Raw genomic sequence first — 122,725 nt, forward strand, 5'->3', positions numbered from 1 at the left:
AATTATAGGGGCCCCCGCTGCCCAGGGGCCCCATAAAATCTACAGTTATACTATATAGGCCCCTGTTGTATGAATAATTCTAATATTTATATTAGTTGTATGCCTGATATTTAAATGAAAACCACAAAAACATGCAATTTGGTAAAATATTTTTTTTAAAATATTCTCTTACCTCCCTATTAATGGTTTAGTCCGATCTAAAGTAGGCTATTTATTAATTATTCAGTCAGTGACAAACATCAGATGAACCCAATACAATTGTAAGTCCCACCCCAGCTCGTGAACAGAACCAATCAGAGTTGAGGCGGCAGTGCCTGAAGTTAACGATGAACTTGGTGGAAGAGCAGGAGATTGACTGTCAAAATGTCGGGGAAAAGAAAACATAAATCAGGGCGCCAGAAACGCCTTGAAAAGAATGAGAGGGAGGTCAGGAGAGTTGTTGTATCTCAGTCGATCAAGACGTTCTTAAAGACAGGTTGTATTGTTATTTCGCTGGGAATAAGAAAACTACCGTCTACAGCCTGCCGGGTCCTGTCACTCATCATTATCGGTGCGCTCCACAATCGACCGAATGATTAGCTACATGGTCAAAATTTCTGTCTTTTTACACTATTGTAAATAGAGTTCAAAAATTGACACGAGTCACGACGCATTGCATTATGCACCTAACCTGCCGGCTGATGATTTATTTTATTTATTTGTTTATTTATCAGGGACAATGCAAAAGAGACACATTGTAACAGGTTACAATAACTTGAACAGATGTTGTATTTGATGTATTTATTACATCAATAAAACATGAGTACACACTGCACTTGAATGAATACATTTTAGCTTTATTTAATAATATTATCTTTATTAAAAAATAAGACAATAAATGACTTTATTTTTTAAATTTAGGGTTAGGGCTTGTCAATTTATAAATGTTTACTTTCTGATTTATAAATTATAACAGACTGATGGGGGAAAAAACATTATTTTGCTGTTACTTTTAAAAAAAAATTGGTTTTATTATTATTTAACAATTTCTTTTTATTAGTTGTAATTTTTATATAAATTTAACTTTTAAAATAAAGGTTTTACAACAACATCACCTTCTTCTGTTATGTGGGCCTCCATGCTCATCTATTGTACAGTATACGATATTGGTGGAGGGTGGTGGGGGCCCACATCAATATTTTTTCAGGGGGCCCTGAATCCTCTAGCTACGTAACGGCCCTGCATAATGTAAAATTAATTGTTTTTTACACATGTAAATGTGATTCATAAACACCAGAAAATATTCCTCATCCTAACTTCCTGTCAACCATTTGCACATTGCAAATGTCTTTTCCATTGTCTCAGATGAGTCAAACTTGCCCAAAATGTTGTTTGAGACGACTAAATAATCATAATCTCTGTTTATTCAAATGACTGAGCTGCCACAGCAGAAATGCAGGTTTGACTGCAAATTTCACCTTTTGTAACTTTTGCATCACCGACTACGTTTACAAGCTGTTAAAATTCGGGTTATGGTCGGGTTAAGGTCACTATTTGGGTTTCTGAAACATTCGGAATAACCCGTTTACATGCGTGAGCAGAGAGAGTTACTCCTGTACATGGAATTTGTAATCAATTGGCAATATCCCGATGTAAACGGCGACGCACGGTTAGCGTCTGGACGTACGGACAACCTTAAGACGCAATATGCGTCATTTCCGATTCTTCTTCCTGTATCCAAAGACAACAACAACAGCAGCAGCACGCGGATAATGAATAGTTCGGGGCAGATAGCGATCGCCTTTGTTTGCGCTTTCCTCCTCGCTCCAAAAGTGTGGTGCTGTGCTGCGTCTCGCCATGTTTACCTCTACTTCTTGTTTACTTCCGGTATACTGCAATACTACAAGATTCCTTGCGAATAGAACATGCGCAGAACACAAATTAATGTTCCTTTTGATGGGGATATGCCGATACGCGTTTACATGATATTCGGGTTAGAAAAGGGGTACCCCAGGTATAATATCCGGGTTTTTAAAAACCGGGATATGAGCATATCCGGGTTTTTGCCGGTGTTTACGTGGCCGTGCGCGACCGGGTTATTGCTAATATTCCGGTTTTGAACGGGTTATTGGCTGCATGTAAATGTAGTCAGTGTTGTCAATGACTACGTTTACATGCAGCCAATAACCCGTTATTAAAGGTTTTTTTTTCAAAAACCAATATTAAAGGTTTTTATGAAATATTATTTCCATTTTTTTCAGCACATGTAGTCAGAGTTACAGAATAATAATAATAATGCAACAAATAAGGAGATTATGTTTTATTTATTTTAATCAGGTTTGTTAAAAGTGTGCTTGAAAGTTAATTTGCGCAACCATGTATTTGCTATAACGTTGAAAATATTTGAAAACCAGTTGTTGGAAAGTTTTTTTTCATCGAAGCAGAGACCAGGAGACGTTGGGATCACATTCAAACAAAGTTATTCTTTACTGAGAGCGGCTGCGGTTCATCCAACATAATCTAACTCAAACATTATACATTGTAAGTTATATACCTTCCAAGGGGGAGGGACTTTTGGAGGTGGAGACAAATCAAGACAAAGCATAGGGATGATTTGACTCTATCAAGTGAAAACCAGTTTGGCAGGTTATCTGGCTTGCTCAAGAGAGACAGACCCAATCAGCATAACACTATCATTCAAATGATCCAATCAGCCTTACAGTATCACCCACACCTTCACATGATCACAGAGACAAAAGCACAGCTGTACATTGAGCTTACTGGTCAGGAAATGCATAAGGACAAAGGGTGAGGGTGAGAGTCTCAGGAATTGACTCATTTAGAGAACAGGACTGGCAGGAATCTCTTGATATAATCATCATAACCACTGCTAAACTTTCTCAGTCTATATTGGAATCTAAATTAAAACATTTAATACATTTGTAATACAACACAGTTAAAATCAAGTAATGATGCAATCCTTTAAATCTTAAAGGATGTAATCTTAGATGTAAAATTATCATCATGTCACATCATATTTTATTTAATGTGACATGTATTGTATGTCATTGGTGATTCATTGTGTCACTGGTGTTACTGTCTTTTTTTTTTTTCTAAGACCAAAGATAATTATTCTTCAACTTCATTAAGATGAGACTAAATTGTTACATCTGGCATACAATCTAAATGAATAGCTTTGAATAAAGTTTATATATAAATGGGAGACACTGGTGTTACCCATAAGGAAGGTGACACCAGTGACAATTTTCATGAAAAATTTATTTTACAAAATGGCTGCTGCAAGGTATCAAACCACATGTTGTCAATCATGGTATACTAACTAAATTAAGTAGTTTAATCCATTTGTATTCTAGATTTTTACAATTCCCTAACAATTAAGTAGGTCATACCAATGAGTTCAACTAAAAGCTTCATATGAAATCATGAGATAAATGAGAAAATGTCTGATAACTGAAAAGAGACAGTGGATCTACCATGGGCTTTTCTTCATAGATATTCAGGAAATTGGAAGAAGAAAGTCAAGTGATGTCATAAGTGTGATTTTTATTTTAAAATAAGAGATTTTTGTTTAACGGTAACACCAGTGACACAACTCCAGGGGACCACTACTTTCATTAGAAATTTTATAATATTTATTCAGCATTTAGTTTTTTTATGTCATTTACATAATATTTTTGATAGTTATGTATACATTATTGTATTTTAAATGGCGGAAAACCCTGTTATTGACATAAAAATAAAGCATTTTCCCTCTGTACATGACTGTGGGGACGAGCACTTCTGTGGTGCTTGAAATTCTATATAATTAATTAAAAACCAAATATTGCCACATTGATGGCTCAAGAAGGTGTAAGTGTTCAAATAACATATTGTTTTATTTTAAAAATAAAGAAATTGTAACCCTAAAGTGTCTTTTATGTGTAATATTTCTGTAAAGGCTAGGGACAGAAAAATGGACATTAGTAGATCGCCCTGGAGTGGTCACTTTCCATTATTAAATGTAAATGCATGGGTAAGATGTCACCTAATAGATGTAAATGCATAGATGTCGCCTAATTTATTGTTTTCTATACCAGTTTACGACTGTTTCCTCTTTATTTTTTGTGCAGCTGTGGTGCTTTTGAGTGACAATTCCTCATTTGTCCTTAAACCCTCATTGTGTTGCCTTTCAATTAAAAGATTTTGTTATGGGTGCGTGTGCTTGTTGTTCATTTGTCTTAAAAGTATCATAAGATTTGTTTGTCAGCGGTGCATTTAGCTGTTCATTAGCAAATCAGTCATACAATAAGACATCAAAAGATGTTTAAAATTATTTATTTTAAAAAAGAAGGGAAAAAAAGAAATAAAGCCCAATTTCAGTTATTTGAGGTGGGAAGAATAATTGATAAAACAAATTAAATAATACATCGCAATATGGTTTCTTGTAATACATTTTCAATACCCTGGTACTAATGCAGATTGCAGCTTGCTTTACTGCATACCAAAACAAGTATTTCGGTTCGTGAACAGCTAAGAGTCAGTTTTATCAACTCTAGTATGTTCTGTTTGTTAAACTCGTGAGAGAGAGCGATTCAAAAGCATATAGAACTGTCTGTTCTCTAATCGCTCTCGCGGTACTTTGTGGCCGCTGCTTTAAAGGTCCCGTATTATGCCCCTTTTCACAAGATGTAAAATAAGTCTCTGATGTCCCCAGAGTGTGTATGTGAAGTTTCAGCTCAAAATACCCAACAGATCATTTTTTACAGCATGTTTAAATTGTCATTTTTTGGGGCTCAGAAAAACGCGCTGTTTTAGTGTGTGCCCTTTAAATGCAAATAAGCTGCTGCTGGACGACCCAGGGGGCGGAGCTTCATGAGCTCGCGCTCAGTCTCTCAGGACAATCTCATCTCACAGAATGATGATAATATCAGAAACTCTCAGTAACGGTGTTCATTTCGAGTCGGACAATAATGCCTACAGAGTCAGAGTGCTATAGAGATGGAACAGGTATAGTTTAGTAGTTTAATTACGGTTATTATAAAGTATTTGTCATCTGCTTGTATGTATCCATTATTTGTTAATTTAGCCTACAAGTCTGCTGTTTCAGACCAGGTCCGAATGATGATCAAACATATACTGATGAGTTTAATAAAGTTTATTGTACATCACACAAAAGATGAAGCGCCAGTTTTACTTGAGAAAATCACCGTAAGAGCTGAGTAAACACAGTAAGTTATAAGAAGTGCGCAAGTACATAAACGAATTTCGGTAGAGTTGAGGGAGCATTCCTGTGGGCGGAGGTTAGTCAAAAAACTGTTCTACTGACGTCATTAAAGAAGGAAGTAGAGGGATGTAGTCCAAACGGGCCGTTCGATGTAGGCGACTTCTGTTAAATAAAATATCTCGCTTGGCATTGAACTTTGAGCTTTATAATTTTACAGATATTATTTATACTCTAACAACAACATTACGCACTAACTAAAGTTTGAAACATGGGATCACGAAGAACGGGACCTTTAAACAGTGAGCAACTTGAAGTGGACGTAACTTGAATGGACGTAACTTGAAGGGGCGTAACTTGAATGGACATAACTTGAAGGGGCGTAACTTGAAGTCTTGCAGGATGCAGACAGACTCTATTGCATACTACTGGGGTCCTAAACCCGGACTCATCACACCAAAGTGACCGGATTATTCACCACACCGGCTGTTTTGAGGCCGGAGGAAAACCGGGAGATAGGTCGCTATCTCAGACTGAGTACAGAAGCAAACTGAAATTGAACGGAAGTACGAAGTCTGACGTAGTCAGGCTAAATCTCTATTGCATTAGCTCAAATTTCAATGAACTCAAAATTAGGTAACTTTTTTAAGTAAAACCAACAATTTATTTTATTTTTTTACAGTGAAGGCTAAATAAAATCATTTAGCCTACTCATCTTCATGTTGACACTTTTCTGGAGAAGAACACAAAAGATTTGGTAAAATGCTCAAGCTGCTTTTATCCCATACACTCTTAAAAAGAAATGCTCTTTATTGGCATCCATGATTCCATAAAAAGTTATTCAGGAGGCTGATTCACAAAACATTTTATCTTACCACAAAGAGTTCTCCTAAATAGCAGTAAAAGTTATTGGGTAAGAGTTTCTTCTTAAAACCTATTCACAAAGCTGCTGAGAGTGAGACCAACTTTTACTAAGCAACAGAGAAGTGGGGTTCACCTCTGCTATGTATGATGTCAACACATTTACTAACTATGACTACAGTGATTGGCTGATGGGAGAGGGGTCTCTGTCAGTGATTTAATCAGTAATATTGTAGAATGAGGTATCATGTTGCCATTTTCAAATAAAGATTTTCAAATAAAAATGTTGCCATATTCAATTTGTTTTTTAAAATGTAGGCCAAGTGTCACTAATTAAACAAGTATGTTTAGCTAATTGTCTTGCATAATTCAAGCGACAAAATTCAGGCATTCAATGCATTTTACCTGTACATATGAACCTTTATGTTATGTCATTGCAGATTAAAATCTATGAAAATCAAAATATTTCTTGCATTTATAAAGAAAAGTCTCAGCCCCCAAGGCTCTATCGCTAATTGCCTCAAAAGTGTACAGTATCTTTGAGCGGATTGCAGAGGCGGATTGCGGCAACAGCCTTTTTAGGATTTAGGAGTCCTCTTGACTAACCCCAACTTTTCACAGATTTAGGAACTGGTTTTTGTGCTAAAATGCTTTGTGAAATACTCTAAGGGCAAAAATTGAAGAGTCCTAAAATTAGGACTGACACGCCTTTTATTTGTAATAGTTTCTCCTAAATCGGCAAGTTAGAAGCTACTTTTAGCCTTAAGATGTTTTGTGAATACGGCCCCAGGGCCCGTACTGTATGTATGTATAAAACTTCTAAGAAATGTTCTTAAGAATAGTCTTAAGCTTTGACTTAAGTGTCAAAAAATTCTTAGTAAAAAGTAGGACTTCTCTAAGAGTAGGAGACTTTTATAAAGAAGCTAAAAGCAACTTTCAGTAAAGTCAAAGACTGATTTTTAAGTGCTGACTGAAGTGGCACTTAAATGTTGCAAACTAAGGACTACAATGATGTCAACCAAAAATGGTCGCCCTCAACCACTGAATCAGCCAATAGTGAGCCTGCAAGGGTGAAGTCACAGCAGCATGACACCAATCATTTAATGTAATTATAATAAAAATAATTTAATTAAGAGACTATAACTTTAATATTTAAAAAAGAAAAGAAAATTGCTCTGCATTGTGCAAAATTATCACAAATTAGTATTGATGTTGTAGAATCCTTTTCCATTGATACGTCTCCTCATTTACAGTTGATGGATGAGATCCATCAATTGCTCCAACAACTCCAGGGAAGCCCAAAATCCTCATAAAAGTGGCTTGATTTTGCCACAAGATTTGAAGATCAGTTGGAAAGTCAATGAACTGCCATACAGTAGTGGCCAAAAGTGATGTCCGGCAAAGGACAATTCAAATATTCACCCTTTATTCAAATAGTATTAAAAATGTGTTAAAGATTTTGTAAGCATATTGTGTAGTTGTGCTTGGAGTCAGTTGTTTATTTGTAATAACACAATGAAACATGCCAAATTGTACAGACATCATTTTTAGCCAGGCTGTCATACAAAGAAATTATAAACGCATGAAAAAACAAGAGAGGACAGTGAAATATTAATAATTGAAATTAAATTGATATTAAATGTTGCAGTCAATGTATGATTTTTTTTAAAAGTTTTTCTAAAACCTCTAGCTGTAGTTTGCCTTATTTGTCACTTAATATTCAACAATATAATTGATCTGCCTGTACTGACACCATTGTCTGAGAACTGAACTGAGCTGGATGATGGCATCACTGTTTTCTCCAGAGCGGCTGTATAGATAAATTAACTAAATAGATAACTAATGATTTTTACAATGGAAATGAATCAACACTGAACTTACTTAAGCCGGACAATGACACTATTTTCTTCTTGATCTGCTGTACAACCAAAACCAACTTTGTTGCATTTTTTTCCTGTAATCAATAAGCTTCTTTGAAACAATCTGTGTTGTAAAAAGCGCTATATAAATAAAGTTGACTTGAAATAATTTTGTCAGATAAATACCTTCACTAAGTTTAGTGTTTTGTTCTTCCCTCATATTTTAAAATAAATATAAATATAAAAATATTTTCCTCATAATTGGTTGGTTTCCTCATAAATGGTTTAAACAAACTTGAAGGGTCATTTAAAAAATAAAAAATAACTCCGCACACCACTTTTGGCCACTACTGTATGTTTGGTGTGGTCAGTGCCACAATAGTGCTATTTAAGACCCTGCTTACTGTGGACTGATGAGCCCAAGTCATCATTCAACATTCAATTTGTTCCTTTAAGCTACTCAACCAATACTCCAAGAAAATGTGAAGATATGAAGCTCTGCTTAATAGTAATAATAATAATAATAATAATAATAATAATAATAACAAGGTCACGGGATGAGTATGGTTTTATGACCCTTGGGGTTGCTGAAGGGGTTTCACTTCTGTTGCGGTGTGAGAGCAGAAAGAGTCAGGAAGGCACTTGGCGTACTCCACCAGCACGTAAGACTCACGGATGTCTGTAAGGCCAAGCCAGAATACAATCCAGTGACCATTTACAAAACTGCCATCACAGTGCTTGAAATACCTGAGGATTTGAAAGCAGAATGAGAGATGAATGATCGATGGGCAAAAAATGGGAATCACAACAATGCAATGCGGAGGACGGGACACACCAGGGATTGATGCGGTTAGTGGCGCGGGATCTCCAGAAGAGCTTGCCCAAGTCCTGACGAATACACTCCCACAAGATCTGGCCAGTTCCTTGACCTTGTTTACTGCTGCTGACCACAAATTTGTCCAGGTACGGAGTGCCGCTGTTCACAGGCTCTGTGGTGATTATAGCAGCCGCACTGTACCTGCAATTAAATGCATACAGGCACAGATTCAGTAAGCTTATATTCTAGAAGCATAAAACTATGAGCATGATTTACCACAAGGGTGAAACGTCATTTAAAAATACCACAACTGTGTCATGTAAAGAAGTGAGAGGGGTAAGGTGTGTCAGTGAGCGAGCTGTGTTAAACCCTTAACTCTTTCCCTGCCATTGACGGAATTTTCAGGAAATCCGTGTTTTTACTGTTATACGGTAGGGGGGCGCTATTAGACATCTTCTGAAAGAGTACAGAATCTCCAGATCAAAACACAGCCGAAGAAGAAGCAGAAACAAGCAAAAGAAGCATTGCTTATGCACATATAAAATAACGCGATCATCAAAAATTACACAGCATATAAATCATTTATATTTAGATTATTACCTCCCTAAATCCCCAGTATGGGTAGGTTTAGGATTAGGCAGTCAGGTAGCGGCTTCAACAAAGAGGGTAATAATTTGGCAGGGAGTCAAAATTCACACAACACCGGACGTAGTCTTTGACAAAAATACTATTACTAATGCTATTACAACTACGAATACTACTACCACCTGTTAAACCTGGTCCTGGTTTAATTATGAAAAATGAAGTTTTCTATTGACTTTTTTCTTATTTCCCAATGATTCAACTTTCCCTTTACATGGAGAAAATAGTGACACTGGATAATTTTCTTTCATATTTCTTTGGCCATACAGTATGTTGTAAAACATTTTCATTGAGGCTTGATGTTTTGTTCTTACCCTTCAGACAGGTAAATAGAATGCAGTCTGCCCTTTAGAGATGCTATGTAATCCTCTTTTAGGTTCCTTTCGAAAGACTTGTTTATCAGTGCCAAGAGACGGCCAGTGTCAATGTCATCTAGGCTGTTGTATCTGTGACCGGAAATAAATCTTTGTCAGGTTTGACGTCATTCATATCAGATTACACACAGTGAACACAATATCTTAAATATGTATCTCTAATAAATGCCTATGGTCTAATTTTACAGTACTGCACTGAGATATCCAGCCTGACACCTGTGGTAAAAACTGCTTGTTTATTCTTGATTATTTAATGACAGCCTAAAACTCTGACCAAGCTGATTGTGAAATAGGGAAACTGTGATTGTACACAGACATTTTAACAGCATTGTAAAATGTTCCATATGGTGGATAAGTAGAAAATTTGGACTTAAAAGTGAAAGGCTAAAAGAAATAAACTGCAAAAGTCACATACCTGTGGATGGGATCTCCATTTTTAAACAGGGTGCCTGAGCCTGAAGGACGGATAAAACAATACAGACATGTTTCCTTAATGGGTACTATACGTTATCCGGACCACACGTGACCACAACCGCTCTTGGTTGGTCGTAACCCCAGTGACGGGTAGGTTTAGGGGCGGGGTTGGGGTAGGTCATCACATGTGGTCCGGATAACCGTATAGTCCCCCTTAATGTTACATTGTGGGTTTAAGAAATACAAACGGTAGAAACTTTGCTCTTTTTTTACTGGTCCAAGATATTCTGTTATCATTAATCAATCTCTTAGTCTTACTCTTAACCAATATTAGTAAACCTTGTAAAATCCACCGCATTCAGCAGCAAGGGGCCGTAGTAGTACTCCATCCAATGCTATGACAAAGTCACAAACTTTGCTCAGGCATTCAGAACAACTAAAAGTAATATGTCCTTTGACTTTAATGAGGGAAAAAGAGTACATAAGTTTCATTTGTCTCGGTAAGTGTGTGTTCTCTCTCTTGTCTCACCTTTATGGCTGAAGAGCTCAGTGAGAAGCGTGCCAGCTGAGGTGAGTACGGCCGAGCTGTCAGCTGGCAGCAGGTTGAGCAGCTGTGCAATGGTACTGATGCGCCTTTTCTCCACTTCACTCAGCCATTGCGCACAACTCAGGCCTGGCAAATCTCCCGGCAGCGACACTAAACCCAACACCTGAAAAATAAAACAGACCATGATTTTAATTAGGAACACTTTAGCCCATGATTTAAAATGTGTATTCATTATGTGCGCATTTATATTTGAGAAAAAGAATAATTAAATAGAATCAAACTGATTCTATTTAACTGCTGCATACCACCCAGAAATGTAGAAATTGTAATACTGCCACCTTGTGTTCACTTTACGCTATTGAAGCAACAATCATTTCTTGAACACATTTCTGCCGTTAAACCACTCTTTATTGAAATTGATAGCAAGACATTTAGTTTTATGATAGTTTTATAAACTATATTGGCTGCATAGAAAACCTGTTTACATGAGTATTAAAAATGAGTATAAAATGAGTATAAAAAAAATTCTCTTACATAAAAAGATTCAACAACTGAAACATAAACTGAACAAATTTTACTGACATTTGATGAACAGAAATGGAATAATGAGTCCGTGAACAAAGGGAGGTTCAATATCAAACGTTTTTCAAAGCAAAAACGGGGGCAGTGTAATGAGGGAAAAATGCAAAGTCTCAAGACGTGTTATTTCTTGAATCAGTTAAACTGATTTTAACAGTGTTTTTAGAACATCTAAGACAGTGCTACAGGGAGACTTGGTGGAAGAATGAAGTAACATCTCACAGCATTAATCTGCTGCAGTCCATGAAGATGAGATGCACTATAGGCCTTAAAGCAGCTGTTGGACACCAGATTCTGACTGCTACTTTTGATATTGACCCCTCCCTTTGTTCACGCACTCATTATTCCATTTCTGTTCGTCAAGTGTCAGTAAAATTTGTTCAGTTTATGTTTGTTCTGTGTGAACGAACCCCAAAGCATGTTCATGTAGGTGATCAGGGACCCTGGGCCTCTTTCTCCTGGTGTTTTTCAGAGTCAGAGAGGTATCTTAACTGTCCTGAGTTAATGGAACTGTGATACCTCCTGTCTTTAGGACTGTCCCATAGGTGCATGTGTAAAAAATGTTTATGGTTCATTGAATAAGCATGACAAACATTGCTTAAAAACTTTCAAATAAAGATCTGTAAAGCTTATTTGGAGTGTACAAAGTTATCTTTAAAATACAGTATCCTGAAAAAGGGACATTTAAGGTTTAGCTGTGCAGGTAAACCTTACTCCCCTGGCCTCAATACACAAACACACATACACAAATGCCTCCATTAATAAAATTAAGTAATATAATGATTTTTTGTTAGTCAGATTCACATATTACTCCTACTGTACCTTGTGGTTTTGGTTACGGAGGCCCCCTGAGTTGTTCAGGAATATGACTTTCTGAGGCTGCAGTGACTGCGAGACGGCTGCCGTCACCTGGATCGAGCTGAGAACAGAAGAACGACCACCTGCATCGCGGCCCACTGGACAGACCAGCGGAATGGCTCTACAGTCCAGAGTCCACTGCAGAAGAGCTGAGTCCACAACAACTGAGGGACCACTGCTGATAGAGGACACAGAGACAAAGTGTTTGTGTGTGTGTGTGAGAGAGAGAGGAGACTCTGATGTGTACTAGAAGGAGTCCATTATGACACCACGGCCCATTTACAAAAAGGATGATAACAATATAGGCCTAGTTTTGAAAATCATTCTAAATGTGAAAGAATAGCATGAATAGAGTCCACACCACAACTATAACAATAACGGCAATGTTGTTGGAATCACTTTTAGAAATGTTTTTTTTTTTTTCAGCTGATGAACAATAAAAACATTGACATCCATTCAGAATCCACCCGACTATAAAGCAACCAGTGCAAGCATTTACAGAGGCAGTGACAAAACTGCAGTGCGTGTTTATAATAAGTAAAGGTTAATGCCCGACGGGGTGTCCATTGTCAGGTATTAAAGGAGAAGTTCACTTTCAAAAAAACTTTTGCTGATAATTTACTCACCCCCATGTCATCCAAGATGTCCATGTCTTTCTTTCTTCAGTCGCAAAGAAATTAAGGTTTTTGATGAAAACATTCCAGGATTTCCCCCCATGTAATGGATTCTATTGGGACCCAAACGGTAGAAGGTCCAAATGACAGTTTAAGTGCAGCTTCAAAGGGCTTTAAACGATACCAGACGATGAATAAGGGTCTTATCTAGCGAAACGATCGGTCATTTCCAAAATAAATAAAAAAGTTTAAGTTTTATAAGCACAAACGCTCGCCTTGCTCTGTTCTGTGATGCGCGTTCGTGACGTCACGTAATACGCAATTACGTTGAAAAGGTCACGCTTGACGTGTTTACAAATGTGCAGAAGGAGGACCATATACACATTTTCAAATGTATTTGTGTCAGTTTATCGTTTAAAATGCCCATTTCGTGTGCGTATCCTGGGTGTTTTAATATTAAAAAGCCAAAAAGAACATTTTCTTCAGGACAGAAATTTTTCAAGCGTGACCTTTTCAACGTAATTGCGTATTACGTGACGTCACGAACGCGCATCACAGAACAGAGCAAGGCGAACATTTGTGCTTATAAAACTTAAACTTTTTTATTTATTTTGGAAATGACCGATCGTTTCGCTAGATAAGACCCTTATTCATCATCTGGTATCGTTTAAAGCCCTTTGAAGCTGCACTTAAACTGTCATTTGGACCTTCTACCGTTTGGGTCCCAATAGAATCCATTACATGGGGGGAAATCCTGGAATGTTTTCATCAAAAACCTTAATTTCTTTGCGACTGAAGAAAGAAAGACATGGACATCTTGGATGACATGGGGGTGAGTAAATTATCAGCAAAAGTTTTTTTGAAAGTGAACTTCTCCTTTAATGGATGACGGCGAGGCGTGAACCGTCCAACTGCCTCCGCCGAAGTCCATTAATACCTGACAATGGACACCTCGAAGGGCATTAACCCGCTTATACCATGGTCACTTGCCAAATAACACATTTTTAAAACATTAGTTTATATTTTAATTAGTTTTACAATCGAAATCTAAAGTTTTTACAAACAATAACTTGGTTTCGGAGATATTTATAGTCCGCTCAGCTCGTAGAACCCTTCAGCTTTGTTTTGATACAATAAATTGTAAACGGATACTTTGACTGCCTGTTGCTATGGTTACTCACAGCTGATGTAGCCAGCGCATTTATTTATTAATTTCGAACGGTAAACAGTCAGTTTCACCAGAACTCCTTTACTAGGTGTCCTCTATCACTTTTTAATGGACACCCTGCAGCCAATCAGAATCGAGTATTCACCCAGACCATGGTATAAACAATGTTATTGTGCGTTGGTGTAGACGTTAATTAAGTTATCATTTATAGTTATCGCTCTTGGTGTGAACGGGCCTTAAAGTGGTTTCTAAACCTGCTCTCATCCTGTGGGTCCTGCAGTTGTAAAAGGGCCTCTGAACTAAAGAAGGGCATCACATTGGCTGAGTTGTGCTGAAGTGCTTCTGTTAAAGCCTGGCAATGTTTCACCATCACCGTCCTGGCGAGGGTGGAATTAGTCCCAGTTTTGTTGCTGTCCTCTTCTTCCATCTCAGGAGGCAATCCCATCACCACCACGAGCTTCATATCCATTCGCTGCAGGAAGGAGAGTCCAAAGGCCAGGCTCTGAACCATCTCACGGCTATCAAACACTGACGTGTCAACCTGAGGACGACAACACAGAAATCAGCATCAGATGTCTTATTTGAAATGTCATGACCTCAAGGAACAACTGCGTGTATCAGCTGCCATTAAGGTTTTTACAAAATAGCTACAATCACAACAAACATAACTGTCATTTAGACAAGTCGGAAAGAGTCTGCTTCTATGAAGAGCTCAGATATCTGCAGCGTATAGCAGCCTACCTAAGGTTAATTTAGTTTGACCAGTGATCCTGAAACAGAAAAAGGCTTCAATTGTCTGCAGAGTCAACAAACCAACAGAAAGGATATGTACACTCGTGCACAATTTGAGCAGCAGCATAGATGACAAGCTGGCAGAGTCTTCACATAAAATGTTCAAGTTTGGCTTCTGAGACTATTTAACAATATATTTACATGATTTTCCTTTAACACAATTGATTAATAATAATACAGGCCTATGTAGCTCTAAATATTTAATATTTAATATATATACTTATTTATACAATTATAATAAAATTACCTGCATTGAGATTTTAGTATTAGGCTATATACATAGCTACAGTATAGAGTTATGGCCATCTGAATTAACTTAAATATTTAAGCACAGATAACTTAAATAATATGCAATTAAAGTAGACACAAAGTTTCCAATTTATATATTGTTGCATTTACTTATGATTATGAACAAGCAATAAAATATTAAAACAAGTTATTGCCTCACATAAACAGATTTATTAAGGTTTTTAACCCTTTACATTTCATAGCTTAACTTTATAGGCTTTCATCAATGAACAAATTACAATTATAGCTGTTTGAAGAGTTAATTAGACTATAGAAGTAGTAGTATAGCCTAACCTGTATTTTATAAGCTATTAAGAGTATTAGGTTGAATAGGATTAATTTATATGAAAAATTAATTGATAGCCTACATTTAAATATATACAATCCAAGATGTATCAAATATATAAGCTAATATATTTTCAATATAAAACAAACATTATTATAATATAATATGAATTGTACAAAAAGAACATTAAAAACACATGTAATATAGTAGGCTAATTCATCAAAAAATGCCTTCATGTATATTCTAACTCTATGGTCGCAGGACACGCACCTGCAGTACCGCAAACACTAGCGATAAACCGGCCCGCTGAAAGTGTGTTAACCAGTACCGAGCCTCACGTGGATCACCTCCGATTTGATTGAGAAAAGCCTTGACATCTCTGTAGATCAGCGTGCGGTTGGACCAGAGGTTGAGCTCGCTCGGGGAGGCGTAGTTGGGGAGCTCCTGTAGGGTCCACGCCGGGGTTTTGCTGCCGTGTCCCGCAGCACTGGCTGACCTCAGGCGCAGGTTCACGGGGACTAGTCTCCGCCGATGATGACCGCTCCTCTGCTGACTCAGGGCTGACGGTTTCGTCCAAAACTGGTCAGCCATGATGACCATGGCCCTGCAACCGGACGAACCGCTGTTGACTTTGGCCATGAGTTGTGCAGAGGAATCTAATGGCCCCCGAAAGCTACCTTCAGCTGACCACATCAGGATTATGAGGGGTGAATATGGTCCAGGCGAGGACACGTGGCTGAATCAGCTGTCAGGAGCTCCCGTGGTGTGCAATAGAAAATAAATTATTTTGCAAACTATTTTGCATTTACAGTAAGGAAAATTGCGGGGTAAAGTTAGCTTAAATGTCAGGAAATTAAAATAAAGCATATATATAGGTTATTATAATGACAGCAAGCTATCAGACAAACCAATAAAATGTAATAATGATAATAAGTCTGATATATGTAAATCTTGTTTTTGATCTTAGATCATGGAAGTTTCCTAGAGTCCTGTTGAAGTCCTGAAAACCCTGATTTATATTAAACCCCTATTAAATGCAGGCACTAGTATGTACAAAATGCAAAATATAAACATTTACACACAATCTAAATATCTTTCTCCAACGTTATTCTCATATCTGTTTTACAGAGGACAACTTATAGAAAATAAAATAGCATGGAACCTAAAAATTGAGTGGTATAATGAATATAATTTTTATTTAATTATGTTTTTGGTTATAGTCTTATTTTCATTTTCCGGGTCCGGGTGTCCTCTACATAGGACATATAAAATGTAAAAAATAAATTCCACCATTTGTTTCTTAAACTCCAAACAATGTAATGATGTAAAAAATTAAAATCTTTTCTTTTTTTTTCTATGGGTCTCAGGAGGATATATCAGACAGAAAGGAGCATGAAGAGTCTTATATTGGCCATATGAATTCAACTTGAAAAGCTGGTATTTCCCTCAAGAAAGGAATAGGCAGTCTCGTTAGTCTGTCAGCAATAATCTGATGATGCTGCTGTCAGTGAGCTCCATATGGCGCCAAACACTCACTGACCTGGATTTCTTCACTTTCTCTGTCCACAAAAATCTGTTTAAACCCAGTCTGTGCCACAGCAATGCAACAGAGGATAGAATTGATATTTTGTACTTGTTTTAAAACAGATCGATATACAACCCCATTTCCAGAATAGTTGGGGACATTTTGTAAAATGCAATCTGTGATTTGTTAATTCTCTTGAACCTTTTTTTAACTGACAAATGTTAATTTTGATGGCTGCACACTCTAAAAACACACTCTAAAAAAGTTGGGACATAAGCATGTTTACCACTGTGTCACATCACCTTTCCTTTTAATTACACTTTTTAATCATTTGGGAATTTAGGATACTAATTGCTGCAGTTTTGCAAGTGAATTTTTACCCAATCTCGCCTGATAAAAGACATCTGCTCAACAGTCGTCGTTGTCTGATTCTCCTTTTCATGATGGGTCATACATTTATAATAAGAGACAGATCTGGAGGCAGGCCGTCAGGCACATCCCTTCTATGGTGCAGAGTGTCTAGAAACCACAGAATGAGGCCTGGCATTGTCTTGCTTCCCAGGAAAGATGTCATCTTGATTCCATTAAATGTTTCTGTACAATCCCAATATATGCCTCCATGTCAGTGGTACCTTCATGCATATGCAAGTTACCCATGCCATTTTCACTGATGCACCCCAATACCAGGACAGATGTTTGCTTTTGCACCTGTCATTGATGAAAGTCTGGATGGTCCCTTTCGTCTTTGGGACTGAGAACGCGATGTCTCATCAGAGATCTCATCAGGTCTTGAGTGATTAAAATTGTTTGTGCATTTGTCTTTGTAGTAGCCTGAAGCCAACTGCAGAGAAAGATTGACTAATTTTTAAAGGGCAGACCCAGCTGTGTGCTGTTCCCTCTACTCTCTGGGCTGTCACTATGAGGCAGCTCTGTTCAGCTTCAATGTTTCCTTTATCTGCATGAGTAAAATGTATTTTTTTTATGAAAAGCAGAGGTCTTGTTTATACACAGACTTGAATCTGTAGATCTGTAACGTAGGATTAGTTCACCCAAAAATTCTGTCATCGCTTACACACCCTCATGTTGTTCCAAACCTGTATTACTTTCTTTGGTGGAACACAAAAGGAGAAATGAATGGGGGCCAGAGCTATCACGTTAAAAAAAAGTATGCTAAAGTACCATGAAAGTAGTCCATTTCTCTTGTACTAGGCTGTCTTCCATGTCCTTTGAAGCTGCGATAGCTGAAACATGGACTCATCTGACCACAGCACACATTTCCACTGTCTTCTAGACCATCTGAGATGAGCTTTAGCCCAGAGAACTCGGCATCCCTGCATAGAACAGATGTATAGCTTTCTCCTTGCGTAACAGAGATTCAAGTGGCATTTCTTGATGCAGCGTCAGAATGTGTTAAGTGAAAATGGTTTCCCAAAGTACTCTTGAGCAGATGTGGCTGTATTTAACAGAGCAGCATGATGGTTTCTCATGCAATGTCATCTGAAGGCTCGATGCTCACACACATTCATCAGAGGTCTCCTGCCTTGCCCTACTTGTACTGAGATTTCTCTGGATTCCCTGAATCTTTTCACAATATTATATGGTAGATGGTGAATCTACCATATATCTACCATCTTGCATTGAGAAATTTGATATTTGATTTGTTTGACAATTCTCTCATAGACATTTTCACCACAGGGGGACTGTTTTGGGCATACAAGGACACATGATGGTTGCGTCCGAAAACGTACAAATGCTGCCTTTGGAGGATGCACTGCAAGGTTGGAAAGCGTCAAAGCACATCCGAATCCAATGTTAGCTTCACTTCTTGTCTCCTGATATACCTTCATCTGATCGATTTTTGAAGGCAGCATAGATGTATTGGGGATATTTTGGGGATATTTAATTTTATTCTATCAATCAATAAATTCCACTAGAAACAAACCTTGTTGTATTATTTTATTTTAATTTAATACTGTGAAGCTGCTTTGATACAATCTGTATTGTGAAAAGCGCTATACAAATATACTTGATTTGATTTGATGTATCTTTCGCTGCCTTTGATATCCCACAATCCTGTGCTTTCCATTCTGAGACAGTTAAGCTAAAAAATAAAGATGGCTCTGAAGGTTGTGGTTGGTGATCAGTTTAGTGTGTAAATTTACGTTTTTGACCAATGTTTTCCACTTTTGATGTCATTTCTAGCAAGAAATTACAACTGTAGTAATTAAATATCTGCTTGGTGATCACCTCTGTTTAGTTGTAGATCTTTTAACCGTTACGCTGACAGTTTCGACAGGTACCTGTACCTTTGTACACAAACGCTGCCATCGCTGCCAAGTCATTGCCTGATAACATTTGTTGTACAAATACATCACAAATAAATCTAATTTGTAGACACTTCAGGAACATCCTGTCCTAATGGCACTCATTTCTGTTTTCTAAAACAGTAGGCTTATACATGTCAACTATATAACCAGTGAATGTTAATTTGTTTAATGAATTGGAGTATAATTACTGAAGGTTGTCCTGCCAGAGTCAAATAAAAAATAATTTCTACATACAATCAGGCTACTGAACAATCACTAACTACACTAAATCATTGTATTACCTTTTTCAAATCGTAAGCCTCATCATACGCATTTCAAACCCCACTGTGTAAACTACAAATGACAAGTAAACTAATTTGACATAATTATATACATTTACAAATAATGTAATTATTTGACAAATAATGACAAATAATTATTTTACTTATTTTAATTATTTGACAAATAATGTAATTAGTATTTATTGAAGAAATACGCATATGCATAGCTCATGCTGCACTGACAAATAATTCAGAAAAGAAACTCTTTGATCCGCACGGAAAGATTACCTCCAAGTCCGGACGCTGTAATTGAGGCAATAAAGGCTACTTAACGGGTTTGTACCGGGGGAAATGACAGTGATTCTCTGAACTCACCTAACAAGTACAGCTAATTAATTATGAATGCATTGCAACATCCAGTTTTCTTTATTGTTTCAATAGGCCTATAAAAATAGCGCTCGTGATGAGTGAGTTCTGGTGTAGGCTACAAGTTACAGAGAGTGTTCCCAACATAACCGGTCTTTTTTATATTTCTTTCAGAAATAAATGTGTTGCATCAAGGAAGAGCACAGCCTCATTCTTATAAAGTGTAACTAAAATAAAACATTACGTTGTAGCACTGAAATCCCAATTGTGATATCAGAATTGTGATTTATGAAAGCAATTGTTGTGTCCATACTCGATTAACAACCTCAACCACGGTGTCCTCAGTGACTCAGATACTGGAAGTCTATGGAGAGGAGACTCTTATGTTCGTTGGTACATCCAACAACAGAACGTAATGTTTTTTGGCAAATACATAATTGCATATCCCCAGCTGCTACAGCGAGTGAACAGTAATGGCGGACTGCTGCGGCTCACTCAGGGCGGGATCTGCGCTGATAGTCACCAGTCATGGGCGGAGCTTCCCTACTCTTACGTAAGAGTAGGGGGAAATCTCAAACCAGGCGTTTGGAGAGATTGTTAAATATTTATGGGGATTATAAAAAAGTATTGGTTGGCTTTTTGTATACACACTGTAGACAAACATCTGTGTTCAAACACATTATAAAAATTAATTTAGCAAAATAGGTCCCCTTTGAGCTAAGTGAAAGGGCGGGGTTCACTTCTGCTATGTATGATGTCAGCACACTTACTAACTATGACCACAGTGATTGGCTACTGGGGGAGGGGTCTCTGTCAGTGATTTAATCAAAGTAATATTGGTGAATGAGGTATCATGTTGCCATATTCAGATAAAAATTTAAAAATGAAAAATGTTCAAGCGACAAATTATGTTTTATAAACAAAGTTCAGGAGGAGCACATGGTCTATCTAATCAGCTCGAGAGGGTCGAGGCATATATATATATATATATATATATATATATATACACACACACAGCTGACTCACCTAGTTACCTCTAGTTAACACCTGCATCCCTCACTCTCAGCTGGTTCCTATTCCCAGCTGGGGATAAGGAGGAGTATACTCTGGGTTTGGGCTAAATTCCGAGCTCTGAGCCCTCGATCCCCTCAGACAGCATGCGAAATACGCTTATTTTACTCTTTTACTCTATTTGATCATTTGTAGGTGTGAACTCATGAAAATAACTGTTTTCCATCGAATATTGTTTTCTTATTTATTTATTTATTTATTTATTTATTTATATTAGACAAATTTTTGCCTTTTTATTATGATAGGACAGACAAGAAGCGAAGTGAGAGAGAGAGAGAGAACTTGAACTCAGGTCACTGAGCTGCCCACAAGGCTATCGGCACCAACGATATAGGACATTGCTTTCATTTTGACTGCGATATTTTATTCTCCATTACTCAATGCATTTTACCTGTACATATACACTGTAAAAAAAATTACATCCCCAAGTCAAAAATTTCAAGTGACTGATAACATCTAAATTTTTCAATTAGTCTGACGTATTATTTTTTCATTGAGCCAATGTTAACAGACTATTGCAACAAGAATTTCACTTGGGCCAATTGAAAAATTTAGATGTTATCGGTCACTTGAAATTTTTGATTTGGGAGGGTTAGAAATTTTTTACAGTGTATGAACCTTTATGCTATGTCATCACTGGTTAAAGTCTATGAAAATCTAAATATTTCTTGCATTTAAGAGGAGACTCTGATGTGTACTAGAAGGAGTCCATTATGACACCACGGCCCATTTACACAAAGGACGATAACAATATAGGCCTAGTTTTATCATTCTAAATCTGGAAGAATAGCATGAATAGAGTCCACACCACAACTATAACAATAACGGCAATGTTGTTGGAATCACTTTTACAAATGTTTTTTTTTTTCAGCTGATGAACAATAAAAACATTGACATCCATTCAGAATCCACCCGACTATAAAGCAACCAGTGCAAGCATTTACAGAGGCAGTGACAAAACTGCAGTGCGTGTTTATAATAAACAATGCTATTGTGCGTTGGTGTGGACGTTAATTAAGTTATCATTTATAGTTATTATCGCTCTTGGTGTGAACGGGCCTTAAAGGAGTAGTTCACTTTAAAATGAAAATTACCCCATGATTTACTCACCCTCAAGCCATCCTAGGTGTATATGACTTTCTTCTTTCAGATGAATACAACTGGAGTTAAATTAATAAACACTCTGATGCTTCCGAGCTTTATAATGTCAGTGAATTGCGACCATCAGTTTTGAAGCTCAAAAAAGCATCCATCCGTCATAAACGAACTCCACGAGGCTCCGGGGGTTAATAAAGGCCTTCTGTAAGGTCAAAGGAGTTTGTGTAAGAAAAATATTTAAAACTTTATAAAGTAAAATAACTTACAAACAAACATTCGGATTCGACTTAAGTGTAAAGCGCACTATTTGTGCTTGATTTTGTACTTGTTTTAAAACAGATCGATATAATAACCTAAAGGGTTTCCCCATGTGCAATGATACTAAATCTGTATCATGAAATTATGATTTGAAAGTTCAATAAGGGTGCATGAGGTACCATGCGCATTAATTGATGTGTAATCCTTTGACAGCAATTGCAGAGAATTAAGCTGTTAGGCTTTACAGCCAACCAGAAGGAAATTAATTTAACAGTCTGTTTTGGGCATACAAGGACACGTGATGGCTTTTGGCAGAATGTGTCCTTGAGTCCTTTTGACATGATGGCAGAAATTACTACTGTAATTAAATATTTTCTTGGTGATCACCTCTGTTTAGCTATAGATCTTTTAACCGTTACGCTGACACAGAAGCCTGTCTAAAATCAGTTTCATGAGGTACCTGTACCTTCGTACACAAATGCTGCCTCTAAAGTCATTGCCTGATAAGGCAGCGAGGCAAGTCGCTGCCTATAGATGCAGACGATGAGTTTTGTCAGAAGGGACTAGTAAATACAATTTAAATGTATTAATATATTTTGTTTTTATTGTACTAAGAAACATAATTAACATATCCTATTGAAACAGAATAAAACATCAAGATTACCACTAAGGGAAAAACTTTTGAAAAAAAAACCTTGTCGTTTTATGTAAATGTAATGAGTTGAAGGTAGCTTTTGACAAGTTTGTAAGAGGCAAAGAGGATGTCTGAAAGAAACTACTATACTGTAATATAATTCATAACACATACACAACTAATTGGTTAGCTAGCACAGATTGTAATCTGAAAACATCCCATATTAGAAAGATTTACATCAGATTCAAGTTACCAATACTTTTATTCAAGATTTACATTATAAAAGTCTCAATTTCAATCACCACATCAACTCAGAACAAATGGTATCAGTCCAGTTTCTCGCTTTAATCAGTGTATTTGCTCTTTGTTGGGAAAAAAGGCCAAAGCAAGACCATCGTATCTGTATTTTCAATCTGTATTGTCCTCCTGTATAAGTCACCTCACTGCTCTTGCGGTTCCCCCTCATTCTGTTCCCAGTATTTTCTCTTGCGTTTTCTCTCCGCCATGACCAAGGCACCAAAGACGGTCACAATCACAGTAGCAGTGATGACTAACACAGTAACGGTCTCAGCCACACACAACTGGCTGTCCACCCAAGCCAAAGAGGCTCCGGCAAGCTGCCAGGGCTCCCGACATGTTACGTTGTGATAGTCGTCCACAAGGAGGTGCCGCACACTAAGCAGCTTGCTGAAGACACGGTGCAGGTCGCAGTCACAGTTCCACGGGTTCCCAGCCAACTGCAGGTGCGTAGCAGCCGTGTGCAAGCTCAGCAATGTCTTGAAGTTCAGGTGTTCCAGATGATTCGCCTCCAAGCCCAACAGAGAAAGACTGTGTAATGGTGCTAGTGCATTTACCTCGATCCGAGAGATGTTGTTGTTCCCCAGGAGCAGAACTTCCAGTCCGGGCAGCATGGTGAGGGATCCGTCTCGCAGAACACCCAGGTGGTTCCCTTGGAGGTAAAGGTGGCGCAGGCGGGACAGGCCACGGAACGCGCCAGGTTCAACAGATTGGATACGATTGTGGCTGAGGTCCAGCTTCTCAAGGTTCTCCAGATGTTCTAGGCCTGGAGGTTTCAACAACACCAGTGCATTGTGGTCCAGCCGCAATTCACGCAGGGAAGACAGGCTCTCAGAGAAATTAGGAGGTATCTTAGTGAGGTTGTTACGACTCATGTCCAGCTTCTCCAGAAAGGACAGAGAGAAAAAAGCCTGTGGGGAAACAGACATTTGGTTAAATGTATACGGTAGAGGTTGAACGACTGCAGATTTTTTTTAAAGTTGACATTTATGTGATTAAAATCGAATCGACTAGTCGCTGATGACATCATTGATGCACAAATAAGCCTGAACCTCGAGCTGAGACTCGAACGCGGGTTGTTTTGTGCACAGCAATGGCATAGGCTATGACACAGCGCTGCCCACAAGGCTATTGCTCCCATATAACAGCTTATTTTTATTAGTTCTTTTGTCATTGTGTCATTATATTTCTCACAGATTTCTGCTCATTCTGAATCAGATAAAGATAAAGTAGCAATTTAGTAGTAATTTTGGGCTGTGTTTTAGTTTCAATTTTGATTTTGGCTTCCAATGATTATGAAAACATGATTCCGCTTTCCACTCCTTCCTTTAAAGCGGTGTTCTGTCACCCATACATAACATACAAATCAGCCGAATCATCTAATGCCACGTGTAAAAGTGTATTGAGCTGCGAAAGAGGCGGCTTTCTGGCCGTGCAATCCAAAATGGGGAGAAACACGGACAAGTACAGGCTACTCTGGGCTTCGCGCATGCGCTTAAACGGACAAATACATGCAAAAATGTCAAAATGTCCGTCTTGGGTCCTTTAACAAACACATTCAGTTGTCTTCAGTGACATAACAGCTGGGAAAGTAATCGAATGCTTGTTAGTATATTAGGCCTGACGCATTTGGTCTTAAAGTGACAGCAGCCTAATAAACCTTCTGCTCTCTCTGTCATTTAATGTTAATCAAACAACAAAATAAAATGAGAGAATAATTCACTGCTTTTCTCTGAATAACATTAGTAACTTTAATAAGAATCAATTTATATTTAATTCACATGAGCCAGGCATTACTGACACTGCCGCAATCAAGCCGGAATCGGGGCGTTAACACACGCTGATGCCGAGTCTGAGCCGCAGGCGCCACGGGGCAGCCGAGCTCGGGCCGATTAAGGGAGAGTGGGGCACAAAGTAACGCTTTTTTACTTTCTAAGTTCGTTTAAATCTACTTAGGGTTCAGAGTATTTCTTTTTTCCCACATTAATTACACACGTCTAGTACAATGATGTGGTTTTGTTTTATTAATACAGTAACCTATACACTTTTTTCTTGATATAGGCTACCCCAAAAGAATGGAATTAAGTGAAATGTGACAACATGCCCCGTACATTGTAACATGTAAGAGGCACATTGTAACATAACCATATGACAGATTAAAATGCAATCTGATCCACTCAAACAAAAATACAAACTAAAATATTTTCTCAGTTAACTTTTTCATATAAAAAAATGCCATTTTTTAATAATTGAAAATAAACAAATTTTTGAGTTTGACTACGAACACAGGAAAACAGCTATACAACATAGTTCAAAACATATTCATAATTAGTCATTTCTGAACATTGACTCTCAGTTTTTATTTTATTTTATTTCAGTTTAAGAATTTTGGTGCAATTTTTTCTCTATATAGAGTTGAAATGGCAACTAGTAGGCTAAATACACTAAGTTTCGTCATGCTAGCATATGTGGAAGAAGTATTTAAAACAAGTGTTGTACTAAAATGATGGCCAGTCATTAATATGTTTACATTCATTAATATATTCATACAAAGAACTGTATGAATATATTAATGAATGTAAACATATTAATGACTGGCCATCATTATTACACATATATAAAAAACTGTATGAATATATTAATGAACAAACATATTAATGACTGGCCATCATTTTAGTAGTGTGTTACAGTACAGCTAGCCCCGCGTTACGTTGTGCCCCGCTGTCCCCATGTGCCCGACTGTCTGTGAAACCAGGTAATTTTTTTCTTATTGTAAAGAACACAATTTAATAATTTGTAGAACCGTTTTTCCACTAAATAATGGTTCATTTTGAAGAACCTTTAATATCCATGGAACTTTTCACTTCCACAAGATTTTTTAAAATGTTCTTCACACAACGAAAAAATGGTTAGGTCCCCCTTTAGGAACCTTTATTTTTAAGAGTGTAAAGAACCTTTGGTGTAATGTATGGAAAGGTTCCCTGAATGGTAATGTTCTTCATGGAATATCAATGGCAATAAAAAACTTTTCTTTTTGAGTAGGCTATGTATATAAATGGTCCTACCTGCGTATGAAGAACCTGGATGCTGCTGTCCGAGAGCACTAGAATACGTAAAGACCAAAGGCCAGCGAAAGCTCGACTCCGGATCTCCGTAAGCTTGTTTCCTCCAAGGTCTAGGAGCCAGGTGCCGTGGGGAAGTCCATGTGGAATATCCTCAAAACCCCTGGCATGGCAATCCACCAGGTCTGAGTGTTCATAGCACTGGCAGAGGTGACTACACAGTCTTGAGCTCCTCGACGGAGAAAGAAAGAGTAAAAGCATCGCGACAGAAGGCAACATGATGTGATGACAGATTCCAGAGATCTACCTGGAGCTCTACAAAACGTGAAATGTTTGACCAGGACGTCGATTAACGGATCCTCAGCTTTCTACGGAAGAGGAGCGAGATCTCTGTGATAAACGCAGTTTCCATTTGTTTAGGACAGACTTTTACAGATCAGCAGAATATTCGCAGTCTGCAGTGCAGCTGGAATGTCTGTCAGAAGCACTTAATCGCCTTAAAACCATATGCGACTCAATTTCTAAGCCCCCCCTCCCCACACGGTCACACACACACACACACACACACTGTAAACAGTAATAAATTACATACGTAGGCCAACTACTAGTAGTAGCTGCAGCATAGGCAACAAATAATGCGTAAAAACAGCTATTTTTATACCCTTTCCTCCACTAAATATACGAAAAAAACGTGCTTCTTGTCTGCGTTCTTTCTCAATTACTCCGGCTCCACACCAAGCAAACGGGTTGATTCAAAGAACCGGTTAAAACAATCAGGGATTCTTTACGTTTTAATGACCTGCTAATTGTTTTATGTAGGCCTATGTATGCACACATTGCTGTTCACTGCAAATGGATTTGCGATGATTTTTTTTTTTTTTTTTTCAGTTGGCTGCAGCCATGATTCAGCTAAAAAAACAAACAAACAAAAAACAGTAGGCTAATTTAGAAATGCATTAAACTGTGCTAAAATTCATTAACATCAGTGTGCGTAAACTTTTGTTTGTTTTAATAAATTATTTTAATGTATTAAAATTGTATGTATTTAAATATGACTAGGCTAAGTTACATGTGTAGCCTATAGGCCTATTCATTTACACAAATGTGCTTAGATAAATCGTGTAAACATTTCCAGAGCGATATTTGTAACAATCAATCTATTTCAAACGATTTAAGATGAGTCGAAAAGATTGGACTCAAAAGAACAGTTTGTAGCCTACACTCTGAAGGGTAGGGGCAGCTGTCACATTTGGTCATAATCCAATACGTTTTAAACCACGGATATCCTTGTGTAACGTAGCCAATGTTGCATTTTTTATTTATTTAAAATAACTTTATATAAAGTTCTTATAGTGTCCAATGTGATTTAATTACGCACAATATTCTCAGCCAAATTCCTGATGTTTAAATTTAGAAATATGTCAATGCCAGCCGAGAGATTTATTATATAACACAGAATTACTGCTGTATATCCCCTGAATTTAGTCTCAAATTGATTTTTTTAAGACGCAAGCGGATTACGCAAAGGTTTCACCGTTTTAACCCATTTTGAACGGATCCGCCTTATATGCCGTCTTAAAGAGACAGTATACCCGAAATAAAGTCATTATTGTCTCACAATTTGATACCCATATCCTACTATACATTTCTTTTTTCCGTGGTACACAAAGTTATGCATGAATGAAAGCCTCCTTCAGTCACCATTCATTTTGGTGACATGATGACAACAAAAAAAATACGTCAATGAATCTTGACAGAGACTAAAAGTCCTTACTATTATGTCTGGCATTTCTTTTTGTTTCAAGTACAAAACCCCCTCAGTTACATTTGGGTGAACATGCCAAACTCACCCAACACCATGTGCGATGGGGGTCAGGGGCAGAAATACGAGATCATGTGGGATTAAATAATGTATATGTTTGTACATGAATAATGGAAAAACCCTCAACATCAATGATTCATTCCAGTCAAAGGCATATTTTGGCTGTAAATATCCATTCAAACTCACTAAACAATGGCAAGGGATCCCCTTTGATTCACTGAAAATGAGTCACCAACTTTTACTGTCCCCATTATGTGACCACAGAATATGGGGTTACTATTGAAGATGCAGTGGAAGACAACCAGTTGACTCAGACCATTATTATAGGCCAACAGCATATCATTTAACAAGTTAAACAAATGAACATGAACCAATTCTAAATAAAATAAAAAAGGGATAAAAACAAGACAAGTGAGATTTTTCTCTTTTTTTATTTCTTCATAACTATTTAAAATAAAAAATAAAATACTGCGAAAGAAACCTATAGGCGAACAGCATCCTTGTCAACACACAGCGATATAAACTGGTATGCAACCCGGATACACGTCACAGCTTGGCGCCACTGCTTGAGCCTCAATCAGGCTACGAGGTTCACGAGGCTGGGATGGGGAGGATTTTGGGATTTCATACCCCCCGTCCCAGTCTCTTAACATGGCAAGATATCACTTTAACATTTCTTTTTCCCAAACAGGTGATTACAAATATTCCCGTTCAGAAAGAAATCAGTTCTGTCGCGAGAGATGAGCAAGATATGAGCCGTCTTACGCTGACACATATCTGAAGAAAATTGACCGTCGCTGGAATAACGAAGGAATGCAAGAAGTCAAAGAGAGGTGTGAGTCTCTCATTGGTCACTGCATGTACCCTTCCAGTTTGGATGTGTTTGGAAATAATAATAATACAAACAAACATTGCATCATAGAAAATGGTCCCACTATGGAAGAGGTATTCAAAATGGCAAGTACAGGACCAATATGGAAGAAAATGACAATAATATACCGCCAAGTAGTCTTGGCTCTCCATTTCTCTCTTGGTCAACTGCACCTGGAGCTGAAGAGAGACAACAAGACCACGTTCTACAAGTAAACTGAAAGGATGCTTACAGCACTCAAGAGTGTTACTCCTTCGTCTATCACTTAAAAAGTGGCAAAAGTAAAAAAAAGGGAGTTTTATATAAAAATAAGATGTTGGGTAGATGCTAAGTGCAATTCAATTTCCCATACTGTGCCTTCAGCCCTCAATAATCCTAAACCTACAAAATAAACCCTGTATTTGCTGCTAAAGAAATCATACAATAGTTATCCAGTCTAACTTGGGAAAATTGTTTTTGTTCCACCCTCACACCCTTTCTACCACTAAAAAATGTGGCACAAAGTAAGATCATGGACTTGAACAGAAAATGTGAAAATGTAGTTTTGGTGGCTAACCAAATGAGATGAAAAAAACACATAGGTTATTTAATGACAGGAGGAAAAAAAAATGGAGATCCAGCATGGTAGATTTAGTGAGTTAATGATGTTGGAAAGGATGTTTTCTATATGAAATGATATTTTAAGACAGCACTCTATTTTTGCCCTCTCTTTTGTCAGTGGAAGCATTTTTTCTCTTCAGATGTGTAGGACATGACATGCCCTGCTCAAAACGCTGAGTATCAGCTATCTCAACCTTTGTCTGGCGATTGGTTTAAAAAAAAAAAAAAAAAAAAATCAGAAATTATTAATTTAAAACAAACAACACTTCCTTTGTCAGCATATTGTTTCCTCTCTCTGAGCCTGGGCTCATGATGATAAAGCAGAGTCCTTCTGTGTTTGTTGAGCTTGTTGTGAATGCGGCACTGATTTTTGGCTCTCCACATCCCGAAAATGTTTCTCAACCTGTGGACAGAGTACAAAAGGTTAGAACAGTAAAACACCTCACAATAATTTTTATTTATTGATTTTACATTTAATATGAGTTAATGCTTGTACCTTATGTCTGTAAATTCCTGAGGAAAATGATTCTATGAAATCTAAAAGCTGACTTGTTCAACCTTAAAGGGATAGTTCACAAAAAAAAAGAAAAAAAGAAGGAAATTCTGTCATTAACTACCTACCCTCATGCTGCTCCAAAACCCGTAAGTCTTTCGTTCATCTTCGGAACACAAATAAAGCTTTTTTTCTTTTTCTTTAATGAATTCTGAGAGCTTTCTGTTCCTCCAAAGAGATCGTAAAACTAATCCATATAAATTTAGGGGTGTGCACGAATATTCGATCTGTAATTATTATTCGAAAAATAAAATAAAATTCGAATTTTACTACGTTGCTTTGCTGGCCGTTAATGCTAGCCTGGTAATACCAAACTCTGCTACTTCGCTTTGCTTCGTAGACAGAGTCTGGCATGGCATAATTGAAAAGCGTTTTCTTTTTTGCAGGGGGGCGCTTGTCTGAAGTTTAAAATCATTGGTTACCCTTAAGCCAATCACATAACGTTTGGTTATGGCGTGTGTTATGCGCATGCTCAGCCGCATCTAACTTCCACTGTAAACACATGTATGATGCGAAAACAAAACCATCGAGCGAAATACCGGAGTGAACATGGCTGTGAACGACTTTTGCAGATTATGTGAAGTAAATCTACGCATCCACGGTACAATCAGCGTCTACGTCACGGCTCTCAGCCCGCCCTCTGTTCGTTGATTGGCTGGCTGTTTTCAGGCCGGAGGAAAACGGAAAGCTATTACGCTATCTCAGACTGAGTACAGAAGCGAAATGAAATTGAGCGGAAGTACGAAGTCTGACGTAGTCAGGCTACGTTAATGCAGTGAATCCATGATAAATCCCAATCACTAACTCGCAGTTATAATTAAATGCACTGGGTGGCGCTGTGGAGCGTGTTAACAAGTTGATTGTATTTGATCACATAATATCGTTGTCTGACTCGGGAAGTTTGGAATTACTTAGATGAAAATTATCTTACTAAATTACAAAATGGAATTACTTTTGATCAAATTAATTAATTAAACTGATTTATTATAATATCACGACACCACCACAATGAGAAATTTCAATAAATCCAAACAGCAGTCGAATGAGGGAAGACAGCAGTCCATCACTGCATTCACGACTGCAGGTAAGCGCAGCTATATCCCGAGTGAATCGTGATCCGAGATGATAACTTTAACTTATCTGATAGCAAAATTATTTTGAGACATATGCTTCCTATGCTAAATTTCGTTGAGGGAGACAGGTTTAAGAACAGAAAACGCAAAGTGCTGTTAAAAACTTCTACTGTTGGTATTATTGTTTTTCTCAACGTGAAACAATATAAACACGATAACCATATGCTGACTCGAGTGCATACGTACGTTCTGTACGATAACTGCGCAGTCTGCTTTATTGGCGTTTTTTCCGTTCGCGCTGCTTGAGCTTAAATGCTTTTGTTATTCAAAAAAACAAACAAAAAACAAAACAAAAAAACGTCTTTCTCGTTTAACGTTATTTAAATAAACGAATATTCGATTTTTATGAGCCAGAATATTCAAATACAATATTTTTGAAACATGCCCATCCCACTGTGGTTTAGTACACATTTTCTGAAGAGACAATCGTTTTTTATGATGAACAGATTTAATTGAGGTATTTAGCTATTATTCACATTTAAACACTGATTAAAAAATATAAACAGAAACTACTGAACCTGCTTGACGTGCGAGAACAAACCTCATTGGTTCTTGTGGAAGCTCAAACGTGCTGCGTAACACGAGAATGAACCTCATTGGTTCTTGTGGAAGCTCAAAAGTGTTGCGTAACACGAGAATGAACCTCATTGGTTCTTGCTGAAGCTCAAACGTGTTGCGTAACACGAGAACAAACCTCATTGGTTCTTGTGAAATCTCAAACGTGTTGCGTAACACACGAGAATGAACCTCATTGGTTCTTGCTGAAGCTCAAACGTGTTGCGTAACACGAGAATGAACCTCATTGGTTCTTGCAGAAGCTTAAACGTGCTGCGTAACTCGAGAATGAACCTCATTTGTTCTTGCTGAAGCTAAAATGTGTTGCGTAACATGAGAATGAACCTCATTGGTTCTTGCTGAAGCTAAAATGTGTTGCGTAACACGAGAATGAACCTCATTGGTTCTTGCTGAAGCTCAAACGTGTTGCGTAACACGAGAATGAACCTCATTGGTTCTTGCTGAAGCTAAAATGTGTTGCGTAACACGAGAATGAACCTCATTGGTTCTTGCTGAAGCTCAAACATGTTGCGTAACACGAGAATGAACCTCATTGGTTCTTGTGAAATCTCAAACGTGTTGCGTAACACGAGAATGAACCTCATTGGTTCTTGCTGAAGCTCAAACGTGTTGCGTAACATACGAATGAACCTCATTGGTTCTTGCTGAAGCTCAAACGTGTTGCGTAACATACGAATGAACCTCATTGGTTCTTGCTGAAGCTCAAACGTGTTGCGTAACATACGAATGAACCTCATTGGTTCTTGTGAAATCTCAAACGTGTTGCGTAACACGAGAATGAACCTCATTGGTTCTTGCTGAAGCTCAAACGTGTTGCGTAACATACGAATGAACCTCATTGGTTCTTGCTGAAGCTCAAACGTGTTGCGTAACATACGAATGAACCTCATTGGTTCTTGCACGTCGAGCGAACATGCTTGAGCGTTTACCATTTACCGCCACAACTGATGTGCGAGTTGATAAATGTTTATATGCGAATATAAGCCTAAATTCAATCTGTTCATAAAGCGAGTCTTATTAGAACATTTTGGACTAAACCACTCAATTCATATGGATTAGTTTTACGATCTCTTTATGAACTTTTTGAAGCGTCAAAGTGTAATTTGCGTAGCGGTCAATTGAGGGACAGAAAGCTCTCAGATTTCATCAAAAAGATCTTCATTTGTGTTCTGAAGATGAATGAAAGTCTTACAGGTTTGGAATGACATGAGGGAGAGTAAATAAATGATAGCATTTATTTTTGGGTGAACCATCCCTTTAAAGACTCATTAAAACAACCTGATCAATGCAGTTTTCTGTCCTGTGTCGACTTATTTCTAAAAGAAAATGAGCAAAAACCTATTGAAGTGCTCATCTGTCCCCAACAAATACATTAAAATATATGGATTTGAATATATTTTAAAATGTAATTTATTCCTGTGATTTTAAAACTGAATTTTCCAGTCTTCAGTGTCACAGGATCCTTCAGAAATCATTCTAATGATGATTTGATGCTCAAGAAACATTTCTGATTATTATCACTGTTGAAAACATCTGTGCTGCTTAATCTATATGGAAACCAAAATACATCTTTTTCAGGATTCTTTGACAAGAAATCAATTTAACGTGTCCTTGCTAAACACATTTATTAATTTAATTTCATAAAAACAATTTTCTTTTTATATATATAAAAAAATGACATTAACTATAACCTAAACTATATGACAAAAAAAGCCTCTTACTGACCCTAAACATTTTAATACTAGTGTACAATACAGTGCAGAGTTGAGACGACTTACTATTTTCCGCACGTGGCTTAAAGCGCTGCCCTCTTTGCCTTTACAGTTGTCCACTTGGTATGGCGGACTGATGACCACATCATCCATCACTAGGATGTTTTTCTCCTGCCATTTGCAGTCTTTGATGCTGCGGATGAAGACGAGGAGGAAGAAAGTGAGCGATTCATTCTGTTCAAGATAAAGTTGCTTGATATAATCATATCTCTTAATTTATACACAATTCTGAGGATCGTTCAAATTAAGAGTAATCCTTTTCTTTATTTTTTCAGGTAATTAAATCACATTAATTAATTACTTGGGAAAAGACGAATTGCGGAAAAGCCCAAAGGTTAGCCAATTGAAAGTGAACGTATCAATTCGAGTCTCACTTACGTTTTATGAATGGTCTGGAACAGCAGTTGACCCTCTACAGAAACACCAGCACTAATTGCATAAGCTTGAGACAACTTATCTTCCTTTTCCGCCCGTGCTCTATTCACAAGCTGAAAACAGCAATGGAGAAATAAGGCGACATTAACTATAACACCTTTCTTAATCATAGATTACTAGAGAGCAGAAGAAAATGGGATGTCATTTGGGCTCACCTTGCTAAAATTGAGAGTTGCTAAAGGGGGAGGAGTTTCAGCACGGTCACTGATGATGTCCACGTCGGACACGTAGGCCAAGTTAACAAGCACCACATCGCTGAGGTTGGGTTTACCACTGGACGGGGCACATTCTGATACGGTCAAGAGTCAAGGTAGTTGTTTGGCAAATGTGTATTTATTAAAGCAATGTATGAGATAGAAGCCTCCTAGATGGGTATTATTATGGGATCAATGCTGTAAGCCCTACTTTGTATATTTCTCCACTCCAGTTTCACGTTTAGAATCTCATGTTAACAAACAGGATTAAATGACATGAATGTCTGTCATTCAGGAGATGAGTGTCATGGCGGAGGCTGCTTACTAGCATGACAGAGTGCAATCAGATATGAGCCGCATTCAACTTGGAGCGCGCAAGGACAAGACAACCTGTCACTCAAATGACATCACAGCAATAGCAAACCACAACCATTCAACGATACAATCAAGTCTCGTCCTATATTTTTCCTTATTCGAAAAAATAATACTTAAAACAGGAAGAAAACCAAAGCAGCAAGCTGGTGATGTCAGCAAATTCTCCATTACATTAGCTATCAAGCTTTACGAGTGGCAAAAGAGCTGCTGCATGACTGGATTCGTAGCATTTGTGGGGAAACGGTGAAAACGTGAGTAAAACAAACGATTATCAGTTTAAACTAAAGGTTGGACTCGATATAAGTGTTCCTTACAACTTACAAAGATCCAGTGATCCATGGATATTGACATGCAGCCAGGAATCGTGTTTCCTGACTGTTACGTCTTATGGTATTATTTGTTTGGAGTTGTTTTTTTCCTTCCCTTTCTCTCTTTACTTTCACTCTTAGCAGGACGATGTGGCTATCTGATTTGTGATGCATGTTTGCCCTGTACCATTTTAGTGTTATGAGAAACGTGTTCTTTGAGAACTTGGTAATAGAGGCTCATTTGGCTGTATTTCACCATTTTTCTGTTCTGGTTGTTTGACCTGTTATTAAACGGGCAAGAGAAAAGAACAGCTGAGATATCACGTGATATACATGTGCTACACCGAGTTATCAATTGTGTATAGAACACTAGTTTAGCGACACGTGCCACTCTTTGTATTTTTCGTTTTTGTTAGCAAGGGTAGTTTATTTAGGGCGTCTTTGACGCTGAAGATCTTTTGTTTTTGTCATTGATGAATGTTAATTTAGTCAGACTATACATGGTTTTGTTTATCTAGTAAGATTGGTTTTGGTTTTACTTCTTTCTTTGATTGGCACTGTCTAGTTCTTTTCTCTTTACCTCTTTCTTTTGTGAACCTTTTTTTTTGGTTTGTATAAGTTGTACATTTATGTAAACAATTATTTTGAGGTGTCCTTTTCATCTCGTTTCTCATTGTAATAAATTATCACTTTACTTAAACTAGATTGGTTTGTGTGTGAGATGTTTTCCAGTACACGTTCAGTATTTTAATGTTGCACGCCTTATTCTCTCTAGACTAAAAGGATTTGTAACACTGACATTTATATGTGCCTGATTTTGGACACCGGGGAAATACAATAGAGCAAATTTGCCTATGAACGCTTTATATAAATACAACATAGTTAGGTCAAAATCCGCATGTTCACTTATATTATATATATATTAGTCTCACTGTGTTCTGTAGCTTTCGGCAGTCAGTAAAAATATACCTCAGATTTCTTGTCAAAACTATGTGGGTGTAACCGCAGTCACTTCAGCCTACCCTCTATTTTGATTTCATGGTGACTTTAAATATCCACATTTTTGTGCTTCATTTAAATAACCTTTCATGCAATTTGGCTTTCTATGCATTTTCAGACCAAGGACCAAACTGAGCTTCTTTTGGTGATGGTTATCCACAATCTGTCATTGGAAAACTAATGCAATAGCTGGCTGAGCTAACCATCTGAAGAGGTCTGACAAAATCAGTTATATTAAGTTTCAGAAACCTCCCTATTTAGTATAGTTAAAGGCTCCTCAAACAGAAGTATTTAACACATAGTAACGAATGGCAGCACATCAGGAGGTTAGCCATACCATAGGGCATGGTGAATGCGAAAATGGTATACTTTGTGTATAAATGCAGTGAAATGCTTAATTTAGACGCACACACCACAGTGATTGTGTGTTAGGATGCGCATTATGTGTCAGGCAGAGAAACTCGGATGTTAGCGTTCAGGCTAGCTGACGCCCCCTAAGCACGCATGCGCAGATCTGTGTATGGGAGAGCATCAATGCTGTAGTTGACAGCCTGGCCACCCCTCATTCACTTCCATTATGACTTAGGCCGGGACTGCAGTTCAAACGATACTACAAATACACATGCTAAACCCCTTCATTTTAAGTCACAAGCATCAACGTTTTCGAAGTTGAATTTACCAGACTTTTTTATGACCTTTCCAGTAGCTTGAGATTACTGTATAATGAGGCTAATTCACTAATAAATCATTGAGACCGATTTATGAACCCGTTCGACTGAGTGAAAAGAATGCGCGAATCAAATCTTCTAGTTCACCTATATATGCACCGACTCGCTGTTCGCTCTCACAAAAATCTGAGGGTTGCAAACAAATTAAGTAAAATAAGGGAGATTCTCCATTTATTTATAATACATACGCCATTTTATATTTACGGTGGTGAAAGAATTAAGATTGTGTAAACATGACAAATTACCATACATTAAAATGACATAAGGACAATAACGAAAATGGTTAACCATTATCATTTTGGGCGGTTTTGTCACAATTTCTTCAGTTTGATTACTCATAACAAAGCACATTGACTTGCAGCTATTAGCTGGCGTAATTATATATGATAAATGATATACAGAAAGCGCCAGCGAACCGATTCAAAAGACTCGACTCACTGATGTCAATCAGACATTACCACGGCTTTGCGAGCGTTTCATGCTCCACAGAAATAAGCATAACGAACCACTAAATAGACAATATATACAGCATAACTAGACAATTAAAACTTCAATACAGCATTTGCTACATTACAGCGCACTTTTAAAATCTCTGAAGCTGTTCCATGAACAGGACCCAGTACAATTAACGTTAGGCCTATTATTCGTCGTTTGAAACACCACATTGCTCATAGTACAGCATAACACATTAGAGCTAAATTTCATGTTGTGCGAGTCCAAATTTGTGTTTGATTGACATAAAGAGGATGTATTATTACACTCACATGCAACGAACTAAAGCGCACGAGAGAGAAGAATCTAATAACCAATCGGAGATTCAAATGCGCACCACCTGACTCGGCATGCGCGAAACACGGAAGCGAACGCCGAGTGGACTGACTTCACCGTGGTGAAAATATCTTTGGCATACCCGCAGACCAGGCCTCTTGCAGTTGTGGATCCCGACGATTCAATGACAAGCTGAGACGATAAAAGGATACTCAAAGTCAGCATCTTGGACGGGTAGTCAAAAGCGACGACCTCTCCTTGCAAGCGCTGCCCCAGGCATGTGAGGCAGGAGACATGGCTCCCGACGCTGAAATACTCCCCTGGTCCAGGAGCCGCCATCTTCTCCGCCAGGAAACGGGAGCAGTCGACTCGCCTCACGTAAACACGCGCAGCCGCGTCAGCATGGGTGGGCGCGCGAGTGGGCGTTCCGCGGGATGAATGAAGTGACGCGAAAACGGGCGCTGCAATTGAAGCCACGCCCGCTTTACTATGGAGTAGTAGATCATGAATATCTTACTACAGTGCACTATACGCCCTCATTTAACCACTTCTCACTTACTGGTTTATACACAAGATTATTTTGAAATTATAGGGGAGCCAGTTGTTATCTTCTGTGACCTAAATCAGAGGTTTTCAAACTTTTTGATGCCCCAGACCCCCAATTATGATATGGCCTGCTTTTGAGGGACCCCCTTTAAGGCAGTTAAATATTTTCAAGAATAAAGACCCTTTTATACAGTGAACAAATATATATAATATAAATGTCTAAAATATCAGTTTACATTACATTGTATCTGTTTTCTATCCACAATTAAAGTGCTTTTAGATGTATAAACCTGAAGAGAAACAAACAATTTTGACTATAGAATAGCATAATTCATATGATTTTGATCATTTTTTTAAAGAAACTGTAATGTCAAATACTTAATGTATTATAAAATTGTTTAAAAAAATTATATAATGTATAACTTTGATTAAAGGTTTTGATCCACTTCAAAATGTTGACTACTATATATATATATATATATATATATATATATATATATATATATATATATAAAAAAAACATTAACTATAACTATAACCTAAACTATACGACAAAAAAAAAGCCTCATTACATGATACCTTGGCTAAACTTGCATCTCACACTCACAATATTTATATTTTCTATTATGCTATAGAAAAACATGGTATAAATACCCATGAAAAATTTCTACATGCATTACATTACAAATACTCATAAAATACATTAGAATATGAAATAACAATATAAAAAAAAATATAAATATAATAAAAAATACAAATAATAATAGTAATAATACATTATTGATAATTATCAGTGATTTAATTATTTTAAAGAACCTTTTAATATTCCAAAATCTATTATACGAATAGAGACAAGCTGAATGAAAACAAATGCATCAGGATTCAACAGCAAGATTCAAAGGGACAGCAATTTTTAATGATTAATAGTCACAGTAATAGATTGCTCAAATAGCGTGTATTGCACATGTGTACACATATATGCACCCTATATACACGTGTGTTGCAGTTAGTATACACACCTTTGTATTGTCGCAACATGAAAGCATTGAAAGAACACAATAAATCAGGGAATGTGCTTTGATAATTTCAGATAACTTCTGCATATCAATATGACCAGAAGATAGACAAAAAAGAGAGGAGATTAGAGAGAGAGAGAGAGAGAGAGAGAGAAAGGATCTTAAAAATGTAAGGTTAAAAGGTCTCACAAATTGAAACGACCAATCACAACAAGTGATGTAGAACAGCAAAGAAACAAAGGGACAGTGAAGGAGTCACAACCTCTCTTTCAAAAAAGTCAAAAAAATATACAAGCACTCTTTGAACCTTGACGATCATAGGTCACAACATATACACAACATATGAATTATCAATAAATATACATATTTACCCAATAGCAAAATATGTGGCAGAGACAGTAAAGCTATCTTCCATGGCGAATGTCGATGTCTTTTACACATACAGAGGTTTCCCGGTGTCCGTCGTAAGGCCGTTCACGCCGTTGACGTTGTTTTCTTTGTGTAAAGATCATTGCGTAAAATGAACAGCCTCCCTCGGTGCTTTGTTTAAGAAAGCCGAGCGCCATACTGTATTACATCTGATCGATTATTTCCCCTCTCTATGTATTGCTTAACCCAACACACCTAGGGAGAAGGTTTAGGCCTCAAAAAGGGACCAACACGCCAGCTGGATTCATCCTTTAAACTAAAAAAAGAGGAACGAGAAAGAAGAGAGAAAAAGCTTTCACCACCAACTGCACGGTCAATAAACTCTTTGACACCATATAGGGTGAAGATACAAAACTATGCACAAATGGTTGGTGATCTACATCCAAACGTTACAAAACCTGATCACAGTAGTTCCTGATTCAGACAGCCACATAGAAGAGGGAAATTCTCTTAGTGTATATTACAGTATCTAAGTACAGAGGCTAGTGTCAGCCTGATTTTCACAAAGTGTTTGTTTCCTGTTTCTCTTTAACCGCGAAACAGTTGACTTTAGTGTTTCAACATACAGTTCAGACGTATAAATACTTTATCCAATGGTGACATGGCTCTTCTTAGAGGACTGTTGTTGTGATAAAACTGACTTTGTAATGTTATTGCCCAGAGGCTATGAGGCTGTCGAAGAGAAGAGACAAAATGCAGGTACTTAATTTTTCATAGATTTACAACGAGACACTGATCCAGAAGCAATGCAACTTGCTTTCAGCAGCCATTTCTGACTCCAAATAAATAAATCAAATGAGAGCAGAGTCAAGAAATGCGCATCGAAATGTCTGTCGCTTCAACATCAACAGTTCATCAGTGAACCAATGAACATACACAAAGAAAAAACGCTGACGAGAGAATTCGCGTGTCATTTAAACGCATTTGCTGAGATAAGTCACTTTGCTTTTAATGCCTCATAATTTGCGTCTGAAAACCGAAAAAAAGAAAGAAAAAAAAACACAATTAGGTTCGGACCTACAGTGTAGTATTAGTGCAAGATGCTTGAGACCCGGTTCAGTCTCACTGAAAGTACTTGCCATTAGACACGCTGTCACCTCTCGGACCAAGTAATGTTGCTTCTGTGACATTGCTGAAGGAAGAGGGTGACGCAGCAGATTAAATCGAATTTGGCCCCCCAAAACTGTTGTCACACAGTGAAAATGTAATAAAGGATCATTATTTCAGGGTCATTGCAAACAAGCCATTGCATTTCATCCACAAGTGCACAAGTGATTAATCAGCATACAACAAACTGTTATGAACAGTTATTAACAATACTAATTAGTCTGGTGAAAAAGAACCATATCGATAGCACAAAAGCTATATCAAAAGATGATGAAAATGTAACCAAAAGTTTGTAGTATTTTAGTATTAAACAAAAAAAGTGGTAGTCACTCTTATTGCCGGAAAAAAATATTCTTAAATCCTGAAAAAGGACAATGCCAAATGCACTGCACAGTGACATAAATCAACATCATCGATAATATCTGTACCACGCTGTACATTCCTTATCAGAGAATACTTCGAATCAAATGATGAAATTAACACTGATATAGACTCTTTTTTTCTTTTCGTTTACATTTTTGTACAAAAAAAAGTAAATGTTTTAATAAAAAAAGTAAAATAAGGGAGCCAAACAAATACATGTACAAAGGAAGGTGGCGTTAATATAAAGAAAACAAACAGGAAGTTGGTCACGACATTGTCAGTGTTTCCAAACAAATCACGTCATGTGCTCTATCGCACAGGACTGATAAATAAAACAATCGTTGAATTTCTTTCATTCGTTCTTTCGTTAACAGTAAAATAAAAAAGGAGGAGTATCAAAACCTTTTTCCAAGAACACAACATTTACATCTTAAAAAAAAAGAAAAAAAAAAGAAAACAATGAGAAAGAAAGAAAGAAAGAAAGGAAACCGGGGCAGAAGGAAGATAATAATCGTTTTGTGCTGCTCTGTCGTTCATGGCTGAAATTTGTTTTCTTTGAAAAAATTAAGGCAATTTGAAAATCAAACAAATCAATGAAAGTTAAGTCTGAGGATTTGCGTTAAGTATTGGTGTTGTTAAATGTTTTCCTTAGTATAAAAGGCACCAAGTTCTTTGCAAAAAAAAAGTCTTTCTTCAGACATTACCACAACGCGTCTTTCCTCGTTCTCCACGAAGGTCGTGATGGACGCTTTGAAAATCCTTTCTTCGTATTTTACACCTTTGCCGTAAAACGGATAGGTTGCCGTTATTTATGTTTATGTGCGAGCATGTTATAGCAAAGCCGTATATTCCAAAAAAAGTACTGTTTTCTCTGAAAGAAAAGAAATGCTTCTGGGAAAAAAGGCTAACCATCATTCTTCCACTTCCAGATAAAAGTCTGTAGGCTCTTTTACTGTATGTACAACCACAGCTGATAAGAAAATGTTTCATAAAGGGGATATAAAGTATTTATATATTTTTCTATGTGTTCAATTGTGTATACGGTACACACAAAACACATTTGCTTATATGTATGTATGTATGTATATTTATATATATATATTTCTATTTCTCATATGTTTGTGTGCTTTTCACAACAGGTTATTATACAGATGCAAAAGTATACCAAATAATCGACACGGTACAGTGTAAACGAGTATACTTGTCTGCAAAAGGTGTTTTGTCACGACCCGAACATCTAGTTCCTCTTTTGGGAACCATGTTCGTTTGTGAATGAGTGTATATGTGTGTTTTGTGCTGAAGTATTTTTGCTGCTTGTTGGCTTTTTTTGGAACTTTGTACATTTCTTATACTTTGTACAGAAAACAAAGCTTATTTCGCGGCCCTCCGAGCAACAACATCCACGTGCTGTCGTGTCGTTTTTCCCTTCCTCCTCCTCTTCTTTTTTTTTTTTGTTGCATTTTCTTCTTTACGTCCCCAGTTCAATACAATGATAAATTGAAATCAAAGGCCTTTCTCTGAAGAGTACTCCATTGTTCGGCCTATCCAGCTGAGCAACCCTCACTGAGTGGTCCTGCAATTACCCATCATGCCTTTGTCATCCCCTTTCGGCAACAGTTTGCTATGCTTTACCTCAGAAAAGCGAAAGTGGGTGGGCTGTGAACATGTCAGTCAAGCACCTGGAAATGAGTGAAGGACCGAGGGAACCAATCAAAGACCTGGGAGGAGGAACATGAGGCGTGACGTCAGGGTGACCAGTGCCAAGCACACGTGGACAAGAAGGTTGGAGCAGTGACGTACTTTACTCGCTCTTCTACAACACGGGCTCCTCCTCCATTGGCTCCTCTGCAGATCTGAGGAAGGAATAATTGGTTAGCGGTTATAGTTAGGCTAAAGTTATACGTCATATAACAGGTATCAGTTATATGAAACCGATACCTGCTGGTTTCTGTGGAAGTCGTTTGCTGATCGTTGTCCACTGTGAGAGAGGCCATGGCGGTCAAAGTGTCTGCCTCGTCCTTCTCTCGTCTCTGAGCGTCCAGGAGAGACTGACCCACCGTAGGAGCCAACCTCTGCAGAGACGTCCAGTGTTTACCTACAGATCACGAGAAGATAAATAAATAATGATCAGCAATTACATATCAATGGACACAGTCCGGTAAAACGGATTTCTCTGGATTTAAACATTCTAAGAAACGTGGGATAATGTAAGTACATAAATCAACAAAATATATAACATTGTTCTAGTGGTATTGGGATATTTTAATCCAAAAAAATCTTACATGGTGTGCCTTTAAAGATATTTCTAAATATAAAACCCTACTGAACACACTTTCTCGTACTATAAAATAAAGAGGGACTGAATGTAGAAATGAATGTAATTCTTAACCAAGTTTCCTTCGGTTTCTCACTTACTCTGAATCTCAATGACCCTCTCTAGAGAGGCTGTTGCTTTTGGACACGGTTTCTGTTGAAGCACCGTCAGTGGCAGAGGATCCAACTGCAACACACACACACACACACACAAAACATTAATAGATCAAGAAATTAAATAATTTATGTTTATTTCACCCACAGGAATACTATAGCTGCATCAAAAAATTGCATATTTCCCTACTATATAATAAGTAAAAAACAGTGTGTGTAGACTGTCTGAATTCCCAGTATTCGGATGATCTACTATTTGCGGTGAGAAGTGCGCATCCAATGGACACAATCCCATGAGGCCAAGGGATTTGTAAAGGGCATTGAAGTCATGCTTGTAGGTCACATGACAATGACAACATGTCGTATGTAGTACATCCGTATTATATTCATACTACACACATTAATACTACGGTATATAGAATGTACTTTTTAAGGTTCGCTGGTAATTACTTATTCAAAAGAAGTACCTACTGTACTCAAGAGAGTATGTGATTTATTTTAAGCTATTAAAAAGGCATGTTCTGCTGATATTGACCTTACTGTTTTTATGTTTAGGGTCCCAGAGACACCAATGATGTGTTTAAAAATATTAGCAATTTTGAAATGAACTTACTTAATTTCAACTATGAAATTAACTTATGAACTACAAGATCTTTTAATATGTACCCCTGGCATGATTAAATGCTAGCAGACAGATATTATTTAAGATTTAACCCTTTGTTTTATCACTGTGACCACAAAACAGGACATGAGAATTAAAATAGAACGGAGTTATGCAGCCTATATAATCCTATCGTGTGCTAGCTGGATGTGTGTGAATGAATGACGGGCACCTCGTCTCCAAGCAATGCAGCCACGCAGGATTCAGATGCATCACAGATGGCGGTAAGGTCGTGACCTCCTTCCAGTGCCAAAACCACACGGCCGCCAGCCAACTTCATCAACTGCTTAGTGAGATGGCCGAAACCTACACAGAGAGCCAGGAGCATGCTGGGTAATTCATGAACTATAAACAAATTCAAAAGCCTTCAGTAAACCTTAAACGCCCCCAAATTTGAACAGAAATGCAGGTTAAAAATGAAAAAGACTATAATTCTATCGAGTTAATACTGTCTAGTGGTACGAACTTGCGTTCTGGAAAATAGCAAACTCACATTTGGCGGTGACGTTGTATCCACCGAGGGGGGACTGGTGGCCCTCCACTGCATCAAAGCCAGCTGACACTAGCACCACATCCGGGGAGAACTCATTGGCTATGGGCATCACCACCGTTCTGCAAGCACACAGACAGGAAGTGTTTGAATTACAAATGATCTGCACAGCTCCTCAAACCATTTAATGGGGTCAGAGAAAATGTTTTTAATGTTGAAAGAGAGTTATATTTTGCATTTTTTCCCCTAACAGACAGACCAGAGTGCATATCTCACCTGAAGGCAGTCAGATACTCCACATCACCCATAGGTGGCTCCACTCCGCCCGTCCAGGCAATGTTGACGTTAAAGCCCTCTCCTGGACCCACACCTACCTATAAAGATCCCATGAGAAAACCAGTTAGAAAAAAAATTGAAGTATGTCATTAACCAAACAGCTGATGGATCCCATTGACTTCCACAGTATTTGTTTTCCATACTATGGAAGTCAATGCGGCCCTGGGCCTGTTTTGTCACCCATATTCTTCAAAATATCTTCTTTTGTGTTCAGAAGAAAAAATAAACTCATACAGGTTTGGAACAACTTGAGGGTGAGTAAATGATGACAGAAATTACATTTATTGGGTGAACTATCCCTTTAAGCATCTTCACACAGTGACTGAAATGTTGTTACCTCCTCAGGAGCGCCACTGCCTGGGAAAAAGTTGCCATCGTCATAACGGTGCAAGGAAATGTACAGCACATTGGGGTCATTATAAAAAGCCTGCTGGGTCCCGTTTCCATGGTGAATATCCTATGAAAAGAATTGAAATCTTTTAGAGAAGATTTTAATCTTCTTATTCATCAAAATTAAACTGAATCAGTACAATAATATTGCTCGTTACATGCCGAGTGTAACATCACAGGAGGCTGTGTATCGCATGGAGCTCACCCTAAAAACTCACCCAGTCTATGATTAGGATCTTGCCCACCCCGAGTTTCTGCTGCAGGAGTTTGGCAGTGATGGCCACTGAGTTGAAGAAACAAAAACCCCTGCCAAGACACACACAGAGCAGTGGACTCATTTATGTGAATGCACATTAATGATTTATACAGTACATCTACATATCAAACATCTGGCCACACAAAACTCACAGCAAGACATAAAGCAATCCAATGTGGGGATGTTTATGTAGAATAAACATGATAAAGTAATCGGCTTTAAACGACATATTCAAATATTTGAAATTAAACATGTTATACAGACTCTCAATTAAAGTTTCAAACTACTTACATGGCAGTGGATTCTTCAGCATGATGACCAGGAGGACGCACCACCGCAAAACCGTTCTATCCATCAAACAAAAATAGAAGAGAAGGAAGATGAGGACAACAGAAGAAAATGTGATGTAATATAAGCAAATAATATTTATACCAGAACGTAAGAGAAGCGAAAATGAACCTTCAGCTCCCCAGCAGCAACTTTAAAGGCCAGCTCAATGACGCAGCCCACCGCCATGCGGACGGCACCTGACGAGTGCATCTCATTCCACACTGTGTCGCTGTCCACCTACAGGACATAAAATCAGGTTACATATCATTGTTATATTGACCTACTGTCACAAACTGAAGAACTCACAACTGATCCTATTCACTTCCTTAATAAATGTCCATGGTTTTATTGGGGACAATTCATTAGTGCAAAATTAAGTATCAACATCAATAATAATAATTATTATTACTATTTAAATGTTTTTTATTTTTTTATTTTAATATTATACTTAAATCATACTGATACTAATAGTTAGTATTCTACTATTTAGATTTTTTATTTATTTTAAATAATTTAATATAATAATAATACATACAAATATTATTATAAAAATAAATTAATATTATATTAAATTATAACATTAAAGTAAAACATTATTATTATTATTATTATTAAAGGTGCACTATGTAACTTTTTTTTGTTTAAAATTAACTAAATTTTAATAATAATGAGTAAATACATCAGCAAACCTTCCAAAATGTGTTTTTGTCTTACCCTGATTCACTATGGTAAGCTTATTATAATTATTTATACTTTAGACCGAGTGGGATGGTTTTCGCAGGAACTTGATCGCGACAAAGCTCGTAATAAAACCAGAATCAACATTGGCTTTTCGGAGATGGCGAGAACTGAATGATTTAAACTGTTTGAAATGACATGTAGATGGCGTTTTTATTATTCAGGTGAGAAAGGTATTTTATTGGACAGATAAACACAGTCACGCAGACAAACAAAACAAAGTTCTTCTGAAAAATGCAATTAGTTTAGTTTTTTACTGCTAGAGGGCCAAAAGTTACATTGTGTACCTTTAATAATAATAATATTAACAATGACCAAAAGTTAAAAAAAGTATACAATAATATCTACATTTCACAATCCAAACAAATCCAGATGTATTCTGTTTTGTTCATATATACTTCCTAAGTTAGTCATTAGTTAAATGCAATGTGAATGCCATTTCATTCTTTATTATATAAGTGGGACGAATGGACAGAAAAATGGAAAAAACGTACCCCAATGCCTCCACACGGTAGGACAGCGTACATTTTCTGACTTATTGGGCCTAGAAAATTAAAAAAGGAAATTAGAAGCTGATCTGAAGGAGTGTTATGTTTAGGCACACGTCTGTTGTTCACATATTATCTATTCAGGTAATGACATAATTGGCTATACTTATTCTGTCTCAAGGATGCTCATTTGATGACGCTGACGCAACTATCATCTGTCTCACTGTTCTACAAAGAGCACTCAAAGTCAAAACAGTCTGCAATAAAATGGGGTCTCACATAAAAGTGGAGGTGGTGATGGCAACTCTGTCCATAGCTGAACCTTCTTACCCTCACACACACACACACACACACACACACACACACTTTGCTGGTGACTCAGAAGCGGGGGTGGGCAAATGTCTAGGACCTAAAAAAAGCCTAGGCGTCTGTCAAAGGAGGTTTGCTAAAGCAACCCATCAAATAGGAAGCAAGCAAGGGAAGCTTTTTGTGGATGGTTTACTAGGAGGAGAATCCTGTTTTGGTGTCCTAAAATCAAGACAGCAGAAACTCCACACACACATCACAACAGAGAGCTTCTAAAGCACACCTAAAAGTTTCTTGCTGTCCAGTTTCTGTCGGTTCAGTGGACTGGTGCCGTAGAGCAGCGTGTGGTACTCAGAGTGAACGGTTTGGATTTCGTCTAGTGTGGCCTTCCGTCCCCTGATCCTCTGCACACAAACAAACATAGAAAGTACATTGAGACAGCATCCATGATTTACCAAACCACTACAAGGGGGAAAATACAATTTCATAATATTTTCAGATTTTCCGTGACTGATGGAACCCTGAATTACATTGTAAACAATAGCTGTGAAATTTCACCACTAAATGATTGCTTAAATTATCTTATATTTAAAAATATGCTGCTCAAAAGTATTTAACAATTGTGTGCACTAAGATTTTTTCATGCTCATAAAAGAAGTCTTTTATTCTCACCAAGGCTGCATTTATACAGTAAAATCAGTAATATTGTGAAATATTATGCTATTATTTGAATATATTTTAAAATGTAATTTATTCCTGTGATGGTAAAGCAGAATTTTCAGCATCATTACTCCAGTCTCATGATCACATGTCACATGATCCTTCAGAAATCATTCTAATATGATGATTTGTTGCTCAAGAATTTTTTTTTTTTTAATGTTATTATCAGTTGAAAACAGTTGTGCTGCTCAATATTTTGTGGAAACCGCGATCATTTTTTTTTTCAGGATTCTTTGATTAATAGAAAGTTTAAAAGAACAGCATTTATTTGAAATTTAAATATTTTGTAAAATAAATGACTTTACTGTCACTTTTAATCAATTTAGGGTGTCCTTGCTGAATAAAAGCATTAATTTATTTATTTTTCAAAAAGTTAGCCCAAACTTTTTGGACAGAAAGGGCTGAATTTTCAGGTAAATGGAGCAGTTGTTGTTTTTTTTAACAGAAAGAGATTGTTTCTGGCTAATTCTTCCACCTTTCCAGAAGGTGGCGCACTCACCTCACAGCGACCAAGCAGGCCTGTTTCCTGCAGCCTAGACCAAACACTCTGAATGCGACCGGCGTGTTCGGGATGGATGTGTGTGTTCCCACACATGCACTGGTGCTTTAGCATGAAGGTATCGTACACCAGCCCTGCAGAGAGAGTGAGGAAATTATTAAAAACACAATCTACTAAGGATATTGTCTTGTTCAACTGATGGACAGCGGGGCAGCGTACCTGTTGTGAAGAGATGCTTAACGGGCACCTCGTTCAGGGATGCTGCTTTAAGACTAGAAGTGACGGGCGACGACTGTGCCCTTCCCAGGGGTCTGTGGGGCATTCCCGTGATGGACAGGGAGGCCTGGAACACATTCAGTTGCTGCACATGCTGCTGGTCCAAATACTGCGGAAAAAGCACACAATCATCATTAATTCATTTCAATTCAGCAGTTCAGTTCATCTCAGTTTGATTTAGTTCAGCACACTTTGAATCGGTTCTTGTCAGAACAGTTTAATTCAGTTCTCTATGGTACAGTACTGTTTTATTCATTACACTCTAAGTTCAGCTCAATTTACTTCAGTACAGTTTCATTAGGTTCAGTACACTATCAACAATATTTAATGTAATTCAGTTTAAAAAAACTTTTTGGAGTCACTTCAATAGAGTTTGAAAAAGTCTCCAACCAAGATCAACCAATCAGAAACAAGGACAGTCACATCAATGTAACCTGTGTCATCTGAGGGATGAAATGTCTGATTTTGACAGCCTAGAGACTTTGTTTTAAAATTAAAACTTCAACTATAAAAAAATAGTTTCTGTAAACTGAAATAAAAGAAAAGAATAAAAGAATAAATGTAAATATCTGAAATAAATTTTATAATAATAATAACAACAACAACAATAATAATAAATAAATATAATATTAAAACAAAACTTGAAATGTTGCCTTGGCAAATATATAACTTTAGAAAATAAAGTGCTAAAATTACTGAAAGTAAATATTTAATCAAACTGAAAGCTACAGAAATACAAAAAAAACAAGAGCTAATAAAACTAGTAAAACAAAATTGACAAAAGCACTTAACAAAATGACACAAACTTTAACTAAAATTAAAATGAGCACTTAAAAAACTCTAAATATTAATAAAAATTATAATTCTATATAAATACTACTAAAATAACACCGGAGTGAGTGAGTGAGTGTAAAGAGCAAGTTAAGATCATAACAGACTAAACATCAGTACATGGTCTGGAGCATGTCACCAAAGAAACCCAGCGAACATTTGCCAAAAACCTTCTCAAAAGTCTTTTGCAGTAAACAAGCCCTAGAGTCTGCTCTATATCAGACGAGCGGAATGAACGTGTGTGTGCGTGAGCAGCGAGACAGCCACTGATGCAGTACAACGCGCAATGGAGGCCCATGCGAGATGATGGGATTCTTACTAGTTGTTTTTTCTTCTTGCATGAGACCTTGAGGTTGAAGTTGTCAACACACACAGACACACACACACACATACATATCCACAATTCCCTTCTTCATACCAACTCTCTCTTTATTCGAGACACTAAAGCTATGCAGCATCTGTCTCTATGGCAGGTGACGGGGGCTCAATTTGTATTCAAGACACTCAACAGCAAGCAGAGGCATCCACACACACACAAGGATGTAGGTGGGGGTGTTTTAATGAGAAGGAAAGGCCAGCTAGGGGCCGTGACTGACCAAAGTGACACGGAGTGTTTCGTATATCGCTGCCTCAATGGTGACTGCATGTCACCGCATAACAGACACACACAAACACACACTGCGGCGTGTCACGTCACCCTGGTGGGCTGTGATTGGGTGTGAAGTGCAGGGCAGCAAAGGCGGGCGGGGTCCGGAGGAGGCGATGAATCACCAAGGAGAGATGAGTCAGAGAAGGTCCATTCACGGAGCAGTATATGTGTAGATGTGTGTGAGTGTGTGAGTCTGCCGCTGCGCGAGGGGGATGCAGTCTGAATTCTAATGCTGTGCTCTTTTGAAATTTTTTCTCAATGATTGCAGGCAGAGTGAGCATGAGGAGGAGGGTGTTGCTCTTCTTTCAATAATTCCCTCTCCCTCTCATTCACTCTCACTCATTCATTTGTTTTTCCTTCCTCCCTCCCTCACAACCAGGGGTCTGTTTTAAGATCAAAATGAGCTCTTTTGGAGGATTAAATCTGCAAATGCAAACGAATAGGCTGGAATACACAATGCAATCTCAGTGGCGTGCAGTGGTGTTCTGAAATGGGGAGGCAAAGACCTCACAGATTTTTTTTTTTTTTTATGAACCAAAATGTAAATTCATGTCCCAGTTACACTTTCCTGGTTAAAAACATAACCTTTTTTTCCTGTTGTTTTATTTTTGTAATATGAATTTAACTAAGGTCAAATCCTGGCTTAATCTAAGCCCTGTCTGTGAAACCGGTCCTAAAATTGCAAACTGGAAATAAATGAAAACTTAAAAATAAAACTGAAATAAAAATAAATGAATGAAACCAAAAATATATATTTTTAACTAATTTATATAAAATTGAAAAGGGCACATAACAAAACTACTTTTAATATTAAACAAACATTTAAAATGAAAACTGAAAATAAAAAAAATTTATATTAATATTAATAAAAACTACAATAGAATATAAATAATAGCCTACTTAAATAATACTGGTAAGATATGAATAAACCTGCTCAAATATAGGTTTATTTCAAATTTCATATTAAATTATAGTACCTTGCTAAAATGACCATATCAGATTATAATTCCATGGTATTCTTCAAAGTACTGTTTAAATAATATGGTATTTTAAACAGTATTTTAAAGAATGCCATGGTATTACTATCATACTATCATAAAAAAATTAAAAACAAAACAAAAAAACAAACCCTTGTTCCAAATACAAAATTCATGATAATACTTTTTTGTAAGATAAGAGTAAACCTGCTAAGAAACATTTTAAGAGCTCAACCTCTTTAAAAAGTACTATAGTACAGTGAATGTATCAGATGGTGAAACCATGGTACTTTTTTTGCAAGATCAGAATAAATCCAAGAATAAAGTGCAGTGTTTCATGTCATAGTTTAATCATTTGGGATAGGGGTTTGTTTAAATCTCTAACTCAGAAGTATGAGCAATAATAATACCTTAAAGCTAAACACCTAAGCAAACACCACAAACTAGATAAACCTTTGCTCTCAGAGGAACCTCCACCAAGTCGAGTTCATTGCGTCTTCCCATCTAGCAATTATTTATACGTTTCTTTTTCCCTCTTCTCATCCGCTACCCTCCAGCCTCCAGTGGTGAGTCACTGGTGGGAGGAAGAGAAGAGAGCAATCTTCCTCTTTAATCCCTCCTTTTCAGGGGGCGAAAAAGCTGCAATCGCTCTGGTTGAGAGGGATACCCTCGATCTCCAGTCACCAAGCCCCCGCATGTGTGTCGCAACACTCATCAGGAACTTGCCTACGCACTTAAGCTCTCGAAATGTGCAGTGACAGAAACATCGGAAAGACGTTCAGATGGATCTTAAAAGCTGAACAGCAACACGAAATCCACACAAATTTGAGGCACAGCTGCTTCTAATCTAACAAATATAAAATAATAAGTGTAAAAAAACATGTTTCATATCAAAGAAAACAATAAGCTAAGTTGCACAGGTGCATAGGTTTTGAATAGTGACTCATGCATAGTGACTGCTCTGCCTTGCTCGCTCGGCACTAAAGTCAAAGTTTCTGAACAAGTTTTGATTGCTTTGCATGTTATGCAAAATAGACGGGATGGGGAATGGCAATAAAGGAGAAAGGGATAAATATAGAAAGCTGGCCATATCAGTTGTTATTGGAATGGTGGACAAAGGTTAACAGTAGTATTAGAAGGTTAGAGAAGTTCAAGAAGCTAGCTAAACCATGCAAAGTACATGTTGGTGGCTCAGTAAATCACATTAAAGGTTATGCGTGTCATTTTTTCCCCATGTTAAAATACCAATGGTGTTAGACCTATGGCAGATGATGGCGTTCAAGAAACCTCTTTGAAAATCATTTTTGCAATTCCATTTAGTGACACTAGTGCTGCAGAAATATAACTCTTCACCTTTAACTTACAAACAAATACCTCAGTATAAAAAGGCGACAAGCTGTAATTTCTCACCTGGCCATAGGGGGCGCCCTCTTCATCACATTCCCTCAGTTCAATGGCTTCATCATCATCATCTTCTTCCTCCAAGTCACTTTCTGTGCTTTCTCCCTTAAACTGGACCAGACGTTCCGAAGGGGGTGTGGTCTCACCAGAGCTCTCTTTCTGTAGCCCCTCCCTTACATGATCAGCCCCCTCCCCTCGCTCGTCTTGCATTTCTGTGGTTTCCGTAAGCTCCTCCTCCGTCTCTTCTGGGTGAGTGGGAGGCTGTCTTGGAAGCTCCACCCCTTTGGAGAGGATCTAAACGAAGGTGGGGCTCGTTAGCAATTTTTACTAAATCGTTCAAACCACTTAAACCAAAGAAGTTTTTTGCTTGAATAAATGCTGGCCAGAGCATCAAACATACCATCAGAGCTCCCTCTACCTTATGTAGCTGGTAGTGTTTCTGTTTCTCAAGGAAGTGCTGATGCTGCTGTTGCATTACGAGGTGCTGCAGGGCCTGCGGTGTTTGCGGCAGGGGCGCTGACTGAGTACGGCTCAGCGGTCGGTGCCTAGGCAACTTATTTACTGTACGCATGCTGTTGGACACTCGCTCACCCGTTACCAGCGGAGACTGTCCATACATGGGAACTGTGGGATAAAGATAAAGATATAAAGTGTGAGCTAATAAAAGCAAAATACAGTGCATTTGAGGTACGATGGCTGTATTTTCTACGTTTTTTTGTACCTGCGAGAAGTGCGCTCTGTTGACGAGCCTGCTCCAAGAGTAGGACGTGCTGGAGCAGCGAGGAATGGCTACTGTGGCTATTAGAGGCGGAAGGGGGCTCAGGGTCATGGGTTGCCCCGGTGGGAAGGCACGTCGGCAGGGACGATGTGCTGATGAACTTCCCTGTCAGTGCCCCACCTTGACGCATACTCTGGATTGTCTGCCGCTCTGCCTCCTGCTGAGGACTGAGTTTCTGGGGGGCCTAAAAGTAGAGGAGAAGAGAACGAAAATGTATTCTGCAGACTTGGGAATATTGTTGGTTGGTTGGTAAACCTATATATAAACCTCTAAAAAAACCTCTAAAACGGATTCAGGGTTGACTGTTTAAATTTCTTCTAAAAGTGTTTCCTGAGTAATAGAATTTCCAATAACCAGAACAATTTAGTAAAATATGTTTAAGAGACACTGAATGTCCTGATTGGCATTATCTGTATATTTGATCTCGCTGAAAATAAAGATGCAACTTTTACAACAGAGTAGGGTTAATTTTATACAGTTGGCTGTTTATACTCTGATCCTATTCATTTAGCCATTTCTTGGGAATGCTGAGCTGTTTTTTGCCATAAAGCTACAACTATAGTCTATAAGGCTGTTTCCATTGCTTGGACCAAACCAGAACAGTTTCGATTCCATTCAGACTGCCCCCCGCTCTCCATCTTTTGACATATTTTTGGGTCATGAACCGTATCCAAGACCACATTTTCAAGCAGACTAGGGTGTGGTTTGATGGTGTGCATCTGACTTCTGAAAATCAGTTCAACCAAACTCTTGAGTCTAAACCAAAAGCCCTAGAGTGAAAGCATCCTACTAATCTAGCAAGCCCACTAGGGTTCAGCCTACACCACTTGCAAACTCTGAATCATCTCAACTATCACAAAGCCACCAAGCTTTAGCAGAGGACACTCACCGTGATGTGTGCGTTGGCAGGCAGTCCCAGAGAGATGTTGGGCAGAGATGGAGAGGTGTAGAGGCTCAGGGGACTTGGTGTCCCATCCCCAGTCAAAGACTGATGCAGAGAACGCAACTGCTGCCGAATGAGAAAAGGAGAGAGAAAGACATGAGTCCCATAGGACAAACAATGAGACCTACAGTTGTATATAAAAAAAGCAGTACAACATCAGTAACCTCATGCACCACTGTTATTTAGTAGTAGTGATATTTCTGCACTGCAGATAATTTACTTGTAGATGTAGTAGTGTAATAGAAAAAGAACAGACCCAACTGTCATGGCATGCACGCTGCTTGTTCTGAGTAATTGACTCATTCATTGAAAGAGATGTGTTAAAAAAAATAGCAGTGGTGAGTTTAATTAGATAATTCACTCATTCTGTAAAAAAACACTGATAAATTATCTCAATGTTTCACACATTGTTATAAAATATTTTTTCCTTCTGAGTTGCTAAGTAAAATGGTCTTTTCAAAACATTGTTCAGAGGAAAAACATAATTTGATTAAAAAGTTGACTGGAGAGAAAAAACGTATAAAGAAGCTCAGCTAAATTTATCTCAAATGCTTTAAAATGGCAACAAAAGCCTGAAACACACGGAGGAAACCGAGCAACTAATGTTAAAACTGATCGAAGAATAGTCAGAATGGCAAAGATTCAGTCAATCGTCACCCGCAGAAAGATCAAAGATGATCTAAAATTACCTGTAAGTACTGTTACAGTCAGAAGCCATTTGATCAAAGCTAATCTAATAGCAAGAAGCCCCCGTGTAAAGCACCACTGTTGAAAAAACGGCATATGCAGAACCAGTTCAAATCTGCAAATCGATTTCCCCAGAGAGAAATGCCATAACATTCTGTGGACGGATGAGAGTAAAATTGTTCTCTTCGGGTCTAGTGGTCATCGGCAGTACGTCAGGCGACCCCCGGGAACTGAATTCAAGCCACAGTGTACTGTAAAAGATACTATGCAATGGAGCTGGTCGTCCCCATCTTTGCAGCGCGTCACTGCCGGATAAAGTTTGTGGAGAGCTTTCTGATTTCTCAAAATTCTGATTTTGGCTGCCTCTCAAATGGGTCAAAACATAGATTACCTCAGAAGTTCAAGTAAATGCGCTAGAAGAAAAAAAATTTAGACACTGCTATTTTTAACAGACTGATATTCCTTTTCTTTGCTTCATGTAAAAGAAATAACGCAGACTTGATCATGTGTTAATACTTTGATTTGGAATTAAAACGCACTGCTATTTATTTGAACACAACTGTATATTTCAGGTTGTACACTTCAAACACCACAACTTTGAGGAAAGAAGCCGTTTTATCTCAGGAAGGAATCCCAGACAAGAAGTCTCGGCATGACTTGATCACTTAAAAGCATTCTTCTTTGGAAAGTTTTTTGACAGGGAAAGCAGCATGTGGGAATGGATTGTCTGTATTTGGGAATGGACGAGCACCACCTGAAGAAGACAACCGTTTCTGTGCCATGCTCAAGAAATGGGTAAAGCAGTTATATGGATAGTTAAAATGGGTTTTGCATCATCTCATTTTTTTAAATTCCTAATGAATAAAAAATTACCAGTGTGAAATACAGAGGTATTTCTGAGTGCTGGTAATCCAATCATCTGACCCTAGACTTGGAGTGCAGCCATTTTTTAAAGCCAAAGAACAACAACTAATGGATCTGCTTTACAAGGCAACGTTTATTCATCCCCAAAGACACAATTTAAGTCTTTCATTATAAGTTGTTTATTGAGCTATGTCATTCTCACTCTGACTCAAAGGTTACACTCAGAAAAGACGAGGACATTCCGTGGCAAAGTGCCCTACTTGCAGCTGCGATGATGTCAGCATTCTATTCTCCTTCACATTTATCCATCACATCTCTTGAGGTTGCACTGCTAGGCTACAGAGGCTCTGGAATAACGATCTAACACAATTTTTGGGGAGTGGTATGCAGCCTTTACATGCTGGACAGAGCTAATGAGGTGATTCTTAAAGGTGCTCTAAGCGATGTTGGGTGACGTCACTTCCTTCTCCTTTTACGTCGTCTCTTTGGTCGTGTGTCGGCCATATCAAAATTCAAGAGAATATAATTCTAACGTTAGTCGTTGTCGTTGTCTAGGACATCTCACCTCTAGCTAACTTCCCTCTTCATGCTTCTCTCTCCTCCACTCCCCCCTTCATGTGCACGCGCACTAACCCCCTAACCCCAACCCCCAAATCATTCTTGTCAGTTATTGGCTGGAACACTGTTTGTTATGTTTTGTGGTCCAGGCTGGGCCAGTTTGTTTTTCTTGCCGTTTGTGGAGCCTGGGCTGTCTACAGAGACCGCGTTTTTTTACAGTGTGTTCAGGGGACCGTATGTGACAAAAAATGTTTCAGCCAAAAAAAACGTGTGACATCGCTTACAGCACCTTTAAGTCATCTCCACTGGTGCCTATTTGAAGGGATTTTCTTTTTTGCTGGTTGATGAGACTGAAAAATGTTCTCTTTTCTCTTAGAAAACACACCCCATCCTCCATCACATCGCATCACATCACAGCAATAATGTAACAAATTAAAAGATACTATGCAATGGTACATATGTTAAAGGTACATAACTGCAGGAAAAAAAATGCATATTATTAAATTTAAAATTAAAAACATTATCATAAAATACTATTTAAGTATATTATACAAGTAAATATTATTATTATTCTATGTATATTTTATAATGATAATATTATATATAAATATTAATATCATAAATTACCTCGTTTATAATACCCATTTTTATATAATTTTTTAAATTGGATTATTTTCGATTTCTCAAAAGATACAATTATTCGTACAAATAAAAGGTAAGTCTGACCTTTGTGCATTGCATGATCTATTTTGTCCATAATACAATTACATGGAATTATTTAGCATAACTAAAAAAATTATAAAAGCATAAACGACATGTCAATGTTATAAATTGTAATATTTGTCTGAAAATGTGTTTTGTTTTGCATTTAATAGAGTGGTCATCCAAAATCAAACACAAACTAGCTCATTCAAATTCTGCGTTCCTCCCCTACAGCTTCAAGTCCTCTGTGGCATGTGCACACACAATTTCTCTGGCTCTCAAGGTTAAGGTGATGCTCAAGGCTAGCTGCTTAGCATGCATGATCGACCCCAGGCTGCTTCCTGCTGTCCATCCAGAGCAGCTGCGGCCATTCTAGAGCCTACAGACACAACTTACTGCAAGGATGACTTTCAGAACATGTGTTTTTTTTTTAGGATTAGCATATCAATGTAAGTCCAAGCCATCACAAGGCTCTGTACGGTAGACTGTTTCCATAGAAACGCTGTCATTACCTAGGTGAAGCCAATTTATTGTCTTTTTTCATCCCTAACCTTTTGTGAACCAAGGGGAGTGCAAGAGCAAAAGAGAAGCAAACGTTTCGGGGGTAAGTCTCTCACCTCAGCGTGGATGTTTGGGACGGATCCGCTGGAGCCATTCTCTGCAATGGCACAGTTAGAGCTGTTCGGAGAACTGGGACCCGAGCCAGGGGCACTGCTGCACATAGAGGACACTGAAACACACACAGATTTCAACAATCACATTTTAGCTGCATCGGTAGGAAATATAGCTGATGATTTCACAATATTTTGTGACTGATTGAACCCGTTTTAATGTATCAGCAGGATGTTAAACTGTTCCCTTCCTCCAAGCTCTTTTATCTTAACAGTACAGAAATCACACGATACCCAAGTGTTCATTTATGTTTGAAAAATCTTCACACTTATCATCTGACGGCAGAGGTCTGTTATTCACAGGCCATTTGAACAACTCAGGTGCTGATATAATCTCAGATCTTCCATATAAACTCAAGCTGCACGCACACCTATGCCAAACCTTTTCATTTAAAAAAAATGTATATTAACTTTAATAATAATGTTTTATCTAAATCGGAATTGCAAGCTAATAAACTAAATAGTGTTAAAATACGTATAAATACAATAAAAAATAATGAATAAATAATAACTAAATTAAAAAAAAATTATTGTTAAAATAAACTGAATTTGACATTATTTCGTTTCATTGCTGGGTTGAAAAATAATAGAATAATAGGAAGTAAGTATTTTTCTATATAATATTTTACACATATTTGGTGACCCCTATCCTAAAATTTAAAGAAATTTATATTCATTTCATGAATAATATATTGTAAAACTAAAAATATCATAAATGTGGATATTATGTTTATTTGCATTTTTAAGATTTACTTAACTTTTTTTTGTATGAAAATGTATATAGCTGCCTTTATATTTTAAGATAGGGGATCTGTCAGATAGAGATCATCATATTTGGAGAGTCCTTAGCTTAAAAAAGTTTGAAAACCTCTGGCCAGAAAGTGTAGTTACTGCATTCTTGGTCCAAACCTATTTTAATGCCTTCCTGTCCCATTATTACCCATGAGGTTGTGCAAACAGTTCTGTATTCTCACAGATTGTTTACCTGAGATCTCAATTGCCCTTTTCTTGAAGGTGCTGATCACAGTACCGTCTTTCCGTCTAAGCAGTGGGCTGCTTCTCCTCTCAGCCACCTTCTGTTTTAACCGTGAACGTACCTTCAGATTGGGCTCAGAGGCTGAACGAGAGAGAGAAAGAAAAAAGTTCAAATCACTTGATTTCACACCCGCATGATTTGAGGCATCACGTATGTCCGTGGCACAAACGGTACAAGATTAGTTGCACAGCAAAGTTTACTAATTACACTTAGGGGCTTGTTCAAAGTCACCAACCCTATGTATGTTGCCTTAATGAACACTACTAATGAGGCTTTGGATCTGTCGCTCTTGTGCATCAGGACCATGGACAGCAACTGCACATCCCTCCCTGTTTCTCTCTCTCTCACATACACACACACAGAGCTGCAGATAAAAGTTATATTTACAGTGTGCCGATTTTATCTCTTGTTGATTCCGGAGATGATGGGCCAAATTAAACTAATTGAAGTAAAAAGGGATTTGAAACAGAAAAAAGACAGGAAGTGGGGCAATTACCCGAACACGCAGTGTGTAATGCGGCTTGACCGAGCCCTGTGTTTTTTTAGGCCCGTTTGTGCGTCACAGCCACACTAAGCATACTGAACAGAAAGGACTTTAGTGCCTAATGCTATCAGTGACTTTAGTATGAATTTAATTAGATTTAAAATAAAAGTGTGAGACGAGGGGGAGGGGACGTGATGGAAAGACACACTTTCCATCAGATTGCTGTGGTGTTGCCATAACAGTGGTAATATGGAGTAAGCTCTTCGCCCACGGTAACAGACCCGTCTGCGATTACTTTATCAGTGTGCTGAAGTCCAAGCTAGAGGGCGTGTGTGTGCGCGAGTGTCCTCCTATCCTCTGTATGGTATATGTGTGTCAGTTCTATTATAGTGAGCTTTATAAAGCAGCGTGGGTGTGACAGTTTAAAAGATAGCTGTGTGTAAAAAGCAGATAGCAGATGTGTGTGTGTGTGTGTGTGTGTGTGTGTGTGTGTGTGTGTGTGTGTGTGTGGGAACAAACTCACTGAATCTGTGTGGGTGTTTTGGAGTATGGCTGGCAGCTATGAGAGTGAACAGCAGATGACCGGTATGAGTGTGTGTACTCAGGTTATACTTTGAAAACATCCTCACAAATATAGTCAAACAACATCCAAGACATTTGAGGTGGTCCGTGGTATTTCAAACTCTCAAAATCAGACCAAATTGTGTTTCGCTTGAAATGTATTAATGCCAATAGGTTGTGTGAGGGCTAGATTGTGAGGCAGGGTATAATATATATCATTATTTTAGTATGAAATCCATTTCGTCACTAATATAGCCTCTAAGATGTGCGTTTATGTGTTGGTCCACTGTTCTGATGACTCATTATGACTCACACCTGCAGACTCCTCACTGAAGAGTCTTCAACCCTGCGCACACACACACACACACACACGCATCTCCTGTGATACCTCTAGACTGTTAAAGAGCTCAAACTTCTCCGAACAAAAACACTGTTGTCTCTATAACAGCGTCATTCATGCACAGAAAGAAAATCATCATCTGACATTTACATGCAAACACAGTAATGCTTTATAATGCAGTGTCAATGTCGCAACTATTACTCATTGAAACAATTAATTAAAATAACAAAAACAACTAAATTTGCATTTCCCGGAGGAAATATGAGGGCTTGCAAGGCAGTACAAGGATAGTGTTTATTGGTATAATAATCCAGAAAAGGAGAAGAGAGCCAGAGGAATGGGAGACAAAGAAAAGGTGACCCAGCTGACATCAACAGCTGAAGCGAGTGGGCCAGTATGACATCATCATTAGACGTTACATTCTTACAGTGCAAGTCGATGGGAGATTTTCAGACATTAAATGTACAGTACCGTTCAAATGTTTGAGGTCGGTAAGATTTATTTTGTGTTTTTAAATGAAGTCTCTTATATTCACCATGGCTGCATTTATTTGATCATAAATATTGTACAAACAGTAATAGTGTGAAATATTATTACAATTTAAAATAACTGTTTTCTATGTTAATACAGTACATTTTAAAATGTAATTTATTCTTGTGATCAAAGCTAAGTTTTCAGCATCATTACTGATGCTTCAGAAATCATTCTAATATGATGATTTTCTGCTCAAGAAACATTTCTTATTATTATCAATGTTGCCTAATGTCTATGTGGAAACCATGATACATCTTTTTCAGGATTCTTTCATGAATATAAAGTTCAAATATCATTTTTGGTAAAACTTTACAATAGTGTTTCATTAGCTAACATTAAATAACTGCATCAGTTAACATGAACTAATAACGAACTGCAGCATTTATTAATCTTTGTTAATTTCAACATTTATGCGAAACATTTATGCAATATTTACGAAACACACAAATGCAAGACGTCTACTCACCGGTCTTACGGAGAGGGAAGTCATCCTTGCCCTCATAGGACCCTAACAGCGGGGGGAGTTTGTAGGAGGGCGGTGTGCCCGGTGTGTTGCTCTGTGGAGGGGAGCTCTGCTCCAGGGACGCGTGGTGAGCCCCCCTGAAAACAAACACAGGCCATTACAATGACTCATCCATCACAATGCAAATGAGTATGAATAAACCATAAACTTCCAGCATAATGTGGCTCATGCTCAAAAGCATTCATTTTGTTTAATGCTGAAAATTTGGGTTTACCAGCCCAGAATAAGGCTGAGTGATATGGACTAGCAAAGTTCCTCTTACCAGCACTTCTGGGGGAAGGAATGGTTAAGTCCACCGGGGCCAGGTTCCTTTTTGCTCAACAGGAACTCCTGCAGCTTCAGTTTGACCTCAGTACTGGCGATGGCACCTAAGAACAAGAGTCAATGGACATTTATTTAAAAAAAAAAAAGTGTGTTTCATTCACCTCTGCAAAAGTCATTATCATGGGTTTGCGGATAGCTGCCAGTGTGTTGCTATGCGGTTGCTAGTGTGTTCTATGTAGTTGCTAGGGCATTGCTATGCATTTGCTAGGGTGTTCTGAGGTTGCTAACTAATGGTAACACTTTATAATAACTGCACGCTATTAATCATTAGTTAAGCATTAGTAAACAGTTAATTCATCATTTATAAAGCATTAATAGACAGTCTATAAATCCAGCTATAAATGCTTTTTTCTTGATTTATAAGCATATCTATAATGTGTTTAAAAATTGTATTTTCATTCTTTATTAACAATCAATTTATCATTTCTAAATGAAGTATTGCATTATTTACAAACCAGTTATTTAGGAGTTGTCAGTGGTTCATAAGATCACTTAGAAAGTGTAAGTAAATGATTAATAAACTATTTAAATGTACATTCATACATCTTATTATTCAGACATATAGTAATAGTTACTTAGTGTGTTAATAAATGCTTTATTAACATGTATTTCTACTGTATTTTATGATTAATTCAGGTAGTTATAAAGCATTTAGTAGTGGTCAGTTAACTTTTTGTGAGCTCATCTAAAGTGAGGACTAGTTATGCCTTGTAAAGCATTTACAAAGGAGATTTAAAGGCTCAGTTATCTTCTAAACAGAAAAAGGAAACAAACACAACACGGTGATACAGAACACAGAAATATTTAAGATGTATGAATGTACATTTAAATATTTTATTAATAATTTACTTACACTTTTTTAAGTGATCTTATGAACCACTGACAACTAAATAACTGGTTTGTAAATAATGCAATACTTCATTTAGAAATGATAAATTGATCATCAATAAAGTATGAAAATACAATTATTAAGCACATTTTTATAGATATGATTATAAATCAAGAATAAAGCATTTATAGCTGTATTTATAAACTTATTAATGTCTATCAATGCTTTATAAATGATGAATTAACTGTTTACTAACGCTTAGCTAATGATTAATAGCGTGCAGTTATTATAAAGTGTTACCTTGCGTTTTATTGTACGCTAGGTGAAAATTCTTCATCTAAATCACAGAAACGTTTTAGAGCACCTTTATTGAACAACCTGCATGATTTTATGTTAGTAGCACAGGGCAAATAACGTAAAGTTGGGGATTTGTTCAAAAAATGTATTTACCTCTTGATGGAAATAACATCACAACATTTCTTTCCATCAAGAGGTGCATACATTTTTGGTCAAGATCTTGCATTGAAAATGCATGGACATGATGTGTCTTCCTACATGGTTGTTCAAGGAATGTAAAGCTACACACTTCATCAATTAGAGTTAGAAGAACTGTTGCCAAACATATAACATGCTAGAAACATAATAATCACTGCAATAATGATCCAATCATAGACTCTTAAGCATTAGCCTATTTAATTTGTATTATTTATTCAATTTTTGGACGGGCAGTGTATATACATTACTGGTCAAAAATTAGAAGCCAGTAAGATTTTTTAAATCTCTTATGCTCATCAAGGCTGCATTTATTTGAACAAAAATACAGTAAAAACAGTAATATTGTGAAATTTTAAATAACCGTTTTCTATTTTAATGTATATTAAAATGTAATTTATTCCTGTGATGTCAAAGCTGAATTTTCAGCATCATCACTCCAGTCTTCAGTGTCTTAGCAACATGCTAATCAAACTATATTGAAATCAACTTTGAGAAGAGTCCCACAGGTGCTGCAAATAACTGGTGCCTATGTGTGCACTTATGAGGTTCCATCTCTGTTAGAATACTATGTAGGCAGCTCAGAAGGTTTTGGAACAGATCCAATATGTTAATTTTGTGGCTCAATAAATCCTAGTACTGCATTGTGTTATTTTTAATAGTAAACAACCAAAGAAAAATAATAGAGCAATTTGTGCCTGCTGTGCCTAAAGTACTTTAAAGAATATCCATGACAATGCATAATTATAACAGCAAACAGCGATAAACATCACCTACGTACTGCTCAGCAAGGTGTTTACTCATTGAACTAAAAGGTGAACAGTTTAAACTATTCCCATTTTGGAAATTAGCAGCAGAATAAATAACAGGAAATGATGAGCGGTGAACATGCCATGAAATGAGTCCGCGCGCTGTTGATCTATTGTACATAATAGATGGATTAATGGAGAGATGCATACTCTCTTTGCCCTTCTCTTTGTTCCGTAACATGAGCAGTTGTTGTTCCAGTCTCTGCTTCTCCATCTCTTCGTGACGCTGCTGTTCCAACTTCCTCTTCTGCTCCAGCTCCTGTTGACGCTTTGCTGCAAGGATCTCCTGCTGTTGCTGTTCAGGAAGAAAATCAGAGTCAAGAATCAGAGCTCAAGGAGATGATGTGTACCGAGAGGACAGCAAGGGTCATACCTTAAGATGCTCCTGTAGCTGCACTTCATGTTGGCGTGTCAACACCTCGTGCTGCTTCTGGAACTCGGCGAACAGCAGCTGCTTCTGGAGCTCTTGCTGTTGTTTGAGTAAGAGCAGCTCGTGCTGAAGCTGTTTTTCTCTCATCGCCGGGTCCACTGTGCTTAGGGCGCTCAGACGCGGGTCTGTACGCAGGTCCACCGGCCCTCCGCTACCTCCGCCCTGATCTCCTCCACCTCCCACCGGGCTCTGCATCCCAGATGGTAACAAAGTCTTCACATCCACGGCTGGAAAGAGAGCGATACAGTAAATTAAAGAGTTATCTAACTGCCATTAGAATTATGATAACCTGTTAAACCTAACAACTGAAGCTTACATTTTACACGCACACACACACACCTGTTGCATTTATAATGGGTCACCTCTGCCTGGGTTCAAACATGTTCCCTTAACCTCTATGCTAGTACCACTTAAAATAACAAGTTGACACATAAACATACAATATGTTTAGAGCTCACAGTTACATAAGCAAAGGCCAGGGGTGCATTTGAAATTGAGAGGGCACTCTGTGGTTCATGTATGCTGTTGTCTGTAAATGCAGGGCTGACATTTGTCTGTGTCTGCCCATGTTACCGTAATCAGGTGTAATCAAGCTCAAACGTTGACAGGCTAGTTGACATTGCCGTATTTTGTATCACAAGCCTGTTGGGAATTTATCCAACTAAGCTCAGACCAGTTTTATCAGGGAAGGGCAGCACAGAAAATTTTATGCAAAAGGGCGACAGCTTCATTTTAGATCATTAGAAAAAAAGTAACAGCCAAGACCTTCCTTATGGTAGGGCACTGTACTGCTAAAGAGAGCATGTGGTTATATAACCTAGAGGGGAAACCAAGGTGATGCCCTGAGGCTCGTCCTAAAAATCAGCCCAACCAGTCACTTTCTCTCTCCATTTCTGCTATTTCCAATAGTACCACTACAGAAGAATACTGACCTTCCCAAAGCTTCTGAGCAAGTTTACTGCACAACTGATGTACTAAAAAAAGGCCTTGGAAAACCCAACATTCCTGATTTTGTTTGTGTTGTACTTTTCTTCCTCCATCAAATACTCTTTTTATTTTCACTGCAGTTAGGTGGCATTAATGAGTTGCCATGGGGATAGCGATGTGTTTCCAGGCTCTTGTGCACATTAGCCTGAGATCTCTACAAAGGCATTCAGTCATGGAAACAAATCTCACCAATTAAAGGTGACCAGGTCATAGCAGCTTCCAAACATTAGTCCAAATCAAAGTACTCAACTTCAACAGCATTGGGGAACAAAAGGGAATTGAACTTGCCCCTTACTTCAAGACCAGATTTAAGGTTTTCTGTGGCATATTATGGTTGGATTATGAGTAAGGAAAGCTCTTAGGCTGCAATTTAATTCTTAAAATATATTACACATAAAAGTATTACTAAAAAAAATATTTATATTTACAAATATTGAGTACATTTTTTCAGAATTCTCTGATGAATAAGAACAAGATTCAAAAGAACAGCTTTTATTTAAAATAGAAGCCTATTGTAACAAATGTCTTCACTGTCACTTTTGATTAATGCATCCTTGCTGAATAAAAGTATTAATTTCTTTTAAAAAAAACTACAGTATTAATTTCTATTCCCAATGATAAATAAATTAAAATAATAATAATCAAATTGGTGCCTGCACTGAAATGTTGGTATTGCATTCTTGTAGCTCATACAGTAGAGCATGGCACAAGCAACAAAGCCATGGGTTAGAAAAAAATATATACCTTCAATATAATTTAGCCGCATGTGTATAAAAGCATCTGACAAATCAATGCATAAATGTAAATACAATGGGACAGACAAGTTAGCATCTAGGATAATTCATTATCTTCAAGGGCGGCATCGTCCTCACATTTATTACCTTTTTTTTTTTTTAAATAACTGAAAAATAACCAATTTTGGAAAAAGCATGCATACTTCACAGAATACTACACCACCTGGACATGCCTGGCATACTTTTTTCATCAAACTATGAAAAGCACTTTAAATCCTTGCATTGCTGTATACTAATAAACCAAGTTTTTAATGCTGAAAATTGGCACATCACTTAATCGAAACAGGCAGGATGAAGTAGTATGAAGTTATAGAGTCTTTGTGGTGTCCTTGAATCTGCAGAGACCTCGAGTGTGAGGTAGGATACCACTACACGGGGGCCACTCACAGCTGAGAACACATTAACTCGCATGTCACTCAGCCTCTACCGTGGGCCGGGTTGCCCTCCCAGCATCGGCTAAAGTTTACCAACATGATAATGATCCGGTTTCTTTAGCTGGATGCCTGGCGGAAGCGTTCGGCTTACATGAAAATCAGATTACTCCCCCTTCATCAGTCAAGGGCTAAAAATATCATTCCTCGTACCCTCAGGCCGACTGACTGTGTCAAGCCATTGATGTCAGAGCATGACCAGCCGAGGTCGCCAGGGCTGCCGCTACTCTTCTGAACAGACGAGCTTAGCATAGATTTCCCCAGATACCCTTGGTCTTCCAGGAGAAGAACAGGTATGATTCCCATGTGTGAAGTTCAGTGTGGTCTGCAACAAATGGCCCAAAACCTTAGTTAATGAAGCAGCCTGTGCAAAAATGGTAAGATTATGGGTGAATTCCATGTTAAAAGACTGTGAATTATGAAATAATAATAAGGCTATAAATTATAGATAGACTAATGTGTTGTCTTCATGGGCTGCAAAAACAAGCATACTGTGAGAACACTGTAGTCTGATTCACAAAAGAATGACTCTGAGTAGGGATGTGCGAGACTAGTCAACCAGTCAACTATACTGCTGCTGCTAGTCAACATAAAACTAGCATATAACAATTAAGCTTGCTAATAGGCTTGTTATACTACCTGTTATGAGGGACAACAATACCCAACAACAATACCTTGACGTGGTGACTTTTGTTGGCTAACATTTATCTGAGGAATTCTGTTCATAACAGGCTTTTGAGTTTGTACTTGGTCCTGCGCTGCCTACTGATTCAGTTTATTATAATAAATGTTTACATCGGTTAACGTTGATTGAATGCTTAGGTTTAATGTTCATTGTAATCAATGATCATAATGCAAGGCAGGCACATCACATGTATACGACTTATTTTTCAGCGGCATTCAGTATGGGTTTTCACTATTTGATCCATAGATGTTAGGCTATTTTTAAAAGGATAATTATTTTGACTTCAATTTAAACGTTAATGAAATTAGTCATGGAGCACATCCCTACTTTTAAGCCAGCAAATAGACTCAAGTTAGCATGTGTGAATTAGTCTAACAAATGTAATGGTCTCCTCACTGCAAAAACTGCCTTTTGTATCTTTAACTCAAATTTATTTCATGTCATTGTTTGCTGATAGTTCCAGAGTGTACAAAAGCAATCGTAAAATACCAGCTAAATAAATTATCCTGAAGAATGAACATATGATTGTACCTACCTATGATTGTGAAACTTCCCTTAAGACTTTCTAAATATGTAAAGGAATTAAAATGAAGCTCTATTAATATTGAAACTTGGTTACAGCCATTAAATGTTTTGTTAACATGTTTGTTCACAGTCTACCAGCAGCACCACAGATAAGTAATCTGTCCAAACACAACATCTATGTGAAGGACTCCCCATCCCTAAGGAAAACTCCTTTGAGGTGATAATTAGCAAGTACAGAGACTATTAAAGACAGCCTTCCTATCAACACTTTCCTGTCCAACAAAAGACAATGGTAATTCCGTCACAGCTAATGTCTATCCTTTTTCAAACTTCTCGTCCATTTGAAATATCACCCGCCTCCAAATTGGTAGTTACTCATTAAGGACCTGTTTTTAAGTTGAAAGGAAGAAATGAAAAACGCATGAAGGACAAAAATAGAAAAGGGGGAGGTACTCTGGGACTGGAGTCTTCGAGGAAGTCCTCAGTGAGGAGGTTGGGCAGACTAAGGGGGTTTCCAGGAAATTTCCCTCAGAGAGCTCTGACCAAAGTGGAGTCTCGACTGATTATTGCAGTGCCCACACATATAGTGCACATATACACAAACTAGAAGACTGATAAAAACAGAATCAAGCATGAATGCTGTGTACTGTACAAGACAATATAATTAGGCCTTAAAAAGATAAAGTTACTAAGACTTTTTGTCCCTTGTTGAAAAATAAAACAAATGGGAAAGGAAAAAATTACTTAAGATATATTATGGAAATCTGCTTCTCGAGTAAATGTAACATTTTTGAGGATGTTTAGTACTTTTATAGTAAAGCCACACAAAAACTTAAAGGTACACTGTGTTTAAGTATTTTATTAGCTAAAATCAATGTCTTTATTCATAAATATGTCCTCATTGGTGTAAAATTTCCTCTGCCAATGATCTGACTCATCCTTCCAAGCGAAGAATTTCTTATCTTTATTTACATTGGACGGGTAAGTCCAAGGAGGCTTCCATGTCATTCCGCCATTTTGAAAAACTATTTTCAAAAAGTAGGGATGAATTAAAAAAACAAGGGTAAATATCGGGATAGCTTTTCCCAGGTGGAAAGCGCTAATGAAGGAAAAAGACTTTGAAAGGGACGTTGAAGTTGCCTGCTTTATTCTTGACAGGTATGACAAGGTAAGTCAATGTTACGGTCTAAATTTGGTTGGTTGTGTAATTCATTATATAGGCAGCATAACAGTAGAACATGTATAGTTAAACTCAATGAAGTGCTATTGGAAGACATGTTGTCATAGCTTCTTGGTACATAACGGCTACCGTAGTTGCAACACGCATTTGAAAAAGCGAGGTGCTAGAGAGCACTATTCGTTTGAATGCAAAATAAAATTTCACCGCTTGATGGGAGAAATTCCTACAAATAAAACAAATAAAAAAAAACACTAAATACTAAAATTAATTGCTTTAAATGCAAAACAAGTGAATTAAGGCATCACAACAATGTACAGTATGAAAAATGTATATTCATTTCGAGATTTTTTATAATTCCCATAAATCAAAAGCAGTCTCTTGAAACGAGCTGATTCAGATTCCCCCTACAATGATATTATTGTAGAGAAAAAACACGCCCACAGCTGGTGACGATCTGCCCTATTAGCATAGACACATCCCTGAGTGAAAAGCACAGAGTCCACCATTTCTGTGTCCTCGCTGTAGCAGCTGGAGATGTACAATGTCTGTGCCAAAGAGTTATTGCAAGTGTCGTGTTTTGGGATGTATCAATGCACATAAGATTCTCCATAGACTCCCGCCATCTGAGTCATTGAGGACAACGTAGTTAAATTTCATTTTCAAAGGAAATGTCCCAAAGAAAATCACTAAAGTCTTACACGTTTGCACCAATCATTTTGCGCTGGACTGCTTCACAAACGTGAGTCTTTTAAAAGATGGCTCAGTAAATGTTACATGCGCTCTGAAGAGAAAATACGTTTTAGGCTCCAGTCCAGGATGGTCAATCATTCATTTGCGAGTCTGCTCAAGCTGGCGCATCCGTCTTTTCACCTTTATTACAATACAGTACGTAACACAAATGCAATAGCATATCATAAAAGCAAGATGACAACATAAGTTATAACCATAATTAAACTAAACTATACCCGTTCTATCTCCATGCAGAATATATTCACTGGCTCTGTAGGCATTTTACAACAGTTCCCAAACGAGCACCTGTACAGCGATTTATAGATTATCATGATGGAACATGCTAATCGATGACTTGAAGATAGTTAAATCCACATCAACTTTTTCATCAATTAACCATTCAGAAACGTCCTGTTGCATTCTACATGTTGTCACTTCTTCTTGAGTCTCTCCATCATTGTCAGACTTCGGTTCGAACATATAAGGCTAAACTCCTCTACTGACAGTTTCTGACATTTTCAGTATGTGAGATTGCCCTGTTTTGTTGTAGCCGGTATGCTGGATCATGAGCTCTTGAAGCTCCGCCCTCTTCTTGAAAGGAGTCCGGAAGCACCAGCTCATTTGCATTTAAAGGGACACACACAAAAAGTGGCAATTTTAACATTATACGAAAAATTATCAAAAATTATCTGTGGGCTATTTTCAGCTAAAACTTCACATACACACTCTGAGGACATCAGAGACTTATTTTACATCTTGTAAAAATGCCCATCTCGTTTGATGAAAGGAAAGGTAATCTAAATGTAAAATGAACATAAAAATAAACAAAATAGTTAATTTTGGCTGAAATGGTACCAACACACCAATACGTTTTGCACACATACATGTACATCTATATATGCACATCTTTCCATGTTGTTCAGAGTTTTTCCAGGTGATGAATAAATGAGGACAGTGGTGAGCTCGTCCCAAGGGGAAGGCCTTAAAAAGCAAAAAAAACATTTCTGCTGAGGCACTTACGATGTATTAAAAACGAGGTAAGAGCATTGTAACCTGACAGGATGGAAATAGAAGAGTGAGAGAGAGAGAGGTACCTCCTCATTAAAAATAAAAGAAGGTGTTGCATAAGCTATGGGTGAGGGTTGGGTGAGTGAGAGAGAAGGGGAAAGGAACGAGATACGACAGACAGAGTAAAACTGGGTGATGTTATTTGGATAAAAAGCCAAGGAGGACTAATCAATGGAGTGTCTGGAAGAGGGCCAGAGAATGCTTGAGTAGCCAGATTTACCTTTCATCAGATTAAATCGTACTCCATGGATTATGCTAATCGCCTGGTGAAAGGACTAGAAATAGCTTCCTCTCACGCCGTGTCATGGCGTTAAAGCATGGTGCCAGTGTGTGTTTGTATATGTGTGTGTTTATTTACACTTGATCCCCTTATGCAGCAGTTAGCTTAGTTTGTTTAAAAGCAGCCAGGCAAATTGTTAATCACAATTCCCAAAACAGTCAGGTTTGAATTTGACAAATAAGACTAGAGCACACAGGATTGTTTTTTAATTGTAACACCCTAGACCAGAGGTATTTAATTAAAGTTCAAGGAGGTCCGGTCTCTATATTTCCTTGGTCCGGACAATGCTTTTTTGGATCAGTACATTTCAATCGGGGCAGCCGTAGTACTTTGTAAAAGAAAAATGGCTAAACATTTAAAATAGTCATCCAAGATGTAAAACTCGGGCCCCGAGAGCCAAAGCAGTCATGTCTAAGAATTTTTATCAAAAATGTACCCAAAAAAGTCAATATTTCTGTAAACGCGATATGAATATAAAAAGGTAAGATAATATAAAAATGTTTTATCAGGCTATTATTTTTTATTATTATTATTTACATTTAGAATTTTTTTTATTTAAGAATAATAATAATTATTATTATTTTCTTTAATACTGGAATGACCCTGGACCTCTTTTAGTCACAATAAATAAATAAATACATATATATGTTCTGTCGCTGCTTGTGTTTAATCTTCTGGGAGTGAAGGGGAGGCCGGGGAAGATGAGGAGGATATATATATAGATAGATAGATAGATAGATAGATAGATAGATAGATAGATAGATAGATAGATAGATAGATAGAGATATAGATAGATAGATAGATAGATAGATAGATAGATAGATAGATATACATTTTAAATGCTTCTTTACTTGTTGGCTGTGCAGGTGAAAAGTTCAGCAGACAAAAGCTTTGATTGCCTATGTCCTCTAATCACTTTCCTGCACCTTCACACACAGCTCTGTACTTCCACAACAACAGAAGACAATCATCTGGAGAGACCCAAGCTTGCAATAGTTGGCCCATGGGAAGATGTTTATCACAATATCCAATTCTCTTTGGTCAAAAAAAAAAAAAAAAAGAAATGTTAAAAAGAAACCATGATGCTTTTCCCTCTCGTCTACTGTAAGTATTGAAAAAAACTTCCCCATTTCTACCATAGCAGGGGGTCTTTCCTGGCTTCAAACTCCTTCCCCTTTGTCTTTCCCGCTTTCCTCTACAACTTCACCTCCTCCTCATCCTCCCCGGCCCCCATTCTCCCCTTCACTCCCAGAAGAGATTAAACACAAGCAGCGACAGAACACAGTCTGCCTGCGAAAAGCGCAGTTATAAATAGCCCTGGATTAATAATGCTCTGGGGGGAGTGGAGGGGAGCGAGGGGGGGATGGGGGGCATGCTGCGCTTTTAAAAGTGCGCAAATCTATTTTAGGACACTACATTGCCAGGCGGCTGTGCTTCTCTCTTTCTCTCTCTCGCTGTTCCCTCCCTCCCATCTCGGATCGGCATTACAGACGTCTGAGATGACTGCAGCATGTAGTTTCTTAGCAGAAACCTGAGGACCCTTGTGAAAAGCATGTTGTTAGTCTCTCAATAATGTCATAAAAGCTCTGCCCAAGGATTCCAAGCAGGGACAATCCATAGATGTGACCCGATGTACTGTGATCTAAACCAGCACCTAACCAGAAAATAATCTGACAATGAGTTACACAATCTAGCTGAAGCACTGAAACATTTTTAAGTATAACTTTCCATCGAAAAACAGTGTTTAAGTTGACATCTAACCGCTATATCCTCAGGGACGATATCCCTCATGGCAGCAACAACCTAACGCTCTCCTCTCCTCTCTCCCGAAGGGCTTTCCTTTTGTTTTCAGAGCTCAGTTGAAAGAGAAACTTACAGCTGACACAATTTGCTGACACCATTTCCTGCTTTCATTCCAGCCAGGGGAGCTTTATTTTAGCAGTTAGTCCAAAGCCCTGTTGTGCAGAGACAAAGAGAGACGTTGACAAAGAGGAATAGACATATAGAGAAAGAAAAAGAGTACGGATGCTCTGATATCGATACGTAAAAAATACTAATTCAAGTTGCATGTGATTATTGTGTGACAAGAAAAAAATTTGAAACAAAAAAGTATTATAATATATATATATATACTGTGTGTGTTTGTGTGTGTACAAAAGTATTTGGACACCTGACCATTACACCAACAGGGCGATTGCAATCTCAATACAGACATCAATATGGAGCTGGTCCTCCCTTTGCCGCTATAACAGCTTCCACTCTTCTAGGAAGGCTTTCCACAAGATTTTGCCGTGTTTCTGTGGGAATTTTCGCCCGTTCAACCAGTGTGAGGTCAGGCACTAATGTTGGACTAGAAGGCCTGGCTCGCAATCTACGTTCCAGTTCATCGCAAAGGTGTTTGATGGGGGCTCCGTGCGGGCTAGTCAAGTTCTCCCAAACCAAACTCATCCAACCATGTCTTTATGAACCTTGCTTTGTGCACTGGGGCACTGCATGCTGGAACAGAAAAGGGCCTTCCCCAAACGGTTCCCACAAAGTTGGAAGCATAGCTTTGTTCAAAATGCTTTTGTATGCTAAAGCATTAATATTTCCCTTGAATGGAAGAGGCCAAGTTCGAAAACAGCCCCATACCATAGTTATTTTAATAGTAAAGACTTTATTCTTCAATGTCACATGATCCTTTAGAAATCTAATTGCTCCTCAAGAAACATTTCTTATTAATATCAATGTTGAAAACAGTTGTGTTTCTTAATATTTATGTGGAATGCTAAACATTTTATTCAGGATTCAGGGGCCGGATTCACGAAAATCTTCTTAAGAAATAAGTTAAGAAAATTCTTAAGATAAATTCTTAGATGTTTGTAAGAATGTTACAAAGAATCTTCTTCAAAAAAAGAACTTACAATACCAGCAAAAATGTTCTATTATAATATACTATGTGTTTTTATATTTTTCAATTATAATATTGTTTTTTTGTTTATATATACAAACACACACATACATATACATATATATATATATATATACATATATATATATATACAGTGAGGAAAATAAGTATTTGAACACCCTGCTATTTTGCAAGTTCTCCCACTTAGAAATCATGGAGGGGTCTGAAATTGTCATCGTAGGTGCATGTCCACTGTGAGAGACATAATCTAAAAAAAAAAAAAAACAGAAATCACAATGTATGATTTTTTAACTATTTATTTGTATGATACAGCTGCAAATAAGTATTTGAACACCTGAGAAAATCAATGTTAATATTTGGTACAGTAGCCTTTGTTTGCAATTACAGAGGTCAAACGTTTCCTGTAGTTTTTCACCAGGTTTGCACACACTGCAGGAGGGATTTTGGCCCACTCCTCCACACAGATCTTCTCTAGATCAGTCAGGTTTCTGGGCTGTCGCTGAGAAACACGGAGTTTGAGCTCCCTCCAAAGATTCTCTATTGGGTTTAGGTCTGGAGACTGGCTAGGCCACGCCAGAACCTTGATATGCTTCTTACAGAGCCACTCCTTGGTTATCCTGGCTGTGTGCTTCGGGTCATTGTCATGTTGGAAGACCCAGCCTCGACCCATCTTCAATGCTCTAACTGAGGGAAGGACGTTGTTCCCCAAAATCTCGCAATACATGGCCTCGATCATCCTCTCCTTAATACAGTTCAGTCGCCCTGTCCCATGTGCAGAAAAACACCCCCAAAGCATGATGCTACCACCCCCATGCTTCACAGTAGGGATGGTGTTCTTGGGATGGTACTCATCATTCAAACACGTTTAGTGGAATTATGACCAAAAAGTTCTATTTTGGTCTCATCTGACCACATGACTTTCTCCCATGACTCCTCTGGATCATCCAAATGGTCATTGGCAAACTTAAGACGGGCCTTGACATGTGCTGGTTTAAGCAGGGGAACCTTCCGTGCCATGCATGATTTCAAACCATGATGTCTTAGTGTATTACCAACAGTAACCTTGGAAACGGTGGTCCCAGCTCTTTTCAGGTCATTGACCAGCTCCTCCCGTGTAGTTCTGGGCTGATTTCTCACCTTTCTTAGGATCATTGAGACCCCACGAGGTGAGATCTTGCATGGAGCCCCAGTCCGAGGGAGATTGACAGTCATGTTTAGCTTCTTCCATTTTCTAATGATTGCTCCAACAGTGGACCTTTTTTCACCAAGCTGCTTGGCAATTTCCCCGTAGCCCTTTCCAGCCTTGTGGAGGTGTACAATTTTGTCTCTAGTGTCTTTGGACAGCTCTTTGGTCTTGGCCATGTTAGTAGTTGGATTCTTACTGATTGTATGGGGTGGACAGGTGTCTTTATGCAGCTAACGACCTCAAACAGGTGCATCTAATTTAGGATAATAAATGGAGTGGAGGTGGACATTTTAAAGGCAGACTAACAGGTCTTTGATGGTCAGAATTCTAGCTGATAGACAGGTGTTCAAATACTTATTTGCAGCTGTATCATACAAATAAATAGTTAAAAAATCATATATTGTGATTTCTGGATTTTTTTTTTTAGATTATGTCTCTCACAGTGGACATGCACCTACGATGACAATTTCAGACCCCTCCATGATTTCCAAGTGGGAGAACTTGCAAAATAGCAGGGTGTTCAAATACTTATTTTCCTCACTGTATATATATATATATATGTGTATGTATATATATATATGTATATATAAATAACACACACACACACACACACACTCACACAAGAATGATAGAAAAAGGACACTAAGTGAGCAAGAGAAGCTAAGGACGCTGAGGTAGGACCTCAAGGACAGTCATTAATAAATGTGCCTGCACTTCCCTCTGTTCTGCAGAAGCATCTCTGTTGGTAAGCTTTGGGACACAGCAGTGAATCATGGGATGTGTTTCCCCAGCACAGAAACAAACTAGGGGCTTCGTCTATTTTTCGTCTTATTTTCTAACCCAATACCTAAACTTAACAACTACCTTACTAACTATTAACGGTACAATATGTAGTTTTTCGCTGCTAGGGGTCGTTAACCTCTTCAAAACAATAACAAAGGTTGATGATGCAGTGAATGAGCGTGGAATCATGGAACTTGTCGTCATGCTGATGGATCTAATAATGTTTATGGATGAGTGAATACATTCATGTTTTTTAACATGACTGTGGTATGAAGCAGGGTGCGATTGCTAATGAGAGACAGATATCAGCACCTCACGCGAGTCCCACGGATATAAAGGAATGAGATTTCACTTGGTCCACACTATCATACTGCATTTGAGTGTTGAAAGTTATAATGTTATTCTATGTGTTAGTTTATCTGTATGAGACTAGCAGTAAGCTAGATCAACATTAGCATAGCATACTGATCATATAACATACTGATCATATAGCATACTGATCATATTTCATCATGTTGAGCTATATAACATTGATTCGTTTTATGTACATTTGCTCACCTGTCTAATAAAGCACAAGCAAGAACAGCGTCTCTGTCAAATCGAAGTTTGTTGCGAAGCTCTCGGCATCTCGAAAACGCCACGCCGATATTGATTACCGTTTTATTTCTCCTGCTATGGTCCATAATGTTTGAACGAAACAACAACAGCGTGAGTGTGCCGCTAGACATTACGCAGTTGTCCACGTCTGTTGCCATGGTTACCGTGGCATTACAAGCGGAAAACCAGGGATAACGCAGATATTACGTCATTGACAGGCGACAAGTGACGGGCACTATTTAAAATTCTGAATTTCTCTGAATTGACAAATTCTTGGAAACATTTAGGATAATGTAAGTACAAAATTGAATGATATATATAACACTGTGCAAGTGGTTTTTGGATATTTTAATACAAAAATCTTACATATTGTACCTTTAATAAGCAGTAATAAGGAGTTTATTAAGGCAAACGTTGTAGTTAATAGTTAGTTAGTAAGAATTGGACCCTAATCTAAAGTGTGACCAAATGTTCTTAACTTTATTATTAAGATTGTTCTTAAAACATTTAAGAAGTATTCATATTCCTGAAAAGAATGTTCTTAAAAACAATCGTATATAACTTCTTAAAGTTAGGATAACCCAAAACCTGTCTTAAATCCCCAAAGGTAAGGTGTTTAATAAATTGACATGAACATATTACATGTACCAGAAATGTGGACAAGTGAAACAGATCGATCATTAACAGTGCACTAGAGTGGCTATACGTGATGCATTCACAAAGATGGAGCACAAATGAATGGGAAAGACCGCTGCATCTTAAGACAGGCTCTTTTAAAATAACTATTTTAACTTGACATCGCTGAGTGATTAACTCCCGTCAAGCCAAGCGCTTAACTACGGTAATCTGCAGGCAGCGCAAAAAGATGGGCTTTAAGGAGTTTTTAATTCAGCAAGTCTTCAGGAACACCTGCTTTTCAATAAAATAACACCAAAGCCTATCATTTTCTTGTTAAGAAAAAAAAGATGTTTAAGATTTGCACTTAGAAACATTCTTACGAACTTCTTAGAATTTATCTCAAGAATTTTCTTAACGTCTTTCTTAAGAAGCTTTTCGTGAATCCGGCCCCAAGACAGAATGAGGGGAAGAAAAAAAAAATGAAAGAGAGAAATTTTTGGTGGTTTGCCTTCAAATAAAAGCTGTCAGTGGAAACCACACGACAATGAGCAAATAATCGCTGTAAGAAAAAGTTGCAATCAATCAATTAGGACTTTAGTGCAAGGGGTGACGTTTTCAGAACCAACAGGGCTGATTACTTTTCCCTTAAATGTACTTCATTTTTATAAATAGTTTGTGGTTTCATATTGATTTTACTGCTTTTTTGACTGAAACGAGTTCTTGCCTCCCTGGAGGAACCATTTATTATTTGAGCTCTTTGGGCGCTTTCTACCATCCCCCTATTTTAAAGTCTATTTTGCAGAGAGCCCGGTTTACGTCATGGTTATTTTCTTTAGCAACGGTACACCAGCTACGCTTCAGAGAAACGAGCGGGAGAGATGGAAAGGCAGAGAGAGAGAGAGAGAAAACCATGAATATTGCTTTCCAGAAATAGCACACAGCGACGTGCGGTAGGCTGCCCTGTCAAATCGGTTCTGCATCCTCTCCTTGTTAACGGCACATAGATGAACGAGCGCGATAGAACTAAGAGAGAGAGAGAATCAAATGGAGTTGGTCAGATCCAGCCAATGGTTTGCGACACTGAGACCAAAACTGGAGGAAAAGAAGATGTGCAGGAAAGCTGGGTGATATTTACATCCTTTGGAAGGACTTCTTGGCAGCTTAAACTTGGGGTTTGAAGCTGGTAAGGGAGAGTTACAAATAGCCAGTGTGATTTATGGGCCCCAGGAACCTCCGATGTCTTGGCAGGCCTAAAGGAGGGGTAGGCTCCCCTCGCCCTGGGAAAACAAGAAACCAGCAGTTCCTTGGTGGAAGCCCAAAAAAAGACAGCTGTAAAAAAAGGGAAAGAGAGGGCTTGTGCACCACATGATGTTAGTTCATAATGACTCTTGATCCATAAGACATGCGGACGATGACGTCAATTAAAGTGGATAATGACACAGCTGGAAGTCAACAGCATTTATCGGCTAATGCATGTCGATTTGTTCACGTCATGCTTGCTGAATGGTGCCATTTTTGATTTTAGCAAGAGAACAGTGCTTTTTATTTTTGTTGTTGGCCTTTAAATTATGTATAGCACAGCTGAGAGAAGACAGCATATTATGGGAAAAGTGGGGCTAATGTTATCGGGATAGTGCGCCAGTTTGAGCACATGCACCAGCCGCTAGGCTCAATTTGTACTCCTGTTGCTTTGTGCATGGAAGATTACTTATAAGGTTTTCACAACTACTTGCATGATGATCATTAAAATTCTATACTAAAAACATTAAAAAAAGAGTAATAACAAAAGTCAAAAACAAAAATAAAATCAAATGTTTTAAATGAATTTATGTTTACAATATCGCAGGCCTTGTCCACACTAATACGTTTTCGTTTGAAAACTCATCTTTTTCCTCTCTGTTTTGGCCTTCAGTCCACACTGGTTTTTATCAACAAAGATGGAGCTTGAAAACGCACTCCCAAGTGGATAAATCTGAAATGCTGTTTTTGCGTTGTACTGTGGACTGTGAAAATGGAGGTATTCGAAAACTTTATATGCTGAAAACTATATACACTGTTGCTAAAGATATGTTTCTTTGTACACTCTTCAGATCACAGTCCTGCAAAGATGACAGAAAATTTACTCGCATTTGCTCTCCCGGCAAAACATGAGGGCACCAAACATATAATGGTGAGTGAGTGCAACCAGGACGCATCAGTTAATGGTGAGATATATATTCTAGAAGAATAGCATGAGAACTTCATTATGTCTGTTCCGTCTGTATCATCTCAGTGAGTGTTTATGAAGTTTTCGCATGCGCACTAAGATTAATTTGGCATTTTCCAACGTTTCAGTGTGGATGTGAAATTTTTGAAAAACACTTGAAAATGTGGATTAATGTAGATGTAGCAGCAATGTACAGTATGAAAATTTATATTTTGAGATCTGCTAAAGTAACATTGTTATTCAATAATTAAAGTAAAATTGTTGCAAAATGAAAATGAACAAATATGCAGAAATGAGCATGCACAATTAAATATAGAAGGCTAGATATAGGCTAGGTCAGTCAGTATTGAATATTTAATTGTGCATGCTCATTTTTCTCTATTTTCTACGATTAGACAACCTTTGTCATCTAACACTTAAAGTTGATACTGTAAAAAGTCTAATATTTTAATAACACTGTTAAACTTTAGCAAATCTCTAAACTAATATAAATTTTTTATACAGCACATTATAATGTTGTGACACATAAGTTCACTTTTAGCATCTATAATGACTGATTTTAGCCTATAGTATTCTATTTTCAATTTATTTTTGACAAAATATTGAATTTTAATATCTGCCTTGTAACTGCATTGGTAACGGTAGTAGAAAACCAGTCCCTACCGATGACAGCTGAATCCATTGTCATTTGTAGGCATCATATGTGGCACTAAACTTGAGCCACCAACTGTATTTCCCATCACCCCCCTCCTTCCCCATCAGCCCCAAAACAGTGTCCCATTCAACAGCAAAACCTCTACCAATCATAGCGTGAGCTGTGTATGCCCAACCACCATTCCTTAGGGCTCTGGTTCAAATGGTACAACCTTTCATGAGCAGGAAAAAAAGCAGAGAAGAAGATGAAGCCAGATGCAAAGCATAAACATTCAGACGATGAAATGTCATCGCTAAGTAGCAGGCTGAGTGCTGGCCACTGTTTACAGGTTCTATAAATGCACCAGCATTGACGTCAAACGCTTGCATGAGAGGAATGTTGTTTTCTGGGTAAACTTCAATGTGTGGTGCGGAATTCATCTCACACCGCTTTTTAGAAAGAAGCAGAGAGGGGGTCGCAGGGTGTATTCCAGTAGAGAAAAAAAAAGATCCCCCCCCCCCTCAAAAAAGACATGAAATATATATCAAGGTGGTGTTATGGTTTCTCAAGTTAGTATTGATTCATTTTCTAATACTAATAGCAGTACTTTCACTGCACCATTACTATTCTGCAAAGCATTTGGTTGGGATGGGGAACAGCTCCTCCAGAACTAGAACCTTTAGAAATTATCATTTAGTTATGACCATTTTTATTAAGATTATGAATTATAAAGATTATTAATATTCAGTCTAAACAGCAGAGAAACAGGTGGCTCACAAAAGGGACCATCCCTGACAAAATGCCACCAACAGTGGTTTCAATTCTCTGGCCTGAACTGCCTCTGGTGGGTACAAAAATTCACTCCCAACATCCCAAATCCTCACAACACGTTTGATTCTTCTTACAAATAAATTTCATTTGGGTGACCGGCAATTGGGAGAGTCAGAGAGGGAACTAGATCTTTGCTTTGAATATCAGCCTCTACTCTACAGATCTCCTGAGGGGTTTGGATGGCATGTGTTGAAGAAAGGTTATCCTTTTTCTTATGAAACTATTTCCAGTAAAGGATATTAAAAGATATCAGGAATTTACAGTCATGGGTCATTTGGCAAAAGGCAAGAGAAACAAAATGGATCTGTATCTATGTTTGAGCAGTTTTTTCTCCTAGTATCCATGTTTGAGCAACCATGCTTGCTGCTATTTCTTATTAAGACGAGAAGGGAAATGAAGATGCGCAGAACATACAGCAGACAACATTTCTAAACCATTATTTTCTATGAATGTGTACACATCACCACCACTATTAAGCATCCATCGTCTGCGCCCTGGTAGAGTTTCAGAGGTTACACAAATATCTTCCACGTCACTCATATAATTTTCCAATAAATTCAAGCAAAACCTTCAAAAAACAAAGGAACATACATCATTTTTTTCATTTTTCCAGTTTGCAGCTGTAATTTATCTTTATTGAATTATTTGAAATCTCATCATCTGTTGACTTTTATTCTTGTTCAATGTGCACCCCCTTAAAGGGATTGTTCACCCAAAAATGAAAATTCATTTACTCACCCCAAATGGTCATAGGATTATGTGCAAATTATAAAATGATGACAAAATTACCAAATCAAAATTACATTGGATATAAACCGATGCGGCTCTTTTGACTCATAGTAGGTTAATATGCAATCACCCAGGAAACCCTAGCAACAACAATAAATGAAGTGCAGACTTGTTGTAAAGAATCTGACACAACAACCAGGACACAACCTCAAAGAAGAGGCCTCACCCCTCACCAATTTATGCATATTGTTGTCTTGCATCCAGAAATATCCCTGAGTGCCATAATAAGACTATACTATAGTAAAATGAGACCAGTGAGATATTATTAGCTCATCATGTGTAGGGTACAAACAGAACATCTTGGAGTATATAAATAGTGTAGGCTATACTATGTCCACTCTGCTGCACAATGTCCTCAATCTGAACTGAATGTTCAGTGTCCGCTATGATCTCCTGACACTGAACTACTGGTGAAGAACATTTTAACATTAATTATTTTCCATGTTGAGTATCTTTTTGTTAAACCTAAAAAGCATCCAACTTTCCTTTAATGATTATGTGATGCATTTTGTAGTCCACCACAGACTGTAATTTTTTGCATCATCCTCCCATTGTTGTAGACGGGGGTACTTTTGTAACCTGTGAAAAGAACACCTACACGGAAACAACATCGATAACTGCAACACGAAGACAGAGCAACAGATAAACAACTGATCATTTGAATCATCCACTGAATCAATGTCTGAATCACTGATTGACTGACTCATGTTTGTTTCATTTAGATCGTCTGTCAACCACGACACCAAGTGCACAGCAGTTTGAGAATAGACCTCAAAGTAGGTGTTGAAAGGTTATAGTGGGTGGAGCTAATGCATTCCCATAGTGCCCTGAAAGCTCCAGTTGTCATTCAAGACATGGGGGTGAGACCACAGGGCTGTAAACAGGCGTGCTGCTTATTATAGCACAGGGCATCAGTAGGGAGACAGTTGACTGGCCATGGTTGGAACGATACACCTAAATTTAGAGGAGCTCTTAATTTTGGCGACTATAAGAAAGCACACTTGGAATGCAAATGAAAGTTTAAGACTAAGAAGCCCTGAAGTTCACCTTTCTCTTGGGCTTACAAAATCAAAAGTTTCCCTATTTATTTTTAATGCTAATTGCTTGACTTGTGCATTATTCATCCCAAATAACAAAAAACGTTTCTGAAACGATTTTTCTTGTTGTCTAACATCACCAGTCTCTCTTACTTTTTAGCCACTCCCTCAAACCACAGTTACATTCTTTTGCATTAATGAAAGAATCAGTAAGAATGTGTTAAAAAACTACATAATTGTACATACATACATAATATAAAATGAGTTTTCCAGCAAAAACATGTTTTATTTGTGGCTACATTATAACTTTATAATTCCCAGCTTGTTGCAAAAAGACATAACACATTAAAAACATTACTAAAAATACAAAATGATCATTCTTTTATGGTGTAGGCAGTGAAAATTTTATCAGTGAAAGTAAAAAAGTAAAAATCTGATTTACTGGCCCAACTGATAAGCCAACAGAAAACTAAATGTTTAATAGCCAAGAAATACAATAGATTACCAAAGTCCTAAGGGTTGCTACCATTGTACTTTATGTTTCACATTGACTTTATTACTCAGGGCCTTTTTTTGCATAACCATTTTTTGGCAACGTTTTCCGGTGCCAAATGACAGCATGGCCTTGCATGACAATTCCAGTCTGTTTGGCTAAATCCATTAGCTATTTCTGGCATATAACTCAGATGGCACTTGTATACCCAATACGCCATCCATATACGCAGTGCCGGCCCGTGGGGTTGTGGGGCCCTAGGCAAGATCATGAAAATTGGCCCCACTGGAGTAAAAAACTCTCATAACAATTTTATGAAGGAAGAAAAAGCACATGATACGACAATTTCAATATTTAAGTTTGTAAATGTGTATTAAGTGTAGCATTCAAAAATGAAAAAAATATTTACATGAAACTCAAATAAATGAAATAAAATGTATGAATTGTACATAAATTATATATATATATATATATTAAAAAAAATTAGGCTATAGATTGCTCAATATTTAAGTTTATAAAAGTGTAACATTCAACGTGAAAAAACACTAAGAAACTAAGAGATTTCAGCATAGCCCCTAGTACATAAAAGACAGAAAGCACACATAAAAAATAAAGCATATAAAATAAAGCATAAATTAAAGGTGTTTTTGTAAATGCATAAGATACGGTTACAATTATGCATAATGACTAGAAATGCAGTAGGCTACTACATTTTAACTTTTAACTGATGATCACAATAATAAAAATGTTTTGTATTATTTATAAATGTTATGGTGGTTTAAATATTAATTTGGAAAGAGGGAGAAACCTGTTTTTAGCGGGGAGGGAGAATGGGTGGGGTGGGTTAGGACTGCATGATAATAATGAAACTGATAATCACGATTATTTTGCTCAAAATTATAATAGTGATTATTAATGACCATTATTCTCAGTTGAGAAATTGCAGAAAAAGAGACAGTTAACATAAATTAATTTCATAATTAGCCTATCAAAAGGGGTAAAACGGCCATTTTGAGGTCTGAGATGGTCCACCTTAAAAAAACTTTACGATAACAAATTTAAAAAAACTACGATAACTTCATCAGAGGGTAAAAATCTATACAAAATGCATGGGTAGATAATTCTTAACACGCTGAATGTGGCCCAATTTTTCCATGTCTGTCTGCGATCATGGGCATTGTTACATTTATTATTAAAACTAATAATACAGCAATAAATAACGCACTAATTATAGAAGTCAGAAGAACACACCTTTACTTTGAGCTTGTCTTTATTCCTCAACCATTCTCCTCTTCCTTTTTTCACCTCCAGAAAGATGGCGTTTGGATGCCATTTCTACCACAATTTAACATCTATTCTTATTTCAATTAACTAAAATTAGCATTGCTGTATGACTACGACTCTGACGAGACTTTGTGACGTTATGACAGACAAGAGGCAATCCAAATATGTGAAGTCGATATTACCATAGAGATTATAATATTTGGTATTTTATTTTTGACAGCACATTTTCTGTCATGCAAAATGCCTCATATAGGCCTAAGAAATTAAGCATTACTAAAGAGTAAGAGCGCAAAAAAAAAAATCAAAAAAAAATAAAATGTCTCTTGTTTCTAAAACATGAGCATTTTGGAGAGAAGTGTGGTGGAATCCGTGTGTGTGAATACTGGGATAATTACGGTACTCGAGGACTCCCACTATATCTCGGGCGGTATTATGCAAATTAGCGTGTGACGAGCTACTGTGTATATTTCTTATGTTTTCGTATTTTATTCATTCTATTGTTATGTATTTATTATCTTTTTTGGAAATTTGTCATGTTTGAACTATACAGAGCTATCCTTTTTATGTATGTTGTAGGTCTGGGTAATTTATTAGATACTCACCGTCTTTGTGAACTGTATCATGATTAGTCAGGTCCATGCAATGCGTCGTGCACAAACTGCGGAAGTCAAGATGCTCGCACCCGAATTTTCAATAATATAATTAATTAACGTATTATAATATATAGTATTCGTGAGGTTCAGGGGCCCCCTCTGGCAAGGCGGGGCCCTAGGTGACCGCCTATGTCGCCTAATGGACGGGCCGGCTCTGCTTTATACGCTATCGTTAATGTAGCATTGTTTGCATGTCCCATTACTTACAAAAAATACTGATATTGCTTCTTTGATATGTGGTTTATCCCAGGGAAATTAATGATATAATATCTAAAACATATAAAGAGTGTAGGTGGTGAACCGAGAGGACGGGGGCATGTCAAAGTCATGCCATTGATTTCTATATCAGCACCCCATTCAATGCATTTATGTAATGTTTCGGGTGCAGTGTTGACAGTTTAGATATCTCTGATTTCAAAGATACTGTTCTTTGCCTTTGTTTGAAGTGATTGACACAACACAAACTACTATTATGGTCTACATTTCTGCAACCCAGATTAAACAGACCACAGAACAAAGCCGTTTCAATTGCCTGAGTTTCTTTCCAATCAAACCCGTTTCATCTTAGCAGGGGGTTTCTTTATCACAAAGTCAACTGTTTAAAGTTGCATTTAAAAATTTTCTCTTTATTCTCTAGGACTGTTTTACAGTCACATGTTTTCAGTCAGATAAAAGCTCGGACAGGCAGCCACCAGTCGGTCATCAAATCTGCAATCCATCTAATCCATAATGATTCAGCAGGATGTTGCAAGGCTTTTTCCATTACATAACACAGGTATAATTAATTAAAAACCTCCCCAGGGAGTATCGACTTATAATGATTCGATCCCAGTTCAGCAAGTTTAGAAGATCAGCTCAGCTTATCCAGTAAATTTGTCGTAGCTTGCAAAATCTGCAAAGAAATGTTCCAACGCTGGTGAGGAAACTCATTTGGCCTCAATCATTAAGTACTTAAAGGTGCACCAACTATTTTTTGACCGATGTCAGAACATTTCTTTGTAAAGTCAGCAAATTTGAAAGTGTCTGCTGGAACAAAACACATCCACACATGTCAGACACCTCCCGGTTGAATATTTTACAGAATGTCTTGCAACTATTCCACTTATAAACAAACTAAGTAACCAGTGCAGAATGCACACAAGTGCACACACAGATGTCTAGACGCGTACAATAATTGTGCAAACCCTGACGCTATACGTTGTGTTGCATAATCAGAACACATGCTGTACATGATGTGTTACAGCATATGCAGATGAGTGTCAGGTTCCCTTTAGGACAATTAGACATGTCAGCACTCTATTCTACACTAATGTTGAAGAGTAAACAACTATGACACATGCTAAAACACCTAGCATGTTTTATTAAAGGAAAAGGTACTGCTCTTTTGACATTTTTTGTCTAGTCCTAGTCAAAAAATCCTAAAGGATTTGTAATGGATTTTACTCATACTTTGGAACAAAGGCACCCTGGGAATTTTCTTATAGGATTCCAAAAAAACACAAAACGAAAACAAAGTATGAATATAAAGGCTCCAGTTCCTAACTCTGTACAATAATGAAAAATATTAAATTGTTATTTAAATGGACAAAAATTAATGGGTAGAATTGTCAAAACTAGACTAAACCCTTACAGTAGTACATCTAGTTCAATTGTTGCCCTAAATCAACAGAGAAATGCCTTATAAATTTCAAACACATACAAAGGGATCCCTTCTACAAATAAAGAGGTGAAAGGATCTAAAATAATGGCGTATCTATCTATTTGAACAGGTGACAGATAAACAGGGCCAGTGCGAGGCAAAAGAAGCGCTTGCACACCCACACACTGTTATATAGTCATTCCTCTGTGTTGATTCAAGCGCAGGTGAGAGATGGCCAAACCTCGCAAAGCTCTGACGGGAATGTTGACGTCACTTCTGACAAGGACGAGAGACAAGTTTGCTCTGCCAATATAAGGCTAAGAGCCTCTCGAACTCTGGGGAGCAAAATTATATTATTTTAAAATCTGACAACATAAAAAAAAAAACTGCTTCAAGTTCAAATTCACAGTGGTCATTTGCAACTGTCACAACACATTTGCGTCTAATACCGGGTTAAATACTTTCAGGAGCATTCGAAACCACATGTTGACCATATTAATTTAACTTAACCTAATATCCTCAACAGATTAACCAGCCGAAGAGAATGCAATGAAAAAAATAGCAAAAGAGTGACATTGGTCATGGTACTGTGCAAAGGAAAAGAAGCCACCTTTGTTTCAGGTTTACACCATGACCCTCGTGGTTTTACCCAAACATAGCTTGACCCAGACAAAACAAAGTCACCACAGCATGACTGTTGTGCTATCAAAGAAACATCAACACCTTTGACTTCAATGCATCTTCAAATGAGAGCAAAGCAAGCACATTTCTACCTGCCACCCTAAACCAATACACTTCTCATCAAGCATGCTTGCATTTGTGTATCTGCTTTTCTCTAGCCCGTTATCTCTCTCTCTAACTCACCAGTGCTAGGCATGCTGGTGCTTCTGGATTGAGGAAGCAGCTCCACAGGTCGCTCTCTGCTGGACGTGCTGTCTGAAGAAAAGCAGGATTCGGTCTCATAGATCGTCTGCAACATCGCGCACAGTCCCGGTACGGTTGGCTTCAAAAGCATGCCAGTCTCAAAATACCGCCACACAATAAATGCAAAAATAAAGCAAAATCAACATGAAAAAGGAGATGGCAACCCACTCTCCATCGAAAAAAGTGAAAAATGCAAACACATTTGAAGGAAGAGGGGAAAAAGGCAGTGCGTCCTTTTTTATCAAAATGTACATGCATGCAAATAATCATCAATCGCTTTGCCCGTTAGCTCCATGGTTTAATAAAAAATAAATAAAATAAAAAATGCAAGCAGAACCAGTCTCTGTGGAAGGAAATGCCGTAGACAAATCCTTAAATTGTCCACTCAGAACCATCAGCTGTACGACACACAAACGAGTCTATTCATAAACCACATCACCTTCTTGTCTAAACTGCTAATTCACGCCGACAAGTCCGAGTGTGGCTTGTATCCAAGTCCCCCCTGTCTGAGCGTGCCTGTATCCTGCAATCATCTGAAGTTAAGCATGTGGTATCGGCAGACTCCAAAAGAGAGACTTCCCCATGACGAAATGCGACGGAGCTTGGAAAGACGAGATGAAAGCGACCGAAACAGGAGAGACGATCACAAAATAGATCACTGGGGGATTTTTTGCCTGCCGGTCTCTCTGTTCCTTCCTTCCCCTCGCCTCTCTGTACAGCCAGCCAGTCCTCGCTACAGCACAGTACAACTCGCTCTCCTGATGAATGGGCTTAAAGTGAACCGTCCGACGTTGTTCTGTTTAGTGTGACTGTGTTGCTTTATGTATTTGTTTAAAGCCGAATCTCTGCAGCTTCACCCGCTGTGCGTGGCGAACGGGAGAGCAGAGGTGTAGAGACGTGGAGTTTACAAACAGACTGGAGCTGCTTCAGGCTGCTGGAAATAGCTGCCGAGCGACAGGGGAGGGGCGGGACCGTGCTATAAATAGAGTCGGGAGCTGAGAGCTTGCTTGGAGAAAGAGAGAGAAAGAGAGAGGAGGGGCGAAAGAGAGAGACGGAAGATGGAAGAGAGGGGATGGTTGACTGTTTATCACGTAAATAAAGGAGCCAAAAACAATAATAGGAACCAAAAAAGGAGCCAATCCGAAACAAGACCGTGACAGGACTGGAGGAGTGAGACCAAACAGAGTTTAACTTGATAATACAAGCCAACACGAGGGCAAACGAGATACAAAGCAACACGGGCGCTGCTAAATTTGTGCCAATGCACGCTATAATGATTGGAACTAATTCACGCATTTGAAACAAGCGTTTAAATCTAAGCTTTTCGTTCTGAGAACAGCTTGCTGTTTACACAGGAATTTGCGTCAGCACTATTGACACAGAGAACACAAGGGTCACCGTTTCACAAGCGCATGTGGGTCAAAAGACTAGGGTGGCCAATACAGCATTACCAAACCTGCGAGGGCACTATATTTATCATTCAAATCAACAGCAGCAACTTACAAAGGCGCACATAAATGGTAAATTAGCCATTTATTAAAACAAGAGAATAATTCGGAAAATTTGTGTTTAAACCGTATTGAAAAAAAACTGTAATATGTGACCCCTGTGCCGTTGAAATGCACATTTTCCAATAGATAATGGTCTACAACAAAATGCATCTATTGTGAAATGCGCCATTGATTTCATGTCCTCCTGAACGATATATGACAAGGTTATCGGGCATCTGCCTTCTGCATCAGTTTAGAGATCCACTGCGTAATGTTTATTGCATTTATTATACAAGACAGACCTGTTGCACAAGCACAAAGCTCCAGATAAGATGTGTCAAGACTAAAAAAGAAAGATAAAACGAATCTGAGACCACACTGTTTCACAGCTTTCTTACAATGACGGCTAAATTTGTTTCATGCAAGGAAAGTTGGTCGCAGACCAATATTAAAGGGTAAGATTTATCCAGAGTGCCTAAATTAGACCTCTGACGTGCTTTTCATAGAGCAGTCTGTCACCATGACCACTAGTGTGTTGGAGAGTTAAAATGGATTTGGCTCAAGAGCAGGCTACAATCAAAGAGAAGCTTTGTCAAGCACTTGTTTGAAAAAAGGACATGTTTAAAAACAAGATGGAACAGAAGTGCACATACCCAGCGTCGACTGTCATTGCCTGGCCATAGGGCGGGATCTAAGAGGGCAAATACAGGCTGCGCACATGTGTGTGTGTTTACGCTGGCGAAATCAAAGAAGTGGCACCAATTGCAGGGCCAACACATAATTTGATCTGAGGCTGTAAATAGAAGCAAGTTTTCAACAGCATGCAGCATGATCAGTGTGTACGTATGCAATGCATGCTTGCATCTTGCAAATCGCTTAGACTTTGCACTTGTTGCTTGTTGTTTAGGCATGCCTAACTGCTATCTGTCCCACAGCTGCACGCATGTTGAAGATTTTACGTGGTCCTTTTAACTTCAGTCTCGTCTGTTTGCTTTAGTTTCCAGCCGCCCCTGTTATTTATAGGTGGAAGTACCTTTTAGGCTTACTGACGTTAGTTGGGTTTATATTTAGCCATGGGAAGGTGGGGGGGGGAGCACACCACTTGTTTTTAAGCCCCTTTTTTACGAGTGATGAACTCATGTTGGTAATGTCAAGGACTTTGGCAGCAGACTTTGTTTGACAGCTAGTCTCTCGCCTTTAGCCAGACCTGACCCAATTAAGGCCAACCCAAAGCGAGCCGTAACCTTTTGCCACTGGGTTCTGAAGGAATCTTGGACGCTGGAGAAGAATGGTAAATAAATGTGGCCGTTCCTCACTGTGGCTGCGGACAGATGGGCTAAATATGCGTTGAAGCTTTGGGAGCATGTGAACTCTCTCTCCCACCCTAAATAACATGGACTATATTAACTCACACTTACGAGCCCACAAAAATAGTCTCGGTTTGGATGGGATTAATTAAAACATAGCCAAGAAAAACACAGCGGTTTCTCACGCAGATAACCAACTCTCTTACTGGGGACTCTCCTGTGACCGCTGCCATGTTAGGAAAATGTATTTTAAGTATGCTTATACTACAGGGCCGTTGAATGCTTGAATCTGATTGGTTGACGAACGTTCTAAGGTGTGCATTATTTTCAGGGAAACGCACAGCTAAAGTAGTTCCAGGCAGGTCTCGACCGCATTACAGTTCCATATCACTTCGCGTAGTCAACTGTAATAACGGAAAATAGGATACAATTCATAACAAGAAAAAACATTTAGCCCCATGCGCTTGATCTGCAATTTTCAATGTCTAGCTTCACAATCAATGGAAACATGCAGTTTAATTTTAATAAATAAAGTATATAGTCCTATATAATCAATAGAAAATTAAACTGAATATAGGCTAAATAAATGGATAGTCCTGCAGCACGGATTTTTATTGCAGATAATTTAACAAATAAATAATTATTGATTGGCCTACTTGTTAAAAGGGCTTTGTGTTTCATTTATTTGGCTAGTCTACTGTCATCTGTCAATAATAGAAACAAAAGAATGAACGAATTAATTAAAACGAATTGAATTAATAAATAAATAATAATATTGACGCACATGCTTTTCTGTCTCATTATTGCACATCTCTCTCTAATAACTGCATTAATAACTGCATAAAGCCGGGGACACACTTTAAGGCCGGTTATGAATGTAATTTGATACTTATGACTGATCATGCCCAAACGCGTGTTCAGCGCGTTCAGTCTGTGTTCAGAGTCGGTGTTTAAAATATGCTGCGATGAAAACAGTCAGAGAGTGTGTCAGCTAGTCGTGTGTCCCAGCATTAGTCTGCTATCAGTGGCTCAAACCTCCGTTACTAACTCTAAAATGACGTTTTGGAATTAGCAACGGAGGCATGGGATTAGATGCGTAAGAAATTAGTCCTACATACAAGAGCGTTTTAATGACAAAAACTTTACAAACGTCTTGAAATACATAATCTGAACAATGTTTCGAGGTGTGGTAACTGTAGTATAAGCGGAATAATTGACTTCAGGCCGTTGAATTATTAGAAAAATAATGCACACCCGAGGTGAACGGCCACTCCGCTTCGCGTCGTGACCGCATTACCACCTCGGGTGTGCATTATTTTTCTAATAATTCAACGGCCTGTCGTCAATTATTCCTTACTTAAATTTTTTTTTTTTTTTTTTTTTTTGCTTTCAAATGTTAACCATTGAACCATTTTTTGTCAAAAAAAAACTGCAGGGAGCTCTTTAAAGCTTCTCTGGCTGATAACAAATGTATAAATGACTCCCTTTACAAATTTGGTTAGATGTTGCCACATGTTGCGTTTTCAAATGCACGACCCGAACTCACAGCGTCAGCCAACTGGTGAGTATTTTTTACAGTATACTCTCCAACATCGATTTCTACTCACATACGGCACTTGGCGGGTGTTCATTTTGGACCCTGGCTGAGATGTTAAGGGAGTCCCACACAGTCACTAGATGGCACTGCTAGCTTGTGCTGTGGAATCGGAAGCTACAGTCTCCATGCATGAAATAAAAATATTTTAAATGTGTTACAAAATGCAGCTATTTTTTCCCATTGGATTCACATTCTTGAATTCACGTGGGACACACTTTTCTTAGGTCGGAAAATACGGATATCTGTATAAATAGACAAAAATCACATCCCTGATGTAGAGGCCAAAATATCATATAGGCTTGGTTTTGGTCAAGTGAGCAACCATCTAACAATAGCATAGGCTATAGCTATGTGCTCATCACTCAGATCACCTTAGCAACAACCCATAACACCCAAAAAAAATGTTCCCGTGGCGTCTGTCGTTGCTATGCAACCATGAACATAGGCACGCCTGGAAAAACGAGCGCACGCCTACATTTGAAATAATGGATTTGCACGCGCAAAAAACGCGATATGTGAACGGCCCCTTACGGCAACCTGACATTAGCCTAACCTCTTGTCAGTTGAGCAGGTAGTCGGGGGAGGAGTAATGTCAGCCGTTTTTTACTTTTTTACAGGCCTATTTACTTTGTTACAGTCAGAGAGTGAAAAACATCTGATGAAAATAAAACATTGTTAGAAGAACTGTAATGGTATTATTAAGTACTCATATCGGTATCGGCAAGTACCCAAATGTAAGTACTTGTACTTGGTCTGAAAAAAAGTGGTATCGGTGCATCCCTAGAAAGTAACAAGAACTCGGCTTGTGCTGTGATCCGTTTCACTGCAAGTCTATCCAACACAGAACAGAAGAGTCCATGGCCTTTTTATACCGCCTGAACAACAACAACCAACCATGAGCAATTTGTTACCTGTCTTTATTATGAGCAGAGAATTTCTCAGGTGTGCAAAATCTATTTTGAAAGTGCTGTCAAGTCCAAAAACAAACCCAATAAAAGAAATTAAACGGAATCACCTGGAAGAAATGAGAAATTAGCTCCAGTTGGCAAAATTGTTTCTTAAATGTCCTCGTTTGAGCGACTGCCAGACATTCCTGTGAGGGAAAGGCAAAGAGAATTAGCTTTCAGTTCTGCTCTGCAATGGGGTCTAAAGGACGCGCGCACACACACACACACACACAAACACACACACACACACACACCTTCTAAAAAATCCTTCTGAGCAAATGCGGTCAAACATATCAATAAACTGCCCATGGAAGCTTAATATGAAGCCCGTATACATTTACAGCGAGAAAAACAACCTTTTTTAGAATCATCATTTGATGACTCATATTCAAGGCATAGACTGATGCACTTACACCCAAAGTGAGGATTCACACACATACACACACACAGCACAGGGGACGCATACAGATTCTTTCTCCTCAAATAGAACGCTGCGATGACTCATTCTCTGCACAGCCCCAACTGCAATGCTCCTCCCTGCCAGAGAACACGCACACGTTCACATATACATACACACTTGTGTGTATTTATTCCACCGATTCAAATATTAACACATGCAGAAAATGACAAGATCCTCTGTGTTGGAGGAAGGCCTCCTGCGGTATTCCAGAGAAATCAATGTTCCAAACAGGCTGACTCATTTAAAGCGGTGCTTACTGACCCGTGTCTCGCTCACTTTTCAGATAACAAACCGGTCCAATTATAATGGGAGTTGAGCTGCAACTGCAAACAGAGGTTAAAAAAAATGATGCATTAAGAACAGCACATGCACATACAACGCAATGTTTATAAAGTGTGCAATTTGTTCTGGAAAATGGCATTTTTAGAGCTTTTGGTTAAATGTGATGTGTTGCTAAAACAGATGTAAGAGCATTATTACGCAAATGCTTTCACCACTCTTTAATATCAGATATATCAAAATATTATTCACAAAAAAAAGAAGATTATAACACTCTGACCAGATCTGCATATTAAACACTTAAAGGGGTACTTCATCTCTTGCAAAATGGGCTTTCAATAAAACTTGGCTTGGCAAAAGACTTGGCAAAAAATTTAAAACGGTGCTACCTGAAAACGGTGCTACCTGACCAGAGAAAAAAAGGCTGTTGTCTTTCCTATTGCCAAAAAGTTAAGAAAACTTCAACACTCATGATGCACCGTGTATGTTGCCGTTCAAGGCCACTCCCATCAGTCTGCTATGGATACACTTGATCAGAGTCAAATACCGCCTTGTTTTAGTCAGAAATACTTCTTAGCAAACTTTTAGTCATAATGGTGTCAACTTGTATTGTTCCCTGGTGCAAGAATTCAAAGAGTAAACGTTTAGCGGGACCGAGTTACTTTGCCAGGTACCAGTGAAGGATCCAGCGCGTTGTAGGCAGTAGCTAAAGGATGCAAAGAATGGTAAATATGGAGAGAATATTGCAATGGAAAATTTGAAAAACCTCTTGTGTTTGTAGTTAACATTTCAAACTGGATGACAACGAACACAGTTTTTTAGGCCAAATGGAGGGGAAAGAACTGTCAGTTCCGCCCGAAGCAAAATGCTGTCGCGTACAGGTAAGAAAGCTGTTGCCACATTTTTACCATAATGCTGTTTAATGAGTAGACAAAGTACAATACAATTTTCAGTGATAAACCTACCCTTCCAATAACTGTTTTGTTAATAACCATCTGCCGATCCGACTGTCTGTGGGCGGGGATAAAAAAAGCAGAAGTAAAATCTGAAGTTTTCACGAAAGCCCCGGAGCTGTTAAAAGTTTCAAACTTTTTCTGATGAATAAACGTGAATTTCCCAATCCAGGTAACACGGAAAACGAGTAAACATTGTTCATTTACATATACTACCGACATTGTAACAATACAAAGCCGGTTAAAAATCAGCCAAGTTACAGTTTAAACATTAAAAAAAAGAATCAGTAAAAAAATAATAATATTGGTTTATCGCTATAAATTTTGCTTTATGTATGTGAATGGACAAATTTTAGGATGTTTATACACAAATACTAGATTTTACATATAATTTTCCACATGATGCACTCTTTTAACAGATATAACAGCGATTACTTATACTGTTTAATAAGAAATCTCTCATTATGAGGGATTATACACAATCAGAATAACATCAAAATTGCTATTAGGCCAAATACGACCAAACCAAAAACCACATGTATTCGTCCCAAATAGTCATGGTACGGAAGTCACGGTTCGGTGCATGCAGTCAGACAACGAATACAGTCACTCACAGGTGAACCACACTACAATCCAGAAGGGGGTGTGCGTGGTAATGCAACGCTGTTTGCTAACCGCTACAACAGGAAAAAGCGCAGAAGAAGAACAGACGATTTAAGCATAGATATGTTTACATGTAATCTCTCAATCAGTGTTTCAAACGTGAAAAGACATCAATAAAACAGAAACATCTCACATAGCATCACATTTACCTCAGGCAAGTCATTTAGTGTCCACAGCATGTTAGTTCACTAGAGAAATGAACTCTAGAGGGGAGCCTTTCACTAAATATATGCACTATATTAACTTTTAAAATTATTATATTTACTTTACATGTTAGTAATGTCTTCTTAATCATTTTAACATGTTTTAAAAAAATTGTCATTGACAGTAACTGCGTACATGATTATATTTCGAAAATGAATTGGAGAAGTTAATGCAAAACCTGCCTAATGAGCAATTTACTTTTTTTTTTTTTTTTTTTTTTGAGAGTTAATCTCAAAATAAATATCAACTGAATTTAATAGTTTGGGCTCTGTTGTTAATTGTAACCTTTAATATTATAGTAATGTGCAAAAAATGGCTCCCTATATATAGTTTATATATAGTTTACAGCTTTAACTGAGATAGATATTTTTATCCTTGAGATAATGCTAACTATAATTGAATTTATTTAAAGAGAGAGACACAATTTGTTCAATAAACCACTGTTTAATAAAAAAAAGAAGAAAAAAGAAGCAATTTTGTATTTAGTTTACTCCCTTCTGCTGTACAGAACCCATACCGAACCGTGACTTCAATACCGAGGTTCATACCGAACCGTCTTGTTTGTATACCATTACACCCCTAGATTTGACCAAATCGCCCTACTCATTATTAAAACTAAAAGTGAGGAAGGAAAGTAGACACTAAGAGCATTTTATTATTAAACAAACACTAGTACATTCTTCAATGAAGAAGCCTTCAGAAGTCACATATTAGATAATATCTAACCCGAGTTCAAGAAACTATCGATTACAAACTCAAGGGGGATAAAAATAAATGTTCTCGTCACTCCATAGCTTCTCTGAATGCGTTTACGCATCCCTTTGTGTTATTGGTGATAACTTCATTAAAAACACCATTAGATATCACAAATGACTGATTTAATTCAGCAAGACATAATCTAGACATGGACATGCTGTACCAAATGACCACCAAAAGAATATGAGCACAAAGTGGCAGTGTACAACGTTTGACACTTGTGTCCCTGAACTTGACTGGTGCGAAGCATGGAGCCCATTATGGTGAAGGGCTTCAGCAGATGAAATGGCCTTTTATTGGGGGAACAGAACTGTACGACATGTCCCCAAGAGAACAAAAGGCCTAACTGCATGGTTGAATGAATTGACACTTGTTTCTCCTTGATGGGCTTGGATGTGCTGGATCACATGGAGCTCCAGGCTCACTGGACATAATCACAGACAAGCAAAGCAAGGTCCTTTGATACTCTACAAACATCAAAAGCATCTAGAGATGATTAACATGAAGCTATCTGATTATTTCAGCTTGGAGAGCTTGGCTAATCTATGACAGACAGCTCTACAATAAAGCAATATGCCGTGTGGATGTGGAACAACATTACAGTGATTTAACTGTAATTTAAGGGGTGTTTTAGGTATGCAAGTTATTACAACAATAATATGATACAAGTAGGGATGCGATGCGGATGCAATGCTATAACATTTCTGGTACTGATAATCCGATAATTATTTTAATGTTATGGCTGATAGTAAAATAAAAAAAAAATAAAATAAAAAACATCTAACAACTAAAATCAATCGTAAATCACTTAAATGTAAAACCTGTAAGTAATTTAGGCATCACAACATTATAATGCACAGTATGAGCAATGGATATTCCTTTAGAGATTTGATTAAAAAATACATTTAACAGTGTTAAGTGTGTATTAAATTACGATGATGAAGATGATGAACTAATTAATATCGGACGATAAGAAACACGGTACAGATATATTGCTCATCCCTACATACAAGACAGAGATGTCCAAAAAATACCTGTATTTATTCAAAAATAATCACAGCTATTTCACAACTTTTTTAATCAAAAATATTTTTCCTGTTCATTAGCCTAACTGAATTAGCCAAACCACATTATTATTTTTTTCACACTCTACACTTCGGATTACAACTTTGTCATATTCACCATACCAAGGCAACAATATAACTGTAATGTGTTCAGTTTTGGTTTGGTTGGTTTGGTTGTGTTCCTGTTTGCCTGTGTCTCTATGGTTTTTGATTTCTGGTTACATTAATTATCCCTGTGTATTTAAACCCTCTGTTCACTCAGTTTCTTTGTCCGGTATAGTCTATGTAATTGTGGTTATGTTTGAATGATTATTGTTCCTGTTATCTCCTGCATGTTCCTGGTTTGATTTATAATTAAAGACTTTACTAGTGATATTCCTTCGTCGTGCGCTCATTATAGCCACTCAACCCATGACAACATACTTTTCATGGCAATACTTCTAACTGTTGTTCTATTAAGCTGTGAATCTGCTTGTAGAATCAATCAATAACAGGAGCACAAAAAGCTGTACTGTAACTGATGATAGTAGCGCCAGTGTGAGCTCTCAAAATCCAAACTCAAACATTCAGTCTATTATCCCACTGTTGTTGTTCACAGTTGTTTTCAAATTCAATGGGACCTCAAAGAGAGAAGATGGTAAAACTCCTCAATGTGATGGAAAAAGAAAGGACAAGACTGAATAGCTATCATGACAAATCAGCTAATCACATCAATACAGAAACACAAAACCTTGCACACACACACACACACAAAAAACACTCCATCTGCAGTTAAATATTAAGAGCACCTTCCTCAGCTGGTTTCATTGGAGCCGAACGCTCAATAAAATGTCAGTCACATTGGCATACACACAGAAACCATACACAAAAGAACCAATGAGCTTGCATCACAGTGAGCTAACAAGCCAATCAGCAAAGAGCCCTCTGGGCAGTGTTGATGTGGAGTGGGGCGAAGCGTAGAAGGTTGCCACGGCATCCAGTGACATTCAAAGACGTCATGAGGGGGACAGAGGGTTAATAGAGGTTGTTACCGGTTCTAATTATAAACGGCAGAGAGTCAGAGAGAGTCAGGCGAGGAGAGGCTGGGGAGGAGAGAGTGGGGGCGGGCACAGGGCCGAAGGTACGAATTAAAGGCGCATTAAGAGGGAAAAGAAAGGGGCGAGAAGGAGAAGAAAGCTGCAGGGTACGGCAACAGATAAAGAACGATGGACAAAATCCACAGGTTTTGTTTGCCTGAGCAACAAATCTGGCTAAGCTTCACCCGAGACGAGACAATTACACGCAATTACGCACACAATCATAACAACGGGTTACTCGCCCACTGACAGACAAAAAATCTTCTTCGAAACGTGATCTGTAATTGCTACAGCTGTGAGTCAGGTTGCATTACCACTACTACTACAACTACTACTACAACAAATACCTTTGAATAAAACTAAGTTAATCATTAGTTTCCAAATAGATTAATAGATTAAATTTCTGCTTTGTCACCAATTACAGTGCAGATATTAAAACATCACCACATTTTATGAACCAGGGAAATTCACAGTTTTAGTTTAAAGGGGTCATCGGATGCCCATTTTCCACAAGTTGGTATGATGCTTTACGGTCTTCATGTAAAGTTCGTAACATACTTTGGTTAAAATTTCTCAATGGTTGTGTAAAACAACACCCTTTTTACCTCGTCAAAAACAGCTCTGTTCACAGCGACCCGTTTCGGTGCATGTCTCTTTAAATGATAATGAGCAACAGCTGCTCACCCCACCCCTCTTGTGGATGTCGACACAAGACACATAAAGTGCTGCCTTGGCTGACAGTATACAAATGGCTGAGGGCAGAAATATGCTAATACGGGACAGTCCGTCAGCGGTCGTGGGCGGAGCCTGAGCAATATGACATCATATTGCTCAGAAAATCCAAACGGCTTGATTATTGAGAGTGTTTAGGCTTTTTGAGGATAAAAAATAAAGGAGAGAATGGATTTTTTTCATTGTATGGTGGTTGTGTCCACACACTGGAAAGAATAATGCTTATTTGCTTGCATAATGCTTAAAAGAGCTTCACACAACTGACACAGTAGTGATTATAACTAATATCTGTCTGATGCAAAATGTCAAAAAACATAATACTGACAGACAATTTGCTAATAAAGTGGCAATTCTATAAGGTGTTCAGAAGAACGAAATCATCACGCCTGGGGAAACTGGTGCAAAATGGAAACGGAAATGGAAGTCATAGCCACTATACAGTGCTGGTCAGAATTATTTGCCTCCTTGGTAAAAATGATCAAAGATGGCTGTGAAAAAATTAATCTGCATTGTTTATCCTTTTGATATTTTATTAAAACAAAAATACAAAAATGGACAGATGAAACAAAACAAAAAAAGAGCTTTTTGGCAGCAAACACTTAAGATGGGTTTGCTTCATACAGGGATAAAAAAGTACCCCATGTGTAAAATGAAATACTCTGCTGTATCTTTAATGCTGTGGGCCTAAGTTTCTGCTGGAGGTCCTGGACATCTAGTTCAGATACATGGCATCATGGATTCAATCAAATACACACAGATAAAAAATCAAAACCTGACAACCTCTGCTAGAAATCTTATAATGGGCCATGTTTGGATCTTCCAACAGGACAGTGATCCAAAAACAAGCATCAAAATCAAAACAAAAATGGGTCACTGAGCATCTGCAATGGCCATCCCAGTCCCTGACCTGAACCCTATAGAAAATGAGTGCTGAACTGAAGAGAAGAAGCGCCAACATGGATCTGGGAATCTGAAGGATCTGGAGAGATTCTGTATGGAGGAATGGTCTCTGATCTCTGGTCAGGTGTTCTCCAAACTCATCAGGCATTATAGGAGAAACCTCAGAGCTGTTCTCTTGGAAAAAGGAGGTTGCAAAAAGTATTTAATAAAAGGGGGCAAATAATTGTTCCCAATGTGTTTTGGAGAAAAACATTTATTTCATAATGTGATTTTCCCCCACTTTCAATTATTTTACTTCAATGAAAAGTTAGATTTTCGCTAATTTTTTTTGATAAAATATCAAAATGATAAACAATGCCGATTTATTTTTTACAGCCATCTTTGATCATATTTACCAAGGGGGCAAATAATTCTGACCAGCACTGTATAAGCCAGTTTGCCTCTTTAATTTAATAAGTTACTTGATGTTTAGTATGCACAAACAAAACAATTTTGCTAGGAAAAACATTGTAGCCATAGTCAATCAACAACAACAACAAAAAACTTCTATTCTCACAGGTCATGTAAGGAAAAGCACCACAAAAAAATCTGTGATTGAGGTTGCTGAACAAAAAGCAAACGAGTGCAAGTCCAACCATGGTGAGCAGTGTCACCAATATCAGACAATGCAAACGTTCATGTACTGCAGCTCTTCTTTGGAGGCCCAGATGGAATCTGAAGACTTCTGAGCTGATTCTGAAGGGATAAATCTGGAGAATTTTTGTGGAATGGAATTTAAGGCTGGAATGCAATACATTACTTTTCAAATCTAAACATATTTTAAAACGCCAGACATAATACACTTACCAACTTTGTAATACATTACAGACAAAAATACAATAAATGATTGAGAATCACACATTACAAGACTTTCAAGTTGTTCCAAACACAACAAACTCGCACAGAAACTTGTGCCTCGCTGCTAGGAGACACATGACAAATGAATACAATATGCGTTTTAAAATCACTACAAAATATCAGACATGTTTGATATTTGGATGGAATCAAAGTCTGAAAAAAAAATAAATAAATGCCTGTGCCTATCGTACACTGTGCATTTTTCTGTGAAATGAAGAACTCCAACTACTGAAAATGTGCAGACTGGCTCTGACTTTCAGCAACTAGTGTCGACTCTTCCAGACTGCAAAAGGGGGGCAAATATCTAGGCAAAAGTCTTGTAGTCAAGGGGTTTTCAAACTGGGGTCTAGGGATCCCCAGGGGACCGCAAAATAAACAATACTAGTATGAGTAGAAAAATGAAACATAATAATGTAACTTAATAGAAACCAAATAGGCCTATCTTTCAAATAATATTTTAGACTAATATTTTATATGTATAATATCAATTATTCACACTAAAAATTGGATCTTAAAAACATGGATGTTTAAAACATCTGATACTTGGAAGAATTATCAACTGAGATAAAATCTTCTATTAGCAAACATCAATGTTTCAGAGTGCAACATGAATGAATAAGTAAAAACTCTTACCAGGTGTGTCTGGTGAATTCATGGATGACGCCACTGATCTTCTCTGCCTCTAAAGTTCTCCAAGTAGAAGGCAAAGATGCTTTTTGGATAAACCTGTGTGCAACCTCTGGTTCAGAGGCAAGATGCCACAAGACGGCGAGTTCTAAAGGGGGTCTTCGGTGTCAGCCATGACCGTAACCCTCACGGGGAGGGCTGTGATGGCCGCTGGTGCCAGCTGAACACCCTCACTGCAACAGATACAAACACACTGACGTTAATGAAACCGAGACCGCTGATATCCTTCAAGCCAAAAAATACAATGCAAAATACCCTCCTCAAAATTACAGTAGATTGTGGCTGTGACCTGTCTGAAAAGCAAAAACATTAATAAATAATAATATAAAGCAAAACAGCTCATTTGTTTTTCAAAGAGTGAATAAAGTCCCCTAGCTGCATATTAACGGGGTTTGTAAGAGTCGTTAACGCCTGTGTCAGAATGTTGTGCTCGTAACAGAGTTGTATGTTTGCTGCTTACAAAACAGAACCAGAGGATGTTAATGGATGACTCACCCTGCCTCTAAGTCAGTGGAGACGCACTACAATACCCACGCTGCCTAGCAGCGACTGGATACGCAGCAGGATAGCACATTACCCACGCTGCCTTTCATTCTACCATGAGCCCTGCCCCAAGCAAAGAATAGAGAGGTTCTCGACCGTCTAGTTTTAGTGATTATTAAAACACTGGCCCACACTTCCTGAGCCTTAGGTCTGTTCAGTATTCAAGTAGATAATGTTATCCATCACAAAGCATTCGCGTTTCTGAAACACACATTCTTATGCAAATCAACACATCAACATGAAATATTAATATAAAAAAAACCTGAAAATAGGTCAAAAGCTTTTCTGTGCACACCAGGTGCCTTTTTGGACAAATCTGCCAGACACTTTTGAACAATATGCACAGACTAATTGCATTAAATTATTGGTAAAACTGCAGCACTGCATTGAAAAGATGACACGCTTCGAGTTGCCTTGCATGCACTGGGACGGTAGCCTCACCTGCTGGTCGAATCATGCAAGTAAAGTCTGGCTGTCCTCCGACAGTGCGATTTGTCTAATGACCCAGTGTGACCATAGCACACTTCCTTTGGTATGGAATAGTTCAATCAATCAATCAATCAATCAGTTTTAAATGAATCAATATATGTACGAACACGTGTGTTTTCAGCTCAGAGCCAATAAACCGTAATGAGTAACTGATAAATGTCGGAAATAGTCTTGTTGTTTTCGCTTTGACACACTTATAAAGTAATTTGAACTTGGGCCAGAACTTTATGGTAGCTGGATTTCTTGTGTAATGTTTCGACTGCTAATCTCAAACCGTTAATCTCAAACTGCAAATCCCCAATTTATGAGCATTTAAGTATGTGGCTCAACATAATGAAGGTCTACAGGACGGTTCTTTAGATCAACGACTGAGAATCAAGTAATAAACAGTTGGAATGGACACAATGCAAATAAATATTAGCAAAGCACTGCTTTTTAAAAACATATAAACAATGAATTATGTATAGAGAATAGAACACAATCAAGAATGGTTGCAGTTTTGCATGGAGGTGTATATTGGTTAAGTTAACCAAATAGCTTCAATCTACAAATACTTTCTTATATTTATGTATTTAAATCGATGTTTTTTTCTACTAAAATCTAGGGATGCATAAACAATATTAAATGAATGAATTAAATGAAAAAATAAATGATATATTAAATATCTATTTAATTTTGTCTGATGAACTTAAAAATAAAATTACTGAAAAGTAAATTCAATTGTTTAAATGTGCGCCCAATCCGAGTCATTGAATATTGAGTATCTGCTAACACAGAGTCCCTATCCGATACCTGTATTTTCCTAGTGGTTTGAGCACACTTCAAGTACATTAAAGTTTCAAAAGCAATCCTATGTCTCAGGGGCTGAAATGTAAAATCATCTATCATGCACTTCCAATATAACAATTACTACAGTAATTGTATTTATAGGCTTATAAGCAGAATAATTGCAACAAAAAGAAAAAAAGTGTATATAGATCTGTGTGTGATCTATAGAATGCATGAAGCTTGTGGCGTCAGTCTGTCAGTCAAGTCCAAAGCAAGATGCAACCCATAGCAACGCGTTATGACAACGACGTCTCATATAGTCTGACGGCAGATAAAAGTAAATAGTAAAGAAATTACTTTCGAGTGATTTGTTACAAAGGTGCACATCAAATATGTTAAACATGGAAGCTTGAACGTGCATGTGATGTGCTAGAACAGACCTCAATGGTTCTCGGGCACCACACATTTGAGCTTCTGCTTTCCTTTCAATGACGGTTGGCTACTGCACTGCACCTACTGCACGGCACCTGCATGACGGCTGACGTAAAATAAAGGATCGGGCCGAGACCGATCTGCTAAAAAAGTGCTAAATTGGGACATCCCTAGTACTTGCATTATTTACCACCAAAAAAAAGGCAGATCTTTCCAGTCCCATTGGCGCTTTCATTGAATTGTGGCATAAGCACTCATGAAACCATAGAAATCAAGTTTCATTACAGAAAGCCTGAGTATTTTCTGCCATGGTCTGCTAATAAAATTATGGACCAATATGGATTGTTTCTTCTGTCATTCTGAAAGGCTTGCTCTTTTCTTTGGCCACAGCCAGCTCTGACATGTCCCAGGGCCTTGTGGGGCACTAACATGCTGGTACAGTTCCTGGAAAGCCCTGTATTGACTAAAGAGGCTGAAGCTGGTCTCTAAAGCTCTGTCAGGGATTAATGGAAGAGCTGAAAGCTCCTCCTGTCCAAATCTTTGTCACTCCTCTATGTCTCTCTCTCTCTCTCTCTCTCTCTCTCTCTATCTCTTTGTCACTCCTCTATGTCTCTCTCTCTCTCTCTCTACTCTCGTACAAGTGGTCAGGCTTCGTGCCAGAGTGCTGATCAGCGTTTAATACTCTTTAAAAGGATGGGACATTTGATGAGAGTTTTAACGCTGGCTCGCTTAAGAGAATCATCCTTTCTGAGGTGCTTAGCTCTCTTTCTTTGAGGCTGAGAATATGAGAAGGCATCAGTCACTCAACAAGGGTGTGAATAGCGTGGGGGTGGAGATGTGTTGATTAGTGTCCGTGCTTGATGTTAAAGCTTCCCGCATCTCTCTGAACGAAGGTTTCCAGACCATTAAGGTCCACTAATTTTACAATCAGTGTCACAAAATGGTGAAGCAAACCCAAGACTAATCGGTAAAGCATCAAGGCTAACCTTATTTAAGCAATATAAGCATAAAAACCCTTCCTATTATGCATCAAGAACAAAAAAGCAGAAATACTACTGTATAAACTACTGTTTATTTCACACACTAAACTGCACTACAATTATTACACTCATATTGTGTTTGTTGACTCATTTTGGGGAGTCATCTTGTCTTGTATAATTTTTTAAGTGTTGTTCTTGCTTTTTTTGGCCTAAACACAGTATCTCATGGGGCTGGGTTGACACAAATTTCGCAATTCGATTTTCGAATCAATGCTTGCAATTCTGAAATATATAATATGGTGCATATATTTAGCAAAATGCTCCTACCTAGAGACTGTTTTTCTAGATTAGCTATGGTAATTTAATTGTTTTTCTTATTGAACTATTAAAGGCATGCAGTTTTCTGCAACACTAGAGGCACTTAACGGAACTACAAAAATAAAGCATGCTCTGCAAACGCGTCTTTCGTGCATTGCGCCTCCCTTAACTCACACCTCACAGATCTTTCAGGTGCTTGTGAAGCCATGACTCAACAGGTTAAAGTAGGCTACTTTCAATAAAAGGTCCAACATATTAGGAATACTTAGCTGTGTTGTTTCATGAGTTAGCAACTGAGCAGCTAACACTCTGTCTAGAACGAACGCAAGTGTGTCGCTTATAATAAAACCAATCTAAATTATCAGCACCGGGCGCATTTTTGACATGAAGCGCCACAGCTGTTTGAGGTGCCTACATTGGACACAAATCATATAAACCATATATAAGAAACATTTGTCTTTCTGAAAGGGTACATGATGATGTTATATTGAAGCGTCCATTGTAGCATGTAGCATAACAATGCCCTGTTCTCTTTGAATTGTTCATGACCTGTTTAAACTTTGAAGGTCGAAATGCAGCGAATTTTTGCTTGCACTTCTGTGATCAAAGCTGAATGTCTTTTCCCATGTAATGCGTCAGTCTCATAGACTGTAAAAAAAGATGGACGACGCCCCTTCGCTCTCTTCCATTGATGAGAACTGAAGCCGCCAGTGTCCCGATATGGCGCTGACATATTGGAACTTGAGACTGCGCAGTAGCGATCTCGGGACCAGACCTGCACAGTAGTGAGAAGTAAAGCCGCGTTTAAAGTAAAGTTTACAGGAAGTAAAGCCAAGAAATCAACGCTCAGGGAGAGTGCATTCTGCACACTTTTTTAAAAATTGATTGCAGTACGACAAGAGGCTTGTTAAAATAAAGTAAATACAATATCCTCAGTCCTCCGAAGATCCCGAAAAAAATATCCGTTGGTGCTTCAGTGACTACTTCGCTCAAAGAACCTGTCAATCACAGCTGTCAATCATGACGTTACACCACCGCATCACGTAACTAACTAAAAACCAACTTATTTTTAAAACAGACACTTGAACTTACATCAGCATGATAAAAACGACAGCAAATGAAAGAAACCACCTTTGGAAAAAATATATTTGAAGTGTAATTTAATTGTTTAGTTGGTCTCACGTCCCGTTGCATAACACGGGGAGGCGGGGCTTATGACCTATACTAGGACCAGTCACCGGGGGGCGATCGAGACGTTTTGGCTTCACTTTTCAGGGCTTGTGCGGCACGCTTGGTCAGTCTTCATCTAACCGGCTAAACACCCTCTGCCTCCGTCTGCTACAGTAGCCACGCCCCCAACTAACACATAGGAAGGAAAGAGATTGACGGATCTGAGCAGACCACTCATGTTTTGATGGTGCTCGGGGGCTCGATGTTTACACTTTTGGGGGAGATAAACCCATGAATGGCATACCAGTAGTCAATGAACAATAAACTGGGTGAAGGGTGTACACATACTAGGCATGGTTGCGTGATTGTCCAGCGATTGAAGATGTTTGCTGTCGTAATGACAGTAGAGCACTGTTCCATGCTGCGGTGCAGATAGCGCTCACACTACATGCGTACTGAGCCCGAGCCCAACTGAACCGCGCTCTGGCTCACCTCTCCCAAGCGGGCCAGGGACGGTTAAACGAACCACGCCTGGGAACGGTATGGAACAATCACACTAGTCAAACGAATCTAAGAGAACATCTAAGAGAATGTCTCATGACTCATTAAGTATTAATTTCAGGATTCAGGCTACACTGTTTTTGATTCAAAAAGTTTCCATGCCTCAAATGTCCAAAAACATTATAATTTTCTTTCATTTTCTCATAATATACATTTCACATCACCTCATTTCTCAGAGACACTAAAACAACTTGTTCGAAGATTGTGTCTCTTTAAACCCCTCCTTTCCGAGAGCCTACTCTGCTCTGATTGGTCAGACGGCCCAGTCTGTTATGGTCGGTCTACTGCTTACATGGCATGTCGGAAACTAAACTTCCATTACCATAACTGGACTTCAGCTCCGGAAGCTTCCTGAGTCCTCAGCGATTGTACACACTGTAAAGACGATAACGATGAAGTCGATTTTACCATATCAATCAAAGCGCGAGTCCGATGATGAAACATTGGAAGAACTAGGCTAATTATTCAACCCAAATCCATCGCAAGGATGATTTGAGCAAGATGTTTCTCAGTGATGCGCTACTCGGTTTTATGTACATTATGAGATGTTGCAACTGTAATTCCTCACCATTAGCAAGCATTAACAAGTGCATGTCTATCAACAAACTGATGTGTAAATGTCTAATTTATAGTGGTGCATATGTTAGCCGAGCACTAACGTGAATGACTGATGTAACATTACAGTTTGTAAAACAAATCTTGCTCCAGCCTTTTATCGTTACTCAAAGTAGCAAGAACAATAGACAATCTGCATTAACAAAGACAATCTTAGGTAATAGTAGGCCTACAGTGGATTAGCAGTAGGGCTGCACGATTAATCGCAATTTCCATGTAATCGCACTTAAACCGATTTGGTTTATCGCGATTTTGAAATCACAACGGCTGCAACTATTTTTATGCGCAGCTTGTCATTGATGTACGGCTCTGTAAACGCTGCTCCATCTGAAAGCACTGTGAGTTTGAGTCACTTATAACGTGCATTTGAAAAAACAAACCCACGAGATGGGGTGGTGGAGGGATGCTGTTAAACTGTCAACAAACGGAGGCAAGTTTGCAGTATATATATACCTCTTGACTCGTTAATTTGGTTGATTAACTGAGTGTGCTCCACTCGTGTCTAATTAGGTTTAATTATCTGAATGTGCTCCACAGGTGTTTAATCAGGTTTAATTATCTGAACGTGCTCCTCACGAACTTTGTTAATAAAACATCATGTAAAATACAAATAAAAAGTAAAATTAAAGTAAAAAATCAAATTAAATAGTAAAATAGTAAATAAAAAATGAATATATCAAATAAATATGTGGGTCCTGTTAAATGTCTCCTCAGACTAAAGGCCACTAAAAGATTTTTTAAATCTTATCAGATTTTCAAAATGTGAGAGACCACAAAAATGATGATAAAAAACAAAAACAAATCATAGAGCCACGATTGTGAACAAATCTCGCAAAAATCTCTCGCGGTCAAACATGACTTTGGTTGCTAGAGTAAAAAAACATGGCGGATGACAGGCAAGAAGAAATGGCGATAATAGTGTTTGAACTGTTTTTTACAGAAAATTCATGGGGGGAAAAAAGAAAAAGGTTTGGATGAAGACATGTTATGCTTCCATCAGCTCGCTTTCTGATTTGGTATCATTTCGTTCCACATGACAATCTACAAAGTGTGTGCGCGTTTGTCCTCAGGGTCCCCCCACACAACAGGATTTCTGATCGTAAATATTCAACATGTTGGATATTTACGATTTAAGATCGGTGCGACCCCAATGTTCTTCCGAGCAGATTCAATCACTCTTCTTAACACACTTCACACCACAGGAAAATCTGATAAAATAATCTGTAGAACCATCAAGATAATCAGGACTTTGCCTAGGAATGTTACGGAATGAGACTTGAGCGACAGAGATGAATGCAAACAGGAAGTTTATTGACAACAACAGGGCTGGTGAACGGGAAGCAGGTGAGTGGGAAGTGCAATGCTGGATTGGAGAGTGGTGTGCTGGCAGTGAAAGGAATGTGTCTTCTTACAGGGATGGTGGTGGATCGATGAAGGCGTGGAAGGAGGATATGCAGAATCGCTGGAGAGTTAGAGACACGGAGATACTAGGAGAATCACACGGAGGAGAATGGAAACAAGACGCTGGAGAATGATGCTGGAGTGGAGATTGGAGATAGATTGCTGAGAAGTTAGGCCGATCGTCGTAACACTTGATGATGAGGTGCAGGTGTGTGTGATCAGAAATGACATCCAGGTGGGAACAGAGGAGAGTGATGGGAAATGTAGCGCAGTAACCTGGCAGACCTGTAACAAGGAATGTCAGAAGGGGAGAATTGGGCCCAAAATTGGACAGATTATCTTGTAGTGTGTGGGTGCCTTAAGTGACACAAAAACGGTAAGGAGTTGTGGCAGAAAGCAGTCACAAGAATAATTGTAGTATTTAAAACCTTTAACCACCTCTGAATGCTGGCTGGAGCACTTCGGATGCATTATCCAAGTGACATGTGAGGATTAAAATAGTACAAACAGATTTAGCGTGCTGCCGCACTCCCTGCCGCTTCACCTTCCCCTGGGACGAACATACAGACGCGACGGGCCGGCGGGAATAAGCGGCCTGTTCGACTGCGGGGCGACGGGTGAGCTGTTCCACAAGAAATCAGATGAACGCTGCCTGGTGACCCAGGAAGTGCTCACCTTGGAGACGGCGGAGACAAAAGCCCTTGTGTCATTCTACCGAGATGAGGTCAAGAGGCTTGTTTGAATTGATTTTAAAGGAGGCCCTTCAAATTCAAAGATGAACACCAGAGTTAACACTAATTTAAACAAATACGGACAATCAGTCATGTGTCGTCATGCAATGAACACGTTAATAACATTCTACAACATATAAGGTCTATAATATTTACACTTTTAGTAGCAGGTGTATGCAGTTAGGTAAGGTTACAGAGTCCTTGCTGCTTCAGAGCGGTCAAACGAAAAGCTGAAATTGGTCATTAGCATGCAGCATGGAGCATGTCAGGTATGGCAGCCGCCCAAGAGTGGTGGTGTCCTCCGTCAGACCTCGAGTCTCTGCCCGCTGTGTTCCAGGATCCTGCGTGGCTCACATCCACAAAGACAAATGAATCTCCCTATCCTTTTAGCAACGGCCGCATGACACACTTCAAGCACTGATCTAGTCGTTTCAGTCATTTGGATGCCACAATACGATCACTATTGTAAAATAGTGCACTTTCTGCAAAATATTAACTATGAAGTCAACATGTATCTTTTTCTGTCTACCATGTACTGAGTACTGATAAATGATCAATTAACAAATAAAACTTAAGAGAATCATACAACTGATGGATGTCTATAAAATTGTAATAAAAAAAGTGATACATCTTATGATTTTGACCATTCGTTAGAAAATGAAACGGTGATAAAATGCCAAATTTAGTCAATTTTAACATAATAGAAATAAATGCAATTAATAATGATGTCCTTTTTAATATATAATAAATAATAATAAAATAAAGAACTATTAATTAATTACATAATCAGAAAAAATAGAAAAATACATTTTATTTTTCTCTAAACGTTTCTACTGTCCCCAGACCACGGGCTGAACATGGAAGAAGATATTTTGAAGAATGATGGTAACCAGACAGTTGACAGTAGCCATTGACTTCCATAGTATTTTTTTCCATGCTATAGAAGTCAATGGCTATTGTAATCTGTTCGGTTACCATCATTCTTCTGAAACAAACCTTTGATGTAGTCACTAGATTACTCACTGATTACATGGCACTTTACTCAGCTCTTTTTGAACCTGTAATGCCCAGAGCAAAAAGTACAAAATAAAAAAACAATGAACCAATGCATCTTGTGGAGGTAGAAAAAAAAATTAACTTGGCTTTATGTCCCTCAAAATTTTGCAGTTAAGGGGTCAGTGGGATAGCCTACTCACCACAAATCACCCCGAATAAGAGACCCATTAAAAATATAAACCCAGAAAACTGTCAGAAGCCTATTGGGAAATTTGGTCCATTCCTTTCAATATTCTGCTGAAATATAGACCAAATTAAAACAGTAATGTCTAAAATAAGCTGTCTGACACAGTTCGCAAAAAGACTGCTATTCACTCACCCAATAGTTCTCTACATTTTGACAAAGAATGATATTCAGATTCACACAGAGCTCTGTTGAGCAACACCACACAATCCAGAGCATTACTAAGAAATCAGACGTCAGAGAATCTGACAAGAACGCTTCCAGACAAACACACAAAAGGTTTGACTGCATACACAGAAGTTCAGAGGGAGGCTGAACTGTGTGTGTGTGTGGAGGGAGTGACCAATTCAGAATGATGAATAAAAAGACTAATTGTCTGACATCACCTTAATAATTCAACCATCTTAAAACCCTAACCGCAATGAATGAAAGAAACTAACTAATTAAAATAAACAACTGACTACTTGATTATAATGTGGTGCTTTGTATTCAATCATCCTCTAAATTTAGATTCATCTCCACCGCTACATTCTGGATAAATTAAGATTCTGAACAGACAACTAAACAAAATAATATAATTTAAAAGAGGTTCTGACAAAATTTGAATTGCTGCAGTCTATTTAAAATGATTCAATGACTCACTCATCAATACTTTACTTGTTTCATTACTGGATGAATCAACGTTTCTAAACAAATCTCTTGAATTAATGATTCAATGATAAATACTAGGGCTGTGCAGTGCACGAGATCTCGCGAGACTAAAATGATGTTGAAATTGTGAAAATGTTCTCGTCGAGTGAAAAGCTGTCTCACGATATTGCCATGACGGAGCCTGAGGGTGAAATTAGCATAGAATATGCCACCGCTACATTCACATTACATTACTCCACTGTCGTTTTGCTGATTTTATACAAATAAAAACCATTGTAAAGTACTGTAAACGTCTGCTCTGCTCATCCAGCAGGAGGTGCAGTCGCACACAGTGCAGCACGAATCACAGTTCACTGATCGCGTGATGATTCGTTGCGCAACAGAGCCTAGCGTCTGATGAATGCCTTATCTTGCAGAATGTGCGCTCAGCACTGTCGCTCCCAATACACTGAGTTTGTGTGATCGGGAATTTGAAAGTGAAAGCAAAACACGAGCTCCCCGATGGACACAAATCAGCAACATACAATAGCTTGCCTTCCAATATCAAACCTATCTCTGGATTGTGTAGTGTGGCTCTGGTCTCTGTTTTGGTATCTGTTTGCACTTGAATACTGAGAGAGTACTTTGATTATGGTTGCACTTGCACTTATTGTTTGCACTTAATAAGACTAAGAAAAAACTGTTATTTATTTTTGTCATTTATACTGTCTTAATTTCTATGTTCAATTTGTGGAAAGGAGTTCAATTAGGAGGTCACACACAGCCTCAACCAGAAGTTCTGGAAGCTCATAAATCATGTACAGTCATTTGTGGCAAATTTGTGACACCTTGATTATATGCTACTTTAATCAACTTCTTTTGAGCCTGTAATGTCCAGAGCGATTTTTAAACAAAATCATCTGCACAAATTATGGACGAGAAAGTGGATTTCCCAACACTGAAGCCCCCAAAAATGTACCTCAAACATAAATGTTTATAAACTCAACAGTCTGCTGAAATCCTGAAAGGGAGTTGTTGGACACCTCTGAGCGTACAGGATCATGAAAGAGGGTACAGGTCATCCGTGTAGCGTAACCACGGCAACATCTGTTTTCAACGCATCAAAATATTCTTGGATTTTCACACTCCTACATTCCACACTCACCTTCTGGCCCAGAGGGGTTATGCTCATATTGTTAAGCGGCTAAAGGAGCCTGGCGTGGCTGTGGGTGGTGCAGAGGTTCAGATCTATTAATTACTTGGACTCATCGTGCCCTTCATTTAGAACGCAAAACAGACCAGAATTCTGCATTCCATTCTGACAAACCACGTCGTAAAGATGAGGGTGTGAACGTGGACGTGTAGGTGAGGCACGAGGCAACCAAAGAAGTGGAACAAGTTATACGCACAGACACAATTGGAAAAACTTACAGATGTCCAGTGCAAAAATTAAACTAAATGTTTTAGGCACCTTTTATTGACCTACTTTGAAAACAGAAAGTACTAAGTATCAGTCCACCTCTGAAGTACAATTACTTTACATTTACTACAAGCAATGTGAAACTCAGCTTCTCTGAAAGAGCGGATCAAAGTCCAATAGCCTGTCAGATTGAGCCAATCAAAACAAACCACGAGCAAACAGCCAAAAATAGACAAAACTAGGCATACTGTAAGATAAGACCAAATGCAATTGAATAAAACTACCAAAATATAACCGTTATGCAATTTTTAATAACCTTTTAATGCATCTGTGGTCACCTATAGTGCAAATATATTGGCCAAATAAACAGGAAAGTAATCCTAATCTACATTATCTTGAATCTGTATTGTATAATCAAGTCAAAGGTGATAAGAGAATACAAGGACATCCTTTACTTCAGAAACCACTCTCTTGTTCTCCATTTCTTCTCTGCTGTACTGACACTTCTAGTTTGTAAATTGCACCTTATTCATCCAATTATTTGGCTGGAACGATCAACCCTGTGCTATTCAAGCCCACATAAAGCACTCATAACCGAATCACAGGTTTGGAAGAAATATTCAGCAGATATTTTGTGAGTGAAATTTGGGTCAGTTTGTGATCTGCATAAATCTAAAACAGTGTGTGAAAACAGCAATGTCATCAGGGGGCACACACACTATGTTTTCTTAATATCCGCAACTTAGGTTTACATCCAAAACACATGAGCACAGACCAAGAGTCATGGCTGAATATGAAATTAATCTGATTTGCATGAAAATCACTCCTGAGTATAACCAGTTGAGAATTTTCAAAATCTACATGGACACATCAGTGTATCAATCCCTGGACGTATTGCTTCGCCAATTCTAAAATCACATTTTTAAGGACACTTTTTTTTTCTCTCTTCAAAAACAGATGGTGGCCCTTACCAGATCCATAAGCAGTGAAGACGGCATCATTTCCTGGAAACAACTAATGGCACTAGTAAACGTGACTAAGGCAGATTGTGCTTGTATCCTTGAGCACGGTCATAATAATATCCACTATCTGTATCTTCTTGAGCATTCATACAAACCCTTATCTATTACAACTGTTTGGGCCAAGGATCTTAATGAAGATGTGCATGTTTTATTTCAGATCAGGTATGGAGGATGTTTAAGCTGTCTTCAGAGAACCCCAATCGTCAAATGATGCGCTGGAAATTAATACATAGGGTTTACTTGACTCCTATGAAACGTTTCTACATGAATCTATCCTCCTCTCCCAAGTGTAATCTTTGTTCTCAAGGATCTCTAGGCACATGCTTGCTCTTCTTTTGGGACTGTCCCTCTCTCTCACCTTTTTGGACCCAGCTCTCACAGGACTTATCATATCTGTTGGACACTGATATTAGTTTGACCCCATGCCATTTTTTTTGTTTGAACGATTTTAGGGACCTTACCTTATCCATTCAACAAAGATATTTACTGTTAGCCGCTCTCACAGCGCCAAAAAATAAAATAAAATGTTAGTTAACCGCTGGAATCCTCCTAACACAATGGACAGACGAACATGGACAGTGTCTTTGTTGGACATTATATAGATGGAACTCTCAACTTCTCGTATGCATGGATCCAATGTTAAGACTGTGAATTTATGGCATGCTGCTTTTGATATGGTGTCAATTATTTATTTTATTTTTTTTGTCTACATTTCTTTTTATTTTCTTGAAGTCTACCAGGGGTGGGATGGGTTCTAGATTTGTATAGTTGCTTTTTGCTTTGTATTTTTGTGTTTCTTGACTTTATAAAAAAAATATAAAAAAAAACATTAAGTCAATAATCTTCTAAATGTGCAACCAAAACTATTTTTGTTGCGGTTGGTTCACCTAGCCTAATTAATGTTACATAATTAAATCTGACTTTGAACCTGTTCATTGTTACACCCATTTTGAAGTCATAACATAATAATAATGCTATAATGGCATCATCTTCCATTCACACAAATCAAAACAAATGAGCCACATCCTGCAGTAGCCAAGAAAAATGTTTATCTTGGTGCATGAGTGATACACCAGCCTATTTCCTGGGACAGTTGACGTCGTGACTTAATTTGATGAGTTAACCAGGAGAAAAAACAACAACTGAGAAATGATTTGATTACTTTGAGTCCTCAGTCAACCCACCGAAAACGGTGAACAGAGGACAGCCTTGACTTGACCTCTGAGAAATACACTTAATGTCACATAACCAAATTGTAACTATTGGAAATGTCACTAGGCCAAATATTACGGTATTACAGACAGACAGACAGGTAGACAGACAGGTAGACAGACAGGTAGACAGACAGACAGACAGACAGATAGATAGATAGATAGATACATAGATAGATAGATAGATAGATAGATAGATAGATAGATAGATAGATACAGTGAGGAAAATAAGTATTTGAACACCCTGCTATTTTGCAAGTTCTCCCACTTGGAAATCATGGAGGGGTCTGAAATTGTCATCGTAGGTGCATGTCCACTGTGAGAGACATAATCTAAAAAAAAAAATCCAGAAATCACAATATATGATTTTTTAACTATTTATTTGTATGATACAGCTGCAAATAAGTATTTGAACACCTGTCTATCAGCTAGAATTCTGACCCTCAAAGACCTGTTAGTCTGTCTTTAAAATGTCCACCTCCACTCCATTTATTATCCTAAATTAGATGCACCTGTTTGAGGTCGTTAGCTGCATAAAGACACCTGTCCACCCCATACAATCAGTAAGAATCCAACTACTAACATGGCCAAGACCAAAGAGCTGTCCAAAGACACTAGAGACAAAATTGTACACCTCCACAAGGCTGGAAAGGGCTACGGGGAAATTGCCAAGCAGCTTGGTGAAAAAAGGTCCACTGTTGGAGCAATCATTAGAAAATGGAAGAAGCTAAACATGACTGTCAATCTCCCTCGGACTGGGGCTCCATGCAAGATCTCACCTCGTGGGGTCTCAATGATCCTAAGAAAGGTGAGAAATCAGCCCAGAACTACACGGGAGGAGCTGGTCAATGACCTGAAAAGAGCTGGGACCACCGTTTCCAAGGTTACTGTTGGTAATACACTAAGACGTCATGGTTTGAAATCATGCATGGCACGGAAGGTTCCCCTGCTTAAACCAGCACATGTCAAGGCCCGTCTTAAGTTTGGATGATCCAGAGGAGTCATGGGAGAAAGTCATGTGGTCAGATGAGACCAAAATAGAACTTTTTGGTCATAATTCCACTAAATGTGTTTGGAGGAAGAAGAATGATGAGTACCATCCCAAGAACACCATCCCTACTGTGAAGCATGGGGGTGGTAGCATCATGCTTTGGGGGTGTTTTTCTGCACATGAGACAGGGCGACTGCACTGTATTAAGGAGAGGATGACCGGGGCCATGTATTGCGAGATTTTGGGGAACAACCTCCTTCCCTCAGTTAGAGCATTGAAGATGGGTCGAGGCTGGGTCTTCCAACATGACAATGACCCGAAGCACACAGCCAGGATAACCAAGGAGTGGCTCTGTAAGAAGCATATCAAGGTTCTGGCGTGGCCTAGCCAGTCTCCAGACCTAAACCCAATAGAGAATCTTTGGAGGGAGCCCAAACTCCGTGTTTCTCAGCGACAGCCCAGAAACCTGACTGATCTAGAGAAGATCTGTGTGGAGGAGTGGGCCAAAATCCCTCCTGCAGTGTGTGCAAACCTGGTGAAAAACTACAGGAAACGTTTGACCTCTGTAATTGCAAACAAAGGCTACTGTACCAAATATTAACATTGATTTTCTCAGGTGTTCAAATACTTATTTGCAGCTGTATCATACAAATAGTTAAAAAATCATACATTGTGATTTCTGGATTTTTTTTTTTTTTAGATTATGTCTCTCACAGTGGACATGCACCTACGATGACAATTTCAGACCCCTCCATGATTTCCAAGTGGGAGAACTTGCAAAATAGCAGGGTGTTCAAATACTTATTTTCCTCACTGTAGCTAGATAGATAGATAGATAAAATTAAATGACCTCTTCTACCATAGTACAGAATGTTCTCTTTGATAAAAATACTTCAGCTGACGTTTTGTCTGAAAATAAATTCAGCATATTTTGCTTATAACCATTATCTAGAACTTATGTTGAAACCAAAACACACAGAATACATTAATAGCTAAAATAAAATACTTCAGACATATATCATTTATTCCGATCACTGTAAAATGGCATCATAACCTTGCGGTATGGCTGTAAATACCGATTCTATTTTTATTTTTTTCATACATCGTTGCGCAATAAAAGAAGATCATGATGAATATGATATAATAGCTTCTCCTCCAGCTCAGGAGAACATCATCTTCTGCGCTATACTGGAGTTCAACCCGATCAACCTTCAACTGACTGTATTAAAACGCTCAGATATTATACTGGGAGACTGATGGTCATGAAAATATCTAACTCATCCCGTCAGGCGATTCCCACGGGCAAAGAAATGGCGATAGTTTGAAGGAACTCGGACTAAATCAGACAAACTCTTGATGTTTGTTTAAGGCTGTCCAGTGTACGAATTCGCCAATGTGCAAAAGGTCTAAAGCTGTCTAAATGCAATAAAGAATACATCCGCTGTCAACATAATGTGTTTCCCTGCGGGCAAGACCGTTGCCTTTCGGTGGGTGTCAAATCCAGGGAAAAGACAGAACATAAACCATCACTATCAGATAATGCAGCCTATGTTTCTTTCTACTTTACCTGATACTTGTTGTCGTTCCGGGCGCCGTCACAGCCCGTCTTATTTCAGCGTCTGTCTTCCACTTTATCACTTTTGCAAAGCTATTTTGCTCCCCTGTTCATGAAAAGTACAAATTTTCCTGTCTCAACTCTCTTTCCTCCATATTTGCAGCTTCTCCACCAACAACAACATTAATGACGTGCTCTCGACGGTCACGTGACCACGGCTGTGGGTTCTAAAAATAGCGCGCGACACGACAGATTACAACCCGCAGAGCGGGTCTCGCGGGTCTCAAAGATGCCGATGTGAAGACCGCTGTTAATTATGTCTATGTGTCTGAGTTTGCTACAAAGCATGGTCTAATTTTACCAGGAGTTTTCTTTGTTTTAAATATGCATAGCCTATATTTGAACAGGAACTAAACTGGTTTTAGAGAGGAGGGCGCCCCCTTTGGGTAGGTTAAGGAGTACTGTATGTGATGCGTGGGGAGAATGTGGTGGGCGAGCGAGGACGTTACAACACTTACAACATTTCTTAGGTGTTCAAGGTGCTATATGCCAGGGCTTTTCAATCTTTTAGATGCCATGGACCCACAAATATGATTAATTTATTTTAATCTTATTTAAAAAAAAAAAAAAATTATTATAATTATAAAATTATAATTTTATTTATATAAAAAATATATATATAAATTATATATTATATATATATATATGTATGTATTAGCCTACATTTTTTACACTATTTTTCTTTATACTTTTCCATAGACCCCCTAACAGTCCCCAGTTTGAAAGGGGGTTTATGTGATTTAACCCGTTTCGACTAACTTATGCCAGGCTTAGTCTTAATTAAAGGTTCAATCTATAGCCTAATTTTTTGCTAATTAAAGGTTTACACAATTTTGAATAATTAATCTAAGGCATCCTCCCATCACAAGCTGAAGACTCCATGTAAAGGCCCATTTACACCAAGAACGATAACTATATAGATAGCGTCCACACCACCGGAAAACATCTGTTTATTCTAAGCTCGTCTTTGTCTGCCACTTTAAATCACTGTTACAGCAGGCTTGATTCTGATTGGCTGTAAAAAAAAATCGTTCATCAGCTGAATAAAATCATTTTGAAAGTGATCCCAACGATGTCGTTTCTTTGTGCCGTTATCGTTATAGCTGTGGTGTGAACTCTGCTATTCTTTAATATTGAGAACGATTTTTAGAACTATATCTTTATCATTATCTTTATAGTTATCGTCCTTGGTGTGAACGGGCCTAAGTCTTCTAGAAAATCTGATAAAGGGCTAAGGGCGGGCCACTCTCTTTACTTCTCAAAGCTTTCCGAACATAGGAGATTCATTTTAAAGCGAGTAACCATCTCGTATGCATTGATAACCTACTCAATGCATTCTGGCTGGAGAGTTCTGGGAATTTTCTCTTTTTGCATCCTGCCAGGGTTTGACATCTTGACCCCTCACCCACCTGTTTTGTGCTTAAATTCTATTCATTCAAATCCTGCAACACTCTCAAATGAATTTTTTGCATGGGTAATGCTTTTGACATTTCAAATTAGCGTCTCAGGAGGTGGAACGACGGGCTTTTTGCTCGTGGGTGGTTCATCTTGACAGTTCATTTCAAGTGGTTCGGTATTCTGTTCTCCAGTGCACAATTACCCTACATATCACTTAGATCAAGTCTTATTGTGGTGGTCTCATAAATGCAGTCTCTCTCTCTCTCACATGCACACACAGTCCATAGTGGTTGTTTACTCTGCTCTGCACACTCACCAGGTTGCCATGGATGCATCTGACTGACTGCCTGTTTGCATGCCTCATTCTAGTCCACAGGTCACTACAGAGCCATGCCTTAAACATAAATACGTACGCTGGTGCACGTCTGCATATATTCACTATTTGCTTATACACATAAACACAGTCATTGCCCTTAGACTTCAGACTGGTCAAGAGTGAAGCAATGCATCAGAAAAGACTGGAATTCCAAGCAATTCTCTCTGTCTCTCTCTCTCTCTCTCTGTCTCTCTCTCTCTCTCTCTCTCTCTCTCTCTCCCCAGCGAGCGGCAGATAGTTTGCTCTTTTACGTCAAAGGCTCATTCATGTGAAGGTGGTGTGGAGCGATCGATGTGCACATGTTGACAGATAAGAAAAGCAGCTAAAAATAAACCATCCACGGCAAAAACCATCCACTACCTCACAGCCGCAAGGACAAACACATGAATTTTTGCTCTCTTCCTGGTACAACAGAGAGAAAACAGGATAAGAGGAGGATGAACGCAGAACAAAGATTGAGGAAATGTCACTGAAACCAGCCCTCTCTGTTTAGCAGTAACACATACAACACACTGCATGAGTGTAGATGTTAGTAGAGTGTAGACTGTAGTTGCAGGTTATTGCATACATTTTAAAAGCATCTTTGCTCCTATGATTTGATAGTTGAACGTGGAAAATGTTCACCCAAAAATATATATGGAATATAGAAAGTTTCTCTCTCTCTCTCTCTCTCTCTCTCTCTCTCTCTCTCTCTTTTGTCAACAGTATGACAAAAGAAGTACATCAGAATTCACAGTAGGCCTACTAATAAAAGAGAAGGCAAAAAGTACTCATGACTTGCTTCTTCCGGCGGGATACTGAAGTGTGCATACAATGGACACTTTACCATCCCATGAGGCCACGGGAGAGGATTTATGAATGGCACTGAATGGACGTAACTGACACTGGTAGGTCACATGATAATGAAAGCATGGCAAATGTAGTATGTCCAGATTGCATTCATACATTCATACTATATAGAACATAGGCTACTTTTTTAGCAGTTGCAAAGTATTTATTCAAAATACCTACTCAAGAGAGTATGCGATTTCGGACGCAGCCATAGTGTTTTTGCAAAATGTAAAATGAACATGAATGATTCGACTAAGTTGACCAAATTTTTTTTTTTTAAATCCAACTGACAACCATCACCATTAACATTATAAAAAATACTGGGTTACACTTAATTTAACTAAGGTTTAACTTAATTAACTATGGCCTGGTTTCACAGACAGGGATTTAATTAAGACAGGATTAGGCCTTAAGTTCGATTAGGACATTTAAGTAGCTTTTATAAACAAGCCTTAGAAAAAAACATTACTGATGTGTGTGTTGAGACAAAACAATGGCATATTTTAAGATATGTCAGTGCAAGTTGCTTTCAGTTAAAACAGCTCAAACATGCATTTTAGTCTGGGACTAGGCTTAAGCCAAACCACAGGGATACTGTATGTACTTACGGGTTAGGGTTTGGTTTAGGGTTAGTAGCGTGGAATTATGCATAATTTATAGTCATCAGTAACTACATGTAATATGTGTAACAAGAACACTGTAAAAAATAAAGTATTAACAAATACTAAAATAAAGCATAGAATATTGCTTTAGATTGCTTAAAAATGTAGATGTGCCAAAGCGAATCTTTAGGAGATTGCCGAGATCCGGGCAGCATCACGTCTCCATGGAGAAGCATCTCCAGTCCTAACAGTTATGACTCACCATTATAAAAGCATGAAAAAAAAAGCATGAAAACCTCCGCGGTCATAGTCCTCCCAGAAGCATCCGTGACGTTATTCCTCACAAAGATTAGGATCATCCGTTGTTTCTCACTATAATGAAAACACACTGAGGTTATTGCACTCTTTCACACAAACAAATTCCATTTCCTTTTCCCTGATAATTTGTAATACTTTACTTACATAACCCAAATATTTACATGTACCCACTATAGAACCTATAAAATTTGCATGTTATTTTTTACTTTCTTGGACTCAAAAGCGTCCAGAGAAAGAGGTAATTAGGTATAGTTAAAACAGGCACAATTGTTATAGGCCCTCTAATATACAGTAGGCTAAATCATATCATAACATCATTAACTATATTGTCATATTATTATAGTACTATACTAGAGAAATTAAAATAAGGAAGTAATTATTTGGACTCCAGGTGTATCTGTTTTCAAATGTGCTCTTTTGCATTTTATTTTTAGCTGTTTTCCTGTCTTCCTTCTCTCTGTTAGTTCTTGGCTGGTGTTGGAGGCCATCAGGCAGCAGCAGTGCAGAGAGCCGGCTGTTGTCATGGCGACAAGACACTTCGCCGTACTGCAAGTTATCAGTTAGCAGGTTAGCAGGTTACCGTGCTCTGGAAGCAAATCAAAGCACTGCATCGCCGTTCTGCACAATTTAAGGTCCCAAACACTAACCTAGCTCTCAAACACGCACACATAGTCCAGCGTAACCTTACAGCTTTGAGATGTAAGGTAGGCCAAGTGACATTCCTGGTGATTTTTTTATTTTATTTTTCAGAACAGATTTTGTAACTATATTTTGTAACAAAATAAGAGGCGGGTCGGGGTCATAAAAGGGACTCTATATAAACACACAGGGCCCAACGCTAAGGAGTTTACTAGTTATTTGCCCTGCCAAAAGGTCTGTCTACGCAGCTCTCTGTGTGCACGCGGGTAACGAATTGAGTTTCTTTCATCTGTTTGCATTCAAACGGTTTAAAATCGTTTGAATGTTTATGAACAACGCGGTCACGTTCAAATACCGCTTTCTACTTTCTAAATAACAAGCGGGTTTTTGATTCCAAGCAGCCGAAAAACACGATCTCCCTCTGGAGCTGAATTGAACATCGCGCCAATTTTGCAATGATTGGTTGTTATTTGGCGTGGGGCCAGGGTAGGCCAAGTTACGCCCGTTTCACACATACTCTGTGTGCAGTGTGTATGAGGTGCGTATGCGGTGCGTGTTGCGGTGCGTATGCGGTGCAGGAGCAGCACGTGCTATAGTGCTTTCTACGGTGGCCGAGAGAGCTCAACGCGCTGCAAATGAAGAAAACACATGCAAACAGAAAAAAACGCATGCAAACAGAAAAAAACACATGCAAATAGAAAAAAACACATGCAAATAGAAAAAACCCCACCAGCGAATAAGAAAACATCTTCATCAGTTTTACAACTCACGTGCGTCCCAATATTCACAACACAACCAAATACGGAAACGCGCTGCAATTACAGAAACGCGCTGCAAAAGTTCACAACACAACCAAATACAGAAACGCGCTGCAAATAGAACAGAACACAACGGAAATGTTTCCGGGGAACCCAATAAGTGACGGACGGACGGCTAGGACGTGCTTACAGCTGTCTACTTTTATTATTTTCTTTTTTTTTGTGCAAAACATACAAAGATGACACGTTTATGACATA

The 122,725-nt window shown here is 38.2% G+C and overlaps 4 protein-coding genes across 9 annotated transcripts; all 4 read right to left on the reverse strand.

The window, feature by feature from the left end:
* Positions 1–6,888: 6,888 nt before the first annotated feature.
* Positions 6,889–17,210, reverse strand: nags (N-acetylglutamate synthase). Its single transcript, XM_084134936.1, has 8 exons — positions 15,570–17,210; positions 14,188–14,474; positions 12,116–12,329; positions 10,697–10,877; positions 10,169–10,208; positions 9,694–9,825; positions 8,756–8,938; positions 6,889–8,667 (listed from the first exon to the last, which is right to left on the reverse strand). The coding sequence occupies exons 1-8, from the start codon at positions 15,990–15,992 to the stop codon at positions 8,490–8,492; spliced, it is 1,638 nt and encodes a 545-aa protein (XP_083991062.1). The 5' UTR covers positions 15,993–17,210; the 3' UTR covers positions 6,889–8,489.
* A 5,576-nt stretch (positions 17,211–22,786) lies between these two features.
* On the reverse strand, positions 22,787–26,674 carry LOC311098070 (uncharacterized protein). The gene is made up of 2 exons (XM_084138137.1): positions 26,201–26,674; positions 22,787–24,046 (listed from the first exon to the last, which is right to left on the reverse strand). The coding sequence occupies exons 1-2, from the start codon at positions 26,474–26,476 to the stop codon at positions 23,279–23,281; spliced, it is 1,044 nt and encodes a 347-aa protein (XP_083994263.1). The 5' UTR covers positions 26,477–26,674; the 3' UTR covers positions 22,787–23,278.
* Positions 26,675–28,431: 1,757 nt separating this feature from the next.
* Positions 28,432–37,734, reverse strand: lsm12a (LSM12 homolog a). Its single transcript, XM_084123318.1, has 5 exons — positions 37,544–37,734; positions 34,115–34,248; positions 33,903–34,012; positions 33,531–33,657; positions 28,432–29,893 (listed from the first exon to the last, which is right to left on the reverse strand). Exons 1-5 carry the CDS (start codon positions 37,668–37,670, stop codon positions 29,798–29,800), a joined length of 594 nt encoding a protein of 197 aa, XP_083979444.1. The 5' UTR covers positions 37,671–37,734; the 3' UTR covers positions 28,432–29,797.
* Positions 37,735–41,913: 4,179 nt separating this feature from the next.
* On the reverse strand, positions 41,914–117,707 carry hdac5 (histone deacetylase 5). 6 transcript variants are annotated; one of them, XM_084125890.1, is made up of 26 exons: positions 117,498–117,707; positions 101,355–101,581; positions 64,076–64,359; positions 63,853–63,997; positions 61,511–61,616; positions 61,192–61,325; positions 58,756–58,887; positions 57,717–57,829; positions 54,235–54,354; positions 53,289–53,529; positions 52,986–53,191; positions 52,577–52,861; positions 48,653–48,818; positions 48,434–48,567; positions 47,498–47,618; positions 46,915–46,964; positions 45,812–45,919; positions 45,644–45,699; positions 45,315–45,402; positions 45,044–45,163; positions 44,647–44,744; positions 44,374–44,492; positions 44,053–44,186; positions 43,208–43,292; positions 42,731–42,887; positions 41,914–42,645 (listed from the first exon to the last, which is right to left on the reverse strand). In XM_084125890.1, the coding sequence occupies exons 2-26, from the start codon at positions 101,374–101,376 to the stop codon at positions 42,606–42,608; spliced, it is 3,264 nt and encodes a 1,087-aa protein (XP_083982016.1). In that variant the 5' UTR covers positions 101,377–101,581; positions 117,498–117,707; the 3' UTR covers positions 41,914–42,605. The 6 variants fall into 6 exon arrangements, with proteins under 6 accessions (XP_083982016.1, XP_083982015.1, XP_083982014.1 ...); XM_084125889.1 differs by having other exon boundaries at positions 52,968–53,191; XM_084125888.1 differs by lacking the exons at positions 101,355–101,581; positions 117,498–117,707 and adding an exon at positions 87,337–88,203 and having other exon boundaries at positions 52,968–53,191; positions 54,235–54,351.
* Between the last annotated feature and the right edge of the window lie 5,018 nt (positions 117,708–122,725).

Source organism: Abramis brama (assembly GCF_963993115.1).
Source record: "Abramis brama genome assembly, chromosome: 1".
Taxonomy (NCBI): Eukaryota; Metazoa; Chordata; class Actinopteri; order Cypriniformes; family Leuciscidae; genus Abramis; species Abramis brama.

Bases quoted from the DNA above. Each gene is read 5' to 3' on its own strand.
- nags (XM_084134936.1), bottom strand. From the start codon at position 15,992: ATGTGGTCAGCTGAAGGTAGCTTTCGGGGGCCATTAGATTCCTCTGCA. The intron at 10,878-12,115 runs GTACAGTAGGAG...TTTATTTTTCAG, and splicing joins TCCGTAACCAAAACCACAAG to GTGTTGGGTTTAGTGTCGCT. The intron at 8,668-8,755 runs GTGTGTCCCGTC...TCAAATCCTCAG, and splicing joins ACTAACCGCATCAATCCCTG to GTATTTCAAGCACTGTGATG.
- LOC311098070 (XM_084138137.1), bottom strand. From the start codon at position 26,476: ATGTTGCCTTCTGTCGCGATGCTTTTACTCTTTCTTTCTCCGTCGAGG. The intron at 24,047-26,200 runs GTAGGACCATTT...GTTTCCCCACAG, and splicing joins TCCAGGTTCTTCATACGCAG to GCTTTTTTCTCTCTGTCCTT.
- lsm12a (XM_084123318.1), bottom strand. From the start codon at position 37,670: ATGGCGGCTCCTGGACCAGGGGAGTATTTCAGCGTCGGGAGCCATGTC. The intron at 34,249-37,543 runs GTATCCTTTTAT...TGACCGTATCAG, and splicing joins GTCCAAGATGCTGACTTTGA to AATGTGCCCCGTCCAGTGGT. The intron at 33,658-33,902 runs GTAAGTGAGACT...CTTCATCCGCAG, and splicing joins TTCCAGACCATTCATAAAAC to CATCAAAGACTGCAAATGGC.
- hdac5 (XM_084125885.1), bottom strand. From the start codon at position 87,487: ATGCTTTTGAAGCCAACCGTACCGGGACTGTGCGCGATGTTGCAGACG. The intron at 57,830-58,755 runs GTAAACAATCTG...TGTGTGTTTCAG, and splicing joins AAGGGCAATTGAGATCTCAG to TGTCCTCTATGTGCAGCAGT. The intron at 45,700-45,811 runs GTTCATTTTCGC...TTTGATGGATAG, and splicing joins TTGCTGCTGGGGAGCTGAAG to AACGGTTTTGCGGTGGTGCG.